This window comes from Nannobrachium achirus (assembly GCF_963921795.1).
Source record: "Nannobrachium achirus genome assembly, chromosome: 6".
NCBI classification, from domain to species: domain Eukaryota; kingdom Metazoa; phylum Chordata; class Actinopteri; order Myctophiformes; family Myctophidae; genus Nannobrachium; species Nannobrachium achirus.
In genome coordinates this window covers 14087872-14222042 of record NC_137815.1, presented here as the reverse complement: position 1 = coordinate 14222042, position 134171 = coordinate 14087872, and the positions used below count along the sequence as shown (strand labels likewise).

At 45.1% G+C, this 134171-nt stretch overlaps 1 protein-coding gene across 2 annotated transcripts; it reads right to left on the bottom strand.

Moving 5' to 3' along the window:
- Positions 1 to 12771: 12771 nt before the first annotated feature.
- Positions 12772 to 109096, bottom strand: fgd5a (FYVE, RhoGEF and PH domain containing 5a). Of its 2 annotated transcripts, none has more exons than XM_080727738.1 (21): positions 108901 to 109096; positions 99389 to 102206; positions 80118 to 80232; positions 76969 to 77027; positions 76281 to 76311; positions 62038 to 62189; positions 61069 to 61225; positions 42118 to 42208; positions 40082 to 40132; positions 39687 to 39745; positions 36830 to 36901; positions 34776 to 34844; positions 26080 to 26163; positions 24721 to 24800; positions 24003 to 24099; positions 23581 to 23718; positions 22933 to 23035; positions 19675 to 19811; positions 17374 to 17502; positions 14155 to 14309; positions 12772 to 13194 (listed from the first exon to the last, which is right to left on the bottom strand). In XM_080727738.1, the coding sequence occupies exons 1-21, from the start codon at positions 108908 to 108910 to the stop codon at positions 13158 to 13160; spliced, it is 4644 nt and encodes a 1547-aa protein (XP_080583864.1). In that variant the 5' UTR covers positions 108911 to 109096; the 3' UTR covers positions 12772 to 13157. The 2 variants fall into 2 exon arrangements, with proteins under 2 accessions (XP_080583864.1, XP_080583865.1); XM_080727739.1 differs by having other exon boundaries at positions 17401 to 17502.
- Between the last annotated feature and the right edge of the window lie 25075 nt (positions 109097 to 134171).

Sequence of the window (134171 nt, the reverse complement as noted above, 5' to 3'; positions counted from 1 at the left end):
GTGAGTGAGTGAGTTGTGGTTGAAGAAGGCTCAGTTCAGTTGTTGTTGGATACGTTTTGAGGTCGTGCTAGATTCTATTCACCTTGTTTATACCCCTACAGCAGGGGTCTTCAACAGGGGGGTCCAGGACCCCTAGGGGGTCGTCAGAGTTACTACAGGGGGGCCTCCAAATCTTTGTGTGATAGAAACCTTTTTTTCCTTTTTTATATTAACCACTTAAACCCTAGTGTTCATTTTCTGAGAACTTTAGCCATAAATAGCAGATCTACAAGCTCACAATGCCTTGCGCTGCAAGGCGTTGTGAGCTTTAGATCGGCTATTTTCGGCAAAGAGGTTTGGTGTAGAGGGGAAAAAAGAATGCACTAAGTACAGAGTGAAAGGTCAAGTTTTGAGTATTGACGGTTCAAGTGGTTAAATATCTGAAAACACAAATTGACATGAATCCAAAATACACTGATGATTGTGCTGTCAAACGATTATAATAGTTACCTATTTCCTCCCGTGAGGGAAATTCAGTATTTTCAGCCCAACGCAGCTGATTCTCTGCCCACAAGGAGCGTGTGAGCAATTAGGGGTTAAGAGTCGTCTTGCTCAGGGACACACATCGACATTGCTACCCTGGCCTGGAATTGAACCATTCAGCTACGACACCCCTCTAATTAAGGAGATTAAACTATATGGAATCTATGAAAAGGTTGTGGGGGTCCCTGCTTCATCTCTCTCTCAACTAAGGGGTCCTTGGCCTGAAAACGTTGAAGACCCCTGCCCTAAAAACATGCAGGTCAAGTGAATTGATTGATGTATGGCGTGTGTCATAGAACAAAACCTTAGGAATACATGGAATATGGAATATATGGAAATAACAGGTTTCTGCTCAACAACAACGATATATATTACGTTGATGTAGTCTGGCCCCAAAGAGGTAATCTGTAAATTATATAATAAGAAGTAAACCGGTACAATGTTGGAAGTCTGACTACTGGGTTGTGAACCCATGTGAAGTGTGAAGGAGGTTTCTATTTCACAGAGTCTAGTGTGGCAGACATTTATTAGGGGAAGGGTATCCAGACACTTCCTGTTGTGATGTCTGCTTGTGCCATCCCATTAGTGCCAGCCTTTCCAGGGCAAACATCAGAGTGAATAATTAGAGGAGTGGGTGGAATGAGACAAAACAGCTTGGGCCAAGGGTCTTCAACAGGGGGTCCGGGACCCCTAGGGGGTCCTCAGAGTTACTACAGGGGGTCCTCCAAATCTTTGTGTGATAGATTTTTCTCATTTTCTACATTAACCTCTTAAACCCTAGTGTCCATATTCTGAGAACTTTAGCCAAAAATAGCAGAGCTGCGAGGCGTTGTGAGCTTGTAGATCGGCTATTTCTGGCAAAGAGGTTTGGTGTAGAGGGGGAAAAAAAGAGCAGACTAATTACAGAGTGAAAGGTCAAGTTTATTAAAGGAGCTATAGTCAACTTTGTCATTGTAGGGCCGACACTTTGTTTACATCCTAGTCTATAGACTAGAATGTAAACAAAGTGTCGGTCTGACAATGGCCCAAATGATTATTTTATGATTATGTTACGCTTTTTGTGGTAATTTTTGAATAGAAACACAACACTTATTTTTTTATAAAATATTTTCGAAACATTATTTTTATTTTAGCATCAGTTTTTCAAGAAAAAGTTGACTATAGCTCCTTTAAGTATTGACGGTTCACATGGTTATCTGAAAACACAAATTGACATGAATCCAAAATACACTGATGATCGTGCTGTCAAACAATGAAACTATGGCATCTATGAGAAGGTCGTGGTGCGTCCCTGCTTCATCTCTTTCTCAACAAAGGGGTCCTTGAAAACGTTAAAGACGCCTGGCTTTGGGCGTTTGTAAACTGGTGGGCGGGTGGCAGGCGGGGGTTTAAAAAGGACCAAAAGTGCAAGTCCTTTCATCAAGGCAAATATTTGACAAACTAAAGCTCCCTCTCTGTATACTATGTCACCATTTAATCCTGTGACAGAGCACTCGTATTACTTTGATGTTAACCGAGAAAGGCATTAATATGTTTTGCTACGGACATGAGATAAACCAGTTTTTAGCCTTACATGGTGACATGAAACTGGTAAAACAGGCTAGAGGCTATGAGAGGTTATGGGGTTATCATTCAAAAACGACATAACTTAACCTTTCCACACAAACCAAAGTAGCTTTGCATTTGTGCTTCAAAGTTTTTTGTTCCCCTGTTTTAACATGTCGTGCTAGAGGAGAAGGCCTGAATTGTCAGCACATTTTGTTCTGAAAGCATTAAAATCTGTATTCTCAGATGTTTATTTCCCCACTGGCGCTCGTATACAGTATTTGATCTTCACAGTATGTGTGTACTGCTACTTTTCACTTCTAAACTTGTATGTTCCTCAATGTTTCACAAGGATAAAAATCAGATGACACGCTTCCTGTCCAAATGAGCGCTGCAGGGACGTGCTGGACTGCTGGGCCCCTGATTCAGCCCGGGAAAAAAGAGGTGGAGAGGCCCTCATTGCTTGCTATAGAGAGAGATCTCTCTCTAATAGCGCTGCTGCTGCTACTCAAAGATTTGCCATTTCAGAACATGACAAGTGACAAGCCAGTGGGCCAATTACTGTACATGAGTTATATTTCGTTGTTGTCGGGTGGAAACCTTGTATGCCTAAAACCGTTTGTTTTGTATGTATCATTTTAAAAATGATTTAAACTAGTGACTAGTCACTACTTTTGTGCAATAGCCTTATATGATGAAGCAGGGCTTTGCTTTGCGAAAAAATGTATAAATTTGAAACTTGGAGATATGAGGTTTCAGTGACGATTTTCTTTGTTGGCCGCCCAGCCCCCAAAATGGAACGAAGGCCGTCATTTTATTTTATTTATTTTTCCTAATGGCCGGCCTGGACCGGCCGGGAATGAACCGGCCGTTCGGGAGTTCCCAATGGCCAGCACGTCCCTGTCAGCCCTGTAGCCCCAAAGCTTGGTCAGGTGTTTCCTGGCCGACTACTGTATCTGGATGTTAGATTACAGCAATGGAAAGTTACTAACCTATTCACCAACACAGCAGGCCCCCGGGTTAGCTCATCGAAAACCAAGAAAGCATCTGCGTCATTTTAGATTTTAGTGTTGGCTATTTAAAAATAGCAGATCTACAAGCTTGCAGTGCGTCGCTTCGTGCCGCGCTGCGAGCTTGTACATCTGCTATTTTTTGAACGTCTGATTTAGAAGGTATTTGTAGGATGGGCAATTGGGTTAGACTCTGTGTCAATGTAGGCTGCAGCAGAACAGAACGTTCCCACTGATGTTCAGGCAGAGAGCACCACGGGAGGTACCACCGTGACTTGTATTTAAAATATTAATCGTTTTTTCCAATTAAATCTGACCTCTCTTTCTGTTCTCAACCCCTGTCGTCCCCCCAGAGGTCCTGCACATCCCTTATCATCACTGTCCTTCTGAATTCCGAACCGTTATTGTCTGCGGTTTGGCAGTGTGATATAGGCTCAGTTTATTCAGTTTCTCACCAAATATCTGACTCCATCACAGTGAAAAGTGTTGTTTGTATTTTGGGCAAACGTTCAAAATACGGACTAAGACTCCCTAATCGGGAGATAAGCGACCGTCGCATGTATACACTGCAAAAAGCAACCTCATGGTGGCGCTAGAAGAGGGGCATGTGAGAAATCAGGGGCGGAGGTTGTGGTTTGCCAGCCAAGGAGTGTGTGTGCACAGTTTGGCATGGATAGGGGCAACGGTGCCGGAGATATAGGGCCAAAAGTGTGACGTGACGTGACAGACTGACGGAAAGAGACAGCCGGTGGAGGTTTTCATAGTAACTGTGCGACCTGGTGGTCGCAACAAACTTAAATATTCTGAGCCTGGCTACGGATGATCTGCTGTGGTGACACTGATGGGAATTAGCAGAAAGTAAAAGAAGAAGAAACTGAACATCAAAGTAGCCTATTAGAGCTTAAGAGAACGAGAGTGTACATTTTTTACACTCGCTAACAATGATATAATGTTATAATGTGGATGTGAAACCTTCAGAGTAGACAATGAGGGAGATTCCTTCCCCAATTCTCACCTTTCGAGCAGAGTACAGAAACCGAAGGCTACACATGCTGACAGTGACTATTTGACTTTATGCATAGGCATCAAGGGGTTTATATTGGGTAGGCCCTAAAATTATGCCCTTGAACGTGGGGAATTATTTGGGGTTAAAACTGTTTCCGGTTCGGTAATTCTGGCCAAAGTGTAGTCCGTCTGATGACTACAACATGACGTAGGTTGTTTCCGCTTAAAAAAATCTATATCCAACAATAAAATAAAACGAAATGCCCTCTGACTGTACATATTGCCATTCATAGTTTAGGATAGTGGGTGGCGTGGCACCTGGGGTGACACAGCCAGATCTCAGGGATGGCACGTGCCACCTTAGGCCACCACCCTGGAAATGAAAGAAGAAGCCCGGTCCGCTCTCTTCAATACTGCACACCTCCCTGTTTTATTGTTTCTATTGATTTTACCCCCAATGTAAAGCGTCTTAAAAGGCTCCCTGGCTAATATGACAAATATGCCTCAATACATCATAATTGTCCTCTATAACTACAATGTAAAATTAAAAACACCTTAAATATTGTATTTCTTCTAGAAATAGCTAATCTTTCACTCAATAGGGAAAATGCCTGTCGCAAGTTGATGATGTCATAAATGTCATGTGTGATCTATCCCTATGGAATTTATGGCATGCATGTGAAAAGAAAAACAAATGTAATACATCCTATGGTTAATATGAGCATCAAATCAATATTTCAAATGTGTTTTATGCACATGCATGCCATACATTCCATAGGGATGAATCACACATGACATTTATGACATCATCAACTTGCGACAGGCATTTCCCCTATTGAGTGAAAGATTAGCTTTTTCTAGAAGAAATACAATAATTGAGGTGTTTTTAATTTTACATTGTAGTTATAGAGGACAATTATAATGTATTAAGGCATATTTGTCGTATTAGCCAGGGATCCCTTTAAGAAAACACCTTTTTAGTCCATAGTCCCCTACTCAGTGGAAAGTAACTAAGTACATTTGAGGTAATATTTCTATACTTTAATTCTAATCCACTAAATCTCAGAGGCAAATATTGTACTTTTTACTACAATTATTTTAAACATTATAGTTACTAGTTACTTTGAAGATTTGAATGATTACAAAACATACATTAACCACTTCATCTCTATTTAAACCTTTCACGATGCAACGTGTTGTGACTTGTAGATCAGCTATTTTCAAAAGATTTTAATAGGCCACATTTCAAACCATAATGAGTACTTTTACTTCTGGTTCTTTAAGTATATAGTGGTGCCAATACATTTGTACTTTTACACCAGTAAGACTCCCTAATCGGGAGATAAGCGACCGTTCTTATCTCCACAAATATCACAACCTCCACCTCTCACGTCATACGGGTAGCCATAGTTACACCTGGAATGTTGAATCTCCATATATGGAGATAACCTACGCATCACACAAGTCTGACCTCACCAGCCCATACTTGGGCATGGACGACTTATATCTCCATATACGGAGATGGCCATATATGGAGATACGATGACATCACAGAGTCCACAGCTGATGATGTGGCGTGATGTCATACAATACACAAACAAGCCCTATATAAAGGGGCAATTCTCACCAGGGAAGAGAGCATTCCTCGACTCAGACCTTATCGCCAGGATCAACTAAGCTTATAGCTTATCATCACATCCAACCATCTTAAGATACTCAGCTAGTGGGGAATGCTCTCTTCCCTGGTGAGAATTGCCCCTTTATATAGGGCTTGTTTGTGTATTGTATGACATCACGCCACATCATCAGCTGTGGACTCTGTGATGTCATCGTATCTCCATATATGGCCATCTCCGTATATGGAGATATAAGTCGTCCATGCCCAAGTATGGGCTGGTGAGGTCAGACTTTGTGTGATGCGTAGGTTATCTCCATATATGGAGATTCAACATTCCAGGTGTAACTATGGCTGCCCGTATGACGTGAGAGGTGGAGGTTGTGGATTGGCAGGCAAGGAGTGTGTGTGCAAAGTTTGGCATGTCTTGGGGCAACGGTGGCGGAGATATGAGTTGGGGAAAAGTGTGACATGACGGACAGACAGACTGACTGACTGACTGACAGACAGCCGGTGGAGGTTTTGGTAGTAAATGCGACCTGACGGTTGCAACAAGTGATACCAGACTTTTACTTTTAACAGTGTTTCCACATTGCATTGAGTACTTTTTCCACTGCCCGTACTCAATCTATTTCGCTTTTCTCATCTCTTCATGGCTGCTAAGTTAGTATTGGGTCACTGACTCTCCTGGGATTACAAAACTAGAGCAAACCCAATGTTCTATTCTTCTCAATCTCACATGGCATCCCTTCATCTTTATTCGTTTGCAGGAGTCTTTCAATTCAATCTTGATCTCTGTTCCTTCAAATTGTTATGCTCCCTAAGCCCTATAACCTCTCTATGATTTACATATGGCTCTTCTTATCTATTTTCTGTTCCCCTTATTTATTTATTGTTTTACTTTGTGTTGACCTGAAAAAGATTCTATAATCATAAATGATTGAATTAAACGACCTGCCTTGCCATTTCACACGTCCTTATGAAACTCTCCTCTTCTACCACAGATTTGAACCCCAGCCCAGATCTCAAGCCAAGTGCTGACATTCTTACCTTTGAGCTGACAGAGCCAGCCTCCTTGATTCAGGAATGAATGTAATCTTGACCTTCAGGTCAAAATTCATGTCAAACCAGAAACAGGACTGTGTCAAGGTCATGTCTCTCCTCGACACAGGATCTAAATGTCTCAACAGAAGAGCAGGGAGACTAAATACAACCACCTCAACTGTATAAATTATGTATTGTATTAACATAATCTACCATAGATTGGACATATAATGGATCCAAATAGATCAGGTGGTTCTATTTTAACAGTGAGGATTTTATGCGAAAACCTCCACCGGCTGTCAGTCTGTCTGTCAGTATGTCAGTCTGTCTGTCTGTCTGTCTGTCTGTCTGTCTGTCTGTCACACGTCACACTTTTCCCCTACTCATATCTCCGCCACCGTTGCCCCTATCCATGCCAAACTTTGCACAAACCACCTGCCAAACCACAACCTCCAGCCCTCATTTCTCACATGGCCCTCTTCTAGCGCCACCATGAGGCCGATTCTTGCAAAACACATTTTTGGGCACTGCTCCTATTTTGCCCTAAAATCAAGCAAAGCGGTGTATACATGTGACCTGACGGTCGCTTATCTTATTACCGATTAGGGAGTCTTACTGGTATACATGTGCAGTGCAGGTGATAGGAGCCACAGGACAACACTCACACTAAGTAAATAAAATATTTGTCAATGTATTTGTGAATTATCTGACCCTGACTGGAAACCACTAAACTGCAGCGGTTAAAAAACAAATAGGCTCAAATGTTTCTTATCATTTTATTCATGCCAGTCACACACTACTTAACTGGCTGGCTGCGGTCCACTGCTGGCTTCATTTGTTTATTGTGGCCGTGTGGAAGTGTCTGATGTAGCTCATTAACTTATCTCACCTGCTGTGGTACATCAATCATTAGCCTGGTCCAGGCAGGGAGGTGAAGTGACAGGCCAGATAAATAAAGCCTGATGCTAGGCCTATGCTTCATTGTGAGGTGGTGTCGGGACGTGCACTGAAAATAGCTGATCTACAAGCTCAGTGGACCGAGCATAAATAGGCTCTATGCACAGCTAACCGCCTTCACAGCAGTTATGCCAGTGATGCTAATTAAGGCCCTATATTCTGAATAGAGTCGAGCTGATATTGTGCATGGCTCACTGGAAACACTGCTGCTACACCAGGGGGTCTCAAAGTGGGGCCCAGGGACCCCTATGGTTCCTTGAGAGACACACTCACTTACAAGTGTGTAACTCTGAAAGAGTACAAATTTGGTTCCATTTGTACACTCAAGAGTATGAGAACCACTGTGCTACACTAAATGGTTTATAGCGTTTATAGCGCCTTTATCCAAGGCGCTTTACATAGATTGTGTATTACATTCACACACACATTCACACACCGATGGCAGAGGAAACCATGCAAGGCAACTAGGGGTTCAGAGTCTTTCTCAAGGACTCTTCAACACTAACTCTGGGGGAGCCCGGGATCGAACTGGGAACCCTTCGGGAACCCTCCGTGTTCTAAGATGGCCACTCTACCCCTGAGCCACTTCCGCCCCCCGGATAGAAATGGAAATGGAACAGAGCCTTCATTAGAATCATTGGTAACACCTGAAGGAAGGAAGCTGCCCAATTTTCCATATGGCTACTACTGTGCATGCATAGAGCCTGCCTAAGCTATCATCACCTAAAAATGTGATGGCCATCATAGTCACAGACTCACGGTGAAGTCCTATCACCGCGCCTCTATGCCTCTAAAACTAGGGGGCACACTGATTGGTCTAGATCGACCAATCAGTGAACAGGGTGATGGGGAGATGTCTGGAGAGATGTCTAGGTCCGCAGTGATGGCTTTTCACCGCGGCTAATGACGTAATGTTGTAGTTTTCTGACTTTAAAAGACTACACCGCATGATGGGTTATCACAAATGACTACAACATGATAGGGCCATAAGCATGAGCTGCTAATGATGGCAGAGAAGAGACTGACCATGTAATTGAATAAGATCATTGATAAAATGTGCAACATACAACAGACCATTTCTAACATGAACACAGGGGGAACATAATCTTCTCTGAGGTTGCTTGTGATTATGTTTAATATAAGTGGGACTGTCATTAAAATCAATGACAGTCCCACTTATTGAACATGATCACAATGCTGCCCCCTGTTGGCCAACATAGACATAATAAAATAATGCATTTTCTACCAGTCAACATAACATTTATTACATGTTTTATCGTTCACGTAAGGCAAAAAACACGTTTCTGTGAAACACAGCTTAATTGTTTTCCCCCCACTTTTTCCAGCAGGAGAACCTTACTGTGGAGACACGGATTGAAATAACCTTTTCCAGTGATTTTTATTTCCGTAGGTCTACTGTATGTAGCTATATACATAACCATTTACATTTACAATGCACTATATTCAAGAGAGGTACAGATCCATAATAATAACACTATAGGTAGAAGTCAGGACCCATAAACTGGGTATATAATAAAAGCAGAACAGGTACTTGTTGAGCAAAAAGGAAAAGGTGTGCTTTAGAAATGATACAATCCCAAGGCATGTAGAACAGTATAGCTGCATTCTGAATGGAGCGAAAACAATATAGTGAATGTATAGGGTTAGGGTTAGGGTAGGGTTAGGGTAACCTACCCTAACCCTGTAACCAATGAAATGATCAATTGATGGGACTATGGGAGTCTCTCTCTCACACACAGGGGCGTCACAAGGGGGGGAGGGGAGGGGAGGGGAGGGGGGGAGAGAGTGGGACTGAGTTACAGGGCCCAAGGTGGAGGGGCCTTCATTATTTTATGCTTTAACTATTGAAAAATAGCAGATCTACAAGCTCACAGCGCTGCAAGCTTGTAGATCTGCTATTTTTGAAAAGTCGTGAAAATGTGTGCAAATCTTTGAATATATGTATTTTTTTACATTTGTATCTCAAATTTTGCTTCTGGGGGGGTCCCTGGAACTAAATATTTTTCGATGGGGGTCCGTGGCCAAATACATATCATTTTGGGGGTCCTTCACATGAAAAAGTTTGAGCACCACTGACATAGAAACATAGGTTTTTCAAAAAACCTTGCATACATTTTCACGATTTTTCAAAAATAGCAGATCTACAAGCTTGTAGATCTGCTATTTTTCAATAGTTAAAGCACAAAAGAATGCGTAAGCGTTCCCAGTCTAAATGGGTTAAACCCCCTCCCCCTATGAAGAACATTCATGGGGGGCCCACAGTGAATCACACACACACACACACACACACACACACACACACACACACACACACACACACACACACACACACACACACACACACACACAAACCTTTGGCATACTTTAATAATACTGCATCATTGGCTCAGTTGACACTGAAAAGCTTATACTGTAGTGTAGGTAGTTTTCACTGTAGTGTTCTTCAGCAGTTAGCGTTAAAGCAGTGGTTCTCAACCTGTGGGTCGGAACCCCCAGGGGGGTCCCCAAATTATTTTGGTGGGGTCCCCAGATGATTAACTTCATGTAAAACATTGTTTTCTCACTCAAACAGTAAACAAACCAACACACAGTGTAATGTATAGAGTGTATACCTTTCTAAAGTGACAATTTAAAGACTTTTTAAAAATGACAAATTGAACATCGGCCAAATTGTCAATCTACATTCTCACAACGCCTCGCGTTGTGAGGCGTTGTGAGCATTTAGATCTGCTATTTTCACAATAGAACCGTGTGTCAGGGTGGGGGGGTCCCCAGTTCAAATGATTATTTTGGGGGTCGTGGCCTGAAAAGGTTGAGAACCACTGCATTAAAAGACCATGCATGTGTTGTTGACCTGTGGGTCCTTTTTCCATTATTGTCCTACGCATTCTTTCACACACGCGCACGCACGCGCGCACGCACGTACGCACGCACGCACGCACGCACACACACACACACACACACTCTCTCGAAATATATCTTAAAGGTGTTGCAAGTGATTTCCCCCCCCCAAAATATGACCGTGTTAAATAGATTTATATTCCCATAGTAATAATTGTTATTGTTTGTTCAGTAACAGTGAAGCTGTCTCTACTCCAGCTCTGTTAGTAATCAGAAAATTCATTTTCAGGTCGGGATGCCAATTTCCGAGGGAACTCGATCATACAGGGTATAATAAACAAGTGGAATTGGATGTGATGAAACCAATAAAACAAATTAGCAGACAAAACTGGAATTAGAACTCTCCTGATTGAATGAAATTGGTGACCCCCACCAGAGAGATGGGACATCCTTTTACCAAACAAACACCATCAATAAGACAAAACTCACCATACTTCATCAAAATACTATTAGTATTAGTATGGCGTTCTCACAGTTTTGAGGAATGAACTCCTATCAAAGTAAGACTGAAAAAAGGACCCATGCACAACATGTCAAAAACACTGGTATGGTCCTTTAAGTACGAACATACGAAGTCGAATTTCAAACGGCAGTATAGGTTATACAGTATACAGCACGTAAAAAGGCATTAATTAACATGGCACTATAGCATATTCTTAACGAGAAAAATGGACATAGTGAGCTCTCATTGTTGAAAATACGACAAGTTTAAAAGATGCAGATGTCATCAAGATCCCTTTTGAATACACGATAGTGGTACAGTACTGTGATGTTGTAAAAAGGTCATGTCAGGCACATTCTCTACCATATCAAATGGCACCGCGTTCAACTCAAAGAAATAAATTGGCAATTCAAACCTTTGCGAGACGCATTTTGAAAAGTTTCAAAAAGCTATACATTCAATTCAAATAGTTGGCTCTACTTTGAAACGGTTCGCCATCATAGAAATACTGTTTTTTAGTCAACTGTCATGCTGAGATCTCTTCAATACAAGAGTATCGTGTAAAACCATTTAGAAAGAGAGAGTAGCACAAGGAATCTAATGTACACACACTATGATGATTCAAATGGTATCTTACTCAAAAACATCTTGTAACATCATTTATGTACAAATACGTCATATAACTCACTTCAATAACAATATTGTGTAGCTCACACTATATATTCAGAATACCAAATATCTCTTACATACTCTAAAATGGAGGGAATAACGTTTTTTCTTACATTTCATTGAATATTTTTGTAATTACGTTTGCATTTGTGCAGCATCAGCGTGGATGGAGGTTTCTCTCATGTGTATAAAAAGATGAAGAGAAACACGTTTTCCCATCAATCCAGTGGAAATGCGGGGAGGGCTTCGTTCAACAGCAGCTGTATAAATACGACACAGCTTGAATTGTAGAAACAAAATGTGAAGGAGGCCCACTTAGGAAGGCGCAGCTATGGGTTTTCAGCCTCTGAACACGACTGACTCCAATCCAAAACGTCTCCTTGTGAGCAGAGAGTTGGTTGTGTGATTAAAAAAAGAGCTTGTGTATGTTGGCGTGTATTCCAATGAGGGTTTCTTCTGCGCTCGGGCTGCTGAATCCACCAAGCCTCAACCAGGGGCGTCACAAGGGGGGGGGGGAAGTGGGACTGAGTTACTAGGGCCCGAGGGGCCTGGCATTATTTTATACTTTAGCTATTGAAAAATAGCAGATATACAAGCTCACAGCGCGGCACTGGGCTTGTAGATCTGCTATTTTTGAAAAGTCGTGAAAATGTGTGCAGATCTTTGAATATATGTATTTTTTAAGCTAACATTTTGTAACTCAAATTTGGCTTCTGGGGGGTCCCTGGAACTACATATTTTGAGATGGGGGTCCGTGGCCAAATAAATATCATTTTGGGGGTTCTTCACATGAAAAGGTTTGAGCACCACTGACATAGAAACATAGGTTTTTCAAAAAACCATAGAAGGATTTAGAATATTCAAAGACTTGCACAAATTTTCAAGATTTTTGCAAAAACAGCAGATCTACAAGCTCGCAGCGCGGCACTCGGTGCTACGCCGTGAGCTTGTAGATCTGCTATTTTTCAATAGTTAAAGCACAAAATAACGCGTAATAATGCGTCCCCAGTCTAAATGGGTTAAACCCCCTCCTCCCCCTATGAAGAACATTCCTGGGGAGCCCGCAGTGAATCCTTGTACCCAGGCCCAGAATTTGGTGCAACGCCCCTGGTTGGCATATATATTCCAATGAGGGTTTTCTTCTGCGCTCGGGCTGCCGAATCCACCATGGCCTCAACTCCTCTGCCGCATGTTTCAAAACACTCCTACCGTTATGAGGGCAGGCTCGTCAAACACTCATTAAATAATTCCTAGTAGTGTAAAAGCAATCCAGTGCGGGGCAGACTTTAATGTACTTTAGCCTTGCTGATGGGATGATGGTCTGTGGTTGGAACGCGTGGCTGTTACTCCACAGAGGATGAGCTCAGAGCAGTCATGATCAGCAGGGCTCCACGCCCGCCCGCACGCCCGCCTGCCTGGCTAGGTGCTATAAAACGGTAGCCTCCTCCATGGCGTTCACCCACCTGTAAGACAAGAGAAGGACGTTTGAATCCTGCGCACAAACTGATAACGGAGGGCAGAGTCTGCAACTATAGCACAGACAAGAGTAGATTAGAACCAGGCACGTGCACACAATAGACATCAAAGAAGGGGGCTTGAGCCCCTGCCTTTTGTATCCCTCTGTAAAAAGTGCCCTCTCCAGACCATGAAAACAGTTTTTACTATGGTGAAAGAAATGCAAACGCCCTCTTTCCATGCCATATCTGAAAGCAGCGGCACTCCGTGCCACGCTGTGAGCTTGTATTATCTGCTATTTTTCAATAGTTTAACGGGTACACATTATTGGGTATCATTATTTTATGCTTTAACTATTGAAAAATGGCAGATATACAAGCTTGCAGCGCGGCAATGCAAGCTTGTAGATCTGCTATTTTTGAAAAATAGTGAAAATTAGAATTTTGACCTGATTCTATAAGTGTCTTTTGAATCCTTCTAAGATTTTTTGAAAAACCTGAGTTTTATATGTCAGCAATCTGGCCAGCCATCGTCAAAGAAAAGGTCCTTTTCACTCAACTGGAGCTCAGTTAGTCTGTTCTTGAGAGACTACTGTCAGTGGTTCTCAAACCTTTTCATGTGAAGGACCCCCAAAATGATATGTATTTGGCCAGGGACCCCCATCTCAAAATATCGAGTTCCAGGGACCACCCAGAAGCAAAATTTGAGTTCCAAACGTTCGCTTTGAAAATGCATACATTCAAAGATTTGCGCACGTTTTCATGAAAAATAGCAGATCTACAAGCTCGCAGCGCGGCACTCGGTGCCGCGCTGTGAGCTTGCCGCGCTGTGAGCTTGTATATCTGCTATTTTTCCACTGGTTAAAGCATTCAATAATTCTAGGCCTAAATGGGTTAAGGTTGAAATAATGGTGGTTCAAATCTAAAGTGACACAGATTTGCGTTCCCGGTCTGTATAGGGTAGCTGACCTGCGTGCGGTGTGCTGGTCGTCTGCTCTGAAGGTGTAGTAGAGCGTCTTCTTGTGGTAGAGCTGGAACACGTTGCTGCTCTCCTCGCCCTCCGGACGCTCGGTCAGCTTGACCGTGAAGCCCTGCAGGGGCAGGGTCTCCGACGCCACCTTGTCCTGGGGAGACCAGAGGAGAGAGAGAGAGAGAGAGAGAGAGAGAGAGAGAGAGAGAGAGAGAGAGAGAGAGAGAGAGAGAGAGAGAGAGAGAGAGAGAGAGAGAGCAGAATAATCACTGTTGTCCGGCAGACAAACCTCTTACCGTCGCTCTGTAATTTGACTTTTTGTGTTTATTCCTTCGTAAATTAACTAACTACTTGATCATACTACATCAGGGGTCAGCAACCTTTTTTGAAATGAAGTGCCATGTTTTTATTTTCTAGACCAGGGGTTCCCAAACTTTTTTGTCTCAGGGCACCCCATGAATATTTTTTTCATCCGAGGCACCCCTACATTATAATTTTCACTCCCAGCACCTTATATTTATAGCATATCATCGTTGTCGGGTGGAAACCTTATATGTCCAAAACCGTTCGTTTTGTATTTATCATCTACAAAATGTACTAAACTAGTGAAAACAGCAGATCTACAAGCACACAACGCCTCGCATCGCGAGGCGTTGTGTGCTTGTCGATCGGCTGTTTTCACTAGTTTTGTGCAACAGAGGTTTCTGCCTGACAGTGACGATATTTTAGTAATTATGTTGCGAGGAAAACATTGAGATAATAGCCATTTTGGTTAGAACTGACTGAAAATAACTGTATACTTCAAGTTTAAAATGATACAAAATATTTTTTCAAGTGTCCAAATAAATTATCAAATGATCTCGCGGCACCCCTGGACTGCCGTCACGGCACCCCAGGGTGCCCCGTCACCCACTTTGAAAACCCCTGTTCTAGAGTGTCAATGTGCCATATCAAGATACATTTTAATGACTTGTATTTTGACATACCGTATTTTGATTAAGAGGACATTGTTATAACGACCATTAGACCCAGAGCAATAATCCGCCTATCTCTCCGACTCCCTCCCCAGTCAGAGAACCTAGAACAATAGCTAAAGTATAAAATAATGAAGGCCCCTCCACCTTGGGCCCTAGTAACTCAGTCCCACTTTTCCCCTAATTATGACGCCCCTGGGAGCACTTATTATGTTCAGCTAGATGCATGCTGGGTTTATTATCATGTTGGAAAAACTAGAAACACAATGCGCCTCTTTTTTTTTTAGAATGCCCAGACTTTTCTCATTTTCTCTGCTCTGAATGTTAATGCCCCCCCTGGTCGAGAAATCACCAACGGCTCCAATCTGGAAACTAATGAGTCAAAACAGTCCCTTCATAGACGTATAGTAGCAATTAGTCATTATGGCCAGCCAGTTGACAGAGTAAAGTATAGTATTGTTGTTATTTATTTTATATCATTAATGACCCAATTTCTTACTAAAAAGCCATCCTTTTTAGTGCAAAAAGTGGTCTCATCTTGGCTGTCATGTCGGGCAGAAACCTTGTAACTCCACATTTCACCTTTTTTTCATAAATGAATGCCATACTTCATCTGCGAAAATATGTTCACCATTTTTGTGAACACTTTTCACACATACATAGTTTACACCCGACAGTAAAGTTATATTAGTTGATGCTCTTGAGGCCCCAATCCTGGCATGCATCTATAGTGTCAAAAAGTGTCTAAATCGGCTGAGGTTTTGGACAAGCTTGACGCCCCCCTAGGCTTGTGATGTCAAACTTGTCCAAAACCTCAGCCGATTGAGCTCCTCGCCTGGGATGAAACGTAAAGACTAAAGCAAAAGAGCGAGATTCAAAGATGTTCTTGCCAAAGCAAAACAAAAGGAGCACAGAGATCCCCCAGATTAGGGGAGTAATTAGTGTTGCCCGGAGGCAAGGGAAAGAGAATTGGCAGGAGTGGGGAACGTTAAATGGGTTTAGATTTCACAGTGCGCTGCATGGCCAGACGGAACAGTGAGTTTATAAGGAGAGATGAAGGTGAGTGTTTTGGGAGCGTGTTGTTATATAGGCTTCATTTATAAGGCGATATAATGTGAGGCGATGAATGAACTGATCTCAGCACGTGGCATCGGCGAGCGAAGCGGGCATCTTACGGAAACCTCTTATCTCCATATTCTAACATTTCTTTTCGTAAATGAATACCCTAGTTGATCACACAACAGCGTCACACAAAAGCATCAAATGTAGCAGATCCGCAAGCTTGAAACGCTCGAAACGCAAGAAATCTACACATTTTGAGCTTGTAGATCTTCTATTTTTGATATTTTTGAATTGGAATCCTGAAAACTAACAGTTTGGGACATATGAGGTTTCCACAGAGACTGTATGCATGTACAGAACAGCTCCCTGGATGTGTGAGTGTCTTGTCAGTGTGTGTGCTTTCAACTTGGAGTCCCTATTTTGGGTATGTCATTATAGCGAACATCTGCCCAAACTGCAAAAAATGCTGATCCACACGCAAAGAACCTGTGTCTTTATTTATTATTTTTAGCTTGTAGATCAGCTATTTTCACGCAACACCATTGTGCACGGCAAAGTATAAAACTAGGGCAGAACTACCAGCCTCCGTATTCTGGGAAAAACCTTCGCCTGAAAACAGCAGATCGACAAGCTGCACAACGCGTTGCAGCGCAGCAACGCGTGCAAGTCTTTGAATATTTTGACCCGATTCTATAAGTGTCTTCTAAATCCTTCTAAGGTTTTTTTTAATAAAATGTTTCTGTCAGTGGTGCTCAAACGTGCTCAAATGTCAAGGACACCCAAAATGATATGTATTTGGCCATGGACCCCCATCTCAAAATATTTAGTTCCAGGGACCCCAGAAGCAAAGTTTTAGTTAAAAATGTTTGCTTTAAAAATACACAAGGTTCCCGGGGGGCCGGTGTGGGGAGTCTCTGTGGTGTGTTTGGGGGGACACTGTGGAGAGTCTCTGGGTGCCATGGCAATGGTCCGAAGGTTCATTAGTCTGAAGGTTCATTAGTCCGAATTTGTTAAGAATACTATGTCTAACTCTAACCCTAACCCTAACCTTAACCTCAGTAACCCTAACTAAATTCGGACTAATTAACCCTTCGGACTAATGAACCTTCGGACTTATAGGCAGTCCCCAGTTTCTGTGGTGTGTTTGGGGGGACACTGTGGGGAGTCTCTGTGCCCCCTCACCTCGCGGGCTGTGAAGGTGTAGAGCACCTTGTCTTTGAGGAGGAACCACAGCCTCTTCCACTTCCTCTTGCTCTTTTTCCGGCGGTGCAGGCTGCCGCTGATGGTGGAGCCCTCTGCACCCAGCGCCACCTAGAGGAAGGAGGACATAAATGAAGACTTCAGCATTATTTTATGCAGGACACAAGAGTCTTGCCCCGCCCAGCTGTAGTCAGCTGTCAGTCAGCTCTTTACCTTTTTTCTTTCCTTATAATCTTTATCCCACGATATTGTAACCCACTTTTCACCCAGTGCCTGGTGCCTATGTAATCCTGGGATCTGCTCTCCCTCTGCCGTGCCTGGGGAGACAACGGACAAAACTCATGCTTCCTTCAACGCATGGGTAGTCCAAGTTGTTTCTTTTCACCTGACGGGGGATTTCCCTGGGATGGACGTAGCACGTGGAAGGAACACGTTATTCCAACCAGTTCCTTTCCCCTCCATCAGGCGCCCGGCTGGCATGTTTTTGTGAGGGTATCAACCCTAGGAGACACGGGGAGAACATCCAAACTCCACACAGAAAGGCCCTATCGCCAACCCCACCTAGGGTGTGGGCGCTGATGACGCGGAGGGAGAAACACGCCCCCAGCAGTCAGCTCTTTTCCTATTCCTCATTCACATATCTGAAAAAATGCCTTTAAATACTTGACAAAAACATAATATTTCACTACATATGAGATACTGTATGAATAATGTTCATCAGACATTAGAAAATAAGATGCATGTGTGTTTAGATAATTACCTTTTAGTTTTTGTCACCTTATTAGCGGATAAATACCGCTTTTTGCAATGTATTCTATACCGGAACATGCTACAGTATGCAGACTGCAGTTGCTAGGCATTATGGTCTGTCAGATGGGTATCTTCAACAGGCTGACTAACTGTAGACAGAGAGTGCCCTCTACAGGCCATCTTTCTGTACTACACACTGCCAGATAGGCTGCATACCAGAGATCACTGACATTCCATGACACATATTTAATTGCTGGACTTGTGAAGGTTGCCTCCCAGATCCCTGGTGGTCTAGTGGTTAGGATTCGGCGCTCTCACCGCCGCGGCCCGGGTTCGATTCCCGGTCAGGGAACATCTCTTTATGCTTAGACACAAAGCATAGACGCATTCTCAAAGTGGGGTTCAGGGACTTTCAGGGTTGTTTGAAGGGGTTCTATAATACAGGGGTTTTCAAAGTGGGTGACGGGGCACCCAGGGGTGCCGCGAGATAATTTGATAATATTTGGGATTTATTTGGACACTTGAAGAAATATTTTGTATCATTTTAAACTTGAAGTACAAAGTTATTTTCAGTCAGTTCTAACCAAAATGGCTATTATCTCAACGTTTTCCTCGCAACATAATCACTAAAATATCGTCACTGTCAGGCAGAAACCTCTGTCGCACAAAACTAGTGAAAACAGCAGATCTACAAGCACACAACGCCTCGCGATGCGAGGCGTTGTGTGCTTGTAGATCTGCTGTAGAGGCGTTGTGTGCTTGTAGATCGGCTGTTTTCACTAGTTTAGTATATTTTATAGATGATAAATACAAAACGAACGGTTTTGGACATACAAGGTTTCTACCCGACAACGACGATATTCTATAAATTTAAGGTGCTGGGAGTGAAAATTATTATGCCTCGGATTAAAATAAATATTTATAGGGTGCCCTGAGACAAAAAAGATTGGGAACCCCTGCTATAATAGACCCTTACAAGTCTGTATCTCTGACAGCATACACAGGTATATCGTCACTGTCGGGCAGAAACCTTGTATGTCCAAGTTTCAAAAGTGTACATCTTTTCGTAAAGTAAAAGCCCTGCTTCATCATACAAGACTGTCGCACGAGTGCCGCGCTGTGAGCTTGTAGATCTGCTATTTTTGAAAAATCTTTTCAGAATATTTTTTACCTGATTCTATCCACAAGTTTCCCCGGGAGTTTACTGGAGACTATCAGGACCAAACTTCCGGGTTTAACAGCAGACATACAAGCTCACGTCGCGTCGCAGATGCAACCCGTTGTGAGCTTGTAATTCGGCGGCGGTAGCTTGATGCAGACGTCTGCGCAATGCACTATGGGGCGTTGGAAACTCGTGGATAAATGTCTTCTAAATCCTTCTTCTAAATCAGTGGTTCTCAAACCTTTTCAAAATTACATGTATTTGGCTGCGGACCACCGATCTCCAAATATCTTGTTCCAGGGACCATCCAGAAGCAAATATTTGAGTTACAAATGTTCGTTTTAAAAAAAAAATATTGTTTGAGCACTGACCTGGTTCAGTGGAGAGCTGGACTTCCTGGTCTTCCACAGGCTGGGGGTCTGTAAGCTCTGGAAGACCGCAGAGAGGGGCCGGCTGGCCCGGTGCGAGCGAGGACTGGAGTTACCGCACGCCCCCGACATACTGCCACCTGGAGACATGCACACGCACACACCACGCACACATGCGCCATCAGCGGTGGAAAGTTAAATGTACTTACTTTACTGGAGTACTTCCAATGTTCAATATGTGTTTTTACTTCTATTCCACTACATCTTAAAGGGATATTCCACTTTCAAAAAAACTCTGCCTTGCATGAGTCTGCCTCCCCAGGCTCAGGGCCTCTCCACATACACACCATATTGTAACTTCAAACTCCAAAAAAATTAAAATAAATTAAAAATATTATCGAAAAAACACGGCCTGCTCACGTATTAGGAGGGTAGTATGAGTCACCAGAAAAAAGTAATGGGTGTTTTTAATGAATCTATCATGGTTAAAATGGAGTTTGAAGTTACAATGGGTGTGTATGTGGAGAGGCCCTGAGCCTGGGGGGGGGGGGGGGGGGGGGGGGGGGGGCAGATAACATTTACATCAAATATCTAAATATTGAATGAAGTAAATTAAAAACTGTTCAGGGTGTTCATAAAAGCCTGATTAGATGATAAAGTGACCAAAAGTTTTTTTCAAAGTGGAATATCCCTTTAACACATTGACCGCCATTTTAACATTCACTGTAGGCTCCCCTGCCATTTTGTTTAAGCATTTTCTTCATATTTAGACATTTTTCCTAAATTCCCTGTTTGCACGAAAATGTCATACAGTGCATGGATTAAAAGAGGACATCCTCTAGTCTCTCCAAAAAATATTTTTTTGTATGTACGATGTAGCAATCTAGAGTTTTGGCCATTTCAAACCCCTTGTTTTTTCAAAATCCAGGTGGAAATTCAAAATAATTGGAGTTATTGACCTTTTTGTGAATGATCTGTTTTCAAGTGGATAACTCACTTGAGATGTGTCTTTATGGCTTCAGGCATTATCAGATAAGTGTACTAATGTAATTATGTAATAGGATTTATTTTTAGAATTTTCTGTTTAGAAAAATGCAGAGAAAAATATTTTTATTGGCTATATCTGACCAAAAAACTCACATACTATATTGCAGTATTTCTGTGAGTATTTCTGTGAGCCCCCACTTGGGGGCGCTTTCTCTCTGTCTCTGTGTGTCTGCTGGTTGTCTTTTGCTCTGTACAGGTGCACACACACAAATAGACATAAAAGGGGGCATGAGTCTTTTTTCTAACATGTCCTAGAATGTGAAAATAGCAGATCTACAAGCTCTACAAGCTCAACACATCGCTCTGAGACTGTGACACATTGAGAGCTTGTCATTCAATTTTATATGAGATACTTCAATGGTTTCCAGTGGAAATAAGCTTAGTCTTTTCATGGATCTCCTTTTAGTAGACCTTGTACCAGTGAACTGTACCGTCATGAAACTGTACCTTTTCCTATGCAAACTTCTAATAAAGTCTTCAATCAATCAATCAAAGTCGAGCTTGTAGATCTGCTATTTTCACATTCTAGGACATGTTGGAAAAATGTCTCCCCCTGCCCCTAAAAAAATCCTCTGCACTGCCCTGCTAAACAGCTCCTCTGCGTCTTTGCTCGTTAGTAACGACACTAGTTGATCTCTTGCTTTTTGGGAGGAGCGTGGTGGGGGAGCGTGGGAGTTTTGGTGGTGGTCCGTGAGAAGTGTTGGCTGGAGACCAGGCAGGGTAATGAGAGGACGGACCCCCTTCCAGGGACCACTTCACTTGTCTCTGACTCAACTGGATCGCGTCGTGAACTTTATGTAATCGGGCAGTTTTATTGATTGATTTTGTAAGAGTTGATTAGTGTTCCCACTGCTCTGCGGAGCGAAGCGTTGGGCCCGCGGACCCCCTGTTAGAAAGCCGACCAGGGACCCCCCTTTGCAAAGGACCGCCTGGCGCCAATGGCCTGCTTGGCTGCTTGTGGACCATTACAAAACAATATATTATAGCCTGGATATATGGATTATAACCTGTGGATTCTAATCAACCATCATCATTCTCAGGTATGTTTTAGAAGCATTATATGGCGAATTGGCGATAATTATTTTGTATCTAGAGAGAGAGAGAGAGAGAGAGAGAGAGACAGATCTCTGAATCAGAGACTCTGATAGCACTGTGCTGATCAGGACAGGGGGACCACTGAAACAGACAGTGGTCCGTGGACCACCAGCCAGCTAAGAGATGTTCACACACACACACACACACACACACACACACACACACACACACACACACACACACACACACACACACACACACACACACACACACACACACACACACACACACACAGCTGTTCTCACACTTTTTTTTTCTTCTCTTTTTTTTTCCGCCAGCCTTGTGTGCGCAAAATGCGTCACTGTGCCAGTTCACTGTGGGTTATGGGGAGATTTATATGCATTTGTATTGCAATTTATACATTATTACAGTCTTTTTTTCAAACACACTTACTTTGATGTGTGATATTTTAGGTTCTCTGTAAGATAAAAGGATAAAAATTTGTCACGAGCTGGGGGAGAGTGTAATTAAACATTACATTATATAAAAGCAAATTCTCGGGACTATCGGGCCTGGCGGGGAACGACATTGGGATTTTCTCGGGACTATCGGGGGAGGCGGGGAATGAGTTAAAGGCAAACATTTTACTTTTACTCCAATATCATTATTAGAAAAATTTAGTTACTAGTGACTTTGTAAAGTTGTATTATTATTACAAAACAATCTACAATCTCACTTGTGAGCTTGTAGATCTGACATTTTCAAAGGATTTATTTTGCTATTCTATTGAGACATTGATATTGTGTCAAAGGTCATGTCTCACCAAGACAGGACCTGACACCAATTTTGACCTGAAGGTCAAGATCCAATTTATCCCCTGAGCAAGCAGGCCGGCTCTATTCGCTCAATGGTAAATGTCAGCGATTGAGCAGGAAACCGGATTCAAATCCGGGATAGAAGAGTAAAGTTATATAGTGCTACTTTAAGTGAAAAACTGTGAGTGCTTCTACCATCACACAATCAATATTAGAACAAAACTGAAGACAAGGGATATCATCTTTCTGTTAGACAGGAAGAACAAGAGGACAGAGTGAAACTATAATAATTGCACGCACACAAACGCACACACACACACACACACACACACACAAGAGAAAAGAAAGGCGCGTGCAGACACACCTCTCTTCCTGAGCTGGGCGTAGCAGTGATCACACACTTTGACCACCCTGTCTTTGAGGTACTTCAGAGGGTATCTGTTCCTGGAACACGACCGACACACCACCTGCACAGGGAGGGAGGGAGACACCAGCAATGAGCTCTCAAAGGTTCAAGTCCAGTGCTTTACAACAGTGGTTCTTTTCAGGCCCCCCCGCCAAATAATCATGTTTGAACTGGTGGACACCCCTAAAAAAATTGTGTTAGTGTTATGGTGTAGGTCAGGGGTCTTCAACAGGGGGTCTGGGACCCCTAGGGGGTCCTCAGAGTTACAACAGGGGGTCCTCCAAAAATAGCCGATCTACAAGCTTGTAGATCGTCTATTTTCGGCAAAGAGGTTTTGTGTAGAGAGGAAAGAGCAGACTAAGTACAGAGTGAAAGGTCAAGTTTATTAAGTATTGATGGTTCAAGTGGTTAAATATCTGAAAACACAAATTTACATGAACCCAAAATACACTGATGATTGTGCTGTCAAACGATGAAACTATATGGTATCTATGGGTTGTGGAGGTCCCTGCTTCATCTCTCTCTCGACTAAGGGGTCCTTGGCCTGAAAACGTTGAAGACCCCTGGTGTAGGTGTTATGGTGTGGGTGTACAGTAGGTGTCGGACCTTGCCACAGGCGTTGCAGTGGTGTCGCCTGAGCGTCAGGCTGAAGTCGGAGGTGCAGTTCATGCACATCATGACGTGGGACACTGGCACCAGGACTGGAGCTGCCTCTCCCAGAGCCATCCACAGCTTCTCCCGGGCCTGGAGAGAGAGGAGCGCTGTTGTTGACAAAGGCAAGTCTTTCACAGTTTGTGCAAACCCATTAACACCTGAGGCCAATTCTACACATGCCTCCTGTTTGAATATTTTTTTATTATAGGGAAGGACTTTGACATCACAAACATACGTACATGAGACACCACTTAACAAGAATACACCAAGAAAAAAAAAGAGGATTAACAAAAAAAAGGATTACACATGCCTTACATGGGAGCATTACAGAGCTTGCAGCAGTGCTCCATGACATCTTATCTTTATGTTCCTACCTCGCTGCAGGGTCCACCAAACGTGCAGAGTCCTGCGGCGTTGTCCGCTATGGCTCGAATCAACGTGTGGAACCAGTCTTCTCTCTCTCCCACCGAGCTAGAGACAGACAGACAGACAGAGATACAGTTGGATGTGATGCATGACGGCATTCCACCTCTGCCTGTTTGAGGCTCTCTCCCTTCATCTCCAGTGAACAGCTCGTTTTTTGGGGGGCGTTCCTGCCTTTACACACGCACGCACGCACGCACGCACGCACGCACGCACGCACACACACACACACACACACACACACACACACACACACACACACACACACACACACACACACACACACACACACACACACCCACCCACACACACACACACACACACCCACACACACTCCATCCATCCATCCATCCATCCATCCATCCATCCATCCATCCATCCACTGCATGGATTGTGATACTTATAGTTTAGATAAATCACTTTTTTGCATGTGTAAATCATGTTTGTGACAAAATGTTTCTGTCTGACTCAAGGCCTTGGGAGAACGGAGGTCTTGTGTCAGAATTCAGAAGTCTACTGCTGATGAAGCATATTGCTTCATTGACACGGTGTGGTTCGCTGACAACAGCCGATCTACAAGCCCACAGATTGTAGAATGGCTTTTTTCGACAAATGAAACACCTGTTGTACGACGTACTGTAGTATGAACCAGGTTTGTGAGAGGCTCACCTGGCGGAGAGCGTGATGGTGATGTCAGACACCTCGATCCTCAAACAGTTCAGCACGTTGTCCAGGACGGGCTTGCTCACCTGGACAGAGAATTAAACACGACACAATGACAGTCAGCTAAACCTACAAAACACAGAGAGGAGTCAGCAGTTGATTGTAAAGTTGTTTTCTGAAACCGATACCAGCATCGGACAAGCTGCCGATACCACTTAAAATGCTGGTATCCGTATCCTGCAAGTATGCCAGTCTATGCCATCGGATCGGTACTCTAGTCTACATTGGCCGATACGCAAGTTATGGGTATCTGAATTGGTATCGGGTAGGACAAAAATCACACCTAGTGGGAAGTGAGCGGTGCTATTCATGAGTTAATTTTGTCAAGCGTCCCGCTGGCCAATCACAGTGCGTCCTGTGAAACTTGGCCAATGGAACCCCATGTAGCCTCGCGTAGTCAGGCTTACTCATCTGCGAAGAGAAAAGCCTGGTGACAATATCTGGCAGAGACCGTTCAACTTCCGCCGTGAGAATTTCACCGGAAGACTGCAACGCAGTGCATGTGCATGTTAAATGCAGCACTTCCGCCACTTCCGCTAGAACCAACCAGAAGTTATATTGTGGCCAGGGTGGACCCCATGGGCGTACGACAAACTTTGAGACGTTTGTGCCAAGATGTAGGCCATATCTAGTCTAGATGTAGGCCATATCTATCTAGTCTAGATGTAGGCCATATCTAGTCTAGATGTAGGCCATATCTAGTCTAGATGTAGGCCATATCTAGTCTAGATGTAGGCCATATCTAGTCTAGATGTAGGCCATATCTAGTCTAGATGTAAGCCATATCTAGTCTAGATCTAGGCCATATCTAGTCTAGATCTAGGCCATATCTAGTCTAGATGTAGGCCATATCTAGTCTAGATCTAGGCCATATCTAGTCTAGATGTAGGCCATATCTAGTCTAGATCTAGGCCATATCTAGTCTAGATCTAGGCCATATCTAGTCTAGATCTAGGCCATATCTAGTCTAGATCTAGGCCATATCTAGTCTAGATGTAGGCCATATCTAGTCTAGATGTAGGCCATATCTAGTCTAGATGTAGGCCATATCTAGTCTAGATGTAGGCCATATCTAGTCTAGATGTAGGCCATATCTAGTCTAGATGTAGGGCACGCTTCACATTTCTGGGGCCCCGGAATTCTTTTGGGGACCAGACACTCTTTGGGAACCAGACAAAGCCAGATGTTGGAGCGTAGCTCAAAAAATAATTGTTAGGGATTGAGGGAACATAGCCATGACCCCGGGTGCACGGCTCAAAAATTGTATCCGTACAAGTTGATTGGAGAGAAAGAGAGTGGGTTTACCTTCATGCCAGACAGAGACAGGGTGTTCTTCAGCCTGTATTTCCCGTCCTGCTGAGGATACGTGTAGAGCATGATGTCATTCATCTGATGGAGATGAAAGGAGGAGAGAACAGTGTTACTGTTGATTGAATGAATTGATTGATTGGAACCCTTTTTTTTTCTTCAGGGAAATCCATTGAGACCAGGGGGTCACTTTTTGGCACTCAAAAAGTACATTTAGGTACACTTAAAAAAAAAGAAGAAAATCTTCAAAAAGAATTCTAACCAAATATTACACCAAGCAGGTGCATAGGTCTTCTTCCAATATCAGGTCAGCAAAAAAATCTCTTAAAAATAGTAAAAGAGACACAGTCATCCAGCTTCAAGTTTTCCTGAAATTTGGTTCCATTTGTTTAAAATACATTAATGTGGGGAATGAATAAGAATGTGTTGTTTGTACAAAACTAGTTGTACTCTCCACTAAACAAGGTAATAATAAACCAGTAAGACTCCCTAATCGGAAGATAAGCGACCGTCAGGTCGCATACACACACTTTAGAGGGCAATGGTAGCCAATCAGGAGGGAATATGGGAAATGGGACAGATCCATGTTGAAGACATGACTTTCGAGATACTGTGTAATAATGGCCACGAGGTGGCAGTGCTAGCCTGAGCTACATCCCTAACTGCCCTTGTTGCTCCACACAATGACTTCTTGGATTGTATTTCCTTTCACACTATTCTCACACACCTCTGTCTCTGTGCAAGCCCTCAGTCTTCAGTTCCCATGTAAACACAACAAAAAATATCTGCATTTATTTGCTTGTCAAACCAAATCACTATTGTGATCCTCCAGAACATAACTCGTGCTCCCATTGTATTACCCGGGGGTTGTTTTATTTTGAGCCGGACAAAAGGAGGGTGACATCATTTTTGGTCACACCTAATGTGTGCTCTAAACATCCGTTAAGGGGCTTGTTAAAGACAGGCGTCCAGGAATTCTCCACCCAGCTCTCAGGCTCCTGGCTCCCAGCCCTCCCTCCAGGGACGTGCTGGCCATTGGGAAAAGCGGGACAACTCCCGAACGGCCGGTTCATTCCCGGCCGGTCCAGGCCGGCCATTAGGAAAAAATTTAACTGTTTGCACAAAAGTAAAAATGTAACTGTTTGCACAAAAGTAGCGAAAACAGCAGATCTACAAGCACACAACGCCTCGCACCGCGAGGCGTTGTGTGCTTGTAGATCGGCTGTTTTCACTAGTTTAAATCATTTTTAAAATGATAAATACAAAACAAACGGTTTTAGACATACAAGGTTTCCACCCGACAACGACGAAATATAACTCATGTAATTGGCCCACTGGCTTGTCACTTGTCATGATCTGAAATGGCAAATCTTTGAGTAGCAGCAGCGCTATAGAGAGAACTCTCTCTATAGCGCGCAATGAGGGCCTCTACAACTCTTTTTCCTGGGCTGAATCAGGGGCCCAGCATGTCCCTGCCTCCCTCCCTCCCCTTGCCTCCTCTCTTCCCAGGGTAAAGCATGCTCTCAGCGCTGTAGCTGTGAGAACCAGACCTGGGTGGATCCATCCAGCCTTCCCCTCCTACAACAACCACCACCACCACAACAACACAAACAGCCACGGTCGCTGCCCTGAGTGCAGTGCCCGGTCGGCCTGGTTGGGGACAGAGCATTGGAGAGCTGCATGTGATCCCTGGCAGGGACGTCGTGTAGGGCTGTCACAATTATTACATAATCGTCTAATCGTGATTATTTGACATTATCGCAATTATTTTGTCATAATCGTCATAATCGTGAATGTTGAAAAATTTCCGAAATAGTGGAAATAGCAGATCTACGAGCTCACAACGCGAGCTTGTAGATCGGCTATTTCCACTATCAAAGTTATTTTTTAAGTAGTAAGTTGTCAAATATGTCAGTAATTTCTTTGTATATTTAGGTTATGTGTCATATCTACCATGTACAACTTCAAAGCCTAAAAGCCAAACAGAAATGTAATTATCAACGACAAAAACACAATTAAATCGTTAATCGCCAATTATTTGAGTGACAATTAATCGTCGTGTAAAATGTCATATCGTGACAGCCCTAGCAGCATGTGATCCCTGGCAGGGACGTGCAGAGAATGGTTACATGTCAGCACTCCGACATATTGCCATTCAAACCACCTAAACATAAACTTAACCCTAACCCTCACCTCAGTAAAACTAACGCTGGTGAATGCTAACCTGGGGATATGTCAGAATGGAAAACCGTTACCGCAGAGAATGTTAGAGAGGCAGGGGCTGGAATTTCTAAAAGGGCCTTTTGGTGAAAATATCGAAAATAGCTGACCTCCAAGCTCACAACGTGTCACGCTGCGGCGCGTTGTGAGCTTGGAGGTCGGCTATTTTCGATGCTTGACTTCTACACAGAGAGGGCAATTCTTTCAACATGCTGCATTCAAGTTCAGGAGAGTTTGGACAAGGCAATTCTTTTGAATGCTGCCTATAGGTATGGCATGGAATTTGAAAGAGGGGCATTTTCATTTCTTTCACCATGGTGAAAACTGCATTCATGGTCTGGAGAGGGCACTTTTTTACAGACGGATAAAAGGACAGGGGCTCAAGCCCTCTTTGATGTCTATGTGTGCACGTGCCTGGCCTCTCGGTCCGTCCAGAGTCCAGACTATGACCAGTGGTGGGAAAAGTACCCACATGTTTTACTTAAAGGGGAAGACCACTCATTTTCAATATTGAACTATGTCATTAATATACCTTAGAGGAGTTGTGTGGAAATAGAAAAAAAGTTCCCCCCCTTCTGTGTTGCCTAGAACTGGAAGATTGATTTTGGGGTTTTCCACACAACTCCTCTAAGGTATATTAATGACATAGTTAAATATTGAAAATGGGGGGTCTTCCCCTTTAAGTAAAAGCATCAATACGGCAACCTAAAAAATACTCTGTTACAAGTAAAAGTCCGGAATTCAAAAGTATTGTACCAAAAGTAGAACAAGTACTCATTATGCAGAATGTTTCATTTAACAACTCGTCGTTATGTCTAAAATGTATGAAAGATCTTTTGAAAATAGCTGATCTACAAGCTCACAATGCGCCACGATGAGACGCATTGCAAGCTGTTTTGGCTATTTTCAAATTACCTGAAATGTACAGTATATAGGACTGAAGTGGTTGGTGTGTTTTGTAACTAGTAACTAAGGTTCTCAAATAATTGTAGTGGAGTAAAAAGTTTAATATTTGCCTCTGAGATGTAGTGGAATAGAAGTTACAGAAAAAGTGGAGTGGAGTAGAAGTACGGAAAATGTGGAAATACTCAAGTTTGTACTTTGTACAAACTTGTAATTAAATTGTACTTAAGTACAGTACTTGTGTAAATGTACTTAGTTACTTTAAACCACTGACTATGACCTCAGGGCTGTGGCCACCACCAGCTGTTCCACTACTTGGGTACACTATAGGATTCCATCCACAGTATAAATGCCAGTCATAAAACCAGCAAGAATCCACAAATGACTTTCACAGTGATGCGAAATGTACCTTCATGACCCCACGATGCCATAGACATTTAACTGTTTTCAATGGCACCCTTTCATCGCCAGGCACATGCACACAAAAGGGGGCTTGAGCCCCCGAACTTTATCAGTCTGTAAAAAATTGCCCTCTCCAGACCATGAATGCAGTTTTCACTATGGTGAAAGAAATGCAAATGCCCTCTTTCCATGCCATACCTGAAGGCGGCATTCAAGAGAATTGCCTCGTCCAAACTCTCCTGAACTTGAAAGAATTGCCCTCTCTGAGTAGAAATCAAACATTGAAAATAGCCGACCTCAAGCTCACAACGAGGTCTGCTTTTTTCTATATTTTCACTAAAAGGCTCTTTTAGAAATTTCAGCCCCTGCCACTCTCTGTTCAATGCGACCACCAACCCCTTCACCACGTTCATCTCTCTGTCATTCTCTTTTCTCCTGACACGCATCTCTCTCTCTCTCGCCTCTCTTTTGTCCGTTTAATAATCTCTCTCGCTCACTCATCCCGCTCCCGTCTCTGGCTTGAAGTCGGGCTGTGACAGTGGCATGATGTGACCAGTGTTGCCATGTCTGCTCATTATAAGCGACTTTAGGCTTGTTTTTTCTGTTAAAGTTGTTTGTAAATCAATGGTAGTTGCAGATTGCGTGTGTTTTGGTCTTTGGCTTGCTACCTGAATGTTGTTTAAACCAGTGGTTCTTAAACATTTTCATGTCATGGACCTCCAAATTAACATATTTACTGCCTAAAAGGACTAAAGTCGGGTTATCAAATCCATCAGTTTACTGCCTAACTTGACTTAAGTCTGGTTATAACGTTTCCTATTGTAAACCGTAGCGTGTACTGATCCAAAAACTCTACTTCCCATAATCCATCGGGAGATAGCGCCATCATGAAATAGGATCTGCCGTTCACAACTATGATTTTCCGGAAAATGGATGTATCTTGTCCAAAACAAACCCTTTTCTACAGACTATAACCAGTAAGACGCCTAGGGGCGACAAGCAACCTCGCCCTAAAGGGCGAGGTCGCGCCATGACTTGGCCATGTGAACTCATATGGGAATGCCCATATATGGAGGCCAGTCAGGCCACATTGGCCACATACCACACTAAGAGAATCCATATATGGCCAAGACAGATGGCCAAGACAGCCCATATCTTTGTGGCTGGTTCTACAGACAGGTATCTCCATACTGTACAGGGATCTCCATATATGGGCATAGAAGGGATTCTGTGATTGTGGTTCCCCTGACATCACAGTGATGTCAGAGCAGCAAACCCACCATAGCCCATAACAAAGCGTACACGTCCAGACGGAGACGTGATGTGCCGTTTCACATAACACACCAGTAAGACGCCTAAGGGTGAAAAGCAGGGCGAGGTCGCGCCATCTGTCTTGGCCGTCTGTCTTGGCCACATATGGATTCTGTTAGTGTGGTTCTCCTAACAGGGCAGCATCTGGGATACAATCCCTTTTATGCCCATATATGGAGATCCCTAACGTTTTTCATAGACCTGGTAGCGTGTTTATCTGGCAGTGTCTGGCAACACGGTGGATGTGGACGGTCAGCGGGTGCAGAAGCAGCAGCAGCACATCTCTTGTCTCTGGAGGTGAGTGATGTCTTTCATCATCATCTCTGCCGTTTGGATCCCCTATCTTTTTAAGCCATTTAGTCCGGTAACGCAAATCTGTGTCCATCATTTTTATGCTTTATCCATTGAAAAATAGCAGATATACAAGCTCACAGCGCGGCACCGAGTGCCGCGCTGCGAGCTTGTAGATCTGCTATTTTTGAAAAATCGTGAACGTTTGTGTCTCTTTGAATATGTTTGACCCGATTCTATAAATGTCTTTTAAATCCTTCTGTGGTTCTCAAACTTTTTCATGTCCAAGGACCCCCAAAATTACATGTATTTGGCGGCGGACCCCTGATCTCAAAATATCTTGTTCCAGGGACCAACCAGAAGAAAGTATTTGAGTTACAAATGTTTAACGCTTTTAAAAAGATATATTCAAAAATTCAAAAATAGCAGATCTACAAGCTTGCAGCGCAGCACTCTATTTTTAAATAGTTAAAGCATTAAAAATTCTAGGCACTAAATGGGTTAAACGCTCATAAATTCCACCTGACCCTCCGGAGCCATCCTGCTCATATAAGCCTTATGTCTGCACACACAGCTTCCAGCAGGCAGCAAGCCCTTCCAGCCATCATTCCACTACAAACACCATTAACCTCATGAAGCCCTGCAGGATGTGCTCTGCCGTGCGACAACGTTTGAAATCGAGAGAGAAAATGAAGACATCTTTTTAACTTTTTTGGGCAACGTTTGCCGAAAAAAGGGACGGACGAGTAGAGAAAAACAAAATGAAATATCTAGAGACCACAGAGTTTGTTCTATTGGGATTATAATGGAATCAATGAGATGCAAATACTTTAGATAAAGTATTGGTTCTAAAACCTTTTTTTACCCCCTTTCCCTGATTTCGGGTGCAAGAAACCTCACGTCCAAAACATACTTTTCAGTATTCAAATTCAAAAGTATCAAAAGTAGCAGATCTACAAGCTCAAAACACGTCGCTTCGCAGTTCGCACCGCGTTTCGAGCTTGTAGATCTGCTACTTTTTTGATACTTTTGTGTGGCACTGTAGCGTGATCCAGTATGGCGGTAAAGACGGGGTGAAATCAAAAACATGTTTTTCACACTTTTAGAGCATATCTGTAGTGATAATATGGCCATACCTAACACTAGATGCCAAAAAAATAGAAAATAAACAATTTTTGTGTATATTTATATCAAAGGTCCCTAAATAGGCCATTCTTAATTACTTACTGTGAACAGAAATTCAAAATGTGATGACATAGACAGGTCCGCTTGCATATAAATGAACCTTTGATTACATTCACCTGTTAGTTTCCCATTGCTGGCTCCCATTACTCCCATTACTCAGATTTTAAATCCCATCGCCTGAAGGGCTGGTCCCCTCGGATTGGTTCAGAAACACACAGGCTTCCTTTTCAAACTGAAACTTCAAAATAAAATACCCAAAATAGTCATTTCATTGGCTCTTAAAGACCCAATGAAATGACTATTTCAACGTATACCGTATTTTCCAGACTATAAGGCGCACCGGACTATAAGGCGCACTGTCAATGAATGGTCTATTTTGAACTGTTTTCATATATAAGGCGCACCGGACTATAAGGCGCACATAATAGACGCTACCGTTGCGTTATGCATCCAACAGATGGAGCTGTGCTAAAGGGAATGTCAATGTCAATGAATGATCCATATATAAGGTGCACTGGACTATAAGGCGCACTGTAGTTTTTTGAGAAAATTAAAGGCTTTTAAGTGCGCCTTACAGTCCGGAAAATACGGTACTTTAGAAACCCAATGAAATGACTACACTATGGCGTTAATATAGGTTCTGCCCAACAGTGACGACATTTCTCACACATACCCTCTGCAGTACCTCTGCGTACTCCTAGGGGCACACTGAATTTAGAGAAACGCCGGCTAAAACTATCCAAATGTCATTTATAATATGACACAGCACAGTTGTTATTTCACAGAACAATAGAACGCGCCTCCTCCTCTCCAACTTCACGTGTTTGTACACCCCCCCCCCCCCCCCTCCTCTCTGCATTCTACAGGGTGTCTGGCCTTCGCAGGGCTGTCAGACCCCTCCCTCATACACAGGAAGCCGGCATCCAGTGACCTACACCAAACATCCTGGAGAGGAAGCGCTGGGGAGGGAGGAGGGAGGGAGGGCCCGGCCTGGAAAACAAGAAGTCCTGGGAGCAGGGACGTGCAGAGAATGTTATAGAGAGGCAGGGGCTGACATTTCAAAAAAGGGCCTTTTGGTGGAAATATCGAAAACAGCCGACCTCCAAGCTCACAACGCGTCGCGCTGCGACGCGTTGTGAGCTTGGAGTTCGGCCGTTTTCGGGGCTTGATGCCACACTAAACTAAGCACGATCAAGTCAATACTGGAGATGTGGCGTAGCGGCATGGATTTGTACACAGAGAGGGTAATTCTTTCAACACAAGATGCTGCATTCAAGTTCAGGAGAGTTTGGACAAGGCAATTCTCTTGAATGTTGCCTGCCTTCAGGTATGGCATGGGAAAGAGGGCATTTGCATTTCTTTCACCATAGTAAAAACTGCATTCATGGTCTGGAGAGGGCACTTTTTTACAGACGGATAAAAGGGCAGGGGCTCAAGCCCCCTTTGATGTCTATGTGTGCACGTGCCTGCCTGAGAGAGAGAGAGAGAGAGAGAGAGAGAGGAGAAGAAGAGAAGCTGACCGGTCGGGCCGGTCCGTGCTAGATGGGTGTGGTGTTTTTGGGTGGAGCTCTGTGGCCTTGGCCCCGTGTCCCTTCTGTACCCCCCCCCCCCCCCCAAACCCCACCCTGCATCGCTCAAGACAGACTGACGGACCTCCACCCAATACAATACCCCCCCTCCCCCACCAAATATGTACTGTAACAAAGCAACAGGAATGTGTTTTCTCCAGCATGGGGATGGTAGTCATGGTACTGTGTATAGCAGGTGGTTTTTGGGTAGCACTGGCTAACTTCAGGTGGGTCACCCCCACCCACCTGATAATCAATGAACAGGTGGGTGTGACCACATAAAAACATGTTTTTAACCATTTCTGTACACAGTTTTGAAGAAAAGAAAAACCTTCCTCCAAATATAATACCTGATGATCATGTTTTAGGGGGGAAAAGAATCATGGCACCCTGTCTTTAACGTATACTTTAGCAGGACAAAAGCAAACAAACAAACTAACCACAGATATAAAAAGCTAGATGCCTCGTTCGCCTCTGCAGTTCATTGGAGCAACGTGCAACAATTGTAGTCCGGACTTCCTGGAAACACTAAAGGACTGCTGCCAGTCAAGTGACTACTGGCCAATAACAGCGCATCTTTTCCGGGACCTATCCAAGGACTACAATTCGATTCAACAGAGCCAGTTCCGATGTTGCGCGGCTCAGCTGTTCTTACAGGCCGCCCCCACCTGCCTCTGATTGGCCTAGCAACTTCTTTATGTGTGACGCACGTGGAAGCGATGCACACGGATTCCCTTGGTCCCTCGATGCACCAGAGCCGAAGGAGGCGTCTACCTTCATATGTCTATGAAACTAACAGGCAACATATATTACCAGAAACAGGTGTCTGGGCTGCCTGCTCTTTCTGGAGACCTTCATGAGAGTTCCCTCCTTGACAAACACCTGGAAGGAACATCACACAGAGAGAGAGAGAGAGCAGATCAGTTGTTTAGTAGTTGTTCCGGATTCTGTTTTTGTTACTCAATTACGATCTTTAGGACAGACTCCAAGCGATCAGATTTGTGTATTCACACATCGTCCACCGCATGTAGGGTGGCCACCAGCAAGACCTCAGAAAGGAGGACACTTTTCCGGTGCGCGCTGTATATGGGACCCCCGATATAGGCCAATTTAGTCACGGACCCCCTTCTCAAAATATTTTGTGCCAGCCAGGGATCCACATATTATTCCAGATTTGTACACTTTTTGAAAAAACTAGATCAAGATCATAGCTTGTAGATCGGCTATTTCGAATAGCCTATACAGTGTAAAATAGGTGAAGTGGTTTACACTTAGACTGGGTAGCCTACCTCCCTTATTTATGCACCCAAAGACCCTTCGTGAATTATGTTATTTTATGATGGGCCTACACTGTATATAATAGTTTTTTTTTTACAATTATTCTTGGGTTAAATTGTCCCATTAGAAATCGAACATGACTGGCATATCAGAAATAATATAACAGAGAGGGGAAGAGAAAGGGAGACTTGTGGATATGGGTACTGCTGCACCTGCAGTTATTTTGTTCACAATTGTGGAACAGGCTAGGGATCCGACGGGGGAGAAATAAGACGAGAGGAAAACCTTCAGCACATTGAGTCATTGCCTGTCAGGCAGTCAAAGCATATGTCATTGCGTCCTACCTTCCCAGCTTCCCTTTGCTGACATCAACCCGTTACACACAGCAGTGCAAAGTGCATAATAATCGTCAATTCTGTGCTTCTTTATTAACTTATTGACCTTGCTCCATTGTTGGCTAAATTTCGTTTCATTTCGGCGTCTTTATAGGCAAACCTTGACGTCGGTTTGCATCTAACAAGCGTGGGAGGAGTGACTCTAGCGTCCAGTGTAACAGTTGGGAACGAGCACTAAACAAAATGCACTCATGTAGCACGCGACACGCTGCGGTGCGGGTGCGGTGTCGCGCTGTGACCGTGAGCTTGTATATCTGCTATTTCTCTATACCAATGATTAGGCTTGCTGCAAGCAGTTAAGAAACGTGAGAATTACCGTGATATGCAAATGTAAGCCAGCAGGCTGGCTGGCTGATAGTGGCACTGCACTGGCTGCGCCTATGGGCTGCGCAGAGTCAGACCTGTATTCTAACGGGAGATTTACAGAAGCCGGACAATAATGCGTCTGGCCACAGGTTGAGCTGGGAGGAGGACAGCAGTGTCAAAAACCGGACTGTCCGGCCAAAATCCGGACGTATGGCCACCCTAACCGCATGTGGTCTATCTATCTGTCCAAAACGGTGACTTTTCAGGATTAAATTTGATGTTTTTGTCACTGACACTGTAGCATGATAGAGTAGGGTGTTTTTTGTGTTTTAATCATAACGACGATATGTTTACTGCGATAACAACATAACAAATGTAGAGGCATGAGTAACGCTCAATCTATGCTCGTACAACACTGTCACTTGGCTTTTTTTCAGCGAGTGACAAAGTTGTACAACAAATTATAAATCAGGCTTCAGTCAGTGTTTGAGTGTTCAGACTGAGACACAAGCCAGATGTGAATTGCATTTCAAGCCACGTTGTGTGGATTGTTGTTCAAACCAAAATATTCTGTTTCTGTGTGTTATTTTCTTTAAGCTGTTAAAAAAAAATCTCATTCCAAATTGTGAAAATAGCAGATCGGCTATTTTCACAATGGAATAGATGCAGTCAAACTAAATGTAATGCCAACTCTTACAATTCCAAGTGCTTGTGCAGGGTGGGGGGGGGGGGGTCCCCAGTTAAAATATGATTATTTTGGGTGTTTGAGAACCACTGGCATAGATCCTACAGTAAAGGCTTTACAGACTGGCATCCAGATAAACACGTTGTGGTTGTTATTTGTTGATAAGTAGAAACAGGGTGGACGCTGTCCAGATGTCCGCTCACCCTTCCTGGTTTGAGGAGGTCCCGCTTGCCTCGGACGCTGTACTCTATGTGAACCAGACGCAGCAGGTTCTCCTGGAAGACAGAGAGGGAGAGAGCAGGGTTCATGTCATTGACAAAAACTATGGTGTACAATGTTTGTCGACTACCTTGATTCACTAACGACAATTACAATTTACAGTTTAGGCATTTAGCAGATGCTTTTAATCCAAAGCGATTTACAATAAGCAGGTAATATATCAATATAATAAGCAAGATAATATGTCAGTACATCAACAACAATACAACAAATGCATAGGAATATCAATCTAGAAAAACAATAACATAGGTAGACCACGCACCTAATAAGTACAAAAAACGTTTCTAAAACCTAAAAATGCTATCTAGCTTCATGTATGGACATTTAGAGAAGCGGAGTGTTACAGTAGTGCTATGGGTCTAGGTGGAGTCTCAAGAGGTCAGTCTTCAGTCCACGGCAGAAGCTTGGAAGTGAGTCTGGACGTTGTTCTAAGTGCGACAGGGAGTTTATTCCACAGTTTGGGTGCCAGGAGGGCAAATTGTCTAGGACGAGTGGATTTTTGTCCTGGAGTTTTTAGTGATGGTTCTGTCAGCATCCCAACACACAAAATAAAAACTAAGCTATGACGACTAAAACAAAGACTAAATATATTGACAATTTCTTCAAACAAATAAAAACTAGATTAGGGACTGCTAGTGGAGAAGAAGATCCAGTAGGGGGTCTTCGACGTTTTCAGGCCGGAAAGGGAGGGTGTTCTGTGATTTTTCCAGCGATGGGCGGAAGGGAAGAGAGAATGAAACATGTCCCCTGTTTGTTTGTGAATGAAAGACAGACAGACAGGGGGGGATGTGATACTGGAAAACCAGATAGAGACAGCCTCTGTTTCCACGCTTTCTTAGCCTGTTTGCTCCTGCTGTCTGTGTGCGCGTGTGTGTGTGTGTGTGTGTGTGTGTGTGTGTGTGTGTGTGTGTGTGTGTGTGTGTGTGTGTGTGTGTGTGTGTGTGTGTGTGTGTATAAATGATGTGTGCACGCTTAAGAGAAAGAGATAAAGGGAGTGTGACAGAAAACGAGTCAACTGATAGCGAGCCACGGAGGAGGCCACGGTTTTTGACAGCCAGAGGATAAAAACAGTGGGGGAGTGTGCATGCATGTGCGTGTGTGCGTGTGTGTGTGTGTGTGTGTGTGTGTGTGTGTGTGTGTGTGTGTGTGTGCGTGTGTGCGTGTGTGGTATAGGGCATTCACCAACTATTCGAATATTCGAATATTCGAATATCAAAGTCACTATTTGATGTTGTTCACTGAAGTCGAATATTCGCTTATTTCTATAGTTTATAAAGCTTGGCTAGATAGGATAGGAAGTCATAAGAATGAGTTGTCAATGCCCCTGGTGGATGAATTTGTTAATGCTCTATACCAGGGCTTCTCAAAACATTTTTAGGCCGTGACCCCCAAAATAAACATATTTGAACTGGGGACCCCCACCCTGACAAGCCCTTGGAATTGTAGGTATTAATGTGACTCGGTTCCACTGATAAATAGCAGATCTACATGCTCTTAAAGCCTCGCAACGCGAGGCGTTGTGAGCATGTAGATCGGCTATTTTCACAATGTTTGCCTCTTGCTTACTTAATATTTGACAGTTTGGCCAGTCCTGTCGAATATTCGACTATTCGAATACTTTGAGGTCGAATGATTCGAATACTAAAAATCACTATTCGTGAATGCCCTAGTGTCTGTGTGTGTGTGTGGTGTGTGTGTGTGGCAAGCGTGTGTGTATATGTGTGAGTATTTCCACAGTATGTGTCAGTGAGAGGGGAGCGCGAGTATATCGTCCAAACCCTTACACTGCATCCTTTGTTTAAGACCACCTGGGACCCCCTGATGACATCACTATTCCTCGCCCTCTGAATGGACTTTTAGTAGGCCGATATCTAAGTGAGGAGAGGGGCCTTTAACTTCCCTCACAATGCCGCTGTCATTCATGAGACTGATTGACACTGAGATAATGACCCGGCTGTGTCTAAAGCAGTTATACTTTAGTGGTGAGCTTGTAAATCTTCAGTGCATTAACACACTTTAACAGCAAGTCGAGGACCCCCAAATTGATAGGTATTTGGCCGCAGACTCCCTATCTGAAAATGTTTAGTGCCAGGGGGCCCCCAGGAGAGAAGATTTGTGTACAAAGAAAATCGAAATTATTCCAAAATATTCAAATGCTTCAAAAGAAATCTAAAACCTTCAGAAATAGCAGCGACTCGATGTGAGCTTGTAGATCTGGAATTTTGTCCCCATTGAGAACCAATGCCTTACAGCAGTGGTTCTCAACCTGTTATTATTTTGGAGGGTCCCCAGATAATTAATTTAATGTGTTTTCTCACTCAACAGTAAACAAACCAACATAAAGTTTAAGTGTATAGAGGGTATATGCACATTTCTACAGTGACAATTTAAGGACGTTTCATTACCTTTAAAATGTCAAATAAAACATTGGCCAAATTGTCAAATATTAGAGGCAGTCCCCAGTTAAAAAAATATTATTTTGGGGGTCGCAGCCTGAAAATGTTGAGAACCACTGCCTTTACAGCAACTAGGTGTAAACCAGGCATTCGTCTCCATGCTTGAGCAGTGTTGTGAATGTGTGAAACTGATAATGCCAGCTCGTTGTTGTCGCCATGAAAGGTAAAGACCAATATCCGCATGTGGCGTGCAGTCAATCAGATGACTCCGTGGGAGGGCGGTACAGCATAGGTACATGATCTGAATTAAAATGTGGGATGCGTACGTACGTAAGTGCTGGGTTGTGTGTGTGTGTGTGCGTGCGTGTGTGCACGCTCAACTTACCCCCTGTTTGAGACTGTCGTTGGCTTGATCGGCCACCTCGGACACGATGACCAGGGCAGCTGCACCACAACACAACACAACAACACATGGGAGACGGGCGTGAGATTTATGTGCGGCTCCATTCACAGGAGGCACACTCTGCTACTGTGTCTCAACAACATAAAATATCCTTCCTGATTGCTAAATTGAACCCTTGAGACAGTAAGTGCATGAATGAACACAGAATTTGACTGTGTATCATCAGTGTGCGACCGTGCGTGTGTGCGTGCGTGCGTGCGTGCGTGCGTGTTGGTGGCTTTGACGGCTGACAAAAATGTCAATGTTTATGACAGCTTCGTGACAGATGGTTCAGGCTAGCGCTGTATCCCCGGAGCACCCACCCTACAGGGGCTTACCTTGTGTGTCCTCGTATTCTTTGGAATCAGGAGAGAGGTTGTTCAGGTAATCTGGGGGGGAAAAGACAAGATAGAGTGATCACAAGATGAAAACATGGCAGTTCAAAAAGCCGGGGTTTGCCTTTTTTTTTTTACAGAACATTCTGTCTGTCAGTCTACATCAAATTTTCTCTTCAATGGATTGGCAAATTGATCTGAAACTACACAGACAAAGCTGTTACCATTACTATAGTAACTCGAAGTGAGACCTTGACGCGGCCAGGGGCGGCTAACACTCAGGGGCGGAGTGGCTCAGGAGGTAGAGCCGCCGCTTTGGAATCTGAACGTTCCAGGTTCGATTCCCAGCTGCACCTGGCTGAGTGTAGTATCCTTGAGCAAGACTCTGAACCCCTAACTGCCCCCGGTGAGCAGGTTGGTGCCTTGCATGGTTTCCTCCGCCTCCGCAGCCAGTGTGTGAATGGGTGACTGTGATGTATAAACTATTCATAGATTCCACATAGTTTCATTGTTTGACAGCACGATCATCAGTGTATTTTGGATTCATGTCAATTTGTGTTTACCACTTGAACCGTCAATACTTAATAAACTTGACATTTCACTCTGTACTTAGTCTGCTCTTTTTCCCCTCTACACCAAACCTCTTTGCCACAACACCTCGCAGCGTGAGGCGTTGTGAGCTTTTAGATCTGCTATTTTTGGCTAAAGTTCGCAGAATATGGACGCTAGGGTTCAAATCATTAATATAAAAAAGGAGAAAAAAATGTTTCTATCACACAAAGATTTGGAGGACCCCCTGTAGTAACTCTGAGGACCCCCTGTTGAAGACCCTTGATGTACATTGTAAAGCGCTTGGGAGAAAAGTGCTCGAGAGTACATGAGTGAGTGTTAACAGACTAGTGAGATAAACACGAGTGCTGCTGGAATGCTCAAAAAACGTTACTTTTCAGATTTCAAGCTTGCGGATGCTCCTTTTGATGCTTTTTGTGTGATACTGTATGATTAGCTAGGGTGTTAACTTATGAAAAAAAAAGTTAGAATATGGAGATAAGAGGTTTCTGCCCGACAGCAACGATATGCTCAAAATATGGATGTCAACAGACGTTGTTGGGTTGGGGCCTGCACATTCGCGGGTATGTGGGCCTGTTTAAACATGATTATGGAGAATGATCGATCAATTTGTCGCTCAATACAGCCAGATCGTGGAGTAATTGGATTGTTGGATTCAGAGGAACCCAACCTGGCTTTACTATCCACCCGGACATGTCTAACACACTGCTCTATACCAGGGGTCTTCAACAGGGGGTCCTCGAGAAATCTCCTTTTTAGCCAGTTTCTTAACCAGATTCTGAGAACTTTAGCCAAAAATAGCAGATCTACAAGAGGTTTGTTGTAGAGGGGAGAAGTATTGACAGTTCAAGAGGTTAAATATCTGAAAACACAAATTGACATGAATCCAAAATACACTGATGATTGTGCTGTCAAACAATGAAACGATATAGAATCTATGACAAGTTTGTGGGGGTCCCAGCTTTCTCTCTCTCAACTAAGGGGTCCTTGGCTTGAAAACGTTGAAGACCCCTGCTCTATACCATGGTTCAATTGGAACTTCCCATTGGAACGCATTGAAATTCCCGATTGTGTGATGAAAATAACCCACTGCTGCTACGCTACACACAACTCCTGCTGCTAATCGCAAGGGGAACATGTTATGAAAGCAATAACACAGGCGAGGACGTGATATATGGTCTACAGGCCTTTAAAGGCACCATGCAAAGCACATGCAAATGTGATATATCATGGCCGCTCGTGCCGTGCGTTATTTTGAATTCATTTAACCGCTGAATATGTATGCATACACACACAGACACACCCGCGGCGAGACAGCGAGAGTGCATGCACACACACATTCACGCAAGCACGCACAAAAAAAAGTACACACATGGATTCTCTGTCGCTTTATCTTCCCTCCCAGCCAGGTGTGAACGCATGCATGGGAATAGGTGTGAGTGTGAGTTGTGTGTGTGAGTTGTGTTTACCTGTGAGCAGCATACGGTATTGGAGCACTCTCACTATCACCTGCAGTAGTTGGTGTTTCAGTGGCACCTCGGCTCCCTCGGGACCCTGTGTCTACACATACGCACACGCACACGCACACACACGCACACGCACACGCACACGCACACGCACACGCACACGCACACGCACACACACACACACACACACACACACACACATTTTAATACTTTCATTTGGAACAACAACAATTAACATGCCAGATCCAAAACATTTTTGAAGAGGGTTTCAAATGATGGCTAAACCAGACACTGTATGTATGCAGTATGTTTAACACACAGCATAATATGAAATGCAATGATTATACTCTTGTTAATCCACTCAAGGATTAGCCTGGGATTGCTTCCAATTTTGTGCTTCTGATCCGGTCGGGAGCGGATGGCGTCCTACGTCATTTTGTAGTCAAAACGGACTACACTTTGCCCAGAAACACCAAAACAGAAACAGTGTTAACCCAATTAGCACATGCGTAGCCTGGTGGCTACTGGCTAGTAGTTTTGGGTTAAAACTGTTTCCGGTTTGGCGTTTCCTGCCAAAGTGTAGTCCGTTTTGACTACAAAATGAAGTACCGGTACCGGTAGGATGCCATCCGGTCTAGACCGGATCAAACGACCTGTTTAGTAAACGAAGACCAGGTGACGCAAGGTATCAAGGATAGACAAAGCATGGCCTCTTCCAGATAGAGAGGCTGTCGATCACTGCAGAGGCTGAGCAGTACTTGGCCAGTCTTTTTGCAGCAATGTTCTGCAGTTCTCCGAGTTGCAGTCCACGGAGCACAAGTCTGTGGACAACTGGACATGCCCCAGACTTCCAAACACCAGCACAATGAATTGGCAATTATAACCAAGTGACTTGATGCGCTCTACCAAGGGCTGATATTTCATATTTCAAAATAGCCAAAATCACAGAAAAACTATATGCGAACAATAATACACTCAGACACACATGAACAGACGAACGCACACACGCAAGCACACGTTCACACACAAACATGCTCACACAACGCAGCCTCTCTGTATGCCTAATAGCTGGGGTCTTCAACAGGGGGTCCGGGACCCCTAGGGGGTCCACAGAGTTACCACAGGGGGTCCGCCAAATCTTTGTGATAGCATAACTATTTTAAATGAACAACTTTAACCATCACATCCCTATTCCGAGGAGGACTTTAGCCAAAAATAGCAGATCTACAAGCTCACAACGCCTCGCGACGCGAGGCGTTTTTGGCATTTTTTTGTTGTTTTTTCGGCTATTTTTGGCAAATAGGTTTGGAGTAGAGGTAAAAAAAAAAAGAGCAGATCAAGTTGACTAAGTATCGACGGTTTAAGTGGTTAAATGTTTGAAAAAACACATTAACACAAATCCAACATAGACTGATGACAGTGCTGTCAAACAATTCTATGAATCTACGGTTTCTATGAAATCTATGAAAATCTGAAATACAATTCTATGCAATATGTTGTATGGGGGGTCCCTGCTTCATCTCTCTCTCTCAACTAAGGGGTCCTTGGCCTGAAAACGTTGAAGACCCCCTGCTCTAATAGGGTGACCTCTACTTCAGTGTTGTGACTCAAGGTCAGAGGTGACAAAAGCAATGTTAAGACAACCTTGGCGGCGACAGCAAAAACCCCCCACACGTCTCCCACCTCCCCAGCAGAACAAAAACCCTCAGCCGTCCCCATTCTTCTTCTGCAGGCAGTCATTTTCCAGGTGAAAGGGGACGGAGAACGACACAATGAAAGAGAGATCTGTACAATGAATCAGGATCTAATTGTCCCTGACAGCTATTTATGCCCTGAGCGGGTAGGACACACACACACACACACACACACACACACACACACACACACACACACACACACACACACACACACACACACACACACATACACGTGTGTGTATGCATGCATGTGTGCACATGTGCACTCGTACACACACACGCATGCAAAGAAATGCCTTCTAATGTCTAATCTAATGAAGTCTTATCCTTCATTAGAGAGGCAGAGATTGTAACCCGCAGGAAACAGCATCTTCATCTCAGTTAAGCACGCACGCACGCACACGCACGCACACGCACACGCACACGCTCCACGGCTGGTGCAGATAACAGTGTTTGCAGTGAGGAGCAGAGGGGAGGGGAGGGTGGGGAGGTGCCGTTAAACACAGAGTTCTTTGTCTTCATTACGGCGAGGCTGAGACGAGAGGAGAGGAGTTTAAAAGTAAAAAAGCAGAGAGTTGTTGCTGCTGCTGCCAGACTCGCAGTCAGCTCTGTTAATAAGCCATGCCTCTGTGAAGTCTTCCATCCTAACTGTCTGTTATGTCTGTCTGTCTGTCTGTCTGTCTGTCTGTCTGTTTGTCTCACTGTCTACCATATATGGTCCTCGCCCGGGCACCATGTGGACACGCAGGGTTTCTCTCTCCATCTCTTTGAACCCTCGCTCATTTATCTCTCTCTCTCTCTCCCTCTCTCATATATATATCGTTGTTGTCGGGTGGAAACCTTGTATGTCCAAGACCGTTCGTTTTGTATTTATCATTTTAAAAATGAACTAAACTAGTGAAAACAGCAGATCTACAAGCAAACAACGTGTGCTTGTAGATCGGCTGTTTTCACTACATTTGTGCAACAGCCATCAGGAGCAAAATCAGGAGAAGTTTAAACAGTTTATTTGGCTATAAAGAACCCTCATCTACAAGCTTGTGACTGAATGTGTTGTGAGCCTATAACTCAGCTATTAAATCTTTAGTAAATTTGTCATATCAAGGTCCCTGGCACAAAATGTTTCAAATGGGGTACGAGGCCAGATGTCTTTGACATGGAGAACTACTGCTCTATATCCCAGTCTGTCTTGTCTTTGTTATTTCTCATTCTCCTTATTACAGTATACGGCTCATTCATACTTCATTTTCAACTGAAATATGTGTTCACGCTTTGCAGGCGAAAATCATTCTCCGTTGAGCCACAGTCGTTAAGCATAAATTCTCGCCTAATTCTCACCTGCTGTTTCTCACTCTCTCTCGCTCTCTCTCTCTCTTCCTCGCTGAGTACGGTAACAAGTTCTGGTTGTTGAGACCGTCTGAACGTCCCCACCAGGGGCGTCACAAGGGGGGGAAAAGTTGCACTGAGTTACTAGGGCCCAAGATGTAGGGGCCTTAATTATTTTATACTCTAGCTATTGATAGCAGATAGCAGATACACAAGCTCATAGCGCGGCACCGAGTGCCGCACTGCGGGCTTGTAGATCTGCTATTTTTGAAAAATCTTTGAATATGTGTATTTCTTAAGCGGACATTTGTAACTCAAATTTTCGCTTCTGGGGGGTCACTGGAAGTAAATATTTTGAGATGGGGGTCCGTGGCCAAATACATATCATTTTGGGGGTCCTTCACATGATAAAGTTTGAGCACCACTGACATAGAAACATACGTTTTTCAAAAAACTTGGACCAATTTTCATGATTTTTCAAAAATAGCAGCTGTGAGCTTGTATATCTGCTATTTTTCAATAGCCTAGTTAAAGCACAACATAATGCGCCCCGCAGTGAATCCTTGTACCCCCGGCCCAGAATTTGGTGCGACACCCCTGAGTACGGTAACAAGTTCTGGTCGTTGAGACGCCGTCTGAGCGTCCCCACTCCTCCACCGAGTGTCACTTGTAAACTGTCATCCAATTGACACGTGTTCAGAGGAAGTGGCGGCGTTTCGGCAGCCCAGAAGATGGTAATTAGTGAGGGGTTTGTTGTTTGGGCGAGCCAGCCAGGAGACAGGATGATGCCTTGTACCAGAGGAGACTAACGCACAAAGGCAACACACACACACACACACACACACACACACACACACACACACACACACACACACACACACACACACACACGCACACACACACACACACACACACACACACACACACACACACACACACACACACATCACGCCCCTCTCTGTCTCTGTCACGGCCAGCCGATTCGCCGCCTGCACGCGCAACTGATCTAATTGGGGAGATGTAAAGGACGCCGCCTCCCTAATTAGCTTCTGTCTGCCTCATTGCCCAGATGCCTTTACTAGGAATTCACTCCATCGCTCTCTCTCTCTCTCTCTCTCTCTCTCTCTCTCTCTCTCTCTGTCCACCTGCTGCACTGCACAGACCGTGCAACCCCCCATCATCCGCTGGGCTTCTCTGCACACAGTAAACACGGCCAGGGACGTGCATAGAATTTCAGAGAGGCAGGGGCTGACATTTGCGAAAGGGCCTTTTGGTGAAAATATCAAAAATAGCCGACCTCCAAGCTCACAGCTTGAAGGTTGAAGGTCGGCAATTTTCAGTGCTACAATGAGTTAAGCATAATCAAGATAATATTGGAGATGTGGCGTAAGGCATGGATTTCTATGCAGGGAGGGCAATTCTTTTAACATACCTGTAAGATGCTGCATTCAAGTTCAGCAGAGTTTGGACAAGGCAATTCTGTTTGATGCTGCCTTCAGGTATGACATGGAAAGAGGGGCATTTGCATTTCTTTCACCATACAGTAGTAAAAAAAAAAACACATTGATGGTCTGGAGAGGGCACTTTTTACAGACTGATAAAAGGACAGGGGCTCAAGCCCCCTCTGATGTCTATGTGTGCACGTGCCTGAACATGACAGAGTTCCACCGGCAGCAACGTGGAGGAACCATTATGCATGATATGAATATATAATAAAACCTAGTCGCACCAGTAGGTTCCACAAGGCCTGCATCTGTGCCGATGGATGCACAACATGCTAACAGGCGAAAATAATGAACCACTTTAAGCTCTATTAACAACTTGGGAGCCAAACTCGTTCAGTGACGAGTTAAGGCCACTAGGTGTCCCCCTGCCAAAAGGAGCTATCTCGTTGAGAGACGAGGCAACATAGGGTTAACTGTACGTGCCTGCAGCTGCCCTCTGAATGACCCGAGTCCATTACGTCACCCCACAGCAGGCAGGGAGACAGAGGGGGAGAAAATGCGGAGGCAGTTTACATTGCTTTACATTATCCTCTGAAACATAAGAAGGGCTTTATCTATGAATGAGATGAAAAGAACGCCAGGGAAGCAGAGATCTGATTGTTTTCACGGCGACACTATAACGCGATGGTCGGCTCCCGTTTGGATTGTAGTTTCGCGAGCTTTTGTAAACAAAGGGATTATCTTCCTCAATCGTCAGCGGACACCCACGTGCACACGCACGAAGCTTCCGAGGCACTTCAAAATAAAGCGTGAGTGAATGATGGCAGCAGCAACAGCTAGAAATGTTATAAACCTGAGCAGCCCATGTGTTAAAAAGAAAATGTATTTGTAATTAATTAATGTCATGCTCACAATAGGTATGTCAGGGTTAAAGTGGTTAAGAATAATATCGAAACCAAACATACATACATGCTGACACAGAAGAAACACACACATTTGAACACACGTGAACGGTAGGTTCCGTACGGAACCATTGTTTACTTAGATATGGAAGGATGACCTCCCACTTGGGTAATGACGCCCCCTGGCGATCATTCAGAGAAACTACTTCAGCTCCCGTACTAACGTAGGTAGGAAGGGCCTGTCACTCAAACCGGAGTGACCCGCCTCCAGGCTATATAAGCCCCCGGAGGCGGAAGTAACATCCTCTTAATACCACTCTCTGCCACATTCAGTGAAACAGAGGGGCATTACGTGGGAGGTCATCCTTCCATATCTAAGTAAACAATGGTTCCGTACGGAACCTACCGTTTACTGTCAATATTCCAGGATGACCTCCCACTTGGGATTCTTAAACTCCCCTCTAAGCCACAACCTACTCTCATACCCCCACACACCCCTCATACGGGTGAGCACAGCCCAAACGGGCGTGACCCATCACCCAGAAGGTCCCAGGCCCACCGGACCTGGGTGTGAAGGCATGAGAAAATAAGGAGAGACCGGAGTCCGCCTCATTCAACTAAATGAAAAGGACAAGTCCGCCTTATAAGTAAGACACACTATATAAGGAAAACACAGGGTCCCCCCCAAAATACCCCAGGTGGCTACATGCCCACCTGTGGGAGGGGAAGATCCGACTCCTCTATGACGTAGAGGAGGCAACTGCACCCAGAAACGAATGCGCTAGCGAAGAGGATTCGATATCCAGGTGATAGTAGGCTGCAAAGGTAGAAGGCGAAGACCAATTCGCCGAAACACAAATCTCCTGAACGGAGACTCCCTTTGCCAGTGCCCACGAAGTAGCCACACCTCTAGTGCTATGGGCTTTAAGTGCCGCCGGCACTTCCACACCCGCACTAGAGTAAGCCAGCCTAATAACATCCACAATCCACCTCGAAAGAGTGGGTCTAGACACCGGCTTTCTGACAAGAACATTGCCCATTTCCACGAAGAGCTGAGAAGAAGCTCTAGAACCAGCAGTCCTGTCACAGTAGGCCTTCAATGCCCTGACAGGACAAAGGCAATTCAGCCGTTCATCCTCCACCGAGACAAACGGAGGAGGATGAAAAGCCAGAAGAACAACAGGCTCCTTAGGAACCACCATGTTCTTAGGAACAAACTTAAGATGAGGCTTGAGCAACACCTTGAGATCATTGTTCATAAACTGCATGCACTCCGCAGACACCGAGAGAGCTTGCAGGTCACCAACTCTTTTAGCCGTGGCCAAAGCCAGCAAAAGAGCCGTCTTGAAACTCAAAAGTTTCAAAGGCATCCCTACAAGCGGCTCAAAGGGAGCCCGACATAGGCCCCCTAGAACCACCTGCAGATCCCAAACTGGGAACAAAGACCTAGTCACCGGCCTCAAACGTTCAACTCCTTGCATGAACTTGATGACCTCCGGGACTTTAGAAGGTGCCTTGCCCGCCACCCCCAGGTGACAGGCATTAATAGCCGCCAAATACCCCCTAAGGGTAGAAAATGCCAGACCACTTTTCAAGCGGTTCTGCATAAATTCCAGAATTTCCTGGGCTGACGCCACATGAGCCACCACAGGTGGAACACGCGACTCACACCAGTCCTCAAAGGCATTCCACCTTCCATCATAAGACGCCCTCGTAGAGGGCGCCTTAGCACTCTGAATGGTAGCAACCCCTTCAGAAGAAAAACCGGCTGCCAGCAGGTTTAACCTTTCACGTGCCAAACCCACAGGTCTAGGACCTGCAGGTCTTGGTGGAAGATCTCCCCCCTGGCCTGACTCAACAGGTCCCTGCACTGAGGCAGCTGCCAACCCGGTTCGCAAAGGAGAGGGGCGATCGCCGATCTCCACGTGCCCTTGTAGGGAGCCACCAGGAGCATCTCCAGACCGAACCTCCTGACTCTCTCCAGAGTGGGTCGGATTAAGTCGAAGGGGGGAAACGCGTACAGTAGACCTCTCGGCCACGTGTGCGCTAAGGCGTCCAACCCCAAGGGAGGACTGCCCTTCACCGCGAAGAACAACGGACACTTCGTATTCTCCGCTGACGCAAACAGGTCCGCCACTTGCTGACCGAACTTGCGAAAAATCTGGCTCGCCACCCTGGGGTGGAGAGACCAATCCTCGTAGCGAGGACCTCCCCTGGACAGGAGATCTGCTCCGCTGTTGAGGAGACCTGGGACGTGTAAGGCCCTGATCGACTTGAGGCGCGACAAGCACCAAACCGTCAATTCTCGAGCCAGACGGTCCAGTGGCAACGACGACAGGCCCCCCTGTTTGTTGACATAAAACATCGACGATCATCCAATCGTCGATGTACGTCGCCAACCTGACGCCCTGCTGTCTCAGCGGGGCGATGGCTGCTTCGGTCACTTTCACGAAAACCCTCGGGCTCAGTGACAGACCGAAAGGGAGTACTGTATACTCGTACAGGCGACCCTCGAAGGCGAACCGTAGGAATTTCCTGTGTGGGGGATAAATCTGGACGTGCTGATAAGCATCCTTCAGATCCACTGAACAGTGGAAATCCCCTTGCCTGACCGACCGTAACATGGTGGGTACAGTTAGCATCCTGAAAACGTATTTCTTCAGGTACACGTTTAGTGCCTTTAGGTCCAGGATGGGACGTAGCCCCCCCCCCTTTTGGGCACCAGGAAATAACGGCTCCAAAATCCCATGCGGGATTGGGTCCTGTCCAGCTCCACTATAGCACCCTTGCTTAGCAATGAGCTGATCTCTTCTCTCAAAAGACTTGCTTTTAAACCACGCGCCCTGGTATGAATAACCCTGCTCGAAAGCGGGGGTATGTCTGCGAACTGTAACCTGTAACCCCTGGTTATCGTTCGAAATACCCAATGGCTCGGGTTGCATAACTTCCACTGGCGCGCGCAGCGTGCTAGCGTGTTTTGAGCGAGAGAAACCCCACCACTGTGCTTCCGTGACGGCGGAGCTTTTTGGCGGCCGGACCGGAAGTGGGGAACCTGCGTATCCGTATCCGGAACGACCGGATGCGGAGCGCAAGGGTTCAATAGGCCGCATGGCGGAAACACCTTCTGGTTGTACCGCTTGACTAGCGGAGCTATTTTGCGGCGGGACCGGAAGTGGGGAACCTGCGTATCCGTATCCGGAACACCCGGATGCGGAGCGCAGGGGTTCAATAGGCCGCAAGGCGGGAACACCTTCTGATTGTACCGCTTGACTAGCGGAGCTTTTTTGCGGCCGGACCGGAAGCGGGGAGCTAGCGAATCCGTATCCGGTGAAACCGGAAGCGTTCGGTTTTCGCTCGATAGAGCGACAGGAAGAGCAAAGCGATTCGACTGATAAACAGACTCGCCCACAACTAAAGCATTCTCCCCTGACAGGAGAGGAACTTTTACGTTTAATACCTGCTCTAAGGCCTTTATGCTTGTCCCTTGACCCGGGCTCATAGTAGGCCGACAGAATTTCTGACTCAAGGTTAAATTCATAGCATCGCTCACGCGAGGGAAAATCCACTCGCGCGCATGAGGAACCATATAATTGTTTGACGTTAACATTACTGGTTGCTGATAAAACCTCTGACTGATTAAAGAGTCCTGACGGGACTCCATCATTCTTACAGGAGGCATGCATAAAGGAGTCATATTGTCGACGCGAGGGATATCCCACTCGCGCGCTTGAGGAACCACATAATTGTTTGACATTAACATTACTGGTTGCCGATAAAACCTGTGATTGATTATCGAGTCCTGACAGGACTCCATCATTACTACAGGAGGCATGCATTTATCTTAGCCCCTGTCCTAAGGCCTTTATGTTGGCCCTTGACGAGGGCTCATTAGTAGGCCGGCAGAATTTTGTGACTCATTGTTAATTCATTGCATTGACCACGCGAGGGATATTCTCCTCGCGTGTAAGGGGAACCATCTAAATGTTTGACATAACATTACTGGTTGCTGATAAAAACCTGTGATTGACTACAGAGTCCTGACAGGACTACATCAATTTTACAGGAGGCATGCAAGATGGAGTCGTCTGTGCAATAGAGTTGGACAGAAACAGACTTGTTCTTTCAACAGATTTATCTGGGACACAAGAGGCATATACATTGACATTCTCATCTTCATTTCCCCGACGCGGGGAAGGCCTTTATGTTTGACCCTTGACGAGGGCTCATTAGTAGGCCGGCAGAATTTTGTGACTCATTGTTAATTCATTGCATTGACCACGCGAGGGATATTCACCTCGCGTGTAAGGGGAACCATCTAAATGTTTGACATAACATTACTGGTTGCTGACACAACCTGTGATTGACAAAGGAGTCCTGACAGGACTACATCAATTTTACAGGAGGCATGCAAGATGGAGCCGTCTGCGCAATAGAGTTGGACAGAAACAGACTTTGTTCTTTCAACAGATTTATCTGGGACACAAGAGGCATATTCATTGACACTCTCATTTTTATTTCCCCGACGCGGGGAAAATAAACGTCCTCGTTTGGGGGGAGGGGAACCGGGTGACACCACGGACCCCTGCCCCAACACAATCCCCCTCTACAATGTCCGCAACTAAAGCATTCTCCCCTGACAGGGGAGGAACTTTTACGTTTAATACCTGCGCTATGGCCTTCATGCTTGTCCCGTGACGAGGGCTCATAGTAGGCCGACAGAATTAGTGACTCATCGTTAAATTCATTGCATTGTTCACGCGAGGGATATTCCCCTCGCGTGTAAGAGGAACCATATAAATGTTTGACATTAACAATACTGGTTGCTGATAAAACCCCTGATTGATTAAAAAGTCCTGACAGGACTTTCAACACTTTTACAGGAGTCATGCAAGATGGAGTCATCTGTGCTAGTGCAATAGAGTTGGACAGAAACAGACTTTGTTCTTTCAACAGATCTATCTGGGACACAGGAGGCATATACATCGACATTCTCATTTTCATTTCCCCGACGCGGGGTACAGAAAATAAACGTCGTGCCCACCACTCTATACTGGGGTCTGACAGAACCCAGAAAAGATTGTGCTTGTGTAACTTCCATGAGGATTGTAGCGCTTTAGTGAATCCAACATCTCCGTTGCAGAAAACCAAAGTCCTCTGCCATCGCTCCACCCGCTCCACCCGCTTGACTGGCGGGTGGAGGGGCAGTTGAAGTGCTGGCGCCGCAGGGGCCTTACCTTTCACTGTAAAGACAGGGCGAGAGCCATCCTCCTCCGCCATGTCCTCCTCCTTCTCGTCCTCAGAGTATCCTGAGTACGAACCCTAGCTCTGACTGGAGCTCAGGTCCGATTCGCGCCTGAAGGATCGGACTGCTTTGTTAAAGTTCACGTCGAAGGGGACGTCCCCGACGGTCACATCACAACGCTACTCTTTAGGCACCGCGCCCGTAGGAGAAATGGTCACCGGAGGGATATTGTTAGACTTCTTAGTCACCTTCCTCGCGGTAACTCCGCCAGACCCGCCAGCTCCAGTGACAGTGGAGCTAGCTGCGGTCGGCTGCACGGCAGGCGGTGTCTCACGTCGCTTGGCGCCATCTTGACCAAGGCGCGCTGCTGAACAAGCGGTGCCCCGGACGGCAGCGCCGCACCTTGACTATCGGTGCGGGCCGCCTGGGGCGGACAGCCTGGGCTGTAGGATCCAGAGCGTTAAGCCCTCCTGGTGGAGCGCAGGCTCCGAGGCCTGCCCTAGCCAGGTGGAACCGATGTACCATAGCGAAGCAGTGTAGTTAACGTTAACAAGGAAGCTGTCGAGCAACGAGCTAACGGCTAAAGCTAGGCCAAACTTGGTTCAGGCAGAAACATACATTCCCTCGGCAGAAAAGCAAGAGGGACCATAGCGAAACATGTAGCTAACGTTAACAAGGAAGCTGTCGAGCAACGAGCTAACGGCTAATGCTAGGCCACGCTTGGTTCAGGCAGAGGCCTTAACAAGCTAACAGCAGAACAAACATACATTCCCTCGGCAGAAAGCAAGAGGGTTCATAGCGAAGCAGTGTAGCTAACGTTAACAAAGGAAGCTGACGAGCTAACAAGCTAACGGCTAAAGCTAGGCCACGCTTGGTTCGGGCAGAAGCCTGAACAAGCGGTAAATTTCTTTGTTATAGAAAAGAAAACCGTCGGTTTAGGACGGGACAAGAATAATTATTCTTAAGTACGGGTATAATTCTACACTCGCCGGTGGGCGACTCCAATGCCACCGCTTTAGGCTAATGCGCGAAGAATAAAATACAAAGGCTGAGTTTCAACTTATCTGAATGTGATATCGCAGAGAGTGAAAAGAGGATGTTACTTCCGCCTCCGGGGGCTTATATAGCCTGGAGGCGGGTCACTCCGGTTTGAGTGACAGGCCCTTCCTACCTACGTTAGTACGGGAGCTGAAGTAGTTTCTCTGAATGATCGCCAGGGGGCGTCATTACCCAAGTGGGAGGTCATCCTGGAATATTGACAGTAAACACTCATTTCCCATTCCATGCAATAGAGATGGGATTTATGGCTCTTTGAAGTGAGCTGGATCTCTGGGATCCGTTCCCTTCAAAGAGCCGTTCAAAAGACTGGCTCATTTAAGTTACTAGTTACTTTGTAGATTTTTATTATAATTACAAATCACTTCAACCCTATATTCATTTCTGCCATATATACATATATGCGTCGCGTTGCGACCCATTGTGAGCTTGTAGATTTACATTTTAATTCCCAACTTCTGCTTTTGGGAGAGTACTTCCTCGTTGCAGTATTGATACTTTTAATTAAGTAAAGAATTTGAGTAGGCTACTTTTCCCACCACTGTTCATTTAGAAAGGAACAGCTCCCTATAATGCAAGCCGGATCCCATCGTTCATTTCAAAGAGCCACTCAAAAGACTAGATTCGTTCCACCTCTACCATGCACCCAGACGCGCACGGACATACGCACACACGCACACATGCACGGCGTATTGGCTTAGTAGAGCTGGTCCAGTAAACAAGCCATTGGCTGTGGAGAGGGGTCTCTTTAATCGTGTAAGGGTCCAGCAGTGATCTGATCAGGGTCCAGAGCTACTTCATCACTGTCATCACCACGTCCACAATGAGATTACAGCAGCCACACCGCTGGACCCCAGCTTAGAGCATTCAGAGAGAGAGAGAGAGGTGTGTGTGTGTGTGTGTGTGTGTGTGTGTGTGTGTGTGTGTGTGTGTGTGTGTGTGTGTGTGTGTGTGTGTGCGTGCGTGTTGGGGGAAGGTCACTGACTGAAAAGCCATGTGAATATTATATGTTATATATTGTGTTGTGCGACGAATAGCAAGGCTCTCAACAATGCGACGCATTGTAAGATTGTAATTTTAATTAAAAGAAAACTTGTCAAATTTGTATCGTGCACAAAAAAGGGACGCCATGCTGAAAGAACGAGGGTCAGGTGACGCTTCGTAACGTCAAAAAGGTGACTGAAACCTTAAAACGTTTCAACGCACACAAACCCAAAATCCAACCAGGGGCGTCAATTGGGTATGGCAGGGGTATGCAGCTGCCATACCCTGGGTCCAGGGGGGAAAATAGAAGTTACTTTTAAATATAAATCCACGAATGTCTCTTTGTATATCTGTTCTGGTTATTATGTTGTTAAAATTACAGTAAAATAACTACAAATGCAAAATTTTACAAAATGGTCACTTTAACAAGGTATTACACTTATTCTCCCCATCTTGACAAAATGGTATATTCCCAGGTTCCGCAGGTCAGCTGCACAGGTGCAATGCATTATTGTTAATTGTGGCACGTTTACTAACATGCCAAGTTTAGCTGCACTTGAACAACCGTTCCAGGCTGCCATATCCAGCCCAAGAAACCGTAGAAACGGGTGAAAAATAAAATGTACTTCCTAAAATAAATGTATCATGCCTGTTGCTAAGGTATGGCAACATGACTGGTGTGCAAGACACCAGTCATGTTGCCATACCTTAGCTTTTTCTGAACTGACGCCACTGAATCCAACATCACAGCGTTTGGTTTGGTGAAAACTCAGAGAGGTTGCCGGCGGTCAGTAGATAAACGACCCCGCGTGCCTCTTAGCGGTGGGCAGGGGGCGGTGTGGAGCGACCTGTGTGGACCTGGGCTCCACTCCCTCAGTCCTCCTTGTCCCTCATTAAGGCAGGGTCACACAGACCCTGGGGGGTCCAGAGCCTGCGCTGCGATACGCCACTGCATCCATCATGCACGTTCAGCCTCACATGCGCGAGGGGGGCTGAGGTGTGTGTGTGTGTGTGTGCGTGTGTGTGTGTGGGGGGGGGGGAGTGATGCGGGATGCGTTGGGGGAGTTTGTGCTGGTGTATATTTGCGGTATGGGAGGGCTCTTTAGATTCAATATAGCGTCACTGTCGGGCAGAAACCTAGTATCTCCAAGTTTCAAATTTGTACGGCTTTACTTACTTTGTAAGTAAAGCCCTGCTTCACCATACAAGGCCGTTGCACAAAAGTAGTGAAAACAGCAGATCTACAAGCACACAACGCCTCGCACTAAATAATTTTTAAAATGATAAATGCAAAACGAACGGTTTTGGACATACAAGGTTTTCACCCGACAACGACGATCTTAAAACACAAATTGACATGAATCGAAAATACCCTGATGATCATGCTGTCAAACGACGAAACTATATGGAATCCATGAAAAGGTTGTGGGGGTCCCTGCTTCATCGCTTTCTCAACTATAAGGGGTCCTTGGCCTGAAAACATTGAAGACCCCTGCATCATATCGATGTACATTGAACATGTGGTTTCTCTCCTCTATACGTCGGCTGTATAGGAGCCCTGCAGGGCCGGACTATTTCTGGTGAGGGGCAGCTGCTCATGAATATTCATGAGGAGGGACAGTTGGTCTCTTGTCGGCTCACTTCGGTAATCAATGGAGAGATGCCTGGAACCATAGCGTCATCCAGTCACTGTAGATCAATGCACGGGACTGTTAACTGCTGAATTTGGGGACGTTACGAGTTACTGAATAAAAACCTACATCAATTTCTAGATAAACAAAATACATCTATAACCAGCATGAGAGAGGGATACAGGTCAGGTGGGCACCAAAACCATCACCTCAATGTACAGATGTTTCCTGTTGAGATTGGCACATTTCACCCCGTTTTTTTTTTTTTTTTTTTTTCATCTCACTCACTTTGTCTGCTGACCTCACTCAGCAACGACATAAAACAAAAATAAAACAATTCACAGGAGGCGAGCAGTGATCACCCCATGATGTGCACTGCAATGTAGTTTCAAATGCACTACATTGCAGGTGCTTTTTGAGAGTGAAAAAATAAGAAGACACGTGTGACATGTGTGATCTGGGCAGCTTGCCCCAGGAAATGTGCCAATCTCAACAGGAAACATCTGTAAAATTGGTAATTTGAATTTAGTAAAAAATATATATATATATATACTGTATATATATACACACACACACACACACACACACACACACACACACACACACACACACACACACACACACACAAACAGTATATTTGAAAAATGGTTTTAAGTAATGTATACATGATGTGAACATGCACAACATCATTATTAGTCTTAATTGTATCCTTCAACTTCTTGTTAATGCTCCAAAAATGACTGGATATACAGGTTTTGTGGCAATTGTGGAAATATTAGAGAGTGATCCTTGAGACATGTAGCAGTGGATGACGTATTGGCTCTGCATAGAATCGTTGACAAAGAAGGGCGGGATGAAAGGAAAACATGTTTCACCTCAAGGTGACTTCATGTGTCAAGTGATTTCAGCTACTGTACATGAACAGCAGATCAATGTAATCGTCCAGCAAAAGACTGCATGGAAATAAGAAATCTATTGCTGTAGCTGTGCACACAACGTTCTTTCCTTACTGTAATAATGGTCAATATCCCATGATCAGACAGGGTTCCCATCAAAGGTAAACTACAGAGAGCCAGGAGCGTCACAAGGGGGTGAAAAGTGGGACTGCTTTACTAGGGCCCGCCCAAGGTGGAGGGGGCTTAATTATTTAGCTATTGATTTTTTTTTTTGAAAAGTCATGAAAATGTGTGCAAATCTTTGAATATATGTATTTTTAAGCGAACATTTGTAACTCAAAGTTTGCTTCTAGGGGGTCCCTGGAACTTAATGTTTTGAGATGGGGAAACTAAGGTTTTTCAAAAAACCTTAGAAGGATTTGAATTATTCAAAGACCTGCACACATTTTCACGATTTAAAAAACTTCGCAGCGCGGCACTCGGTGCCGCGCTGTGAGCTTGTATACCGGTATCTGCTATTTTTCAATAGTTAAAGCACAAAATAACGCGTAATAACGCGTTCCCAGTCTAAATGGGTTAAACCCCCTCCTTCCCCCATGAAGTACATTCATGGGGGCCCCCGCAGTGAATCCTTGTACCCAGGGCCCAGAATTTGGTGCGACGCCCCTGCAGACAGCAGCGCTTTATAAGAGGAACATTATAAGAGGAAGGTACGGACAGGAGCAGACGCAGGGAACGTGAAGGAACCACCGTGATCATAAAACAACCCAGATTACGAGCCAATCCACCAGAAGCCTAGGCGGGGGAGGAGCGAGGATAAAGAGATGTGTGTGTGTGTGTGTGTGATGTCGGAGAGGCAATGAGGAGGGCAGGGGCGTCAATTGGGTATGGCAGGGGTATGCAGCTGCCATACCCTGGGTCCAGGGGGGAAAATAAAAGTTACTTTTAAATATAAATCCATGAATGTCTCTTTGTCTATCTGTGCTTGTTATTATGTTGTTAAATTACAGTAAAATAACTACAAATGCAAAATTTTACAAAACTAGGCCTTACCCGTTCAAAGATATGAGCTCTAAGATGATGTGCAGTGTGTGGGTTATGGGATGTGCACTGTGCACACAGTATATGAGGGATGGAAAGTAACTTTAACTGGTGCTTGCATGATGTAGGAGCATCAATGTAAGAAACCCGTTTCGTTTAATGGCTACAGAAATACTGCCCCCCCCCCCCCCAGCCCGCCCGCCCACCCGCCTGCACACACACCCCCCCACCCCGTGTGTGTGTGTGTGTGTGTGAGTGTGTGTGTGTGTGTGTGTGTGTGTGTGGGTTTGTGTGTGATTGTGCATGGCCTGAACAACAGCGCCCCTCCCTTAACATGTGTGGTCACAAAAGGTACTGTAGGCTAAATAGATATAGATACACCATAAAAATGCTAATATACAGCATACGATTTGTGTAAGTGACAAACGGCCTTCACAGTTATGTCAGGTGTGTTCATATGCTGATAGTGATGCGATTTCAGGTCAATTGCTCCAGCCACCGAGGAGAAACGCTGGGACAGACAGACACTCACTCACTCACTCACTCAGTCAGACATTCGCAAAATTATAGTATAGATGGTCACTTTAACAAGGTATTATAATGATATTCCACACTTGTATTCTCCCCATCTTGTCAAAATGCTATATTCCCAGGTTCCGCAGGTCAGCTGCACAGGTGCAATTCATTATTGTTAATTGTGGCACGTTTACGAACATGCCAAGTTTAGCTCTTGAACAACCATTCCAGGCTGCCATATCCAGCCCAAGAAACCGTAGAAACGGGGGGGGGGGAAATAGAATGTACTTCTTAAAATAAATGTATCATGCCTGTTGCTAAGGTATGGCAACATGACTGGTGTCTTGCACGCGCGCGAAGGCGCGCGTGCAAGACACCAGTCATGTTGCCATACCTTAGCCTTTTTTGAACTGACGGGTCTGGTGTTTGGCTGGTGTGAAAGAGGAGTGTATGACGGCAGAAAGGTCAGCCCCGTGGAGAGCGGCGAGGATACGAGGAGGTTTAGAAAAGGCCATTATCTCCCCACGGAGGCTGGCCGACACAACCTAAACTGAGAGAAGATTGAGTGGAACGCCTCCGCTCGGGCGGAACTGCAACGCTACAGTTTTGCAGTGCAAACAACTGAGGAGGAGGAGAACGTGAGACTACAGACTGCTGTCCTGTGGGAATAAAATACTGTTAATATATCGTTGCTGTGTCGGGCGGAAAACCTCTTATCTCCTCCGCGCATACGCTCCACTGTTATCCACTGCAATAGTGGAGTTTCATACAAACTGTTCAACGTGTAAGTACACTAGTAAGACGCCTCAGGGCGCCCTTTTATGCATCATGTCATGGCTGTCTGGCCAGTGATGTATATATGGAGACTCCTGGTACCTACCCAATGGAGAACTTTATATGGAGATATGATGTGAGAGCCCAAACATGCCTACTCATTTATTCGTTATGTGAAAGTCCTATGACGTCTCTGACATCATACATACAATCCCTTTTATGCCCATATATGGAGATATGAACCAGCCACACAGATATGGGCTGTCTTCCTCCATATATGGGCATTCCCATGTGAAGTCCTGTTAGATATTGGCTTAATATTGATGACACCAGGGATCTCCATATATGGGCATAAAAGGGATTCTGTTAGTGGTTCCCATGACATCACAACCCCTCCCCATCCCTTTTATGCCCATACATGGAGATCCCTGTCTGGACCAGCCACACCACTGTGATGTCACCTGTTTATGCCCATATAAGGAGATCCCTGCTCTGAGTATCTGACACCAGACGTTACCCATCCGGACGGACGGATACAGAAAGCTGTGATGGTTCTGATAGTAAACTGCGACCTATGGTCGCAATTAACGGTTGCAGAAAGCAGCCATCCCAATAGCTAGACCACTGAGCAATATGTGTGGACAGTGTGGACCCACTTGGATCACTGGTGTGCTGTGAGACCCCACACCACAGTGGTTCTAAATATTTTAATGTGAAGGACCCCCATGAAGGATCCCCACAATGTTACACAGCATTTGGAACACGCTCAAGGAACGATTTGAGTGTTTCCAGTGAGCCAACATGCACCCTGACTGTGCCTTCATCAGTATCATTGGTAAGACCCGTGAAGGAAGTAACATAGAGGCCCCATTTCTTTCCAATATGGCTGCCGTGCATAGAGCCTAGAATAAGAATAGAGAGGACACCAGATATCCCCGCCCGTCCGCTTGAGTTGCTCACCCAGCGCATGAGGTGTTTTCACCCCTCCTTCCGCGTAGTAAAACCGTGACGTAGTGGGGCCACTGTGACGCATTTTTCGTCATAGTTTGTGTTCATGGACGCGCTGGGGCTCAAATTCATGAACGAGCTCTTCCGGTATGAACGCGCGTCAATACAAAGAAGCCTATGCGCGTTCATGTGGTTAGTAGACCCAACTGTAGTACCTCAAAACGGCCACCATGTCCATTTGGTTTCAGGGCGCCCCCAGGGTTCTGGAGGCTTGGCATAGAGCCTAGGCAGTCAGTGATATGCAAAATACTGTACTGTATGACGGACAGTACACAGTACATACTGTACATACATACATACAGACACAGCCAGAAGTACTGTATTAGTGGTTAGCACAAAAGCTAAAAACACCACACAGTTATATCCTGACCTACTGTAAACAGGTCTTAGAGCTGGAAGTCAGTTTTCAGTCTCTTACATCCAGTGATTTTTTTACCTCAAACTTCTTGACGATGCTAGCGAAGGCGTCGTTGCTCCTGACGCTCTCGTCCAGCAGAGCCATTCTGCGGTCGTACTCAGAGAGGTAGGTGTCAAACACCCCGAAGTCCTCCCGGTGAGACAGGATCACGTCCACCACCCTCTGGCTCTCCTCCCTACAGCATGGTGGGAAACCAGGTTGTGGGATTTAACAGTGATTTATTGGGGGAAAGACTGTGTAATATGTCCAAGACAAATGTTTTCAGGATTCAAATTCAAAAATAGCCAAAGTAGCTGAAGTTTCACACTGCGTTGTGAGCTTATGTAACGGTGATCCGAACCTCCCCACCCGGTTTCGAACCTGGGTCTCCCGTGTGAAAGTCCGACATCCCTATGGAACGAGAGCAGATACTAGACTTTTGAGGCTTCAGGCTGGGGCTGCAACTCATCACACTGTATGGCGGTCTACGACCCACCACACTTACAGATCTGCTACTCTTTGATGCTTTCGCGTGACGCTGTAGTAAGATCAGGAAGGGCGTTAATTTATTTCAAAACATACGGAGGGGAAGCCTGCTGGCCTACTGGTCCAGGCGCATACCACTTAGGCAGCGTCGCCGGTTCGATTCCTGATCCGGACAACCTTTGCCGTGTGTCACTCCCCATCTCTCCCCCATTTTCTGTCAGTCTACTGTCCTATCAATAAAGGCATAAAGCCCAAAAACAAATCTTTAAAAAAATGAAGATATGGAGATATGGCCTGTAACAGTTATTACATAATCGCCTAATCGCAATTATTTGAGATAATCACAATAATCATTTACATAATATATTTTCTAAAATGTTGAAAAATTGTGGAAATAGCAGATCTATTTCCACTATTTCCTGGACCCCCTGTTGAAGACCCCTGCTATACAGTATGTGTGCGTGCGTTACTGCGTGCATGCGTGAATGCTTGAGTGCGTGCGTGCGTGCGTGCGCCTCTCACCATTGTCTGATGCGCGCCTCCAGCTGGAGCAGCATGTTGCTGTGCAGCGTGTAGACCTGGGGGAGAACGCCAAGAATCTCCTCCAGCCTCTGCTCCTCCAGCACCGCCTCCCCCTCCTCCCCCACCGCTGACCCCACCGCTGACCTGAAGTCCTGCACGGGGAAAGGGAGAGAGGGGGAGAATACCTGAGCAAGGTGACAGACCCAAAACAAAGAAACATCTTGACTAGGTACAGACTCAGTGAGCACAGCCTTGCATTCCAGAAAGGACGTCATATAGGCATACCTGGCTCCCTAGAGCAGGGTTCCCCAATAGGCTACTGTCTGGCCCCCACCAACCCCAGTAATAATGGTGGTATAAGAGCAGCAACAACACTAGTATATCGTCGTTGTCGGGTGGAAATCTCGTATCTCCAAACTTTTACGTTCTTTCGCAAATCATACAAGGCCGTCGCACAAAAGTAGTGAAAACAGCCGATCTACAAGCACACACCGCCTCGCACCGCGAGGCGTTGTGTGCTTGTAGATCGGCTGTTTTCACTAGTTTGAATCATTTTTAAAATGATAAATTCAAAACGAATGGTTTTGGACATACAAGATTTTCATCCGACAACAACGAAAACTGTCGCTGGAGTAGTAGGAACGCCACCGTCGCCCCCTGCAATGTTGTGGCCCTCGGCTTGGTACAACCTAGACATAATTCGGCCCTTGGGGAAAACTAATTGGGGAACCCTGCCCTAGAGAAAACTGAATTTGCACCCACTGCACACAAAATGAAGTGGAAACTGAGCTACACTTCCTAACCCGCCTGCCCACTGTACGAAGACATCAGAGACACATACTTCCCACAGATCATAACCACACAAGGAGAGTTTGAAAACATGACCAATTACGAAAAACTGCCATACCTGCTGGGTGAAGTACCGCAATGTGTAAACACAGCAGCAATATTCGTGAGCTGCTGTGATAGTAGAGGGATATAATGGAACACAACCACCTTAAAGATGAAGTGTCATGATTCCCCCCCACCCCACCCCCCAAAACATGATTATCAGGTATTATGATTATACTAAAAGGAAGATTTTTTCCAAAAAAAAAGTGTACAGAAAGAGTTAAAATTAGGTTTTTATGTGGCCACACCCACCAGTTCATTAAGTATGCCTGGTTGTCATGGTGTGTGGTGACCCAGCTGAAGTTAGCCACACCCACAGTGTTGGGTGAATGGTAAAAGCCTCCCCTTTTACCATCATGATTATATGATGTCACTCTATCTGTGTTTTTGTATCGGCACAAGGTGGCAGCCTTGAGGAAGAAACCCCAAATACAAAGGGAATACATAATTGCTCATAACAACCACACCAGAGGGTCTAATGAAGTACTGTCAACCTCAGAGACACATGAAAACCAGGAAAAGTACAAAACTATGGCACCGCCTCTTTAAAGACTACCGATCATGGTGTAGGCTACACATCCTTGCACTGTCTCATGCCAATAAAGCTCTTTGAATTGAATAGAGTTGAGAGACCGGGGATAAAACAGAGTGTGGGGACAGAGAGAGAGAGAGAGAGAGAGAGAGAGAGAGAGAGAGAGAGAGAGAGAAAGGAATGGAGGAAAAAAGGTTATGTGAGAATGAGGAAGGGGAAAGGGAGGGAGGCAGCGAATGAGGGGAAGGGGGCGAGCGAGGGGGGGAGGGTCGTGGGGGAGGGGGGGCGATGGGAGAAACGAGGAATGAAAAGGGAGAGAGAAAAGGGAAGGAAGGAAGGTCAGATCCTCCTAAACATCCTTCCTGACGCCCTTCATTCCAAACCCACCGTCCGTCACCTCACTGGTGTCACACCACATTCTGGGCCCTGGGTACAAGGTATTCACTGAGGGTCCCCCATGAATGTTCTTCATAGGTGGGAGGAGGGGGTTTAACCCATTTAGACTGGGAACGCATTATTTTGCGCTTTAACTACTGAAAAATAGCAGATATACAAGCAGATATTCAAGCTGGTGCCGCACTGCAAGCTTGTATATCTGCTATTTTTGAAAAATTATGAAAGAGTCTTTGAATATTTCAAATCTGTTTTTTGAAAAACCTATGTTTCTATGTCAGTGGTGCTCAAACGTTTTCATGTGAAGGACCCTCAAAATGACATGTATTTGGCCACGGACCCCCATCTCAAAATATTTAGTTCCAGGGACCCCCCAGAAGCTAAATTTGAGTTGCAAATGTTCGCTTAGAAAATACATATATTCAAAGATTTGCACACATTTTCACGACTTTTCAAAAATAGTAGATCTACAAGCTTTTCAATAGCTAAAGTATAAAATAATTAATGCCCCTCCACCTTGGGCCCTAGTAACTCAGTCCCACTTTTCCCCCCCTTGTGCCGCTCCTGCATCCCCCCCTTGTGCCGCTCCTGCATGCATGTTCTGCTCTGGGCCCTGATGGGCTGGTTTCTGTCCAGGCATTCAGGAAAAGGGACGTCCTGCCTGCAGCATGATTTAAGGGTAATTTATGCCTCGTCGCACGGCCGAGCTCTTTGTCGTACGACAAAAGGGTGACACACACTTTTTCCCCCTTTCGTTTCACGTCGTCACTTGTTTTTAGAAGTTGAAAAGTGGGGCGCCTGCTGGCCTACTGGTCCAGGCGCATACCACTTAGGCATTGCCACATAGGCATGGGTGCCAGGCGGAGTCGTCAGTTCGATTCCCGATCCGGGCGACCTTTGCCGCATGTCACTCCCCAGCTCTCCCCCCATTTCCTGTCAGTCTACTGTCCTATCAATAAAGGCACAAAAACAAATCTTAAAAAAAAAGTTGAAAAGTCTCGCTTCACTTTTTCACCAAAGCACACATTAAGCATTACATGCCAAATAGTTGTTGCATAATAACCGAATTACACAAGACCTCCATATTCATTACCATGTTGACATAGACCTGAAAATGCTACCGTACGTTCAAGAACATTGAGAGATCGCAGAGAAGCAGAGCGTAAAACCGCCATGCTCCACTGTCATGTTGAACAGGCCTTTAAATGGCTGAGTGTCAGTGACACGTAAGGGTTTAAAAAAAACAACCTAAGATTGAATGTCCTCAAGAGAGGTTATTTATCTGCTCAGCATGAGGGGGGGTGAGGGGGGGGGGGGCGCAGATGAAACTGTGCCAATCGTTAGCAGGTGTCAAAAAGCCTTAACAAATATCAATTGTGTCTGCGGCTAGAGCTGTCTAGCTCCCTAACATGACATATAATGCACTGTAAATCCGTAATGCATGGGGGTGGGGTGGGTGCAACGGCCCATCCATTCCCGTTTGAGAGGGAAGCGCAGTACATAATAAAGCGAACACAGACGTCCTGGTCGGTCGGCGCTGAGATAGCGCGGCGACGCGGCGGTGACTCGGGAGGCCGGGTCGTTCATCATGCGCGATCGATCGCCGCCCTCAGTTTAGCATTCGTCACTTTCTGGCCTGGATCAGGGCTGTTGGCTTAGGCGGTTTGTCTGTCCGTCTCCGGGGAGATGTGACGCACACGTGTAGAAAACAACACAAACACTCACACATGTGTGTGGGTGTAATGTGTGCGAGCGTTTGGGGTCTCAGGGTTCGTCGAACTTTGTCATGTCAGACCGAATTGAAATGTGGCCGCAGACCGCCATCTAAAAATAGTTGTGTGCAAGTGAATGTTTTGTGTTGATAAAAATCTTCAACAATTCACTTTTAACAGGTTCACTTTTGCTATTTTTTTATAGCAAAAGTATAAAATATTGTTAACTAATTTCACTGGGGGACAAGGAGACCCCGTGGCAGACCTAAGACCAGATGGAAGGATTATATCTCCAAACTGGCCTGGGAACGCCTCGGTATACTCCCAGAGGGAGTGGAGGAAGTTGCTCAGGATAAGGAAATCTGGAAGTCTCAGTTGGAACTGTTACCCCCGCGACCCGATAACGGATAAGCGGTTGAAGATGGATGGATGGACACCCTGGAACCTCCTGAAAGGACCCCGGGATGTCTCTGCAGTCTGCACCCCAATTTCATAACCACCGCTCTACATTTCAATTATCCTTGTACAGACCAAAGATGGTTGCTTTAGATTAGAAAGATCCCATCCCAATTCACCCTTTGTTAGCCTCCTGGTTGGTCCCTGACTGACCAACCAGCAGGCTCTATCTGCCTTGTCCCGCCCTGGTTCCGCCTTTTTTATGTTGAATTAGCTAAAACATAATTTTTGGAGAAATAAAAACATTTAAAAACATGCTGATTCACTATGCTGCCACTGAGCAGCTCCAATTGACTGAAACAAAGTATGAAATTAGAATTGAGCACACAGAATAACAATATGAAGCAACTGAATTAACATGGCAGTGGATGGAATGTCCCACTGAATGTCCCTCCAAGTCAAAGCAACCAATGGGTGTGGAGAGGGGCAGGACAATGGGCGGGACTTGACAAAGGGTGAATTGGAGCCACTACAGAAAAATGGTACACAAATCCGTACGGTCTCCTAGGTGGGAGCCGTCTGATCTCGCAAACGTCCTATGTTTACTGGTATTAGATCCAGAGAGAGTGTGTTGCTGGGACTGAGAAAGGTAAAAAATAAAGCAGATTCTCTCCTGATTTGTCTCTCTGAAAAAAAATGCCATTTTAGTATGAAAATCTTGGGAAGATTGTGTGGCTTCACTGGCTTGTGACGTTTGCGTCCAATATTTAGTTCACGTTCACGCTTCCACTGAACTCTTGTATTGAAAATGGACTCCAACCTGCTTCCGGGCTCTTAAAAAGGTGGCCATTTACTTTGATACGGGAAGTAAAACGCATATGGATTATTATTATTATTTCTTGTCATCGTTCAATCTGGTACAGTATATGTACACACACACTAGGGCATTCACGAATAGTGATTTTTAGTATTCGAATTATTCGACCTCAAAGTATTCGAATAGTCGAATATTCGACAGGACTGTCCAAACTGTCAAATATATAGTAAGCAAGAGGCGAACATTGTGAAAATAGCCGATCTACAGCATGTAGATCCGCCATTTTCACAATATTTATCTGCAGAACCGAGTCACATTAAATGTAATACCTAAAATTCCAAGTGCTTGTCAGGGTCCCCAGTTCAAATATTTTTATTTTGGGGGTCACTGCCTAAAAAGTTTTGAGAACCCCTGGTATAAAGTATTAAAAAATTCATCCACCAGGGGCATTGACAACTCATTCTTATGACTTCCTATCTAGCCAAGCTTTATAAACTATATATTCTTTTTATTCGAAAACAATAAAAAATAAAAATAAGCGAATATTCGACTTCGGTGAACAACGTCGAATAGTGACTTTGATATTCGAATATTTGTTGAATGCCCTAGTACACAACCACATCGTTCTATCTGGTACAGTATATGTACACACACACACACACACACACACACACACACACACACACACACACACACACACACACACACACACACACACACACACACACACACACACACACACAGTCAGTGGTTCTGTGCGGTACAGTATCCGTGGACATCCCGTGGATGAGCTGAGCTCTACCCAGTGTGTCTGCCATCCACACACAGCCTGATCCACGCTTCATGTCAGGTAAAGTAGGTCAGGAGACGACATTAAACAGATGGTGGAGCAGACATGTCACGCTTGGTCACCGTCTATTTAGAGGTCACTGTGTATGAACAACAACAGGTAACAATTTCTGTTTTATGGTTTCGGTTTCACTACAACAACGCTGTTGTGGCCAGGGACGTGCTGGCCATTGGGAAAAGCGGAACAACTCCCGAACGGTCGGTTCATTCCCGGCTGGTCCAGGCCGGCCATTAGGAAAGAATTAAAAATAAAATGTCGGCCTTCGTTCCATTTTGGGGGCTGGGCGGCCAACAAAGTAAATCGTCACTGTCGGGCAGAAACCTCGTAACTCCAATTTTCAAATTTATAATTTTTTTTCGCAAAAGCAAAGCCCTGCTTCATCATACAAGGCCGTTGCACAAAAGTAGTGAAAACAGCCGCACACAACGCCTCGCACCGCGTGCTTGTAGATCGGCTGTTTTCACTAGTTTAAATCATTTTTAAAATGATAAATACAAAACAAACGGTTTTGGACATACAAGGTTTCCAGCCGACAACGACGAAATATAACTCAAGTACAGTAATTGGCCCACTGGCTTGTCACTTGTCATGATCTCTCTCTATAGGGTGCAATGAGGGCCTCTCCAACTCTTTTTCCCGGGCTGAATCAGGGGCCCAGCATGTCCCTGGTTGTGGCAATGTGAAAGTTCACCTGAAAAGGGGGCATACGGTTATGCCTCATTTCCCATGACGTGGATGGGGACGTGGTTTTGGGAAATTCTTTATTTTTATGTTATTCCTTATCACAAACAATGGAACAATAGACTGTGTTTTTCTCCTGACTCTCGGCGATGGTGGATTTGGTCATTTTGCAATATGTGTGCGTGTGCATTATGTGCGCGTGCAGTGGTGTCGGCACCAAATTCTGGGCCCTGGGTACAAGGATTCACTGACTTCACTCACATTTTGTGCTTTAACTATTGAAAAATAGCATATACTGTAAGCTCACACAGCGCGGCACCGAGTGCCGCGCTGCGAGCTTGTAGATCTGCTATTTTTGAAAAATCGTGAAAAGTCTTTGAATGGTTTTTTGAAAAACCTACGTTTCTATGTCAGTGGTGGTGCTCAAACTTTTTTATGCCAAGGACCACCAAAATGATATGCATTTGGCCACGGACCTCCATCTCAAAATATTTAGTTCCAGGGACCCCCCAGAAGTGAGCTTGTATATCTGCTATTTTTTATTAATTATTAATTAAGGCCCCTCCACCTCGGGCCCTAGTAGCTCAGTCCCACTTTTCCCCCCCTTGTGACGCCCCTGTGCGAGTGTGCGTGCAGATCCAGTCATCATGTGGTCATGGAGTGCTGACACTGTGTCTGTCAAAAAAAGACCCCTTTTAGATTTGATCTCACGCTGTTACGACTGCAGTCTATTTGAAATACTGGCCAATATATCAAGAGATCACTTCCACCTCTGAAAATAATAACAACTGGATTAGATATCACGCCATATGCATTATGCAGCGGAGTGAAAGAAACACATTGAATGTCACCCTTGAACAATGGCAAAAAGACCCATGGAGCTGGCACGATATCAATATTGAAAAACATTTGCTTTCACCAGACAGACGCATGCTGAGAATTTACGGAAAATAAATATTATGTACGGCACATGGAAAAGTAAGAAAAATCAAAAAACAGCTTAACACTTTGAGTGCCAGCCCCCCCTGCCCCCCGTCCCTTACCAGTGCCACCATTAGGTCCCATTCATTTCTGCCCCAATTCCAGGGAATAAATTGGAAATGATCCGATATTCACATCGGAACAAAAATGGGAGGTTTGGTAAAAGAGGATTTTTTTTTTTACCAAAAAAATTTTGGAGTGATTTCGGTGAGCGGTTTTGGAGATAGGTGCTCGAGAGTGCGCACTGCGCAAACCAGTCAATAACCTCAGAAATCTAGATTCTGAGATATTTGAGTTCAAAGAAAAAAAACTTTAGGAAGCCATAGCAACAAATTGGTAAATGGTAACGGAACACAAGTACCCTTGACAGAAAGAATGACATGCCTACTTTCATTATGTGCAAAAAAAGTTAAAAAAATATTGTACCATCGTCTAGTTTCAAGGGGGCAAAGTGAAAAAGTATGAAATGACTCAGAAGGTAGAAATTGCCTTACATTTTGATAGAACTATGCACTGTGAATTCACTGTGTTTTTACCTGGTCTAGAAGGTCAGGAAGACAAAAAGTCAGAAAAGCGATGTCAACCTTTTATTTTATGGCAACATCGAACCCTAACCCTGGTGAGTACCTCACACATCCAGCATGAACATATTTATGTTCAACAATATTTACAAATATTTCCAAAAAAAAAGAAATCACAAATATGACTTCACAAAAATAAAATATAACTGGATAAAAGTAAAATAAAATAAATGTGCAGCAAGTAAAGAATAAATAAAATAATATAAAAGTCAGTACTGTACTGTACTGTATTCTCAAAAAAAGGCATTCAACAAGCCAACATTCAGGAGTCAAAGGCACCACAAATAAAGGTCAAAGATGGTACTGTTCACCGTGTGTGTGTGTGTGTGTGTGTGTGTGTGTGTGTGTGTGTGTGTGTGTGTGTGTGTGTGTGTGTGTGTGCGCCTCAGGTACCTCAAAATGGCCTGGTACCTGTTTCTTGCCATTGTTCTGGGAAAGTACGGCATGCAATGACAGGGTTTTGACCAGTGCATGGCAATCTCCGCCTTGTGAACGATAGCTGTGAGGAAGAGAAGTCCCAGAAAGTTCTTCAGCTCCCCTAGAGTGACATTGGTCCAGGCAGCGAACCTACAGTGTGTATGACCTATGCCTGACTCCTCCGCTCTCGCTATCTCAGCCATCATACTGTCCTCTCCATCCTTCCTCCATCCAGTCAGACTCCACGGGCCCTGTATATGATAGAAATAAATAAAAAATACTAAATGATCGTGCTTCTGTATAATTTGTATGTTCTTTAGCAAAGGCTGTCGCACAAAAGTAGTGAAAACAGCAGATCTACAAGCACATAACGCCTCGCGGTGCGAGGCGTTGTGTGCTTGTAGATTGCACATACAGTATGAAACAGAGCCGATACCTTTATGTAGGAAAATAATGCTGCTATGTGTACCCTGTATATATATAAAATGTCACAATGCGACATAGCTCTGTAAAATGAACAATGCTGTACCCCCTCCAACTGTATATATGTTCCCCATTTTCAACTGGTTTTTATATTGTATTTGTTATACTTGCTTTGGCAATGTAAACATATGTTTTCTCATGCCAATAAAGCTCCTTTGAATTGAATTGAATTGTATAATGTGGACCCAAAAAAATGCACAAAAAAAAAAAAAAACAATAGCAGGTCAGGCTTATTGATTGATTGAAGAATGTATTAGAAAGAGGTGGTAAAAAAAAGAACCTAGCCCCACCCTACCCTCCCCTTCTTTGTATATACTGTTTGTTTAGACTTACTGTCTTTTTTTGTTTTTCTTTACATATCTACTGCATAGTACTGTGTTCTATCTGTCTGTCATTCAATGTTATATGAGATACTTCAATGGTTTCCACTTTCCAGTGGAAATAAGCTTAGTCTTTTCATGGATCTCCTTTTAGTAGACCTTGTACCAGTGAACTGTACCGTCATGAAACTGTACCTTTTCCTATGCAAACTTCTAATAAAGTCTTCAATCAATCAATCAAAGTAGGCTACAGATGCATGGCTCATTTCAACAGGAACCACACTTTATGCAGCTCATACAGTGGTGTGTTCTAGACTCATATTTTATTGTTAGTTACTAGTTAGTGCCTAAAAAGGAGATCGGCTGTTGTTGTAGATCGGCTGTTTTCACTAGTCTAAATAATTTCAAATGATAAATGCAAAACGAGCGGTTTTGGACATAAAAAGTTTTCACTCCCTCCATCACGGAGGTATAGAGGCCGACGCCGAGCGGCGCCATGCCCAGGAGGGTCTCCCAAATCGGGCTTGAGTTGTGGAGGGTGGTCGCTAGTGCTTTGGAGGTTCCAGGGCGAGCGCCCCCACCCCGGGGCTCGCGATCAAACCTTTTGGGAACCACTGTTCTATACTAGGCTGTGATGTGATGTCCTTGGCTCATTATCGCCAAAATAAACAATGTTCTACTTCTAACGTGAGTGGCACGTAGTATGCAGTGAAGAATATAGCCTAAAATCAGCGTTTCTGAATGTCGACTTTACAATGAAATGGATGCTTCTCTCGTTTGGGTCGGGACCCATTTGTGAGTCGCGGAGACAGTTTTATGGTTTATGGGCCATATATTTCATACATTTTGATACATTATACAGCACTTATCTCATATAACATTGAAAGACAGACGTATAACAAAGTGAAACGTAGAGAACATACCGCAGCACAGCTCAGCAGTGCATCCTACAGGGCGCGCGGAGAAACCGTAGCAATCGGTGGTCTGTCCCTGGCAGCATGCATGCCTCGCCGTAGAAGGAGCCCTTCTGGCCGCCAGAACCAAAATCGAGGCCGTGGATGTACCAGCGGAGGTCCTCGCTGATGAACCGATCGCCCGTAGAAGGAGCTCTTCTGGCCGCCAGAACCAAAATCGAGGCCGTGGATGTACCAGCGGAGGTCCTCGCTGATGAACCGATCGCCCGTAGAAGGAGCTCTTCTGGCCGCCAGAACCAAAATCGAGGCCGTGGATGTTCCAGCCGAGGCCTTCGCTGATGAACCGATCGCCCGTAGAAGGAGCTTTTCTGGCCGCCAGAACCAAAATCGAGGCCGTGGCCCGTGGGTGTAGCAGCCGAGTACCTCCGTGATATCTCTATCTCTCTAAATAATACTAAATCTAATGATTTTATAACTAATTCTAGCTCATTCTCTCAATATATCTCTCTCTCCCTCTGATTGCTGTGTCCGGTACGGTAAAAGTCACTGAACTCTTTGAGACTCTTGTTTCTGGGGGGAACCGGCCAACCAGCATGCTTGAATTTGGTCACATAAGCGTGTGATGTCATGCAGGGGCGTCAATTGGGTATGGCAGGGGTATGCAGCTGCCATACCTTGACAGGGGGAAATAATAAAAATGTACTTTTCATCGTGCCTGTTGCTAAGGTATGGCAACATGACTGGTGTCTTCACCAGACACCAGTCATGTTGCCATACCTTAGCTTGTTCTGAACTGACGCCACTGAATTGTCATGCATGACGACCGTCCCATCGTCCAAAAGGGCTGTATCTTGGTTACCGCATAGATCCAACACTGTACTACTGTAATATGAAAAAAAAGCATCTGGCGTCATATGACGCCAATATTATTTTCTGGCATCATTGCCAAGGTCGTGTCGGACGTCATATGACGCCCTGGCACTGAAAGTGTTAAAGGACAACTTTGTTTTTTTACAACAAGGGTTCATATTTTAGATTGTAATTAGAGAAAAGAAAAGATAAGTGTTTTTTATTTCAGTGGTTTGGGGAATGCATGCAAGTGGCTAAATATGTATTTTTAGACACAATAAGCCCATTCCCAAGATGCACCGCAATCTTTCATGGGCAGATGTGACTTATGGGGGTTAGTAGTGTTACTGTAAATAGTAATAAAGAAATCACCAGCTTATTGTGTCTAAAAAGACATATTTAGCCACTTGTACGCATGCCCCCACCCACTGAAATCAAAATCACTAACATGGCTAAAACAATAGAAAGCAGTAAATGAAAACATTTTAACACTCATCTTTTATTTTCTCTTATAAAAATCTAAAATATGAACCCTTGTTGTAAAAAAACAAAGCTGTCTTTTAAGCCACGGCAGAAAACAGCCAGTGTAAATGAGGTGAAATTGTTACATAATATGGACCTCTCTTTATGTCTGCGTACAGAGACTAATTATCAGTGTCTGTATTTACTCAGACTAATAGTGTGATTGCAGATGTTCGCTGCGTTAGAGGGGAGCGACATTTAGATTATATTAATATTTGCGTGGCTCAGCTAATTTAATGGAGTCAAATGACACGAAGCTGCTGCTTCAGTATTCAAATGAGACCATTATAAATCACGGTGAGGGGGACATTTAAGTGATTCAGGTTACGACCTTGTTCAAGGGTATATGGTTCAAGCTGACTGATGGCTTCCCCTCCATTCCACCTGTCAGATTTGTACTAGCCAAGTAATCACGCACGCACGCACACTCGTACGTGCACGTGCACGCGTACACACACACACACACACACACACACACACACACACACACACACACACACACACACACACACACACACACACACACTCTCTCAATCCTTCATATGACAAAAAATGTTATTAGATTAATAGCAAAACACTCTTGTGAAAAGGTTTCCTCGATATCCATCCTCAACCCACACCACACCTTTCCGACCGCGATCAAAAATGAAATCATAAATTGCCGGAGTGTGGGTTTCTGTCCTGCCTTGAAGCAAAAGGTCATTTTAAAGTGGTCCATCTGGTAAACATATCCATCCCTGTGAAGATGTGTGGTCTGGGGACGCGGGGACATGTCTGTGACAGGCGGACCGGGCCGTTAAATAGATGACAACACCCGGAGGTGATGCATGGCTGACCTCTGCAGCCTAACTATAGCTCACCTCCACCTCCTCTGCCCCGCTTTAGGACAGTGGTTCTCAACCTTTTCAGGCCGGGGACCCCCAAAATAATCATATTTTAACTGGGGACCCCCTCCCCCCCTGACGAGCACTAAGAGTTGAGGAATTACATTTTGTATAACACAGTTCTATTGTGAAAATAGCCGACCTAATAGCGTTGTGAACACAGTTCACAACGCCTCGCAAGGCGAGGCGTTGTGAGCATGTAGATCTGCAGTTTTCACAATTTCTGCCTCTAATATTTGACAATTTGGACAATGTTTAATTCAGTCATTTTAGAGTTATAAAAAAAGTCCTTAAATTGTCACTTTAGAAATGTGCATATACCCTCTACACACTTAAACTTTACGTTGGTTTGTTTACTGTTGAGAGAGAAAATAATGTTGCACATTAAGTTAATCATGATCTGGGGACCCCCCTGGGTCCCCAACCCACAGGTTGAGAACCACTGCTTTAGGCCATACCTACACCGTGCAGTCCTGAGTTTCAATTCACCCTTTGTCAAGTCCCGCCCATTGTCCTGCCCCTCTCCACACCCATTGGTTGCTGTGTCTTGGTGGGACATTCAGTGGGACATTCCATCCACTGCCATGTTAATTCAGCTGCTTCATATTGTTATTCTGTGTGCTCAATTTTAATTTCAAACTTTGTTTCAGTCAATTGGAGCTGCTCAGAGGCAGCATAGTGAATCAGCATGTTTTTAAATGTTTGTATTTCTCCAAAAATTATATTTTAGCTAATTCAACATAAAAAAGGCGGAACCAGGGCGGGACAAGGCAGATAGAGCCTGCTGGTTGGTCAGTCAGGGACCAACCAGGAGGCTAACAAAGGGTGAATTGAACTCGGAGAGTGTACAATAACATGGAGTTTACATGAACACCAACGATGTTACTGTGAACCGTGGCAACCTCCTCCCTGCTATACACATCATCTCTGTAGGAAACCCCTCCTGTTTGTTCTTCAACAGTTTGGGGGCGGGGCAACATGGACAACTTTTTACCCGGCGGCGGGTCCATTGTTGACCTTGGGGGCGCCAGGTACTACACAGACAGGCGGTGGTTGCATGTTGCATGTGGCATTGCGCCTAACCCATTTAGGCCAAGAATTATTGAACGCTTTAACCAGTGAAAAATAGCAGATATACAAGCTCACAGCGCGGCACCGAGTGCCGCGCTGCGAGCTTGTAGATCTGCTATTTTTTTAAAAGTCGCGAAAATATGTGCCGTTCTTTGAATATGTGTATTTTCAAAGCCAACGTTTGTAACTCAAATTTTGCTTCTGGGTGGTCCCTGGAACTAAATATTTTGAGATGGGTGTCCGTGGCCAAATAAATATAATACTGGGGGTCCTTCACATGAAAAGGTTTGAGAACCACTGACATAGTAGTCTCTCAAGAACAGACTAACTGAGCTCCAGTTAAGTGAAAAGGACCTTTTCTTTGACGATGGCGAGCCAGATTGCTGACATAAAAAAAAACCTTAGAAGGATTCACAAGACACTTATAGAATTGGGTCAAAATTCAAATTTTCACAATTTTTCAAAAATAGCAGATCTACAAGCTCGCAGCGCGGCACTCGGTGCCGCGCTGTGAGCTTGTATATCTGCTATTTTTCAATAGTTAATGCATAAAATAATGATACACAATATGTGTACCCGTTCTGAATGGGCTAAAGGACAGTATCGACGCGAGTAGCCTGCCTGCCTCCCTGCCTGTCGCTTTACAACCTGCGTCAGCCTACGGGCGACTACCTCGGAGTCCTCTGAGTCAACCTTGTCAAGACCAGGAAGTGGCCCGCGCTGCAACAACACTGATAAACCTGGACACAGCCTTAACGGTGGGGGGAGGGGGAGGGGGGGACAACGACAGAGACACACAGGGCGTGATGTCATCAATGGATTTGCCTATGAGCCAAAACGGTTGCAGTCGAAAAGGGGGCTTTTCCAAAATTGAGTTAATTCGGATCTTTTTTAAGTTGACGCAACATTTACTTGCAAAGCTTGGTTGAATCTCAAGAAGCATCCCTACCTCTTGAAGATGCTTGAGGGCCTTGACATGTCTGTGAAAATAAAAAAGAGAGAAGAAACTAATATTTATATACAGTATGTGACAATAAACGTGAAGACAAATTCCTAGCTTATTCTAACGATATTAGCATCAGTCAAAGACAGCTACTTAGTAATTTAGACTTTTTGTCAAATTAGCCACGTGAAGCCTAGAGTCCCCCTTGTGTTATAAGCTTGTAGATCAGCTAGTTCTGGCAAGGAGGTTTGTAGATGGAAAAGAAGAGCAGACTAAAGTATTTGACGGTTCAAGTAGTTAAATGACACACATTACACATTACTCCAACATGACGACAATGCTGTCAAATAAGTCTAAGCTGTCTAATCTATGAACATAACACAATTTTATACAATATGAGTGGGGGGTCCCTGCTTCATTTCTCTCTCAGCTAAGGGGTCCCTGACCTGAAAACGTTGAAGACCCCTGAGTTACGTTATGAAGATATGAGGTGTTCTGCCCGACATTATGTTAGTGGAGACAGTGATGAAGAGAAGAGTTGTGGGGGAAATGGAAAGGGGAGCGAGTGAGGAATAGGCCAGCGGACACGAGGGCAAACAGAGTAGAGAAAAATGCAGCCGCGAGGGGGTCCTCGCAGCGTGAGAGCCAGGAGAGCGTGCAGAGGGTAAACGTGTTGGCACAGTCAGACACTCACCCTCGCTCGGAGTCCACGAGCTCCTTGGCGACGTAGAAGGCTCGGGATCGGCCATCAATCTGGGTGACAGCGGGAGCGGGGGAGAGAAAAGCATACAGGAGATGAATGAGCTGGGCTAATGTCTAAAAGGAGGCTCCGCGCGCACTTGTACCACTCAAACATTAAGCTATTTAGAACGGGTACACATTATTGTGTATCATTATTTTATGCTTTAACTATTGAAAAATAGCAGGTATACAAGCTCACAGCACGGCACCGAGTGCCGCGTTGCGTGCTTGTAGATCTGCTATTTTTGAAAAATCGTGAAAATTTGAATTTTGACCCGATTCTTTAATTGTCTTTTGAATCCTTGAAGATTTTTTGAAAAACCTATGTTTCTATGACAGCAATCTGGCCAGCCAACGTCAAAGAAAAGGTCCTTTTCACTTAAATGGAGCTCAGTTAGTCTGTTCTTGAGAGACTATATGTCAGTGGTTCTCAAACCTTTTCATGTCAAGGACCCCCAAAATGATATTTATTTGGCCACGGACCCCCATCTCAAAATATTTCGTTCCAGGGACCACCCAGAAGCAACATTTGAGTTACAAACGTTCGCTTTGAAAATACATATTCAAAGATTTGCACACATTTTCACGACTTTTTCAAAAATAGCAGTTATACAAGCTCGCAGCACGGCACTTGGTGCCGCGCTGTGAGCTCGTATATCTGCTATTTTTCAATAGTTAAAGCGTTAAATAATTCTTGGTCTAAATGGCTTAATAGGTAACAGCTAAGCGGCAGCCCGAACGCGATTGAGGAGAAAAGAAATTTCCCCTTTTTTGCGCTGTCAAAATAAGACTGATTATTTCATTACGGTGCGGGGCCCGGGACGTGAAAAGCTTTCTCAAACGCAGGGACATTGAAACATTTTTAGGATGCATTATGCATGAGAGGGCCGCGTGCGTCGGTCGTGTAGTGACAAGAACGCCGGCCATTGATTTAGAGGCTAATCACCGGGGCCTCAAAACATCCACGACCTAAAAAACATAACATTGGAAGCCATTTAGGGGCTTACTGGCAATAAGGCTTGTGTACATATACTTTGTCAATGTTATTACTTTTTCCTATCTAGGAAACCGTTTCACAAACACAACATTAATAGCATGTTGATCCTCATTTCCTGGTAAACGAGACCAAAACACCACTTTCATCCAATGGAATTGTTCTTCGGGGTTCCTATACCGGAGTGTCTCTCTCTCTCACGCCCAGTATCCCCCCTCCCCCTTCCCCCCTGCTCTCCCTTAGCTATTTTATTCTTTTTTTCTTTTTTTCTTTCTTTTGAAGAATAGAGGAAGAAAACAAGGAAGTGCGGATCACATGATGGAAGCAAGGCCTGATGTTATTGTGGCGGGGGGGGGGGGGGGGGGGGGGGGGGAGGGGGGACGGGTGGGGTCCATCTCTGGGCTACTGTAAAATGGCCGCCTGTGAAAGACGGGAGGAATTAGGAGAGGATTTTAACAGGCGCAGTGCGGCACGGCCCGATACACCCTCGAGTAGAATCACAGGAAGAACGTTCACATAGATTACACGAGTTGTAGGAACCCTGAACCCAGACGCTCTTAACCCATTTCGGGCCAAGAATTATTTGATGCCTTAATATTGAAAAATATACAAGCTCACAGCGCGGCACTGAGTGCCGCGCTGCGAGCTTGTAGATCTGCTATTTTTGAAAAGTCGTGAAAATTGTGTGCAAATCTTTGAATATATGTATTTTTTAAGCAGACATTTGTAACTCATATTTTGCTTCTTGGGGGGGTCCCTGGAAGTAAATATTTTGAGATGGGGGCAGGGGCGGATCAAGGCATAGGCAAGGGGGGCATTGCCTCCCTAAATGCCCTGTCTGCCCCACCAAACATGATGGCATGCAAAAATCTAAAATTTCAAAAATATTAAACTATTTGAAATGTTATGCTACAACTACCGGTAGGTGATGGTAGATAAACTGATAAGATATTAGAGAGAGAGAGAGAGAGAGAGAGAGATAGGTATAAGACCTGTGGTTTGTAATGCGTGTTATAGATATAAGTGTGCCAAAATGCTTAGTTTTCTATGCATTTCTGGTGTTTTAGGGGGTTTGTCCCCCCATTTTTTTAGCAGATCTACAAGCTCCCAGCGCTTTATATCTGCATTTTTTTTTTGTTAAAGCACAAAATAACACTTAATAATGCGTTTCCAATTTTAATGGATTAATCCAGAGCGATTTACAGTAATCAAGGTAAAACGCAAGGTATTACATCAAAAGCATAGACATTGTAATCTAGGATTATCTAAACAGTTTAATATAACAAGATCTATAATCTGTACATTGAAACTATACGCACAATAGGATGCCAGGTCTACAAAATGAACCTGACATCTGTGTACATACAGTAACATGCTATGCATATTATATTATTATTCTGTGTTTGTAACGAATCCTCATAGAAAAAAACCATGATCTCCGCCCGTCATGTCTGGCTTTACGTCCACATAAGACACTTGACCATATGCCACAGCTCACTGGATTGTCCATTTTCTGAAATGCTCACATATACTGTACCAACATTCAGTGTTCATGTGTTAACACAGACTTTCCAGCCACTGTCTGTCCACCACCAACAGAATTGCTGCAAGGCACTTTCATTTTTCCTCATCATGGCCATTTCACCAGAACACTTGGCTCAGCAGTAGGGGTGGCGATATGGAAAAATACAATATCACGATATTTTCCCAAGCTGTATCACGATACACGATCTTATCACGATTCTTTTTCATGTTAGTTTTTATGGTTATTTTTCAAGTTTAGACCAGTGGTCCTCAAGGAGTGGGGTCCATTTGGTTTCATGTGTATACTGTCAGAGTTAAGGGGAGACCTTGACATTTTAAAGTTTTACTACTGATTTAGACCAAAATGCGGGTTTAAATGAATTCTGCAATGAATCTCTGTATTAAAAATTCAACTGGATTTTTTTATAAGGCTCCCTCATTATATCATGATACGATATCTCTGAAAAGGAATATCGTGGAGACATAGTATCGTCTCAACGATATTTATCACCATATCGCTCACCCCTACTCAGCAGGCAGAGGACGTGATAATAAAAAAGCGTTGTATTGTGATGTGAACAGACCTGTCTATCATAGCCTTGCTCCGCGCCCCCCTCCTCTTCCTCTGAGGTGCGCCCCTGGTCCTCCTCGGCTGACAGTGCGACGGTGACGGGCAATGGGAAGGGCTCGGTGTAGGCACTGCAGAAAGAATATGAAACACACATTATGAATTCAATAAGAAAACAAAAAAGCCTTTGATATGGGCACTGAGACATCACACAGCCATGAATACTGAATGTAACAGTATACTGTATTATCATACATGGGCAACTGGCGTCCCGGGGGCCACATGCGGCCCCCACCTTCACTTAATGCGGCCCGCAGGTTAATATCAGAATACTGATATATTATTGATTTCAGCTGTTACAATTCCAAACATGACCCGCTTTAATTCCGTCAGTCTATATTAGTAGCTTAATGACTAGTATAGTAGTATTATTATTTATTTTTTTATGTCCAATGTATTTGTATTTAGGTTCATAAAGTTAACATGAGTATATCACTAAATGTGTTTGAAATTAAATCCAAATGTTACATTTCAGGATTCCAATTAAAAAAGTACAAAAAATTATTCAGGATTCCAATTCAAAAGAAGCAAAAATAGCAGATCTACAAGCTCAACACGCATCGCGCTGCGATGCGTTTTGAGCTTGTAGATCTGCTATTTTTGCTTCTTTTGTATGAGACTAGAATTTCGGGCCCCCTTCGGGGGCCCTCAAATCTAGAGCTCGGGCCCCCTCCGGGGGCCCTCACGGTATACCAGCAATCAAATGGATTTGTAATGGGTTTTTGACATGGAATATGAGGTACAATTCATTCATTCTCCAGGAAAAGCACAGTCAGGACCTGGACCAATCAGTGACGTCTCAATTGGGGCCAGATCAAGTCAAACCATGAGTAGTCAGATCTGGCCTAGAATATCACCTGATTTCAACCAACATACTGTAAATCCTGCCCACGAAAACAGACGTCCTGGATTAATCAGAGAGGGCCTGATCAAGGCCAGATAAATATCATAACTAGTCAGATATGTCCCAGAATATAACCTTACATGCTCATATTTCAACTAACATTACAAACAATAGCAATAATCCTATAGTCCATATGACGTCCTGGTAATGACGTCAAGATCATCCCCATATGGGCTGTGATCTGGCCCAGTTCTGAACGTCACCGGAGGACGTCATCATAACGTCATTTGGCTTGCAGGGACATATCGTCGCCGTCAGGAAGAAACCATCTTCTAACCTTTTGTAAATGAACGCCCTTCTTGATCATACTACAGCGTCACACGTACAAGCATCAAAAGTAGCAGATCTGCAAGCTTGAAACGCGGCACAAAGCAACGCATTTGAGCTTGTAGATCTGCTACTTTTGCTACTTTTACATTTGAATCCTTAAAATTGTTGGACATGTAAGGTTTCCACCTGACAGAGCCGATATTAAACATTTGACCGCCACTGTAATGGAAAACTAGAGAGGTAGAAAATATCTCACAATGCTGCTATTGACATAGAAAGAGTCTCTGATCTATTACCCTATTACCAAAAATACTGTACTGTATGATCGCTTACACCAACTAAACAGGCTTGGATGGATAAGCATTTGATACAAAAATATGTCAGGCAGCTATTTCCAGAATCCAGAATCAACTTCCTTGTGCCATTTATTTCCCCGTGTGTTGTTCTTTCAATGAATATTTCCACACATCATTGCAGAGTTTTCCAGGGAATGGGACTACAGGGTTAGCGTACTGTCTCTGTTAGAAGGAAAACCTTGCATGTCCAAAACCTTAATTATTCAGGGAAATACTGTGTCCGAATTGATCTAATGTCGTTATTATTTAATAACAAGAATTAAGAATCACCAATATGTCAACGTGAATACTTTTCATTGGTTAAATACTTCAAAAACCCTCAGAAAGACTTCACCAACTTCAAACTGCAGACTCTATTTTGAGCATGTCATATAGAGGGTATGCATGTGACATCATCATCATCATACTCGTAAGTTATGCGGGAACGCCTACTGAGTGGCAAAGAACGACTTTCTGGCCTTGAATACCCATACATCCAAGCAGAAAAGTCATATCTGATTGCATTCATGCATTAAACGACGTTAAACTACATTAAAACTCACTTTGACATTCACTTTATGCAGGCGCATACCCTCTATAGGCTAACCCTTTAAAATGTTGAAATACCAGGTTTTTCTGCCAGACACTGAGGATGTGTCTCATCAGATCATCCATGTGAAGCAGATGGCACAGCTGTGTGCATACGGCAGTAATCTCTGGGCATGCAGCTGTGCCTGGCGGGGTCTGGTTGTAGTCTGGTCCTCCTGAACGCTACCTGAGGTCACTATTAACCTTCTGTGGCCCACAACGTGCCCGTACATCATCCTAGTGCAGTCCTTCTCAAACACTTTCATGTCAAGGACCCCTTGATCGTGAGTGCCGAAACCCATCTGAAAATATTGTGTGCCCAAGAGAGTTAAAGACCATGGACCATAGACTGTAAAAAATATGGACGGTGGGAAGCCATTGGTTTCTATGCTGCGCAAATGAAGCTTTTTTGGCCCTTGTACGGGTGCCGCCATCATTGTAGAAATCAACGTTCATTGGTAGAAATAGTACCATCTCGAATGCTATTGGCTGCCAACGGTCACGTGCAACCGCAGGGATACATGGGACATTTGTCTTGAGCTTGCCGAAAATAAAGCACTCAAAGAAGAATCATCACAACCCTATGATCACAAGCCCCTCCTACAGCATACCCTGCTTTAACATCAAATATAACATAAATGCGACCATATTTTCACAAAACGCATATCATGGTGATTGAAACAAGGCTTTAAACTAGCGACAGGAACCATGAAGTATTTATGACAATGTTTATTAAGGTAAGATAATCAAATCAAATGTAAAAGTTCGGGGGAAATGAATGGAATCCTATGGAGAACTTCTATGTTGCTTCTGGTACCAGAACAGCGCAACTAGGAACTTTTAGTTCTGTGTTTGCTTCATTTTAAATCCGGACAACTGGCCCCTTGGCCGAACCCCATCTGAAAATATTGTGTGCCAAAGAGTTAAAGACCAGACCCATTGAGAGATGTTGCACTCGGTCTTCTACCTTGAGCCATCACAGACTAGCAAAGTGAGAAAGCAAAGTGTGGTCAATGTGGGGACAAGACTCAGGACACCAAGGGCAGAGAGAGAGGAGAGACAAGAGACGGGGGTCGGACACAAATCCGGGTCCTGTGCACTGACTGGCTGAGCCACCAGTCACATGGTGTCAGATACTGTGAGGGCCAACTACAGCAGTGAAACGCACACGCGCACCTACGCACGCACGCACGCACGCACGCACACACACACACACACACCAGGGGTGTCAATTGGGTATGGCAGGGATATGCAGCTGCCATACCCTGGGTCCAGGGGGGAAAATAAAAGTTACTTTTAAATATAAATCCATGAATGTCTCATTGTCTATCTGCGCTGGTTATTATGTTGTTAAATTACTGTAAAATAACTACAAATGCAAAATTTAACAAAATGGTCACTTTAACTATTCTCCACACTTCTCCCCATCTTGACAAAATGGTATATTCCCAGGTTCCGCAGGTCAGCTGCACAGGTGCATTGTGCATTTACTAACATGCCAAGTTTAGCTGCACTTGAACAACCGTTCCAGGCTGCCATATCCAGACCAAGAAACCATAGAAACCTGTGTAAAAAACAGCCAATTTTGTTTTCAGACATTGTGAAAATAGCCGATGTACATGCTTTGTGAGCATGTAGATCTGCTATTTTCACAATATAATCGTGTTATACAAAATGTAATGCCTCCACGAGGACTCCCATCTTTGCCATACCCTAGCTTTTGCTGAACTGACATGCACGCAACGCACGCAACGCACGCACACACGCACGCACGCACGCACGCACGCACGCACGCACGCACGCACGCACGCACACAATCGCTTGGGACTTCCGCAGTGTTCGGCTGATGTTTTTAAATTGTGTTACATTTAACCCCAAACCAAAAGGAAATGGAAGATGGGCATAATGCTATAACAGTTAATTACTTGTTATGTAACATTATACATCAACGATTGCTTTCCTACATGGCTAAGGGAATAAGAGAGTATACTGTAACAGCAGAAGTCAAGAGGTTTTTCATGGGAGCGACTGGCCAGGGGCGTCAATTGGGTATGGCTGGGGTACGCAGCTGCCATACCCTGGGTCCAGGGGGGAAAATAAAGTTACCTTTAAATATAAATCCATGAATGTCTCTTTGTCTATCTGTATTATGTTGTTAAATTACAGTAAAATAACAACAAAATGTAACAAAAAGAATTGTCACTTTAACAAGGTATTGTGGCACGTTTAACATGCCAAGTTTAGCTGCACTTGAACAACCATTCCAGGCTGCCATATCCAGCCCAAGAAACCGTAGAAACGGGGGGAAATAGAATGTACCGGTACTTCTTAAGGTATGGCAACATGACTGGTGTCTTGCACGCGCGCGAAGGACACCAGTCATGTTGCCATACCTTAGCTTTTTCTGAACTGACGCCACTGCGACTGGCTGCTGCAGCAGATACATCACAGCCAGGAACACACCCCAATGTCTGATGTCATATTGCACTGTATGGGGTGGAAACCTCATATGTCCAAAAATGTTACTTTTCCAGGATTCAAATATAAAAATAGCCGATCTACAAGCTCAAAATGCACCAAATCACGCAGCGCCTTGAACTTGTAAATCAGCTATTTCTGATGCTTTTGTGCGACACTGTAGTATGACAAAGTAGGGCATTCATTTACGATAACTCATAACAAGTTATAACATGGAGATGAGAGGTTTCTGTCCGACAGCAACGATTACAAAACACTCAGCAAGCGCAGAGTGATGGCCAACCATAATAGAAAACGTATGCTGTTAAGAACATGGTGAATAGAACACATGTGTCATGTTGTGAGTTTGCAGCTCAGCTATTTTTTTATAACCTCTAGAGTATTATATGTATTAAAGAGCACTTAATGTAAGTGGTTAATGTAAGTTTTGTATTACCATATCTAAATCTAAAAAGTAACTAATAACTAGTAACTAGTTGTCTAATGATTGTAGTCGAGTAAAAAAGAAATGCGTGTGGGAGGGAATTAATTGGCAGAATGACTGAATTGTGGAGGAAAGTCGTTGTCCGATGATAACCTTGTATGCCCAAACCGTTTTGCATTTATCATTTTAAAAATTATTTAAACGAGAGAAAACAGCCGATCTACAAGCATTACAACACCTCGCACCGCGAGGCGTTGTGTGCTTGTAGATCTGCTGTTTTCACTATTTTCGTGCGACGGCCTTGTATGATGAAGCAGGGCTTTACTTTGCCAAAGAACGTACACATTTGAAACTTGGAGATACGAGGTTTTCACCCGACAACGACGATATTTTCCTCTGAGATAGAGTAGAAGTATTGGAAATACTCAAGTGAAGTAAAAAAAAAAAAGAAGGAAAAAGAATTAATTGCACTTACTGTAAGTGCAGTATTTGAGTAAATGTACTTAGTTACTTTCCACCACTGCTGATCTGTCATTTCACACACAAGACATTCTTTCACTGTTTCATAATGCTGAACATGTCATGCACAACATCTAAGAATGTGGCACAAATACAGTACAGTACGCACACACACGCACACCATACGCACGCACACACACCCTCTGTCTTCCAGTCCTGACAGAGTAACACACACACACACACACACACACACACACACACACACACACACACACACACACACACACACACACACACACACACACACACACACACACACACACACACACACACACACACACACACAGAGCCTCATAATGAGTGTTTGTATTGACTGCTGGTGTGTGCAGATAGCTGTAGACTATTAGCAGCCTCTCCTACAACCAAAGGTTAAACACATTCCCAGCTGGACTCATCTTCACTCTGGCACAGTCATCCTTCATGAGGCTCAAGAGTCCACACACACACACACACACACACACACACACACACACGCACGCACGCACGCACGCACACACGCACGCACGCACGCACACACTCACACACGCACACACGCACACAAACACACACCCCTCTGGCCTATTGGATGGACTTAAGGACGCACCTCGAGGCTATTGCTCATTGTCGACCTCTCTGGTCTCTCCGTCCCCCAGAGACTCCAGGTCAGCCTGATGAAGACGGTGGGAAAATAAAAGAACACTTCTCTCAACTCATCCCCCTTAACTTTAACTGAATCAACTAAACTACGCCTAAGCGTTAAACCTAACCTTATTCCTACTCTTAACCTCAGAAAGATAAGCGTAATCCTAAAGTTATTTCTAACCTTATTCTCAACAAGAATAAAAATCTTGGAGACTATGTTTTCCGGCGACTCTATCGGATACCCTTTAACTAACCCTAGCTATGCAGAGTCTGGGAGGGAATATTCAGCAAAATGATGCATCACTATAAGCTCAAAATGTCCCACAAATGGACCACATTTTGATAGGTAGATTTGCTATTTCGGTGGAACACTACTTGTGGGGGAAGAAATCACACCAGTGTGAGCTGAGTGGTGGTGTCCATTAATTTCAAGGATGTTTTTTGTGAGGGTACCTACCCTAGGGAACACGAGGAGAACATGCAAACTCCACACAGAAAGGCCCTTTTGCCAAGCCCACCTAACGGTTTGTGCACTGATGATGACGCCGAGGAGAGAACACGCCCCAAGCACCCACAGCGTCCCCAGTGGAAAACCCAGGACCTTCTACTGTAGCTGTGAGGCGACAGCGCTACTGACTGCACCACCGACTGTGCCACTGTGCCCACTAGATCTGCTACTTTTGATGCTTTTGTGTGTTGAAGCATAATGTACAAAAAAAACAACAAGAAGTTAAAATATGGAGATAAGAGGTTTCTGTCCGACAGAGACGAAATGAAATCACATGCTGATCACATGAAGTCCAGCATTCACATTGGAGCCATATGCATGCTGTTCCCAGGTGCACCTATCCATATACAGTCTTATCCCATCTTTTCACCCTCTGAGTTAACACAGGCTGGGCTCTATTTTGATTGTCTTAAGTACCAGCTCTTATGCCTTAACTTTAAGGCCTGTCCATACTGTCTCCAATCACTGAACTTCTCGTCGGAAAGGTCCGGTTCAACTACAACATGATGTCACTCGCATCTTCTGAAGATCATTACCCCGGAACAGGGACATGCTGGGCCCCTGATTCAGCCCGGGAAAAAGAGTTGTAGAGGCCCTCATTGTGCGCTATAGAGAGAGCCAATTACATGCGTTATATTTCGTTGTTGTCGGGTGGAAACCTTGTATGTCCAAAACCGTTTGTTTTGTATTTATCATTTTAAAAATGATTTAAACTAGTGAAAACAGCCGATCTACAAGCACACAACGCCTCGCACCACGAGGCGTTGTGTGCTTGTAGATCTGCTGTTTTCACTACTTTTGTGTGACAGCCTTGTATGATGAAGCAGGGCTTTGCTTTGTGAAGAAAATTACACATTTGAAACTTGGAGATACAAGGTTTCTGCCCGACAGTGACGATTTACTTTGTTGGCCGCCCAGCCCCCAAAATGGAACGAAGGCCGTCATTTTATTTAGATTTTTTTCCTAATGGCCGGGAATGAACTGGCCGTTCAGGAGTTGTCCCGCTTTTCCCAATGGCCAGCACGTCCCTGGTTCGGAAAGCTGCACGTCGGAAAGTCGAAATTCTCTAACGAAAGTTCGGTGCTCAGAGACAGTATGGACAGGCCTTTAAGTTTAAGGCATAAGAGCTGGAACTTAAGACAATCAAAATACAGCCCTGAGGCTTTTACGGTGTCGGGATGCATCTGAATAGATCTAAGACAATTTATTTGGATAAATACTAAAAAGCAAAACCTGACAACCTATCGTTAGCAGAAACAATGTCCACATCCATATGTTGCATAAAAGGGTTTCTCCATTTAACCAGATATAGGCTATACCAATGTTATTATAATTATTACCCCGCTATGAAAACTCAAACAGGGCTTATGCATGTTGGTCCATTCAACTTCTTCTAATCTTCCCAATCCCATCTGCAAAGCTGCTAATAATATGAGCAATACGTTGGGGCAGTTAACAAGCCCATTAAGGCAACACCATTACGCCCAGCCAAACACAAACCTCTCTAATAATACCTCGGAGTCAAATCTACCATGTCATACGATGACTTCTCCCTCTCCAGAAGACTGATGCGCTGCCCATTTGCGGGGGAATTTGATGGTGCTTGTAATATGTAATTCAATTGAGCTAAACATTGAGTATTAACCCATTTAGGCCTAGAATTATTGAATGCTTTAACCAGTGAAAAATAGCAGATATACAAGCTCATAGCGCGGCACCAAGTGCCGCGCTGCGAGCTTGTAGATCTGCTATTTTTTTTAAAGTCCTGAAAATGTGTGCAAATCTTTGAATATATGTATTTTCAAAGCGAACGTTTGTAACTAAAATTTTGCTTCTGGGGGGTCCCTGGAACTAAATATTTTGAGATGGGTGTCCGTGGCCAAATAAATATCATTTTGGGGGTCCTTCACATGAAAAGGTTTGAGAACCTCTGACATAGTAGTCTCTCAAGAACAGACTAACTGAGCTCCAGTTAAGTGAAAAGGACCTTTTCTTTGACGATGGCTGGCCAGATTGCGGACATAGAAACATAAGGTTTTTCAAAAAAATCTTAGAAGGATTCAAAAGACACTTATAGAATCGGGTCAAAATTCGATTTTTCACTATTTTTCAAAAATAGCAGAACTACAAGCTCGCAGCGCGGCACTCGGTGCCGCGCTGTGAGCTTGTATATCTGCTATTTTTGAAAAATCGTTAAAGCATAAAATAATGATACACAAAATGTGTACCCGTTCTAAATGGGTTAAAATATATATTAGTCGCAATCAGAAAGGCCCTTTTCTCCGCTTCTAATGGCTGCCATTACAGGAAATGTGTCCGTGCGGCGGGAATAGCTTCATTAGTCTCCTCGGCACTGAAAATGGGGACGTTGTTGTTGGAGGGGATTAAGAGACTGGGAGCAGCTTGAAATTGTCGTTGTTTTGATGACAGTTATACGTAGCCTGTGGCTGTTGTTGTGACTGCGCTGTAATGAGGTGGCAGTGCCCTCTGCCTGCCACACTGCCCTCACTAGGGCGCAATGGAGCTGTGCCACTGTTGCCAGATTCTGTGAGAGAAATAAGCAGCTATGTTTATTGTGAGCACTTTAAACCTACTGTATATGGCAGGGTTCCCCAATAGGCGGCCTGCGGGCCATTTGCGGCCCGCGGGGGGTTACTGTCTGGCCCCCACCAACCCCATAATAATGGTGGTATAAGAGCAGCAACAACACTAGTATATCGTCGTTGTCGGGTGGAAACCTTGTATCTCCAAATTTGTATGTTCTTTCACAAAGTAAAGCCCTGCTTCATCATACGAGGCCGTCGCACAAAAGTAGTGAAAACAGCAGATCTACAAGCACACAACGCCTCGCGATGTGTGCTTGTAGATCGGCTGTTTTCACTAGTTTAAATCATTTTTAAAATGATTAATGCAAAACGAACGGTTTTGGACACACAAGAATTTCACCCGACAACGACGATATCTGAACTGTCGCTGGAGTAGCCGGAACGCCACCGTTGCCCCCTGCAATGTTGTGGCCCTCGGCTTGGTACCCTAGACATAATTCGGCCCTACTAATTGGAAACTAATTGGGGAACCCTGGTATATGAGCATGAGCACTTTAAACCTGTATACATTGGCTATTTGTCAAAAGGATATTAATCTGGGGGTCCTTGGCATGAAAATGTTTGAGAACCACTGGGTTAATAACATTAGGAAACAAGCCCAAATAAGCGACTACAGACTACACTTTGAAAAATAAAAAATAAAACGCAACCTGCAACTACCAACATTTACAAGCTTTACTGTTTATAATAAGCAGACATGGCAACACTGAGCAGTGCTTTTTGTTGCTTTAATAATAACAATGCATGCTTCTTGTAACTCAGGACCAAACAGCCGACAGCGCCTTTGCCTCCACTCGCTTACTGACTTATTATTGATTGCTTCTTCGATGTAACGATAACAAAATGCACACATCAAAGTCTGGAGTGTTCATCTAAATGCACGCCTATGGGTCTCTAGAGTTGAACTTAACATTCAGGATTTTGATGTGTAGAGATTTAACATCCTAACCACTTAAACCTTATTTTATACTCTGTTCTACGATGGTCTCATGAGGTGAAAATAGACCATCTCTACAGGCTCACAGACGTGAGCTTACAAGAGATCCGGCTATTTCACCGTTTCAAACAAGTATTTCATGGCAGCTTTAGCCCCACACCACACCACACCACACCACACCACACCACACCACACCACACCACACCGCACCACATAAAAAATATCTACATTTTCCATTACACAAAAGTACCCCTACCGGTAAGAAACAAATTGACCCTTTTAACTGTGATTATGATACAATATAAATTTGTGTTACAAGTATCCTAAATTATAATACACTATAATGAATTAGAACTGTGATTATAATACATTATAAAGTATGAATGTATTACTATGATAATAATCATAGTAATACATAGATAATAATAATCTATTATAATACACTATAATAGATTATAATAGTGCATAACACAATAGAATCTATTATGATGTATTACAACTATATCCTGATGGTCTAAATGAAAAGTCAGTGAGTGATCAGTCATTATTAAGTGTTTGGCCCTGTTTGGCCTAGCTCAGACCTACTCTAGATTGGATACTTTTTAGTACCACGTTTAGTACCACTTTCACACCACTCTACCCAGGTCCTTGTAGTGGAAAACCTGTCACAAGTGGGTGGTGTGGTGTGGAGTGGTGTGGTGTGGTGTTGGGCCAGTGGAAAAGGGGCTTTACTTATGTATCTTGCATGAAATGGCACTGATGACAAAACTCACGCACGTCATACTGTATGTGTAAGTCAGTGGTTCTCAACCTGTGGGTCTGGACCCCCAGGGGAGTCCCCAAAATATTTTGGGGGGTCCCCAGATGATTAGCTTAATGTGAAACAGTGTGTTCTCACTCAACGTAAACAAACCAACATACAGTTTAAGTGTATTATGGTATCTGCACATTCCTAAAGTGACAATTTATGGACTTTTTAATACCTCTAAAATGACAAATTAAATATTGGCCAAATTAGAGGCAGACATTGTGAAAATAGCAGATCTACATGTTCTAGAACAGTGTTACACAAAATGTAATGCCTCAACTCTTAGTGCTCGTCAGGGTGAGGGGGTCCCCACAGTTAAAATATGATTAATTCGGGGGTCGCGGCCTGAAAAGGTTGAGAACCACTGGTGTAAGCAGTGCTATTACGCCGCAGTCATCTCCCTGCATGACGAAGGCGAAGCAAAAAAAAAACAGAACCTGGCATTCCTCACAGTGCCACACCTCGCCTTGTTGTTCCAGGGGGAGTCTGGGAACCTCCACCCTGCTGCCCCGATGACCCTGTGTCTTCTCCACCCCCCCCCCCTCCATCCTCCTGCCTCTGCCTCCACCCAGGGGCGTCACAAGGGGTAGGAAAGTGGGACCGAGTTACTAGGGCCCAAGGTGGTGGAGGGGCCTTAATTATTTAATACTTTAGCTATTGAAAAATAGCAGATAAGCTCACAGCTTGTAGATCTGCTATTTTTGAAAAGTCGTGAAAATTAGTGCAAATCTTTGAATATATGTATTTTTTAAGCGAACATTTGTAACGCAAATGTTGCTTCTGGGGGGTCCCTGGAACTAAATATTTTGAGATGCGGGTCCGTGGCCGAATACATACCATTTTGGGGGTCCTTCACATGAAAAGGTTTGATCTCCACTGACATCGAAACATAGATTTTTCCAAAAACCCTTAGAAGGATTTGAAATATTCAAAGATTTTCATGATTTTTCAAAAATAGCAGATCTACAAGCTCGCAGCGCGGCACTCGGTGCCGCGCTGTGAGCTTGTATATCTGCTATTTTTCAATAGTTAAAGCACAGGGGCCCCACAGTGAATCCTTGTACCCGGGGGCCCAGAATTTGGTGCGACACCCCTGCCTCCAACCTCCCAGCCTCCCCGCCAGCCCTCCTCCTCCCCTCCGCCCTTGTCCTGCATTTCCTGTAAACAGGCGGGTGGGAAGCTCCTATAGGCAGGACGCCGCTTCCTCCCCGGGGACGACCTGGCAATGACCCCCGGCCCGGAGCGGAGCGGCCTGGCACGGGGCCTGGCAGGCCAGCAAGTGGCACACCCTCCTGGCTGGCTCGCCACCTCCTCGCCGGCCGCACGCGGCCACCACCCAAACGCAACCACGGCGCACTTTAAGATGGCTTCCACCGGCCGCGGCCACAACTAACGCTGTAACGAGCAAGAGGACTTGCTTTAAAGCCCGGGCTTTGTGGCCTTGACACGGAGCAGAGGTTCACTTTTACAACCCGTTAAAAAGACCTGAAGCAGCAGTATAGTTCTCAAGCTTCAAGGACCCTCAATGTGACATGTATTTGACCCCGGACCTCCCCATCTGAAAATGTTTTATGCCAGGGTCCCCCAGAAGAGAATATTTGTAAAAGATTCAACACTTTCAAGATTCTTTTTTAAATAGCAGACTTACAAGCTGAGTGACACGCGCACTAAGAGTATACTTGTATATCGTCGCTGTCCGGTGAAAACCTTGTATGTCCAAAACCGTTCGTTTTGCATTTTTCATTTTAAAAATAATTTAAACAAGTGAAAACAGCCGATCTACAAGCACACAACGCCTCGCATGCTTGTAGATCTGCTGTTTTCACTACTTTTCTGCGACGGCCTTGTACTATGAAGCAGGGCTTTACTTTGCGAAAGAACATACAAATTTGAAACTTGGAGATACGAGGTTTCCACCCGACGACGACGATATTACTCATGCACTAAGAGTTTTCTGTTGTTTTTTATTTTTTATGTTAGTTGCATGCTGTGTATATATATAGCTAAAATGACACAGAATGCTTTAATGGGTCAAGATGGCTTCCTCACCACAACTAACGCCGGCGGAACGAGCAGTGGACTTGTTTCAAAGGGCTTTGTGGCCTTACACGGAGCAGAAGTTCACTTTAAACTGCTGTGTTAAAATCTTTGGGGTGTAGCTTAGCATGCAGCGCCCCGGCCCAACATTCCGCGTTGCGTACGTTTGTGTTCGAGGACTGTAATTGGTCCACCTGGAATTGCCTTTGACTGATCGTAAAGAATGCTGAATGTTCTCTAAATAACAGGGACACAAGGCCTTGGCTTCCTTCTCTGAAGCTTCTCTTCTTGAACACGGACAATACTGCTGAGACCACATTATGTTTGGAGTCTTCCCCTCCTTCGGTAAAACAGCACTGAGATACATCACAGTGCTGGCACGCACACAGGGGCGTCACAAGGGGGGGAAAAGTGGGACTGAGTTACTAGGGCCCAAGGTGGAAGGGCCTGGAATTATTTTATACTGAAACGTCGTGAAAATGTGTGCAAATCTTTGAATATATGTATTTTTTTCTCTCTAAATTTGTATGCATGAGGAGTCCAAGTTGCTTCTTTTCACCTGACAGTGGAGATTTCCCTGGTTTGGACGTAGCGCGTGGAAGGAACACGTTATTCCAACCAGTTCCTTTCCCCTCCATCAGGCGCCCCGGCTGAACAGGGGGAGGCATTATTGAGACCAGGATTACGTGCATGTTTTTGTGAGGGTATCAACCCTAGGAGACACGGGGAGAACATGCAAACTCCACACAGAAAGGCCCTATTGCCGACCCCACCTAGGGTGTGGGCGCTGATGACGCGGAGGGAGGAACACGCCGCCAGCGCCCACAGCGTCCCCCGGCGGGAATTGAACTCAGGACTTTCTAGCTGTGAGGCGAATATATGTATTTTTAAGCGAACATTTGTAACTCAAATGTTGCTTCTGGGGGGTCCCTGGAACTAAATATTTTGAGATGGAGGTCCGTGGCCAAATACATATAATTTTGGGGGTCCTTCACATGAAAAGGTTTGAGCACCGACTGACATAGAAACAAAGGTTTTTCAAAAAACCTTCAAAAAAGACTTGCACAAATGTTCACGATTTTTCAAAGCCGCGCTGTGAGCTTGTAGATCTGCTATTTTTCAATAGTTAAAGCACAAAATAACGCAATGAATCCTAGTACTCAGGGTCCAGAATTTGGTGCGACACCCCTGCACACACACACACACACACACTTCCATGTGCAGACCCACACTCATTAGCAATGTCTTTACTTGGGCCTGGGATGAATAATTTCTCTTCTGCCATGCATTTACCTATGGTAACCACTGTTTGTTAATGAATATGTCCCTTTGCTCACCCTACAGTCTGGAGTCTATATTATGCTGAAGTAATGTTCCAACCACGCTACACATTAATCACTGCAAGAGAAACAAACCCCAACCCTATGCCATAGGGGCTTTTAGAGTTCACTGGTTCACCGCTCGTCTGCTTCTGTAGGGATGCTGCGTTACTGTTTGCGTTCAATGCAGTCATTCTACGTACGAGCCCCACAATGATGTGGTTTCTCTCCGCGGGGCCCGGAGTGTTGACTGTGGAATGAGTTCTCAATAAATCACTGCCATCAGCAGACTTGGACGCCGGACAGCGACAATGACATGGCCTTTTGGGGGTTTAGAAAGAGGATGTGCACGAGTGTGTGTACGCGCATGTGTACACACAAATGCACAAGCATCGACGTACACACACACACCCCCAACCAGCGCACACACATGTACACAAGCGATACCAGAGCGAGAGGGGGGCCGCGGGAGTGGGAGAATCTCCTGGGGAAAGTGGCGGAGGCGAGGTGACAGGACAGGACAGATAGGACGCGGTTTGAGGGCTGAGATCCTGCGCCACACAATGAGACGATCGATAACGTCACCGGGAGAAAAAGAGCCTGCACTGAGGGGCCATTGTCTGGGAAATGGAGGAGCTTTCAAACGGGTTACCTTAAAGTACACCGGACGTATGAACACACAGGACAAATAACTGATATAAAGCACACAGCAGCAGGCCTGTGGCGAGAATCACAATATCGTCGTTGTCCGGTGAAAACCTTGTATGCCCAAAACCGTTCGTTTTGCATTTATCATTTTAAAAATGATTTAAACTAGTGAGAACAGCCGATCTACAAGCACACAACGCCTCGCACCGCGAGGCGTTGTGTGCTTGTAGATCTGCTGTTTTCACTACTTTTGTGAGACGGCCTTGTATGATGAAGCAGGGCTTTACTTTGCGAAAGAACGTACAAGTGTGAAACTTGGAGATACGAGGTTTCCACCCGACAACGACGATATGCTTGATGTTTATGTGGATAAATTATAGAAACAATAAGCTGTGTCCACTTCTACAGTGAGTACACAAGATCCAATACATATCATATCTCTCTCACGCTTTCTAGGCCCTCTAAATAAAATCAGACACACAAAGCAATAAAAATACATTGCAACAAATTACAGTTAACTGCACGTGGACGAAACAGCAAATAGCACCACAGCAGGGGCGCCAATTGGGTATGGCAGGGGTATGCAGCTGCCATACCCTGGGTCCAGGGGGGAAAATAAAAGCTACTTTTAAATATAAATCCATGAGTGTCTCTTTGTCTATCTGTGCTGGTTATTATGTTGTTAAATTACAGTAAAATAACTAACCCAATAACTACAAATGCAAAATTGTACAAAATGGTCGCTTCAACATTAAGGTATTATAATTATATTCTCCACTCTTTTATTCTCCCCATTTTGACAAAATGGTATATTCCCAGGTTCCGCGGGTCAGCTGCCATATCAAGAAACCATAGAAACGGGGGAAAAAAATTAAATGTACTTCTTAAAATAAATGTATCATGCCTGTTGCTAAGGTATGGCAACATGACTGGTGTCTTGCACGCGCGTGAAGGCGCGCGTGCAAGACACCAGTCATGCCATACCTTAGCTTTTTCTGAACTGACGCCACTGCACCACAGGAAATAAGAACTGATTTTATGCCGAGGCGTCGTGGCACAAAATGATCATCTGTGGTTGTTAGAGTAACGGCTTGTCATGTTGACTGTGCACAGGTTATCAAACACAATGTGTTTTTATTAAGACTACTGGGGCCAAGGCTGTGGCCCTCTAGAGTGGCTGAAACACAGTGGCCCAGGCCCATCAGGGGCGTCGCACCAAATTCTGGGCCCTGGGTACAAGGATTCACTGCGGCCCGGGTCCCCCATGAATGTTCTTCATAGGGGGAGGGGTTTAACCCATTTAGACTGGGAGCGCGTTATTACGTGTTATTTTGTGCTTTAACTATTGAAAAATAGGAGATATACAAGCTCACAGCGCGGCACTGAGTGCTGCGCTGCGAGCTTGTAGATCTGCTATTTTTAAAAAATTGTGAACTTTGTGCAAGTCTTTGAATATTTCAAATCCTTCTAAGGTTCTTTGAAAAACCTATGTTTCTATGTCAGTGGCTCTCAAACCTTTTCATGTGTAGGACCCCCAAAAAGATATGTATTTGGCCACGGACCCCCATCTCAAAACATTTAGTTCCAGGGACCCCCCAGAAGCAAAATTTGAGTTACAAATGTTCGCTTACAAAATAAATACATTCAAAGATTTGCACACGTGTTCACAACTTAACAGAAGTAGCAGATCTATGCGGCTGTGAGCTTGTATATCTGCTATTTTTCAATAGCTAAAGTATAAAATAATGAAGACCCCTCCACCTTGAGCCCTATAGTAACTCAGTCCCACTCCTCCCCCTTGTGACGCCCCTGGGCCCAGGCCAGGTTTCATTTGGTACCAGCCAGCGCCGGTGCTTTCCTCACTCTATCACACACCGCCACAGTAAATCCCACCGCCCGCCTCCAGGGTCCAATGAAGGAGAGGGACTCGGGAGAGAGCTACTTTAATGAAAGCCCTCCTAAACTTAACCGCAAGTGTCAGGAACAAGAGAGCAATTACACCAGAACTGCTCTTACTCTCTCCGCCATATCCCCCACCACCACTTCTCTACTCCTTGTTTTACCTCTGTATCCACTATCCATTATTCTTTTCTTTCACATTGTGTATTAAGAAATCCATCCGCTTACTGTCTCCCTTTCATTTCCCTGCCTTCCGATGTATTGGAGAAAAAAAGAACAAAAGAAATCTCTCTCTGTCTTCATCTTTCAAGCCCCCCTACCCCGGTACTTTCTCACATTTAATTGCAGCTGATAATGACATGCGGTATTCTCTTGTGAGCAGACCTGTGCTCTAATATGAGCAAAACCACTTGAGCTTGTTCTTTACCCTCTCAGACAAAGTAGCAGCTCCAGATGCGACCTCTAATAGCGGAATGGGGGAAACAGGCGTTAAGCTCTCCCGTAAGCGTTGTCCATCTTCCCAGAGCCACTGATGCTTGCTACGGCATGCTGTTCGTCTCATCGCACTCTCTGTTCAACCAGGCGCCCGCTGTTATAATCTGAGCTATACAATCTAAGGGCTCATGCATAATCCACTTTTAGAGACGAATTTATTACGGTTCGGTTCGGGAAGTCATAAAATCTCGGGAGCACCGAACAGCCGATTTAATAACGGTATATAACGACATATTGTAGTTTAGACAGAGCCGAAACAAAATAAATTCGGCTCTAAAAGTGGAGTATGCATTGGCCCTTAGACACTGGTTTTCAATCTTTATCATATCAAATCCGTTATTATTTATTCAGCATTTAAGCCACCAGTTGATGAGATTTATTTTCTCATCACCCTCGCCCTTTCACCCTTTGTATTTTCAGTTGATGAGATTTAGCCTCTACGGACCCAAAAACGTAAGAATATTCCATGCTGTATTGCTCTGGTACCATATAGGATGAGATAACAGACAAACACTGAGCAAAAAAAACATTATTCTACATTCTCTAATTGTGTAGAATTCTTGTAAATTAATTAATGCAGATGTTAGCATGAACATCTCCATTACTGTCTTTGTGTAAATAATTTATTTAACTCTTGAGAGCGTAAAATTAAACCTGCAAGGGTCCATTCTGTTTCATTTTACACTCTCACAAAAGTTAAACATCTATAATCGTCCATTTGGTTACCAACGCTTCCATCATTTAGCTGGGGACCACCTGGAACACCCTCAAGGACCACTGGTGGTCCCCGGACCACTGGTTGAGAACCACTGGTCTAAGAGACAATCTGTCAACTGCATGGCTCCACTGTCTGGACTCTGGAGACTTTTCTTTTGAAGTGATGTGACACGGGCCCAACCCAGTTCCACAGATGACTAATATCACCACTGTGGTTGAGTTTTTCTGGAGTACATGTCATATTTTCTCACAAATAATGAATATCGACAAGCTTGAGGCACAAACATATCGTCACTGTCAGGCAGAAACCTCGTATCTCCAAGTTTCAAATTTGTAAATCTTTTCACAAAGTGAAGCACTGCTTCATCATACAAGGCCGTCGCGCAAAAGTAGTGAAAACAGCTGATCTACAAGCACACAACGCCTCGCGGTGCGAGGCGTTGTGTGCTTGTAGATCGGCTGTTTTCACTAGTTTAAATCATTTTAAAAATGATAAATACAAAACGAACGGTTTTGGACATACAAGGTTTTCACCCGACAACGACGATATATGATCCATGAATCCATGGATGATGGCTTTGATGCGCGGCAATCTGGTCTAACTACTGTAGAGTATGACAGTGTAAAATGGTCATTTTTCATACTCAGAGTTCGATTAACACTTCGAATGGCATTGTATGAATGAACTACTTTTTCATCACTACAGCTAAAGCTATTATGGGCATGGCATTATACGCATTTCAAAAGATTTCAAACATTTTCAACAAAGAAAAAATCTGAAATAGCAAAAATGACAAATCTACAAGTTCAAAATGTGGGGCGCCCGCTGGCCTGGTGGTCAAGGCGCATACCACATACTAGGCTATGATGCCTGTTGGCGTCGCCGGTTCGATTCCCGATCCGGACGACCTTTGCCACATGTCATTCCCCATCTCTCTCCCCATTTACTGTCAGTCTACTGTCCTATCAAAAAAGACATAAAAAGCCCCAAAACAAATCTTAAAAAAAAAAAAAAGTTCAAAATGTGTCACACTGTGAGCTTGTTGATCGGCTATTTGTGCAATACGACGTGCTTCTAAGTGTAGCCTATACTGTGGGTGGTTTATTATCCTACCTTTCGGTCTCCTCTTGAGGGGACTGGGGTTTGCTGTCGATCCCGGGGAAGCTGTTCATGTCCACGTAGCCGTCGTTCTCGTTGGAGGGCATGGTCATGCGGTTCGGGTCCTCAAAGAACTCGGTGACCGTCACGGCTCTGGTGGGCCGGCCCGGGATCTGGATGTTCTCGTAGTCGGAGCTCATGGCGGGGATGTTCTCGTAGTCAGACGTGTCCGCGCTGGGGAAGGAGATGGAGCGCGGCTTGGTCAGGGGAAGGGGCATGAGCGGGCGACGGGTGCGCTCCTCGAAGGACTCCCCCCGGGACACGCCGCGGCCGCCGTAGGCTTTCGGGTCGCCTTTCCTCTTCTGCCGGTCCTTGTAGAAGATGAAGGCGCTGGGCACGTCCGGGAGACGCTGCTGGGGGTTCACCAGGCGGGACTGCAGCTGAGGGGAGCTGGTGCTCTTACGGTCCAACTCTATGACTCTCACCGGGCCGTGGTGACTCGACTCGGAGGACGAACGCGACGAGCGAACGCTCCCGTCGCTGAATCCCTTCGATTCCGTTTTCCTCTTGAACTTCAGGGCCAGGAAGCGTTTGAACGAGGACGTCTTCTTCTTGGGTTTGTCGGTGGTTTCGTGCTGGATCAGCAGCGACGGGGAACTCTTGGTGACCGGCCTCTTTGTGATGTACGCCAGCTCAAACGGCGGCGGGATGTCCACCAGGGAGGTCGGCGTGGAGACGCCGCTGGACGACTGATGGCTCCGCTGGGAGAAGCTCCCCGAGGAGGAGATGACGCACGGCAGAGACACGGTGTCGTCTTTCCTCTTCATCCTGAGCTCGTCCTTCAGGTCCATCCCCGCGGGGCTGATCAGGGACAACTCCGGGCCTTCCGCAGAGCGCGAGTACAACAGAAAGCGGCGAGGCTTCAGAGACGGGATCAAGCGGTTGACCTCTTGCTGTTCCGGGCGCTTGAGAGGTTCGCCGTTCTGATCCAAGGCCACGGTGCAGTAGTCGTGAGTCTGGTACTCCGTCCCGGTCTCCTCCGGGACCGTTTCGGGAACGTAGCCGGGAAACTTTCCAGAGTAGGAACGCGACCGCGTCACAATGGTCTTGCGGTCCAGGGACACAAAGTTTTCCCCCTCGGAGTCGAAGCCAGCCTCTTCGTATATATGCTCACTGCTGTCTGAGTCTGTTTCGTCGTAATAAGGCACAATGTGGCAGTCCAGCTCTTCGATGTCTTCCTCGAAGGCCTCGGTGGTGTGGGCAAAGACCACCCTGTTGGTGAGTTCCGGGGTGCGGCCCAGGTCCAGATCTGCCGGCACCGTGATGTTGCAGAGCCGGAGGCGAGGCTGACAGCTGTTCCTCTGGCTGTGGAACGCCTGCTCCCGCTTGGCCGTTCTCACTTTCACGCTCTTTCCCTTGACCCGTTTCTTGTCCTGGTCTTCGTCCTCGTCCTCCTCGTCCCCGATCTCGACGTAGTCCTCCGACGAGACGCACTCCAGCTGCTGGAAGTCGTCCGCCTCTGGGCAGAACGAGTCGTCTATGTCCGCGTACTCGTCCACCGACTCGTTGTCCTTCGCGGATGGTTTGCGCTCGCTGGACTCGCCGCTGTCGTCTTGAACCTCAGCCTCCCCTGAGAAGGCCCTTTTATCTTCTAGTTTGTCTACATCGTCTGATGACACGTAGAAAGGCTCTTGGTTGGACGGCGTGCCAGAGGGCTCTAGCTTGAGCGAAGGGTTGGCACAGCCGTCATCTTCCAGCCACTCTGGGTCGGCGGTGCAGGTCCTGTCCTCTGGCACCGCCTCGATGACGGCATAAGGCCCGAACACGTCCTCTGTGCTGGCGGTGAAACGAAAGCGCCCGGACGGGTCCTTGGTGGCCCTCTCTGGCTGCCACACTTCTGTGTCTCCCATCTCAGTCGGGTCACATGACGCCAGCGACACCTGATCGCTGCTGGCGTCGTCTGTGGGGCCAACCAAGTCGTAAGGATACTCCTCGCACACGGTGGGAAGCATGCAGAAGCGTGCCCCAAGCGTGAATCCTCTTGCTTCCTCACCTTCAAGTGGCAAAGCATCTTCGCCTAGCGAACTGTCCTCGTCAAGGCTATCGTCATTGTCTTTAGTACACTGCCTGAACAGAGGATCAGTGCCTTGCTCTTTTACACATTCATATAGGTCCTCGGCTGTGTCAGTCTCTCCGGTGACATTCCGTAGCACCACCTCTTCTTCCTGTTTCCTCGCCTCATCCTCGGTTTCCTTCTGATGAGATGAAGGCGACGGTGTGTCGTAATTATCTTCCTCATCATTGGACTTTAAGGTAGTGTCATTTTCACTCTCTGGTAGATTCAGATCCTCCTCAGTGTTTTGTTCCTCAGTAATAACTCCATCAACTGCTCTGACCGTGTCCACAGAGCCGATGCTGTCTGTTTCAGCAGAATTACCCAACACCTCTCCCTCTGCCTCTGCCTCCTCCGCAATCTCTCCTTTTATTAGATTCTCACAACTGTCACTGTCGCTGTCTGCCGTGTCCCCGGTGTCCCCGGTGTCCCCGGGCTCATCTTCTGCCCCGCGTCCCTCCTCCTCCTCGTCCCGCAAGCCCTCGGCCACCTCGGGGAGGTCCTCTGCCTCCTCATCGTCGTCCGAATGGGACAGGTCTCCGTTGCTGAGGCTGGGCGGGGGGCGCAGCAGAGGTTCAGACAGAGGTCTGGGTTTGGGGGCGACGGGAGGCTTGGGACCGCGGGCAGGGGGACAAGGCTTTGACATCAGCTTGGACTGCACCGTGATGGTCAGGTGATTGTGGATCTTCGGTCGAGGAATTTGCGGTGGATTCTGAAAATCTGCAGAGGGCAACAACAACAACAAAAAAAGAACAGTTAGTAATGCTTCAAAATAACAACTGTAAAACCCAATTAAACGTTAGATTTCTCATGAATACTGTAACCAAACTGTAACCAAGCTTACACACATGGATAGAAAAAAAGTATTGGGATGACGTGTGGTCAGTAATAAAGAAGATATTGAAATACGAAATACCAAAGACAAATGTGGTATTATATCTAGGAAACTTGACACAGGAAATCACACATGGAGATGACATGTATCTGGTCATGGTGCTGCTGGCAGCCAGCCAAAAAAGCAATAACAAGATTGTGGTATAGAAGTGACCCTCCAACTTGTGTGCAGTGGCTGTGCATTGTGGAGGAAATATATGTGATGGAGAGATTTACTGTACACACAAACTCAGGACACAAGAGGAACTTTTCCTTGAGAAATGGGAGAAATGGACTGAATATGTAACCCAGGGTTCCCCAATTAGTTTTCCCCAAGGGCCAAATTATGTCTAGGGTACCAAGCCGAGGGCCACAACATTGCAGGGGGCGACGGTGGCGTTCCCGCTACTCCAGTGACAGTTCGGATATCGTCGTTGTCGGGTGAAAACCTTGTATGTCCAAAACCGTTCGTTTTACATTTATCATTTTAAAAATGATTTAAACTAGTGAAAACAGCCCATCTACAAGCACACAACGCCTCGCACCGCGAGGCGTTGTGTGCTTGTAGATCTGCTGTTTTCACTACTTTTGTGCGACGGCCTTGCATGATGAAGCAGGGCTTTACTTTGCGAAAGAACGTACAAATTTGGAGATACGAGGTTTCCACCCGACAACGACGATATACTAGTGTTGTTGCTGCTCTTATGCCACCATTATTACTGGGGTTGGTGGGGGCCAGACAGTAGCCCCCCACGGGCCACATTGGCCCGCGGGCCACCTATTGGGGAACCCTGATGTAACCCAACAGAATGACACCACGAATGTTTAACATGGACTAAAATGTGATAATCAAAATGATGTAAAAATGTTGAACCTGTGAAGTTATGTACATTGTGACAAACTGCAAATAAAAATGAAGTTTAAAAAGAAAAAGGCATGGATGGAGTTAAGCCCAGGTCTTGTTTTTCTCCAGCGAGTGAAGAGGAAGGCAGTGCTGCCTTGTGTAAGAGTCAGTGACATGCAGACTGCTGTGGGGGACATTATTATCTGCAGGAAAAACAACAGAGCCACACAGGGAACTCAGAGGAGGAACAATAACATCTCCCTGTCTGGAATACCACATGTACCATACAGGTTGGACGCGCTCGCGCACGCACACACACACGCACGCACGCACGCACGCACACACAGGGACGTGCTGGCCATTAGAAAAAGCAGGACAACTCCCGGACGGCCGGTTCATTCCCGGCCGGTCCAGGCCGGCTATTAGGAAGAAATTTAAAATAAAATGTCGGCCTTCGTTCCATTTTGGGGGCTGGGTGGACAACAAAGTAACTGTCTGGCAGAAACCTTGTGTCTCCGAGTTTCAAATTTGTAGATTTCTTCGCAAAGCAAAGCCCTGCTTCATCATACAAGGCCGTCGCACAAAATTAGTGAAAACAGCAGATCTACAAGCACACAACGCCTCGCGGTGCGAGGCCTTGTGTGCTTGTAGATCGGCTGTTTTCACTAGTTTAAATCATCTTTTAAATGATAAATACAAAACAAACGGTTTTGGACATGCAAGGTTTCCACCCGACAACGACAAACTATAAGTCATGTAATTGGCCCACTGGCTTGTCACTTGTCATGATCTGAAATGGCAAATCTTTGAGTAGCAGCAGCGCTATAGAGCGAGATCTCTCTCTATAGAGCGCAATGAGGGCCTCTCCAACTCTTTTTCCCGGGCTGAATCAGGGGCCCAGCATGTCCCTAAACACGCACGCACGCGCGCGCGCGCGCGCGCGCGTGCACACACACACACACACACACACACACACACACACACACACACACACACACACACACACACACACACACACACACACACACACACACACACACACACACACACACACACACACACACACACACACTGCGAGGGTTTTGGGAAACTTTTTTTTAGAGGCTGGATTAAACCCCCTATAACACTGATACGAGTGGCTGATCATTACGTAACGCCATTGTTGTTTTTCAGTCTAGTAGTTCAATAAAGTCCTCACCTGCTGTAAATGTCAATGTCATTGATTTGAGTATTTTTATATTATGATTTATTAACCCAACACTGTAACTGTATGTGTCTTAATACAGGGAATCTCAAAGTGGATTCCAGGGGGGGGGTCTAAATTGACCCATACAAGTCTGTAACTCTGACAGTGTACAAATGGAACCAAATGAACCCTAACGGGTTAATTTGGTTCCATTTGTATACTGTCAGAGTTAAGGGGAGACCTTGTCATTTGAAAGTTTGAGAAACACTGTCCTAATACGCGCAGATTTTTGACGCACTTTGAGAACACGATTCGGCTGCTCTCGTGATTTCGATTTTGAAATGGTGTTTTTTTGTTCTTTCTTCTCACAAGGCAGCAGAACAGCAGAGTGGCCATTAAAAATGGTCAAAGTCTTTCAAGGGAGTTGATTATGAGCCTTAGCATTGTCATGAAACACACCCGTACTTAACCAAACGTATACACCCCTGGTCTCTTCCTGTTATTTAGTACCTGCCCCTGACGCACATCCTATTAAACCCTGTGTGCACTCTGGGCTATCTGTGTGTGTGTGTGTGTGCATGCGTGCGCGCCGCGCGCGCGCGCGCGCGCGCGCGTGTGTGTGTGTGTGTGTGTGTGTCTCTCTCTCCTCCAGGGATGGGACCGTATCGTTGCTGTCGGGCAGCAGCGATAACTTTTTGTGTTTTTCTTTTTTTTTTGTAAAAAAATGCCCGACGTGATCATACTACAGCGGGACACAAAAGTATCAAGAAAGAAAGCAGATCCACAAGCTCGCGCCGCGTTTCGAGCTTGTCGATCTGCTATTTTTGATACTTTTTGATCCTGAAAAGTAGCAGTTTTGTACATACTGTACATACGTCATGTACATACGTACATGACGTTATGAATGTTTCATGTTATGCTTTATTTTAGCCAAAATAACTGTGATTAACAATACCGCATAACTATGCATAAAACTTAAAATGCCACTTCTGTTTTAACCATTTGAACCCCAGCATCCATAATCTGGAGGTTTATGGAGGTAACATTTAATTGGCCAAAAATAGCCTACAGCATCTACAAGCTTTGTTCTGTAGATCTGCTATACTTGTGGCAAAGACATTTTTGGTGTAGATGGAAAAGCATGGTCCAAGTAGGTCCAGTGCATGACAAAGGACGGTTTCACAACAGATGAAAATCTCCACGATATGATTATTGAACCCAATAAACGATAATAACGAATATGTGCCATCTCAACTCTCTCCCTGTGCCTCTCGCCTCATACCACAAATATTATTATGTTAATTCATCCAAGGTTCAAGGTTGTATTTTATTGTTACGTCTTTTGTACAGGTATAATCACTCCAATCACTCTTTAACCTTCCCCGCCTCTCTCTCTCTCACACGCACACAAACACACACACACACACACACACACACACACACACACACACACACACACACACACACACACACACACACACACACACACACACACACACACACACACACACACACACACACACACCCACACACACACACACACACACACAGTAGACACTCCCCACTTTATCACACTCTGACATCATTCATTTCTCTCTGAGTACAGTGCTTCAGTAAGCCTACTGTTTGTCTCCCTCTGCCCATGCATGTAGAACGTTACGGACACGCTGACCGTAACCCCCCCCTGAACATATGCCGACGTATACAGAGTGTCCACCCATCGTCTCATTCAACATCACTGCATTCTCCGCTTGGAACGACATTCCATTCCACTTCCAGCCACACGCACACGCACGCACGCACGCACAGCACACACACACACACACACACACACACATTCAGCAGAAGGCCCTTCTTCTTGAAGAACTCCACACAGGATGCCTGTCCGTCGAGGGGGTAGGGGGGGGTCCTCACTCCTCCATGGACCCCTCCAGGAGCGCACATTTTCACAACACAAATGGACTTCCTTCTTGTCATTCTTCCCCGATTCTCACGAAAACACACAAGTCACAAACACGCGCACGGACGCACGCACGCAAACACACACACGCACACACGCACGCACGCACGCACGCACGCACACACACACACACACACTTTTGCTGAAAAGGTCCTTTAAGTGTACGTCAAAAATGAACAATAAAACATGGTGAGAGAACACAAGAGACCCCAGTCTGTACCCAAACTGCGAAACAACAGGATATGAATTATGCAACAAGAATTCAATTAAAGACAAGAGGTTTAAAAAGAAAAACACACGCACGCACGCACGCACGCACGCACGCACACACACACACACACACACAGAAAACAAAGGAAGAGATACCAGGGACCTTGACTGTGCCAAGCTCTCAGGATGTGATTTCACACTGCCTGCTGATCATGAAAGTGTCACCCATCAACCCATCTATACTATAATTTTGCGAATGTCTGTCTGTCTGAGTGAGTGAGTGAGTGTCTGTCTGTCTGTATGAAACAGCGTTTCTCCTCGGTGGCTGGAGCAATTGATCTGAAATCGCATCACCATCAGCATATGAACACACCTGACATAACTGTGAAGCCCGTTTGTCACTTTCACAAATCGTATGCTGTATAATAGCATTTTTATGGTGTATCTATATCTATTTAGCCTACAGTACCTTTTGTGACCACACATGTTAAGGGAGGGGCGCTGTTGTTCAGGCCATGCACAATCACACACAAACCCACACACACACACACACACACACACACGGGGGGGGGGGGGGGGGGGGGGAAGTGTGTGTGTGTGTGTGTGGGTTTGTGTGTGATTGTGCATGGCCTGAACAACAGCGCCCCTCCCTTAACATGTGTGGTCATAACTGTGAAGCCCGTTTGTCACTTTCACAAATCGTATGATGTATATTAGCATTTTTATGGTGTATCTACTATCTATTCTGCATCTAGCTTGAGGCACGTCTATTCTGCATCTAGCATGAGGCAACATGTTTAACCAGCTCTCTCTGTGTGTGTGTGTGTGTGTGTGTGTGTGTGTGTGTGTGTGTGTGTGTGTGTGTGTGTGTGTGCAGGCAGGCGGGTGTGTGCGCAGGCGGGTGTGCGGGTGGGCGGGCGGGCTGGGGGGGGGGGGGTTAGCCATTAAACGAAACGGGTATTTCTTACATTGATGCTCCTACATATTATCATGCAAGCACCAGTTAAAGTTACTTTCCATCCCTCATATACTGTATGCACAGTGCACATCCCATAACCCACACACTGCACATCATTTTGGAGCTCATATCTTTGAACGGGTAAGGGCTAGTTATCATGCAAGCACCAGTTAAAGTTACTTTCCATCCCTCATATACTGTATGCACAGTGCACATCCCATAACCCACACACTGCACATCATTTTGGAGCTCATATCTTTGAACGGGTAAGAGCTAGTAACAATAAAGCAACAAGCCTAAAGTGACAGGGCTGTACAGTAGAGTTGGAATTCAACAACACATACCATATCACACAAACTGTAAACAGGACCAAGGTGGAGTATTTCATTACAATCTGTCACAGAACAACAATGTACAGGAATGCTGGCAATCGAGGGCTCAATTGTACAGGGTTATTTAGTGGATTGATATTGTTGCTGTACATTAATTACACTTAGCCTTAAATGCCATGCCATTTGTGTACACAGTACCACATTTTTGAGCCATTTCAAAGACATGGCTTGAGTCCAGTTCTGCACTGAACAATTTCCCAGTGGAAAACTATCATTTGTTTTCCAAGCAAGTGTAGTAGGGCTAATGCACTATGTATGTGACTGGGTCAAATCTCTCCTTGGATCAAGAAGACTATCAGAGATCCCATTTTATTGAGTCTGACTTTTGCTTTTAGGAAAGCAAAAGTCAGACTTAATCAAATAGGCTGCAATATAGTCTTGATCCAAGGCTAGATCAAATCTAGTAGTCCCACATAGGAGGACTACCAGTGATATGACTAAAATCCTATTGATAAGTTGTTTGTGTTAATATAGTAGCCTAGACTAGATAGTGTAAATTAGCCTAATTACTCACTTTTGATTTCTGAATGTTTTGTCTGGCATATTGTTGTATATTTATCTGCCATTTAATGTCTCAATGAATTCAGTACAAAGGACCCCAACGTAAACAGGCTATACTAGTGCTTTCTTGGGTTTCAATCCTAATAGTAGACCTTGTATCTGAACTGTAGGTCCTGTGCTCTTCCTATGCGAACTGCTAATAAAGTATTCAATCAATCAATCAAGTAATCAATCAATATAGCTTAGATAAAATAACATTAATAGGCTAATTCTGCTTCGAGTTGCCAATTAACCTAATTTGGACCACACTTGGCAATTAAAACACATGGTGGACCATATTTTCGAACGATGTTGGTTTTCTTTTAATTTTACACATTTCTAGTAGCCTCTTTCGCTCATTCTCTCATTTCTAAGCTTTGTTGCAGCCTACAACACATAAAAGTAAACGGTTAAAGTGAACAGTGAAGGCTATTAGCCTTTCATTACGCACCTGCGTTCATCTTGGATCATCATCCACCATGGCAACGGACAGTAGTTCTCCACATAATCTCGGCTCCACTCACTGCGCACGTGTGCGAAACTTAGTCCACCGACACACACATTGCGCGCACAAAATATAGATGATAAAAAAAACAAAAACAAGTCCTCTTCTCCTCCAACTAAAGAGCTACTTCTTGAAGAACACTCCCGTTGGTTCGTGTTGTTGTTGGCAGAGTATCGCTGTGTCCAGCGAGCAGCGGACGCGCACGGCTGTGTGCGTGTAGCTGGTGATGCGCTGACTGGTGCGCGCTGCTGCTGCTGCTGCTGCTGCCAGCATCTGTGTGAGGAGAGGAGGTGTTCCTTCACGCTCCCAGAGAGGCCAACCCACACTGTGAGTAGGATGAACATAATTCACAGTGGTGGAAAAAATACTCAAATGTTTTACTTAAGTAAAAGTATCAATACTGCATTCTAGAAATACTCTAGTCTGTTACAAGTATAGAAGTCCAGAATACCAAAAAATGGTTTAAAATGATTAATTAATTCATTTTAAAGTGGATTAATGTATGTTTTATAATAGGCTATACTCATTTCTATCTGCAAAGTAACTAGTAACTATTTATTTCTTATAGGTAGTGGGGTTTTAAAAGATCTGAGATGTAGTGGAGTTAATTGAAGTAAAAGTATTGGAAATTCTCAAGTAAAGTACAAATACCTCAAAATTGTACTTAAGTACAGTACTTAAGTAAATCTACAATAGACACCACTGCATATTCAACATATTAAATGATGTGATTATTCTATGAATGCATCACTTTTCCCTCAAATCTTTCATTTTCACAATATGGGTTGTTGTCGTTGCTTTTGCGCAGAGTATAGACATTTAATTTTGTATTGATGTGATGTGATCATAATTCGGACACAGGACAGGAAGTTGGGCCACCAACATTGGACTGTCAGAATCCAGGACATTTTATTTGGGGGGGGGGGATTAAAATCACCAGGTAGGGTCCCCCCGAAACATTTTAACAAAGTAAAGATGTATTTTCCTGTGTTCTGGTGAATTTTGCGAGTTTGATACTTTTATCGGTTATAGGCTTGCTTTACTAGCACTGGAAAATGAAAGGTACAATTTCAGCCTTTGAAACAAAACAAACAGGGGCGCCTGTTGGCCTACTGGTACATAGGCATGGCGGCGTCGCAGGTTCGATTCCCGATCCAGACGATCTTTGCCGCATGTCACTCCTCATATCTCCCCCCATTTCCTGTCAGTCTACTGTCCGATTATAAAGACATCTAAAGACGCTTCTCCTTCATTCACGTTTGGTGAACGTAGCCCTGGTCAGGAAGAGTTGATGTCTTCAGGCGGTAATCATCGTTCATCAGGTGTTTCAACCCTGAACCGCTACACCCTCCTGATGGCAGGGTCGGTAGTGGTGGCCAAATCACTGCCCATCTCCTCCTCCTGGCCAAGGCTAAACTCCTACCTCCTGCTCCATACATTTAAAAATGTTAAACCAACAAGAGGCTCTTTGAACTTTGGACAGCTGGGTTGTTTAACATTTTTTTTTTTACCTATGGGGCTTTTAAGCCGTGACATCATTTTGTAGTCAGACCTCCAAGCAGATTTATTGTCAATATCTGTCCCTCGCTATTTCAACAGATCCGAGACAAAAATAACGACTAAAGTATAATTCTACAACTTTCCTTTCAACAACAAAGAGAAGAAAAATTAGTAGTAAAAATAGTAACAAGTTTTGCTTTTTTGGGGGGGCAAAAGTTCTCCTCTACCTACAAAACTAGACCTTACCCGTTTGAAGATATGTGCTCCAATATATGTGCAGAGTGTGGGTTATGGAGAAAGTAACTGTAACTGGTGCGTGCGTGAGAATATGTGGGGGCATCATAATGTAAGGAGCAGCCCATGGAGGAGTGTATATTTTTTGATGGATACAAATAATTTAACAGCTAAATTAGGTGAATAGAAGTATGAGGATGTATGCGCTTGCTCTACATAATTTTGCCATACCCGTCGGAAGATAAGACACACATCAAATGCACCGGGTGCATGAGTGACCCGTGCATGCAGGCAAACCACATGAGAGAGAGAGAGAGAGAGAGAGAGAGAGAGAGAGAGAGAGAGAGAGAGACAGACACTGCAACATTCCTAACTGTGAGATTGGTGGGTGTGGGGTTACAGATCCCATGGCCTGGAGGAACGGACCGTTGCCCTGACAACAGGCTGAAGTTGAGTTGAACAGAAGTGGTATAAAAACGCTAATGAATAGCTTGAATTTGGTGAAAATGGAAATCGGGCTCCGTCAGCCTCTGTATAATGCTAATGGCCAATGAAAAATGTGAAAATTGGGATCAGTTGCTGAAGAGATAAAGGTGGAAATGCATTTGTGACTGACTGACTGACTGACTGACTGACCTCTCTCTAAAATTATATAATGGATGATGTCAGACTTAACAGCCCCATTCGCTTTAAAGTGTGTAATTTAGGCTGCACACTCATGTCTGGGACGAAGAAGCATACTGGGGGAAATGCATTAAGCGCTTAGGCTATTAGCCTATATAATTCTGAAACCTCTCACACATTTCCATACAATACGATTCGCTCGTGCAATATTTCCTGAGCACTAGACTACACATAGCCTAATAGAAAAGTTCCTAAAAGCAGTTCCAAAACGGTTTCTCCAGGACACCAAAAAGCCTCTGCTATTGGCCAGGGCTTCCTGGGCCGGCATCTGTTGCATGATTGAATGAAAGCAAGCCTTAAAAAAAAACGTCTCTTCATAACAGGAAACTGCTCTCCCTGTTTCCTGCACAACAGGCAACGCTTCCTTAGCAACAGATGGACAAGGTTGGCAGTGTTAACCCCTTAGGTAGTATAGACCGTGTTGAACAGAGCTGATTGAGTGCAGGGGCGTCAATTGGGTATGGCAGGGGTATGCAGCTGCCATATCCTGGGTCCAGGGGGGAAAATAAAAGTTACTTTTAAATATAAATCCATGAATGTCTCTTTGTCTGTCTGCGCTGGTCATTATGTTGTTAAATTACAGTAAAATAACTACAAATGCAAAATTTAACAAAATGGTCACTTTAACTAGGTATTATGATTATATTCTCCACACTTGTATTCTTCCCATCTTGACAAAATGCTATATTCCCAGGTTCCGCAGGTCAGCTGCACAGGTGCAATGCATTATTGTTAATTGTGGCACGTTTACTAACATGCCAAGTTTAGCTGCACTTGAACAACCGTTCCAGGCTGCCATATCCAGCCCAAGAAACAGTAGAAACCTGGGTAAAAAACTGAAAATACTAGTTTTCTTTTTCTACATGCTACATGCATGCATGTAAATCTGCTATTTTCACAATAGAACTGTGTTATGCAAAAAAAGGCCTCTTTTCCATGAGGACTCCCATCTTTGCCATACCCTAGCTTTTGCTGAACTGACGCCACTGATTGAGTGGCTCGCTGCGTTGTTGTGTCTGATGGCTTGATTACTGAAAGACACACTTATGAGCGGCTTCCACCTAGGATTCTATATGGGGGGCTTTTCAAGGACAAAGGCATGTTCTAAAAAACACCGGGGGAGGCGGGGATAGTCGTGCCACCTGGGGGAGGCCCCTATATAGTTTGACAGCAGCTCCCAATGCAGGTTTAAACGCCCACACATCTGAAAAAAGGGAATATCCCACCTCTTTGCCTTTGTCTTCTGCCTATACCTGAAGGTCAGACAATGCAGAGGACCTGGGAGAATTCACAGTTGAACAGGATCGCGGCTATAGAGGAGAAAAGTACAATGAAAGAATATCAGCTCTACTGCGTATATATCGCTACGGGGCACTGCGTCCCGTAGATTGCACGAGGCCAATGCATTAACACGCGCTGCAAAATTCCCATTCCAGATGGTTTGGTGCGAGAGGAAGGATTATGTGCTGCTTCTGCGGCGGTGGCCGCTCGCGAAGCTTCATCAATCTCACAAGAGCAGTTAGAAAGTGTTAAAATAATTATGACCTTGTGTTAACTAACACACCTGCACTGCGCTATTGCTGTTACACAGAGCAATAAGTATCCCAGTGTTTTGTTTTGGAGTGGAGAAATATCCCCGCTATAAACAAACGCTCAAAAAACATACAAGAATACACCCTATGGAGTGATCTGGTCAAGAGAAAAGCGTAAGACCCTAACCCTGACCCAAGACAGCCAGTGAGTCTACCTAAAAGGTTTAACTGTTTGTCTAATTGTTCCAATACACTACTAAGCTGGGCGATTAGGCTGACCCAAGCTACCGGTATATCTAGAAAGATGCATAAACAAGGAAAGGGAGTAAAGGATAGCACCGACTTCAAAGCTGTCTTATTAGAAAATAAATTCAAGCAAAACACAGCTAGGCTTACTTTAAATTACTTCATGCATTTTCATAACATCATTATAAATAAAACAGAAATCCCATCACTACCTATACAGCAGTTGAAGCAAACTATTAAAATGTAATCATTTGGGATGACTCCATGTAATCCTTGCAATTATTGCAGTAAACGTGTTGTTCATTTGCTCAAATATGGCACCGACTGGTGTGCATGATGTTTTGGTATGCTACAGTAAAGGCCAAACGACCAAAACAATATTGTCATCGTGACTCCATTGTTTCGTAACAGCGTTGGGTCAGCGTGTGATAATGACCGAGATGCAGTGTTCAAAGAGAAAGCAGTTTTAAATGTGTCAGTATAGTACTAGAGTATATTCACAGCTGCACAACATAACCTTTTGTTCTTGAATGGAAAAAGCACCTCTAAAGATAGCCCTTACTCCGTTCATTGCCAGTGCCAATCGTGTCCCTCTGGAGAGAGAGCGTTCTATTCACAATTGCTAAATCTGACCTTTTTCTTTCTTGCTTTTTTGCTCGTGCAAAATATGTTTTTCTCTCTCTGTCTCTCTCTACGCTACACTACAGGGTGTGCAAATAGAAGCTGTCACTATGGCATTGTGTCATGTGTGTGCACTGAGGAAAAGAATGGCTTCAGGAGTAAATATCCCTGAGCCTCCAGATGTGGCACACAGACGGTCAAAACATGTTTTTGGACGGAGGACACAAATTTCCTGGACCGCCCGGCTGTATGGCTGCGGCGCTCTGCTCTGTCACCCCACCTGCAGTGTACACAACTCTCGACTGGAAGAGAGAGAGAAAGGGAATTGGAGACACGGGGAAAAACATGCCGTTAGTTCTAGAGGACAGGGTGACCCGCGCTTGGCCCAAACAGGAAAGGGGTCAGCCTGCTTTGGCGGCCAGAGTTGAGACAATTCACCAACACCTGCTCTGCCAGTGGTGACTGGACATGGGCTAACAGGGGTGTCGCACCGAATTCTGGGCCCTGGGTACAAGGATTCACTGCGGGCCCCCCATGAATGTTGTGCTTTAACTATTGAAAAATATCAGATATACAAGCTCACAAAGCGGCACCGAGTGCCGCGCTGCAAGCTTGTAGATCTGTTATTTTTGAAAAATCGTGAATAAAATCGACTTTGAGTATTTCAAATCCTTCCAAGAAGGATATATATTTAGTTCCAGGGACCCCCAGAAGCAAAATTTGAGTTACAAAATAATGTTCGATTAAAAAATACATGCATATTCAAAGATTTGCACACATTTTCACGACTTTTTAAGGCCCCTCCACCTTGGGCCCTATAGTAACTCAGTCCCACTTTTCCCCCCCTTGTGACACCCCTGATGGATGTGTGCTGTGTGTTTTTCATCGACCCCGCCGGAGACTGAAGGCTGTGTGACATTGCACTTTAATGCAGTCGATTACTGGAAGCAGTTGTTTTGCACTAAATTGTCCCTATTTATGCCGCAACGTGTTCCTGTCCTATATCATCACGTCATTGGCTGTGAACTTCACTGCTAAAGGAAAAAGAAGACACTTACTCATGCTGCAAACGGCGTGCAGTGTATTAAGTGCAAGGTATTGATTGGCGGGGTCTTCAAGCCCAATCAGGCAGAGGTCTTTAACTTCTCGCAATGACCCCCGAACACCTTTATAATTAGTGCATGGCAAAATGCTGGACTGCTGTAATGGATTGAACTATTATTGATGTGTTTCATTGATCTCAAACCATGTGCACGACCTAATAACAAGCAGCGCATTCTTCCTGAGACCAGGGGGTTTGCCCCAAAGCTTTAGATTCCGATTAAGAGAGACTTCCGAGCAGACGCGTATTATGACAACCGACTTCATTAAAAGGAAATTGACGGCGTCGCCGATTATGTGAAGCTTAAATTCAGGCCTAGAATTATTGAATGCTTTAACCAGTGAAAAATAGCAGATATACAAGCTCACTGCGAGCTTGTAGATCTGCTATTTTTGAAAAAGTCGTGAAAATGTGTGCATATCTTTGAATATATGTATTTTCAAAGCAAACGTTTGTAACTCAAATTTTGCTTCTGGGTGGTCCCTGGAACTAAATATTTTGAGATGGGTGTCCGTGGCTAAATAAATATAATTTTGGGGGTCCTTCACATGAAAAGGTTTGAGAACCACTGACATAGTAGTCTCTCAAGAACAGACTAACTGTGCTCCAGTTAAGTGAAAAGGGACCTTTTCTTTGACGATGGCTGGCCAGATTGCTGACATAGAAACATAGGTTTTTAAAAAAATCTTAGAAGGATTCAAAAGACACTTATCGGGTCAAAATTCAAATTTTCACCATTTTTCAAAAATAGCAGATCTACAAGGTCGCTGAGCTTGTATATCTGCTATTTTTCAATAGTTAAAGCTTAAAATAATGATACACAATAATGTGTACTCGTTCTGAATGGGTAAGGGAGTTTGATGTGTTTTGATGAGCAGCCACGGTCGCAAAGCCGGCTATAATTTGCATTATTGAACACAGAGAGGCACCGCTTCACAGAGCTCAGGTGTTTTCTGTTCATAAAATTGGTTATGTATACAGTAGGCTGAGACGAGTGAAAAAGAAAACCCTGTTGTCAGCATTGTATACTACTTCTACCTTCTCCCAGCAGTATAAAAGCAGGACCACTCTTCATGCACCCAGGGGTGTCGCACCACATTCTGGGCCCTGGGTACAAGGATTCACTGCGGGCCCCCCATGAATGTTCTTCATAGGGGGGAGGGGGTTTAACCCGTTTAGACTGGGAACGCATTATTACGCGTTCTTTTGTGCTTTAACTATTGAAAAATAGCAGATATACAAGCTTGTAAATCTGCTATTTTTGAAAAATTGTGAAAATGTGTGCAAGTATTTGAATACTTCAAATCATTCTAAGAAACTATGTTTCTATGTCAGTGGTGCTCAAACCTTTTCATGTGAAGGACCCCCAAAAATATATGTATTTGGCCGCGGACCCCCATCTCAAAACATTTAGTTCCAGGGACCCCCCAGAAGTAAAATTTGAGTCACAAATGTTTGCTTAGAAAATACACATATTCAAAGATTTGCACACATTTTCATGACAAAAATAGCAGATCTACAAGCTCGCTGCGAGCTTGTATATATGCTATTTTTCAATAGCTAAAGTATAGAATAATTAAGGCCCCCTCCACCTTGGGCCCTGGTAACTCAGTCCCACTTTTCCCCCCATTGTGACGCCCTATGATTGTACCTACCTTCTCCCAGCACAGTATAAAAGCAGGACCACTCTTCATGCCCCTCCCCCCACCTCAGTGACACAGCCTGGAGCAGTGTGGGGCTGTAAACAGGTGGAGCAGGGAAGTCAGCACTTCATCAAAAAAACAGCAAATAAAGGTTTATTCCCCGTAGGCCCCCCCCCCCCCCCCCCACCCCAGAACTCTGCAATCAATAGAACCGCTCAAAATTATTGTTTCCACTACCGATGTCATCAAAAACTAAATAAAATATGATACAAAATGAATACACGTGGCATATTTTTTTGGTGTGTTTACTCATGACAGTACATTTGGATTTTTCTCTCTAGTCATCGATAAAATTATAATTACACTTAGTTAAGTCTCTCTGTTTATTAGTGGGAAGTGGTTGCAGTGTTGATTTTGTCGACTAAAACTATGACGAAAAATGTTTGTCGACTGCGTTTTTTTCACTGACAAACGAAATAAAAACTAAGCTGTGATGACTAAAACTAATACTAAATATATTGACAATTTCGTCAACAAAATAAAAACTAGACTAACGTTGGGGAGGGATTAGTGGAGAAGAGAGTCATTTTATGTTTGGTTGCTCTCAGGTGTTGCGTGCTGAAAATAGCAGATCTACAAGCTCACAACGCATAGCAGCGTGACGCGTTGTGAGCTTGTAGATCTGCTATTTTAAGCACACAACCAAGTGTAAAATCAGTCATTACGATGCCATCAAGGCCTGCCAAAATACATCTCAGATGACTAAATCAACTGCAGATTTAGTCGCCTAAAATCTTATGATATTTAGTCGACTAAAATTAGACTAAAACTAAAACCATTCAGGTGACTAAATTATGAATAAAACTAAATTACATTTTATTCAAAAGACTATGACTAAAACGAAATCAAAATTTGCTGTCAAAAACAACACTGAGTGGTTGTATTAGCGGCCCATTATGTTTAACTGCAGTAATCTCAACAATGTTGTTTATGTTAAGCATGGCCTTAGCATAAAGATAAAGCGGCGACCCTGACTCCCTTAGCTAATAACACAATATTATCCTGCATAAAGGGCATGGCTACCAGTGTTGCCATGTCTGCTTTTATAAGCGACTTTGGCCTTGTTTTTCTGTAGAGTCGTAGTTGCGGGTTGTGTTTTTTGGGGGGCTTGTTTCTAAAGTGTAGTTGGTTATTTGGGTTTGCTTCATAATAGATAGATAGATAGATAGATACCTTTATTATCCCAAGGGGGAAATTCAGTGATAATAATAATGTTGTTTAAAGGAATAGTTCACCCTCAAAAATGACAATAACTTGAACTCAAGTCTCTATGGGGTAAGTAATCAATAGAAAAAACAACTCCTTAAAACAACTAAATGAATATGCATTCGTCACCCATAACCATACAATATACAAGATTCAAAATATAAAAAGATTCCCCATGATTTATTCTTCAAATATTGCAAAACTGGTCTCTTCTTTTGGGCTTGTTTTCGTAGAGCCGGAAGCTTGTTTCTCTCGCCAAATCTGGCAACGCTGATGGCTTCAGCACAATAGCTGTCACATCCCATTTAATTAGCCTGAAGCCTGGAGAATAAGAGGTCAGCCCCTGATAACACACAGCTTTGTTATTCTCTTCTTTCTTTCTCTCCTCTGCTCAAAGTAAAACAATCCTCCAGTCCAAGCTGCAGTGTAAAAACTGTGATTTATGTGTTCGAATTAAAACTCTCCAGAAGTGTTGTAAAACTGGCGTGGATATTCCTTCAAAAACGGTAACAATGGCACAGTCGCAGCGGAAAGGCAGTGTCCTTTGGTAGCGTAGATTAATGAGCACTGCGAGCACATCTATCCTTGTGTGTGTGTGTGTGTGTGTGTGTGTGTGTGTGTGTGTGTGTGCGTGCGTGCGTGCGTGCGTGCGTGCGTGCGTGCGTGCGTGCGTGCGTGCGTGCGTGCGTGTTTCCTATCTCTGCATTTTTTTTTATCCTCTGGGTCTCACATTTTGTTTTAAAATGCAAATGCTGGTCATGGGACGACTTATGAAGCAGTGGTTCTCAAAGTGGCGTACGGGGAGCGAGTTTCTAAATTCTAGGAGAGCTAAGGCAAAACCACGCCCCGGACTCATTTTTGAAGCTTGTGATTGGCTGAACCGGAGATAGGGAGCGCTCCATTGTAGTCACTTGGACCGTGGCAGAGGTGCACCAAAACCTGAACCTCTCCTTAACCGTTCCTAACCCTAACCCCAACTCTAACCCTAACCCTAACTCTAACCCTAACCTTAACCCTAACCCTAACTCTAACCCTAACCCTAACCCTAACCTTAACCTCAGTAAAACTAACGCTGGTGAATGCTAACCTGGTGAAATGCTAACCTGACGACGCTGGTGAGTAGCTAACCTGCCGACGCTGGTGGAAACGAGCGCTCCTTGCCTTAGCTCTCCTAGAATTTAGAAACTCGCGTACGGGGACCCCCAGGGGTCCTTGGTCCATGGGTTCCAGTGGGTCCCCAGCTAGATGCCTGGCAACTCTGAGAGTGAAGTGGAACCAAATGGACCCATAAGGGTCCATGCACTTGTACTCTCAGAGTTATGGGGACCCGTGGCCCTGATGCATATAGCAAACTGGCGGTCATTAATGTGTTACCTCATTCTTCGAAGTATGTGTTTTTATTTTGTCGTCATAAATGGCCCGTCCTGTATTTCCTGAATAGTTGTTGCATCCTGTCCCGTAGTTGCACGTGTATGCCCTGTGCGTGTGTGTGCGTGTGTGTGCATGCGTAAGTTTGCGTGCATGTGTGTGTGTGTGTGCGTGCGTGTGCATGCATGAGTGCGCATGGACATGCAACTGTCTGCATTGTGTAAAAGTGTACATGTAGGTAAGTAAAAGTGCACTGCTTGACTGCATGTGAGCATACTGTATATGAGCATGTAAGCAATGTTGTGCACGTTACCAATTTGCAGCATTATGCGTGCATGCGTGTGTGTTTGTGTGGGGGGGATGGAGGGGCAGGTCTCGGCTGATGCAGATCCAGAGCCAGGCACGTGCACACATAGACATCAAAGGGGGCTTGAGCATCCGTCTGTAAAAAGTGCCCTCTCCAGACCATGAATGCAGTTTTTGCTATGGTGAAAGAAATGTAAATGCCCTCTTTCCATGCCACACCTGAAGGCAGCATTCAAGAGAATTGCCTTGTCCAAACTCTCCTGAACTTGAATGCAGCATCTTATGTTGGAAGAATTGTCCTCTATGTGTAGAAATCAAGCATCGAAAATAGCCGACCTCCAAGCTATTTCGATTTTCAGCCTCTGCAGTGCCGTCAGTTCAGCAAAAGCTAGGGTATGGCAAAGATGGGAGTCCTCATGGAAAAGAGGCATTACATTTTGTATAACACGGTTCTATTGTGAAAATAGGCTATTTTCACAATGTCTGAAAAAAACGAGTTTTGACAGTTTTTTACACATGCAGGTTTCTACGTTTCTTGGACTGGATATGGCAGCCTGGAATGGTTTTTCAAGTGCAGCTAAACTTGGCATGTTAGTAAATGTGCTACAATTAACAATAATGCATTGCACCTGTGCAGCTGACCTGCGGAACCTGGGAATATACCATTTTTGTCAAGATGGGGAGAATACAAGTGTGTAGAATATAATCATAATACCTTGTTAAAGTGACCATTTTGTTACATTTTGCATTTATAGTTATTTTACTGTAATTTAACAACATAATAACCAGCACAGATAGACAAAGAGACATTCATGGATTTATATTTAGAACTAACTTTTATCTTCCCCCCTGGACCCAGGGTATGGCAGCTGCATACCCCTGCTATACCCAATTGACGCCCCCTGAGCCCTTGCCTCTCTAACATTCTCTGCACGTCCCTGTCCAGAGGGAAAACAATGGGATCAGGAAAAAGCCCCTAGCCTGGGTTTACTCTTCCTGTGCATGTTTTCACATCTCGTGGCTGAAGGAGACTGGGAGGATGCAGATACACTACTGCCCACTAAACAAACAGCTCTGACAACACTTTGCATTACACTGGTCCTTACATTACTGCAGCTGCTGCATGCGGGCCCAGGCCTACACACAGTCAAACCAGGGGCGTCAATTGGGTATGGCAGGGGTATGCAGCTGCCATACCCTGGGTCCAGGAGGGAAAAAGTTACTTTTTCATATAAATCCATGACTGTCTCTTTCTCTATCTGTGCTGGTTATTGTTGTTACAGTAACATAACTACAAATGCAAAATTTAACAAAATGGTCACTTTAACAAGGTAATATAATTATATTCTCCACATTCTCTATTACATATATTCTCCCCAGCTTGACAAAATGGTATATTCCCAGGTTCCGCAGGGCAGCTGCACAGGACAGCAGCAATGCATTATTGTTAATTGTGGCACGTTTACTAACATGCTAAGTGTAGCTGCACTTGAACAACCGTTCCAGGCTGCCATATCCAGCCCAAGAAACCGTAGAAACCTGTGTAAAAAACTGACAAAACTCGTTTTTTTTTTAGACATTGTGAAAATAGCCGATCTACATGCTCGTTGTGAGCATGTAGATCTGCTATTTTCACAATAGAACCGTGTTATACAAAATGTAATGCCTCTTTTCCATGAGGACTCCCATCTTTGCCATACCCTATAGCTTTTGCTGAACTGACGCCACTGAGTCAAACCCGCAGGCTTTGTTTTCCTGTACGCGTTAATAAATGACAGAAAAACATGTCAGGCTGACCTTACTCACTGCTGCTGACCAGTACACCATGACGTCAGTACTATGACCTACAGCGGCCAGAACCTCTGTTTGGTGATATTCTTCTGACTACACATACGTCATGTCCTAGTATGAGCGAATAGGTCAAGCGGATCAACGTCACGTAATTCCCTTGTTTGGCCCGGCAGAAAGTCGGATGTGTGTCTCTCAAAGGATATATTATTGGCACAATTGCGGAAGGTTTAACGGTTCCCACAGTGGTCAGGGCGCCTGTTCAGAGAGGGGTGGAACTGGGGAGGATATAGTGTGTACCTCCGCATGCGTTACGCCCCCCCCCCGGTGATGCCCCTTAATGCCAGGTGAAAAGAAGATGGTGGTATCGGAGGAGACCTGTTGTTGTCTTCACCCTCCCAATGACTACTATGGGGATTAGCGTATGAGAGTATGGGAATGGGGGAATTGGCTTAACACTAAATTGGGTATATGGAGGGGAGAAAATGTTTTCTTTTATTATCCTTTATGGGCAGGGTTTCTCTTTATACTGAATTTGTACGTATCGTGATGGCCTCAGATCTTGTGCTACTCTGTACCAATGATTATTGTGATGGGAATGGGACTTGGGGTGTCATCAATATGTGTGTGTACCTGCCTCATTGTGACACTGTGCCTTAATAAAAAAGATTTGAAAAGAAAGAATTGCGGAAGGTTTGGAATATCTGGCGGTCTCGTTTTCACTTTTCACTACATCGGGGACATCGGGGGATTGTTGCAATGACCTGTACTACAATACTTCACCATCTCTTGCGCTATCCTGAAATAAACCCATAAAATGTAACAACGTGTACATTCCGTAATGCAATACCAATGGAGAAAGCTGTGTTATACACCCGAACAAGCAGCCCGTATGTGTGTCTCAAAGAATAGTTTTGTACACTCTCAGAGTTACAAATGGATAGATAATAGACACTCAAGGATTTGACTGCGTGTGGTGCCAATTGTTTGACTTATGTAACAAGATGTGCCAAAAGAAAATATGTAGGCCTAGCAGGCATTGACACTAAGCCCTTTGCACACAGGCGCGTTTATCCGCACAGATAAAACGGACAATTTCATTTTTTGAAAAGAAAACAATGATTCTCTACGACCTCGTGCACACCGGATCCGAATTAGCCATGCGACCAGTGGCTGCGGCCGTGCGTTTTTTTTTTCTCGATCGAACACAGTTCGATTCGTGCGTCTTGTAGCATGCGGTAAACTCCTTTTATGACTCCTTTTGGGATCCGCAGCGCCGATTCCGCACAGCATTGCACACAAAATCCAATGCGTTTTATTCATGCAGCAAACGAAAAAAAACGCAACTGTCCTGTGTGCAAAAGGCTTAAGGCTTGCCCACCTGCCCCGAGCAGGTAAATAAAACTTTTGGGCAGGAGAAGTTTGCTTTCAGGTTGCCCCGACTGGGCAAGTGCTCATTTGAGAGGGGATGCAAACGTCTATAAACACAACACCAGATATCTGTCTATGTAAAATAAGATCACTGCTTAGTAATGTACTGTTTTTACTGTGGCTACACTTAAAACATATAAAATATCAAGTGTGAAACCATAGACATAAAGTCAATCATAGCTATGTAGGTATTTGGATATGGAGGTAGGAGGAGTGACATTTTCTGTCGCACAGCCCCAGAAAGTAAAGAAATAAGTGTTAAATTGAGCGGTAATTAAAATCTTACCTATCATTTTATAATGGAGTGGATGATTTATTTTTCGGGCAAGTGGGCATGATGACCTTTGGGAAAGTAGAACATGACCTGTACTTGCCTCTAAGAACTTTGTGTCAACCCCTGCCTAACATAAATACATAAACATCAGTGTTAAAGCGTACAGAGTGCACTGAAATGCGTACTCATGTGTACACATTGCTGATAAACTGTTTCCTGTTGTGTGAAAGCTTGACTCGAAAGCTTGATCGTAAAACCTGAAAACTTTGCGAGTAAATCCGCACGATATGAGCACACAGCACCCCCCCACACACACACCAAATAAATCACTACCATTCATTCTAAGGCGAGGGCAAGATGAATCGAAATGCATTACGAAAAACAATAACATCCAACACACGCACACGCACACACGCACGCACGCACACACACACACACACACACACCGCACAGAAAGAAAACATATTTGGGGATTTTCCAACTCCATCGCTCCCACAATACATCCTTCATCATGCTGCCTGTGAGCAGATATGAACGAGTGGTGTGACGTCTGTGTGTGTGCGTGTGTGTGTGTGTGTGTGTGTGTGTGTGTGTGTGTGTGTGTGTGTGTGTGTGTGTGTGTGCGTGTGTGCGTGCGTGTGTGCGTGTGTGCGTGTGCGTTCGGTTCACGTTGGGCTAAGATAGCCGTGGCAAGCAGCAGAGTGCGTGGAGAACAGAATACGCAGATGGCGGTTGCTTTTTGTTTCTTCCGTAAATGACCCGTGTGACCTTTACACAAAGATAACAGGGCTGGACTCTTATCCCCCCCCCCCCCCCCCCCTCCCCCCTCCCCCGCCTCTCCTGGCAGCTCAGACAGAGGACTTCCTCCCTTCAAGCAGTCTGATAGAACAATGTCAACAACAACCAGTTGCCACAACCTTCGCGTTTGTGTCTCCTCAAGAGCTTTTGTTTTGGATTAATTAAGGCCTTTCTAATCAAGGCACGGCCCCGATAGACAGGAAAACCATGCAGAGAACTGGGTTAGAACAACAGAGGGTTAAGATCCTTAACCTCTGTATTAACAATGTGAGCGTTCCTTCTGCCAGCCATGGCAGTTATCAATTTGGGATACCCAAATGGGATACTGGTTGGTTGTCTGTGAGACATTACGACAGGGTTCCCCAATAGGCGGCCCGTGGGCCATTTGCGGCCCGCGGGGGGCTACTGTCTGGCCCACACCAACCCCAGTAATAATGGTGGTATAAGAGTAGCAACAACACTAGTATATCGTCGTTGTCGAGTGGAAATCTCGCATCTCCAAATTTGTACGTTCCTTCGCAAATCATACAAGGCCGTCACACAAAAGTAGTGAAAACAGCAGATCTACAAGCACACAACGGGTTGTGTGCTTGTAGATCGGCTGTTTTCACTAGTTTAAATAATTTTAAAAATTATAAATTCAAAACTAACGGTTTTGGACATACAAGATTTTCACCCGACAACGACGATATCTGAACTGTCAGTGGAGTAGCAGGAACGCCGCCGTCGCCCCCTGCAATGTTGTGGCCCTCAGCTTGATACCCTAGACATAATTCGGCCCTTGGGGAAAACTAATTGGGGAACCCTGCATTACGATGTGTTCAATCATTGTGATTACTCAAACAATGTTAGGTGACCAAAGCCACACACGCCTGGGTGCTTGCGTGCATATGAATGAACCCTACAGGCATGCCCATGGAAGTTCTTCGCTCGTGAATGTCGCAGTTTGAACTGGGAGTGGTTGCTGTAGGCAACACACAATTGTTCTATGCCAGCTTTCTTATTTTCCTGGATACACTATCAGTCATCAGTGATGTCATCAGTGATGTCATTGATTCTGATTTTAGTTGAGTTCAATGGGGTGCTAGCTAGGATTGGTCGAGCTTCACATGACGTTCTGGCTAGCTAGGCTATAAATAGGCAACCACACTTGCATCTTTTCTAGTTGGTTGCTGTAAGCAACACATTATAGTTCTAGCCCAGCTTACTTCTTAATATTCTGGATAAAATTTTAGCCAATCAGGAAGCAGTATTCTCGGTGACGTCACCATTATAGAGTACGTCCAGAGTCGTCTAATCTGAGAGTTCTGCCACTGTGGGGTCAGAAACAGTGCTGGTCACGTGGTTCATTGTCACTTTACATAGACTTCAATGCATTCTGTAAACTTCCGGTTCGCGGTTTGTCACTATACGCCAATAGATGTGTGCGTGGAAGACCTGGCCCCATGAAGTGAACGGGAGTGACGCCACTGTCTCTATACAACACTCTGAGTACGTCCATTGAGTTCAATGGGGGAGTTGTGCAAGCATGGGGATTGGCCGAGCTTCACATGACGTTCTGGCTATCTAGGCAATAAATAGGCAACCACACTTGCAATTTCCAATTGCATCTTTTCTAGTTAGATCTGTGCTCATACACATAAAGTAACTAACGTCACAGACAGAACGGCCCATGCAAGGAGATATGCACGTATGTTGTGTTTGCACCTCTCACTTCCCACTGGTGTGTTTTTATTTTTGAAGCGGTGAAAACCGCTTCCAATGAGTGGCTTTGTGTGTATCACGCCCATATATGGTCATTTTAGTGTTACGGCTCGCTCCTCCTCCCCTTCACATACTGGCCCTTCTCACCACCTCCCCCCTCACTGACTGCTTCCTGGCTCAGCTCAGCACACCTGCTTCCCCTCACCTATCACCGCACCTGTTCTCCATTCCTCAATCACCAGCTGCCTACAAAGACCCAGTCTTCTCTGCGCGCGATTGCCAGAGCTTCACCAGTCAAGGTTGGTAAAGTTACATAGCCAGACCTAGCTTTCCCAGTATAGCAGTTAGCATCTCATAGTTTCCTCTTAGTTTTGCTGTGCGCTGTTTTTCCTGCTGGATTCGTTGCTAACGCTGTCTCTCATCTCCTCCCCAGTTTTTCCGGATCCTGAGCTGAGCCGACAGCGAAGCCACATTCCCTTTCCCCCACATTGACTTTTGTCTTTCACTTTGTGAATAAATCCGCCCTTGTGGGCTTTCACCAACCACTGCCTCTTCCTTGCTGAGCTTTTGGGTCAATTTAAACAAGCCCTAACAGTAAGCTCTGGCCATCTAGACCCAGCCAGCATGGAGCATGCAGCAGCCCAATCCCTCACTCCTCTTCAAGCCCAGGGACAAGTGTTGCATCGTCACTCTCAGCTGTTAACAGAGGCTTCGGTCGCAGTTACAAGCATTCAAGAAGAACTCAAAGCAGTTTCCTCGCTTCAACAGTCTCAAGCCTTGCAGCAACAGACCCAAGTGAACCAACTCACTGCTTTGGTCCAGACTCTCACGGACCAGGTCACCGCTTTAAGTGCTCGACTTTCTCCATCTCCGGGTCCAATCCCCTCTGCTTCTGCTCAATCCCAGCCTGTGCCTCCCGCAGCCCCCGAGCTAGTGGCTCCCTCCACTCGGGAGCCTCACCTGGTTGCACCGGCTCTCTATGATGGGTCTTTTGCTTCCTGCCGTGAATTCCTAATGCAGTGTGAGTACATTTTCGCTCTTCAACCTTCAATGTATTCCACTGCTGCTGCCTGCATTGCCTACATAGCTAATCTAACCACCGGGCAGGCTCGCCGTTGGGTTATGGCTAGTCGGGAGGGCTCTGCACCTTACATGCAAGATTATGCAGCGTTTACCAAGGAGTTCAGGACTGTTTTCGACCATGATGTCCACGGGCTAGATGCTGATTCAGTCCTATCATCCCTCCAGCAGGGTTCTTGCTCTGTGGCGGAGTATGCCACAGAGTTTCGCATTCTTGCAGCCCGTTGCCAATGGAATGAGGCCGCATTGTTCAGCGCTTTCCGGCGTGGCTTGGCTGAGCCTGTGAAGGATGCCTTAGCTGGTAGGGAGAAGCCAACCACCTTGTACCAACTCATCTCCCTCTCTATTTCTCTTGATGAGCGCCACCGGGAGCGCAAACGTGAGAGGGCTCACCAGCTTCGTACTGCCACAAGATCGTCTTCCTCACCTCCAACCAGCACTAGCCGGCCTGTACTGGTGTTCCCTGCTCTCTCAACGTCGGCTGGTGAGGAGCCTATGCAGTTGGGCCGGGCCCGCTTAACCCCTGCTGAACGTGAGCACCGAAGACTACAGGGGCTCTGCATGTATTGTGGTAGCTCAGCACACTCCGTTGACTCCTGCCCCATTCTGCCCTCCAGAGCCTCATCAGCCCGACTGCCAAAAGACAGGGCTCACCCGCTCGGGGGGTCCGAGTGAGCCGTCTATCCAACCCCCAATCCCACTCCTGCAGGACCAGGTTCATTGTCACCCTTGCCTGGTCTGGGCAGAAGCTCACCGTTCCTGCTATTATTGATTCAGGAGCTGATGAGAGCTTTGTTGACCAACATTACGCCCAGGAGGTGGGTCTCCCCATTGCGCTGCTGGACAAGTCCCTCTCAGCTTTTGCTCTGGATGGTCATCCCATGGGTCCCATCACCCACCGCTGCGAGCCTCTCACACTCACAGTCTCTGGAAACCATGTTGAGAGCATTCGTCCCTACGTTATCACCTCACCTGATACCCCGTTCATCTTAGGCAGACCCTGGCTGGAGCTCCATACTCCTCACGTCTGTTGGGGCTCGGGCCGCATTCTCAGCTGGAGCATTCCCTGTCACGCCCGCTGCCTTCGGTCCGCCCTGGTGCCTTCCCAGGTCAAACGACCCAGTCCGGCTCCACCAGACCTTTCCAAGGTTCCCTCTGTGTACCACGACCTTGGTGAAGCATTCAGTAAGGAGCGAGCTTGTACCCTTCCTCCTCACCGACCCTACGACTGTGCCATCAAGCTCCGTCCTGACGTTCAGCTTCCAGCCAGCCGCCTCTACAATCTCTCTCTTCCAGAGAAAGCAGCTATGGACAGTTACATTAACGGTTGCCTGGCTGAGGGTCTCATCCGCCCGTCCACGTCCCCAGTGGCTGCAGGGTTCTTTTTCGTCAAAAAGAAGGATGGGAGCCTGAGGCCGTGCATAGACTACAGGCAGCTCAACAACATCACAGTCAAGAACAAGTACCCTCTCCCCCTCATGAGCTCCAACTTCGAACCCCTCCTCGGGGCTACCATCTTCACCAAGTTGGACCTCCGGAACGCATACCACCTTGTGCGTATCCGCGAGGGGGATGAATGGAAGACCGCTTTCAAGACACCCCGTGGTCACTACGAATACCTGGTCATGCCCTTCGGCCTCACCAACGCCCCCTCAGTCTTTCAAGCTCTCATGAATGACGTGCTCAGGGACATGCTAGAGGTCTTTGTGGTCCTGTACCTAGACGACATCCTGGTGTTCTCCCGGAGCCTTGAGGAGCATGCACAGCACGTTCGCATGGTCATCCAGCGCCTCTTGGAGAACCGCCTTTTCATCAAGGCTGAGAAGTGTGTCTTTCACTCGCCTTCTGTGGAGTTCCTTGGACTGATTGTGGAGGATGGCTGTATCCGTCCTGACCCCCGCAAGGTCCAAGCCGTCGTTGACTGGCCTCAACCCACCACTCGCCGACAACTCCAAGGTTTCCTCGGGTTTGCGAATTTCTACCGCCGTTTCATTCGGAACTATAGCCGCATTGCTGCCCCCCTCACTCGACTCACCTCCACTCTACGTCCCTTTGTCTGGACACCTGCTGCCAGTGCTGCCTTTGCTACCCTCAAGGAGCACTTCACCACAGCCCCAGTCCTACTCCACCCTGACCCCTCCAGGCTATTCGTGGTGGAGGTAGATGCCTCAGACATTGGTCTGGGTGCCGTCTTGTCCCAACGGTCAGTGGAGGACCAGAAGCTACACCCCTGCGCCTTTTTCTCCCGCCGGTTCGACTCGGCAGAAGAGAACTACGACATCGGGAACAGGGAGCTGCTAGCTGTGGTGGCAGCCTTTGAGGAGTGGCGCCACTGGCTGGAGGGCGCTGAAGAGCCCACCTTAGTCTGGTCTGACCATAAGAACCTAACCTTCATCCGTGCTGCCAAGCGCCTCAACTCTCGCCAGGCACGGTGGGCACAGTTCTTGGATCGGTTCAACTATACCCTTACCTACAGGCCTGGCTCCAGTAACACCAAGGCTGATGCTTTGTCCCGGCTCCATGCGCCCGAGAAGTCTTCAGCTGAACCTGAGCCCATTGTTCCTGCTTCCCGTATCATCGGGGTGGTCACCATGAACATTGAAGCTGAGGTCAAGAGGGCCCAACGTGCCGAACCCGGTCCAGACAATTGTCCCCCTCACAAGCTCTTCGTGCCTGATTCAGTGCGGTCCCGAGTGCTCCTGTGGGGCCATACCAGCCAGTTTTCTTGCCACCCTGGGTTCAACCGCACCCTCTCCTTCCTTAGCCGGAGGTTTTGGTGGCCATCTATGAGGACTGACGTCCGGGAGTTTGTCGCTGCCTGTGCAACTTGCTCCCGTGCCAAAGCGTCGCATCAGCCTCCAGCTGGGCTTCTACGTCCTCTCCCGGTGCCTACTCGCCCTTGGTATCACATCGCCTTGGACTTTGTGACCGGCTTTCCCCCCTCAGATGGTAACGCCGTCATCCTCACCGTGGTGGACCGGTTTTCCAAGGCGGTGCACCTGGTGGCACTCCCTAAGCTCCCGTCCTCGGCTGAGACGGCCTTACTCCTCACCCAGCATGTCTACCGGCTTCACGGGCTCCCCAGCGACATCGTTTCTGACCGTGGACCTCAATTCACGTCCCAGGTCTGGCGGGCCTTCTGTAAGGAGATCGGCGCCACCGTTAGCCTCTCCTCCGGATTCCATCCGCAGTCTAATGGTCAGGCTGAAAGGACCAACCAAAGCCTGGAGTCTGCCCTCCGCTGCGTCTCCGCTCTCCATCCCACCTCCTGGAGCAAGGATCTACCCTGGGTGGAGTACTCACTAAATGCCCTGACTTGCGCCGCCACTGGCAGGTCTCCATTTGAAGCCTCTCTAGGATACCAACCCCCGTTGTTCTCTCTCCAGGAGACTGAAGCCTCCGTCCCCTCTGTCCAGGCCCACTTCCGTCGGTGTCGGCGTGTCTGGAAGGAGGTTCGCAACGCCTTGCTCCGCTCCAACGAGCGTTCCTGCCGTGGGGCGAACCGTCGCCGTACAACGGCTCCGGTGTACCAGGTCGGGCAACGGGTCTATCTCTCCTCTGCTGATCTACCGCTCCAGGTATCCTCCAGGAAGCTGGCCCCACGGTTTGTCGGACCTTTTGAGATCGACCACGTCCTGAGTCCAGCGGCAGTACGTCTCAAACTTCCTGCCTCCATGCGTGTGCATCCTGTGTTTCACGTGTCCAAGATCAAACCGGTTTCCTCTAGTCCTCTCATGCCCTCCGCCCCAGCCCCTCCGCCTCCTCAGATGGTCGACGGTCATCCACAGTGGACGGTTCGACGGCTGCTGAAAGTGCGGCGCATGGGTCGAGGTTTCCAGTACCTGGCGGACTGGGAGGGGTTTCCCCCCGAGGAACGTAGTTGGATCTCCAAGCGACTCATCATGGATCCCTCACTCCTTCGGGACTTCTACCTGGCCAACCCTGACGCCCCTGGACGGCCGCCTGGAGGCGCCCCTCGGAGGGGGGGTCCTGTTACGGCTCGCTCCTCCTCCCCTTCACATACTGGCCCTTCTCACCACCTCCCCCCTCACTGACTGCTTCCTGGCTCAGCTCAGCACACCTGCTTCCCCTCACCTATCACCGCACCTGTTCTCCATTCCTCAATCACCAGCTGCCTACAAAGACCCAGTCTTCTCTGCGCGCGATTGCCAGAGCTTCACCAGTCAAGGTTGGTAAAGTTACATAGCCAGACCTAGCTTTCCCAGTATAGCAGTTAGCATCTCATAGTTTCCTCTTAGTTTTGCTGTGCGCTGTTTTTCCTGCTGGATTCGTTGCTAACGCTGTCTCTCATCTCCTCCCCAGTTTTTCCGGATCCTGAGCTGAGCCGACAGCGAAGCCACATTCCCTTTCCCCCACATTGACTTTTGTCTTTCACTTTGTGAATAAATCCGCCCTTGTGGGCTTTCACCAACCACTGCCTCTTCCTTGCTGAGCTTTTGGGTCAATTTAAACAAGCCCTAACATTTAGTCCAGAATGAACAGGCTTTTTCAAAAACAGAATGTCCGTTTAATTACCATATATGGTGATCTCAGTCCAGAATGAACAGGGTTTTTCAAAAACACAATGTATGTCACCTCATGTCCATATATGGTCACTCCAGGCCAGAATGAACAGGTTTTTCCTGTCCTGTACGTGCAAAATATCAGTCCAGAATGAATAGGCTTTTTCAAAAAGCAAAATGTGTGTCCCATGTCCATATATGGTCATTTCAGTTCAGAATGAATAGGCTTTATCTGTCCTGTACGTCCGGAATATGTGTGCGGTGTCCCTCCCGGTCAGATGAATGGATACTTTGAGGATTGGTCAAGCTTCACATGATAATTTGGCCTTCAGGTTTTATCTGTCGTACATGCAATAGGTCTCACCTATTGCAGCAATGACAAATAGCCGCATAAGAGCAAAAGCAAAGGCACAATAAGAATATACAGATGCTAACAGAATGGTAAAACGGAGCATTAAGGCAGACAAGAGTAAATACATTGAAAATCTAGCAGAAGTTGAAAAATGTAGTAGGCCACAAAGATAACAGAAACTGAAATAATTATAGAGGGATGCAGTTGACAAACAACTAAGAGACCAGCAAGCAGGATTCTTTATATATTTTTTTAAAACCTATTATACCGGCTGTCATACCGGCTCTCCAGACAATCCTATACTAAGATTCACCGCTTCACTTCGAACCGAGGTTTGATTTTTTACATTCTGTAGGTTTTTACAGGTCGGCAAACCTGTCAATAAACAGACGCTGCTATTAGTCGTCACTTCTCGCCACTTTCTCATTAGTTTCTCGTCATTGGCTGGCCATGGTAAAAGGCCCGCCAATGATCGCTGAGGGTTTTACTGTGCCGTAACAGTCACACTGTGGGGAATTGAGACTTATCGTGTCTCAGACCATTTCTGTGGCGGTGCTCTCGTGCATTCTCTCCCAGGAGGCCTGGGAGGGGATGACACACACACACACACACGCGCGCACGCACGCACGCACACACGCACGCACGCACGGACGCACGCACGCACGCACGCACACGCACAAGCACAACAGCACTTGGAAATCTTCCCACATCAGCACAAAAGGCACGGTCAATTCTCATTTATGGGGACGGGCGATAGCAGCAATGTGAGGAATAATATGCTTCAGCGTGTGTTTTCCATCGCACGTTAGGATGACCATCGATGCGTTCAGGTCATGATGACATTGAACACCGAATGCAAACCATTACAATGATGAGCAAGGATGAATCAATTGTGTGTGTGTGTGCAAAAAAAGCAGATCTACAAGCTTCCGGCGCATTGTGAACTATTTTTGTGTGACACCGTGAAGTACAGTATATAGAGGACTTTCAGTATATAGGACTTTGTTTGTTGTTTATTTGCAATTTAGGCATTTAGCAGACGCTCTTAATCCAGAACGACTTACAATAAGCAAGGTAATACATCAATACATCAACTTCAATACATCAAATGCATAGAAATATCAATCTAGACAAAAATAACGTAGACAAAGCACCTAATCAGTAAAAAGCTTTATATAAAACCTACAAAAATGCTATGTAGCTTTCATGTATGGTCATGTATGGTCATGTATGGTCATGTATGGTCATGTATGGTCATGTATGGTCATGTATGGCCACGGCGGAAGCTAGGGAGTGAGTCTGTCGTTCTAAGTGCAACAGGGAGTTTATTCCACAGTTTGGGGGCCAGGAGGGCCTAAAGTGTATTACGTAGCTAGAGGTGCAGTAATGGTGAGTTTCATGTGGTAAAACAAGCGTTAACAAATGAAATTGCTCTTAATTCTGATCGCAATCATTGCTCCAGTGTTTGTTCAGTAGCAGGGGTGGTCTCCCTGTCTCTCCAGCACAGAAAATGCATTTCTCAGGTCAGGATACCAATTTCGGTCCCATCCTAATTTACAGTACAAATTAATACAAATTAATATAAATCTGTATTATTAATACAGAATAAGACATAATAAAGCCATAATAAGAAATAATGTGTTGGTAATTAGAACTAATATGTTTTATTAGACAGAAACAAAGACAGAATAGCAGAAAGAGCGAATACATTCTCTGGCACCGGCACCTGCCAACCAGCAGTTCTACCATCAGTTGTGCTGCATCGCCCGGCGATAGGACCGGTGGCCACCGCACGGAACTGTAGGTAGGACCGGCATCGCTGGTAACTGCCGCGGCAGCCACCACCACACGTCGAACTGCCAGGCCTATCGCCGGTGAAAGTGCAATCCCACCTGAAAATGTATTTTCTGTTTATTAAAGAGCTGAGACAGGGAAACCTGTGTTACGAACAAACACAAACACTATAGCAATTATTACTATCACCATAACCTTATCCTTAACCTAACCTTAATTTAACCTTGAGTTATCACAACAAACATGTTGTTTTGACCAAAATATATCACTTACACTACCTTTAATATTGAGTACTGAGCAGAGCAGGGATGGAAGGAGTGTTAGTAACATCCTACTCAAGTGGACAGGGACGTGTCGCGCTGCGACGTGTTGTGAGCTTGTAGGTCGGCTATTTTCGGTGCTTGATACCACACTGAACTAAGCATAATCAAGTCAATACTTTAAAGGTTGTGTACGGCATGTATTTCTACACAGAGAGGGCAATTCGTCATAAGATGCTGCATTCAAGTTCAGGAGAGTTGTGACAAGGCAATTCTCCTGTACGCTGCCTTCAGGTATGGCATGGAAAGAGGGCATTTGCATTTCTTTCACCATAGTAAAAACTGCATTCATGGTCTGGAGAAGGCACATTTTACAGGCGGATAAAAGGGCAGGGGCTCAAGCACCCTTTGATGTCTATGTGTGCACGTGCCTGCAAGTGGAAGTGCTAATAGTTGTGTATTAGGTGTTGAAAACCACTCAAGTCAAAGTGCAAAAGGAGACCCATATATAGCGGGGTCCATTTTGTCCACCATGAGTTAAATTAAACCTCAGGATTTTTACTGTGTACCTACCTCACTGAGAAGCGGCCTTTCCAGAGCAGTGATGGATGGGTGTCATTTTCACCTCTATCAGCCGCTGTCAATCAGCGAGTGTCACTTATAACGACACAATCACTTGGGCACGGAAACGCCAGAGGTCAAAAGGGTCAC

Coding starts and splice junctions, on each gene's coding strand:
- fgd5a (XM_080727738.1), bottom strand. Junction 40,133..42,117: donor ATACCGTATGCTGCTCACAG/GTAAACACAACT, acceptor TTTCCCCCCCAG/ATTACCTGAACAACCTCTCT. Junction 13,195..14,154: donor GACCAGCACACCGCACGCAG/GTCAGCTACCCT, acceptor CTTGTCTTACAG/GTGGGTGAACGCCATGGAGG.